At 43.5% G+C, this 104,721-nt stretch overlaps 2 protein-coding genes across 2 annotated transcripts; both read right to left on the bottom strand.

The window, feature by feature from the left end:
* Window positions 1–9,784: 9,784 nt before the first annotated feature.
* On the bottom strand, window positions 9,785–23,261 carry LOC311141775 (WD repeat and FYVE domain-containing protein 3-like; the record flags this gene model as incomplete). Its single annotated transcript, XM_084177228.1, has 5 exons — window positions 23,071–23,261; window positions 11,558–11,728; window positions 11,134–11,326; window positions 10,547–10,733; window positions 9,785–10,013 (listed from the first exon to the last, which is right to left on the bottom strand). The coding sequence occupies exons 1-5, from the start codon at window positions 23,224–23,226 to the stop codon at window positions 9,785–9,787; spliced, it is 936 nt and encodes a 311-aa protein (XP_084033354.1). The 5' UTR covers window positions 23,227–23,261.
* Window positions 23,176–71,300, bottom strand: LOC311141589 (WD repeat and FYVE domain-containing protein 3-like). Its single transcript, XM_084176961.1, has 4 exons — window positions 71,109–71,300; window positions 28,350–28,560; window positions 27,514–27,637; window positions 23,176–23,280 (listed from the first exon to the last, which is right to left on the bottom strand). The coding sequence occupies exons 2-4, from the start codon at window positions 28,527–28,529 to the stop codon at window positions 23,228–23,230; spliced, it is 357 nt and encodes a 118-aa protein (XP_084033087.1). The 5' UTR covers window positions 28,530–28,560; window positions 71,109–71,300; the 3' UTR covers window positions 23,176–23,227.
* Between the last annotated feature and the right edge of the window lie 33,421 nt (window positions 71,301–104,721).

The following is a 104,721-nucleotide window of genomic DNA, read 5'->3' as shown; positions in this document are numbered from 1 at the left end:
ACGAACCTACCAGGTACAACCCTAAATCCTTAAACATAGGTACCCTCATAGATATCATCCTGACTAACATACCCTCTAAATACACCTCAGCTGTCTTCAACCAGGATCTCAGCGATCACTGCCTTATTGCCTGCGTCCGTAACGGGTCCGCGGTCAAACAACCACCCCTCATCACTGTCAAACGCTCCCTAAAACACTTTAGCGAGGAGGCCTTCCTAATTGACCTGGCCCAGGTATCCTGGATGGATATAGATCTCATTCCGTCAGTAGAGGATGCCTGGTTGTTCCTTAAAAGTAATTTCCTCTCAATCTTAAATAAACATGCCCCTTTCAAAAAATACAGAACTAAGAACCGATATAGCCCCTGGTTCTCCTCAGACTTGACTGCCCTTGACCAGCACAAAAACATCCTGTGGCGTACAGCATTAGCATCAAATAGCCCCCGCGATATGCAACTTTTCAGGGAAGTTAGGAACCAATATACACAAGCAGTCAGGAAAGCAAAGGCTAACTTTTTCAAACAGAAATTTGCATCCTGTAGCACTAACTCCAAAAAGTTTTGGGACACTGTAAAGTCCATGGAGAATAAGAGCACTTCCTCCCAGCTGCCCACTGCACTGAGGCTAGGAAACACTATCACCACCGATAAATCTACAATAATCGAGAATTTCAACAAGCATTTTGCTACAGCTGGCCATGCTTTCCATCTGGCTACCACTAACCCGGCCACCAACTCTGCACCCTCTGCTGCAACTTGCCCATGCCCCCCCCGCTTCTCCTTCACACAAATTCAGACAGCTGATGTTTTGAAAGCGCTGCAAAATCTGGACCCATACAAATCAGCTGGGCTAGACAATCTGGACCCTTTCTTCCTAAAACTAGCCGCCGAAATTGTCGCAACCGCTATTACTAGTCTGTTCAACCTCTCTTTCATAACGTCTGAGATCCCCAGAGATTGGAAAGCTGCCGCGGTCATCCCCCTCTTCAAAGGGGGTGACACTCTAGATCCAAACTGCTACAGACCTATATCCATCCTGCCCTGCCTTTCGAAAGTATTCGAAAGCCAAGTTAATAAACAGATCATCGACCATTTCGAATACCACCGTACCTTCTCCGCTATGCAATCTGGTTTCCGAGCTGGTCACGGGTGCACTTCAGCCACGCTCAAGGTCCTAAACGATATTATAACCGCGATTGATAATAGACAGTACTGTGCAGCCGTCTTCATCGACCTGGCCAAGGCTTTCGACTCTGTCAACCACCGCATTCTTATTGGCAGACTAAATAGCCTTGGTTTCTCAAATGACTGCCTCGCCTGGTTCACCAACTACTTCTCAGATAGAGTTCAGTGTGTCAAATCGGAGGGCCTGTTGTCTGGACCTATGGCAGTCTCTATGGGGGTGCCACAGGGTTCAATTCTTGGGCCGACACTTTTCTCCGTGTATATCAATGATGTCGCTCTTGCTGCTGGTGACTCTCAGATCCACCTCTACGCAGACGACACCATTTTGTATACATCTGGCCCTTCATTGGACACTGTGTTAACAAACCTCCAAACGAGCTTCAATGCCATACAACAATCCTTCAGTAGCCTTCAACTGCTCTTAAACACTAGTAAAACTAAATGCATGCTTTTCAATCGAACGCTGCTAGCACCCGCCCACCCGACTAGAATCACCACTCTCGACGGGTCTGACCTAGAGTATGTGGACAACTACAAATACCTAGGTGTCTGGTTAGACTGTAAACTCAACTTCCAGACTCACATAAAGAATCTCCAATCCAAAGTTAAATCTAGGATCGGCTTCCTATTTCGCAACAAAGCCTCCTTCACTCATGCTGCCAAACATGCCCTCGTAAAACTGACTATCCTACCGATCCTTGACTTCGGCGATGTCATTTATAAAATAGCCTCCAACACTCTACTCAGCAAATTGGATGTAGTCTATCACAGTGCCATCCGTTTTGTCTCCAAAGCCCCATACACTACCCACCACTGTGACCTGTACGCTCTTGTTGGCTGGTCCTCACTACATGTTCGTCGTCAAACCCACTGGCTCCAGGCCATCTATAAATCACTGCTAGGCAAATCCCCGTCTTATCTTAGCTCATTGGTCACCATAGCAGCACCCACCCGTAGTCTGCGCTCCAGCAGGTATATCTCACTGGTCATTCCCAAAGCCAACACCTCCTTTGGCCGCCATTCCTTCCAGTTCTCTGCTGCCAATGACTGGAACGAATTGCAAAAATCTCTGAAGCTGGAGACTCTTATCTCCCTCAATAACTTTAAGCATCAGTTGTCAGAGCACCTTACCGATCACTGCACCTGTACACAGCCCATCTGAAATTAGCCCACCCAACTACCTCATCCCTATATTGTTATTTAATTTGCTCTTTTGCACCCCATTATCTCTATTTGCACATAATCTCTTGCACATCTAGCATTCCAGTGTTAATACTATTGTAATTATTCTGCACTATAGCCTATTTATTGCCTTACCTCCATAACTTGCTACATTTGCACACACTGTATATATATTTTCTGTTGTATCTCTGACTTTATGTTTATTTATTTTTTACCCCATATGTAACTCTGTGTTGTTTTTTTGTTGCACTACTTTGCTTTGTCTTGGCCAGGTCACAGTTGTAAATGAGAACCTGTTCTCAACTGGTTTACCTGGTTAAATAAAGGTGAAATAAAAAAAAAAAAAAAAAAAAAAAAAAAAATGTGCCTACCTGATTTAGGGGACTCAGTGAACATTTGGGAGTTAGGGCCAATTTCACCATAACATTTTTTTGTTGGTGTTAAAGCGTGGTTCAGATTCAATTAGATCTGTGAACCATCTTTTTTTTTTAATGGCTAGCTCAGAATATGAGCTTTACAAAAGTTGTTTATATATTATAGAGATCTGTCCTTTCGGGAGCCCAGATAATTTATTTATACAGTGCCTTCAGTAAGTATTCCCCTTGACCTATTCCACATGTAGTTCTGTTACAGCCTGAAATCAAAATTATTTACCTTTTTTTTTTCATCTACACACAATACCCCATAATGACAAAGTGAAATTATGTTTTTAGACATTTTAGCAAATTTTATGAAAATACAGAAATATCTAAATTTACACAAGTGTTCACACCCCTGAGTCAATACATGTTAGAATCACCTTTGGCAGTGATTCCAGTTGTGGGTCTTTCTAGTCAAGACTCGGAGAGCTTTGCACACCTGGATTGTACAATATTTTCACATTATTCTTTTTAAAATTCTTCAAGCTATATCAAGTTGGTTGTTAATCATTGCTAGACAGCCATTTTCAAATCTTGCCATAGATTGTCAAGCCGATTTAAGTCAAAACTGTAACTAGGCCACTCAGGAACATTCAGTCTTGGTAAGCGACTTCAGTGTATATTTGGCCTTGTATTTTAGGTTATTGTCCTGCTGAAAGGTACATTTGTTTCCCCAGTGTATGTTGGAAAGCAGACTGAACCAGGTTTCCCTCTAGGATTTTGCCTGTGATTAGCTCTATAACGTTTCTATTATCCTAAAAAAACTCCCTTGTCCTTGCCGATGACAAGCATACCCATAACATGATGCAGCCACCACCACGCTTGAAAATATGAAGTGGTACTCAGTGATGTGTTGGATTTTCCCCAAACATAACGCTTTGTATTCAAGACAAAAAGTTAATTTCTTAGCCAAATGTTTGGTAGTTTTACTTTAGTGCGTTATTGCAAACAGGATGCATGTTTTGGAATATTTTTTATTCTGTACAGGCTTCCTTCTTTTCACTCTGTCATTTAAGTTTGTATTGTGGAGTAACTACAATGATGTTGATCCATCCTCAGTTGCTTTCTCCTATCACAGCCATTCAACTCTGTAACCGCTTGAAAGTCACCATTGGCCTCATGGTGAAATCCCTGAGCGGTTTCTTTCCTCTCTGGCAACTGAGTTAGGAAGGGCGCCTGTATCTTTGTAGTGACTGGGTGTATTGATATAACATCCAAAGTGTAATGAATAACTTCACCATGCTCAAAGGGATATACCATTTCTGCTTTTTATATTTTTACCCATCTACCAACAGGTGCCCTTCTTTGTGAGGCATTGGAAAACCTCCCTGGTCTTTGAGGTTGAATCTGTGTTTGAAATTCACTGCTCGACTGAGGGACCTTACAGATGTGTGGGGTACAGAGATGAGGTAGTCATTCAAAAACATTCCACACAGAGTGAGTCTATGCAACTTATTATGTGACTTGTTAAGCACATTTTTTAGGCTTGCCATAACAAAGGGGTTGAATACTTATTGACTGAAGACATTTCAGCTTTTCATTTTTAATTAATTTGAAAAAGATTCTAAAAACATCATTCCACTTTGACATTATGGGGTATTGTGTGTAGGCCAGTGACACAAATCATATTTGGACCATTGGGGGTTGCAAAAGGCCATCCTCCAGATAGCAAGGCATTACTGTGAGAAATTGGAGTATGGGCATGACATTTTGATTCCCAGTTACATTGTTTTTAAATTTAGCACCAAATAGAGATTGTGTGAGCAATAATAGGACCAAAGCATAGTTTACATTGTTTAAGGGATATATCACTGGAGACCACCTCTTCCAGGGCAATAGGAGACACCATATTACATTGTTTAAGGGATATATCAGTGGAGACCACCTCTTCCAGGGCTATAGGAGACACCATATTACATTGTTTAAGGGATATATCAGTGGAGACCACCTCTTCCAGGGCTATAGGAGACACCATATTACATTGTTTAAGGGATATATCAGTGGAGACCACCTCTTCCAGGAGACACCATATTACATTGTTTAAGGGATATATCAGTGGAGACCACCTCTTCCAGGGCAATAGGAGACACCATATTACATTGTTTAAGGGATATATCAGTGGAGACCACCTCTTCCAGGGCAATAGGAGACACCATATTACATTGTTTAAGGGATATATCAGTGGAGACCACCTCTTCCAGGTCAATAGGAGACACCATATTACATTGTTTAAGGGATATATCAGTGGAGACCACCTCTTCCAGGGCAACAGGAGACACCATATTACATTGTTTAAGGGATATATCAGTGGAGACCACCTCTTCCAGGGCAATAGGAGACACCATATTACATTGTTTAAGGGATATATCAGTGGAGACCACCTCTTCCAGGTCAATAGGAGACACCATATTACAGTGGAGATCACCTCTTCCAGGGCAACAGGAGACACCATATTACATTGTTTAAGGGATATATCAGTGGAGACCACCTCTTCCAGGGCAATAGGAGACACCATATTATATTGTTTAAGGGACATATCAGTAGAGACCACCTCTTCCAGAGCAACAGGAGACACCATATTACATTGTTTAAGGGATATATCAGTGGAGACCACCTCTTCCAGGGCAATAGGAGACACCATATTATATTGTTTAAGGGACATATCAGTGGAGACCACCTCTTCCAGAGCAACAGGAGACACCATATTACATTGTTTAAGGGATATATCAGTGAAGACCACCTCTTCCAGGAGACACCATATTACATTGTTTAAGGGATATATCAGTGGAGACCACCTCTTCCAGGAGACACCATATTACATTGTTTAAGGGATATATCAGTGGAGACCACCTCTTCCAGGGCAACAGGAGACACCATATTACATTGTTTAAGGGATATATCAGTGGAGACCACCTCTTCCAGGACAACAGGAGACACCATATTATATTGTTTAAGGGATATATCAGTGAAGACCACCTCTTCCAGGTCAATAGGAGACACCATATTTATCTCTCTACTCAGCTAGGGGGCAGAAGAATCATGTCTAAACCAATGTACAGCAGGATAGGGTGAAATTATAGAGCCTGGAAATACAATTTAAAGTTTGGTACGGAAAGTCCTCCAACGTCTTTCCCTCTTTGTAAATTTATAAATTTCATTAGGGATCGTTTACCTTGCCATATAAAATGTTGAAACTTCACTATTCATTTTATCTTAATAACCAGAAGGGGGAGCCATGGGAAGCATTGAACTACACAAATTCAGCCGTGGCAATATATTCATTATGACAATAGATATTCTGTCGGTTAAAGCACCTGGGATATTATTCCATCTACTGAGGTCAGATTAAATAGATTTGAGCATTCTGTTAAAGTTTCTGGCAACGGTTTTATCTGAAGGAGGAAATAAGTGACTCGTTTAAGTAAACTAGGCATATGTCTCACATCACTACTTCACAGGAGCGGCATTTGAACGTAAACATTTCTTTGGCAGAAATGCCTTCGGGAACATGTGAACTTTCATGAGCCTTAATAACAAACTTGTATTCCAACCATAAATACGTATACAATTTTAAAATTACGAGCATAGTTGGTTTAGCCACGTTAAAAAGACAGGAACCTTTCCCGTTAGCCGTGATTGGCTGAGATAATGGATGGGCTGGACATCCCGGAGATGAGATTGGATTGGTCTGCCGTGTAGCCTGCTTCTGTCTATAATGTGAGCTGTTCAAGTATGTGTTGACAGTCCTCTCTACCACACCGTTTAAAAAAAAAAAGATATAAAGTTAGCCATCGAGAACTACAAAAAAAAAAAGTTATGCAACTTTTCTCAACGACATTGATGACCTGAATTTAGCAGGCGCTATCGACAGATCAGTTGGAAAAAGTGATGGGATACTTTCTGCACACGCCACGGTCAGTGTGAACCAGAGTGACTTGACAACGCTAGCCAAACCTGATGTAGCTACAGAGTTAAATGGTTCCAGACTGCCATGAAGCGTTCATCCATGTATACAGGGAAGAGTTAGCTACATTTTCAGATATAAGTTTCTAATTTTGTCAGAAAGTCGTTTTTATTGCAAGTTAAAGCATACTGTTAGTTAGCTAGCGAACGTTAGCTTGCTGGCTCGCTAGCTAATGTTATGTGTATGATCTGTGTAGTAATATTATTGAATCAGACAAATGCATTTGCATTGCTAGTTATAGCCTAATGTTAGCTACCTAATATTGAAAATAGCTTGTTGAGAACGCTCAAAAAAAGTTTTTAAAAAATTCAGAATTGGAAATGTTGTTATTCTGATTTATTCAAACCAGATGCAAATGCAGTTGCACAATTTTTTATAAAACCTTTAGATCAATTTCAAACAGAATGTAGGATTTTGTAGTAATGAAACATTGAAACGCCATCTTGTGGCTCTTTTAGGAGATTCTGAAAAGTGACGTTGGCAGTAGTAAGCATGGTGGTCAGACAAGCTCATATGTCAAATTTCTTGATTTAAAAAAAATTGAGGTGTAGATAATACAGTAGTATGAAATCAATTCGTGAGATCTGATTTACAGTGAGATCTGATTTACAGTGAGATCTGATTTACAGTGCATTTGGAAAGTATTCAGACCACATCACTTTTTCCACATTTTGTTACGTTACAGCCTTATTCTAAAATGGATTAAATAAATACAAATCCTCATAAATCTACACACAATACCCCATAACAACAAAGCAAAACAGGTTTTTAGAATTTTTTACAAATGTATAAAAGAACAAAAACATAAATACTTTATTTACATAAGTATTCAGAGCCCTTTGCTATGAGACTCAATTTAGCTCAGGTGCATCCTGTTTCCATTGATCATCCTTGAGATGTTTCTACAACTTAATTGTGGTCCACCTGTGGTAAATTCAATTGATTGGACATGATTTGGAAAGGCACATACCTGTCTATATAAGGTCCCACAGTTGACAGTGCATGTCAGAGCAAAAACCAAGCTATGAGGTCGAAGGAATTGTCCGTAGAGCTCCAAGACAGGATTGTGTCGAGGCACAGATCTGGGGAAGGGTTCCAAAAAATTTCTGCAACATTGAAGGTCCCCAAGAACACAGTGGCCTCCATCATTCTTAAATGGAAGAAGTTTGGAACCACCAAGACTCTTCCTAGAGCTGGCCGTCCGGCCAAACTGAGCAATCGGGAGAGAAGGGCCTTGGTCAGGGAGGTGACCAAGAACCCGATGGTCACTCTGACAGAGCTCCAGAGTTCCTCTGTGGAGATGGGAGAACCTTCCAGAAGGACAACCATCTCTGCAGAACTCCACCAATCAGGCCTTTACGGTAGAGTGGCCAGACGGAAGCCACTCCTCACTAAAAGGCACATGACAGCCCGCTTGGAGTTTGCCAAAAGGCACCTAAAGAACTCAGACCATGAGAAGCAAGATTCTCTGGTTTGATGAAACCAAGATTGAACTCTTTGGCCTGAATGTCAAGCGTCACGTCTGGAGGACACCTGGCACCATCCCTACAGTGAAGCATGGTGGTGGCAGCGTCATGCTGTGGGGATGTTTTTCAGCGGCAGGGAGTGGGAGACTAGTCAGGATCGAGGGAAAGATGAACGGAGCAAAGTACAGAGAGATCCTTGATGAAAACCTGCTCCAGAGCGCTCAGGACCTCAGACTGGGGCGAAGGTTCACCTTCCAACAGGACAACGACCCTAAGCACACAGCCAAGACAATGCAGGAGTGGCTTCGGGACAGGTCTCTGAATGTCCTTTAGTGGCCCAGCCAGAGCCCGGAGTTGAACCCGATGGAACATCTCTGGAGAGACCTGAAAATAGCTGTGCAGCGACGCTCCCCATCCAACCTGACAGAGCTTGAGAGGATCTGCAGAGAAGAACGGGAGAAACTCCCCAAATACAGGTGTGCCAAGCTTGTAGCGTCATACCCAAGAAGACTCAAGGCTGTAATCGCTGCAAAAGGCGCTTCAACAAAATACTGAGTAAAGGGTCTGAATACTTATGTAAATGTGATATTTCAGTCGTTTATTCTTAATTAATTTGGAAACACTTCTAAAAAACTGTTTTTGCTTCGTCATTATGGGGTATTGTGTGTAGATTGATGAGGGGAAAAAAACATATGTAATCAATTTTAGAATAAGGCTGTAACGTAACTAAATGTGCAAAAAGTCAAGGAGTCTGAATACTTTCCGAAGGCGCTGTAAATCAAGGTACCCTGACTGACTGGTTCTCACTATGAAAAAACGACCTGAAAAATGGACAACCAAAAAGGTTGTTGGTGAAAGCTTCCTGTCATTTGCCATTGTAATGTCAATTGCTGGTAACTCCAAAATGGTGACAGGTAATGTTTTGAGAAGAGGTTTTACACGAGGCTGAGATTTAAAACCACGTCTCTATAGCTTACTCTAATAGACCTACTGCTGTACATATCATTCTTAGCTGATCTTGTGTACATTCTCCCGGTGTACCTACGTATAGATTGCATTTGATTACTGCTTTAGTGCTATTTGGGTTGTTAATCAGTCAAATTAAGGTTAAGCGCCTTCCTTCAATGGCACAGACAGATTTTTCACCTCGTCGGCTCGGATATTCGAACCAGCGACCTTTCAGTTACTGGCCCAACGCTCTAACCACTAGGCTACCTGCCGCCCTGATAAACACCTTCTAAACTGTGTACGCGACCAATAAAGTTTGATTTGATTTCCATTTAACTGCAGGCTGAGTCAGATGGCGGGTCAGTGCTTCCCCCAGACAACTGGACTTCCCAGTTCAACACCCCACTTCCCTGTTAGGGCCCAGAGCTCAACACACTCCTATGACACTTCCACATTCTGGACAGTTTGGTTTTCACACACAGAGACTCAAGTTCATAAAAATGGAATTAGTAGAACGGCAAATTCTTCATACCATGGCAATTTGGCTGCACCCGTTAAGGTACATTGACTAAAATGGGGAAACCCCGTTCTAGTAACGCTGTTTCTATGGTTAAGACGTTAACTAGGAGGTGTGGCAGAGGCTAAGTAAACCCTGGAGCCGTGATGATGCTTGGATGACTGTACCTTTCCCAGAAGGCTGTGGGAGTACGAAGCCGGGCAGGAAAAAGGGGGCTCCAGTGGTGAGACCGGCCGGTTTGAGCTCCGTCACGCCATAGGTGGTCAGACACGTCACCAGGTTGACCAGGTCCTTCAGAGCATCACTGCTGTCCTCCTCTTTGGCCTGCTCCAGTCTGGTGGGGGGGGGAAGAGTAGTGAAACAAGTAACACACACACTATGTTGTAGGGGAGAGGGGGAAGGGGTTAATACCATAACACACTATGTTGTAGGGGAGAGGAAGGGGTTAATACCATAACACACTATGTTGTAGGGGAGAGGAAGGGGTTAATACCATAACACACTATGTTGTAGGGGAGAGGAAGGGGTTAATACCATAACACACTATGTTGATGGGGAGAGGAAGGGGTTAATACCATAACACACTATGTTGTAGGGGAGAGGAAGGGGTTAATACCATAACACACTATGTTGATGGGGAGAGGAAGGGGTTAATACCGTAACACACTATGTTGATGGGGAGAGGAAGGGGTTAATACCGTAACACACTGTTCAGAACATCTCTACACTACTGTCCTCATTGACCTGCTCCAGCCTGGGGGGGGATGGAGTTGTTAATATTGAAACACACACACACACACACACACACACACTACACACACACTACACACACACACACTCTCCCCTACACCTCTAATCTTAGTCTACCTGAGCATGAGGTCGCAGAGGAAGGTGTAACCCTGACACATCCTGAAGTCGTCCAGCAGGGTCTGAGAGACGTCGCTGGAGTCCTTCAGGAAGCAGGACAGACCAGCAAACATCTCTACGATCTCCAGGGGTGAGAGGTCATCTGACTGCTGCATGTTCTGGATACACGTGGCCAGGCACTCTTTCTCTGAGGGAGGGGGGGGGGGCAGTTAATATGGCAGCGCACACACACACACGACCACGGAACACACGACCACGGAACACACGACCACGGAACACACGACCACAGAACACACGACCACGGAACACACCAACTTTGCATGTCCATTGTGTCCATCCATCTGCATGTTCTGGGTACACAGACGCCAACCATTTAGGGTTGCAAAAATTCAAAAAACGTTCCCAAAATTCCCAGGTTTTCCAGAATTTCTGTTTGGAGGCTTGACAAATTTAGGAGGGAATAAGAAGGGAACTTATTTACAAATGGAAATCCTCTCAACAAGATTTCTGGAAACTGGGAATTATGGGAAATGGTTAATGAATTTTGCAACTCTACAATGAACAACCAACCCCCCCAAAACTCTCACCGTGGATGTACTTGACGACGTTGACGCTGAGGCCGTGTCGTGAGATGGTGGTGAGCACCTGGCCGGAGCTCTTCCTCCAGGGCAGGTTGTGGGGGGGGCACCAGGATGTGATGGCAGAGAAGAGTAGCTGCAGGTCGTCTTTTTGGGCCAGCTCCTCCGCAGGAGAGACAAAGCTACACAGCTTCACCAGGATCTAGTCACAACACAGTAATACAATTGTTGTAACATTTTTTTTTTTTTTTACTCTTTACTATAACCCTTAACCCCCACATAGCTTCACCAGGATATGGGGGAATTGAGCTAGAGAAGGGGGGGCTAAAGGGAGAGCGAGGGGGGCTAGAAGCCAGGATGGAAGGGCTAGGGAGGAGGGGCTATGAGAAGGGGCTAGGGAGTAGTGTCCATGGACTAGGGGTTGATTACAGACCTGTACGAAGACCTTCTGAAGAAGGGCCCGGCGGTCAGCCAGGGGCAGCTCTGAGGTCTGGGTCTGTGAAGTCCCAGGGGCCTCGGCCATGTGAGGAAGGTCAAAGAACAGATACAGACACTTCACCAGGGTGGAGGGCACCGACATGGTGGTCATGCAGTCCACCGTTTTCTACAGGGAGGAGAGAGACACACATTATTAAAAAAAACGACTTCACACAGGTTACACAAAGCCCCCCCACAATTACCAGTGATTTACTCTGACAGTGACTCACTCTTACCTGTGAAAAGTGTGCTTGTGCGTGTGTGTTCATTCCATGCGCGCGTGTGTGTGTGCGTGCGTGTGTGTGCACGTGTGGGTCCCACGTGGCAGGCTTTGAACTTCGATAACACTGTCACCTGTACTGGGGACAATAACAGTAATGAGAGTAGCCCTCCCAAACGTGTGTGTGTGTGTGTGTGTGTGTGTGTGTGTGTTTCAGAATCATGGCTGTTTATCGACGCAGATGGAAAAACGGTGAAACAGAGGGGCTCGAGCTTATTCATGTAAATGATTCACGCAAATCAAACGCTAACTCCCACACACTCCCACGTGTGAGCTGAGCTCCCTTCATTACTGACATGCCTGGAGGAAGACTCACCACTGAATCACTGAGAAGAGCAGTAACACAAACACACAGCAGAACAGACGGGAGAGGAGGAGAGAAGAAAACTAGTGTTCCTGACGAGGAAGCAGCAGAGAGGAGAGAGGAGAGGAGAGAATGGACAGAGAGAGAGAGAGAGAGAGAAGGAAGAGAGAGAGAGAGAGGAGAGAAGGGAGGAGGAGAGAAGGGAGAGAGAGAAGAGAGGAGAGAGAAGGGAGGAGAGGAGAGAGAAGGGAGGAGAGGAGCAGAGAGGAGAGGAGGTAGGAGAGAGAAGAGATAAGGGAGGAGAGAGAAGAGAGGAGAGATAGGAGAGAAAGGAGAGAGAGAAGGGAGAGAGGAGAGGAGAGAGAGGAGAGGGTAGAGGGTGGTTGGTCTGAAAGGTAATGACGATGAGGCGATAGGTATGGAGAGGAGACCCCAGTGAGACAGCTGTATGCAGTCAGGGAAGGTGAATGGGATGGTCTGAATGGTGAATGAATGAATGAATATCTCAATAGTCTGGATTTCCTGGATGTATGTAGTCAGTACAGCTGCCAGGGACCTCACGGTACGATATCACAATACTTATGTGCCGATACGATATGTATTGCGATTCTCATGCTTCCATATGTATTACGATTCTCATGCTTCCATATGTATTACGATTTGAGACTGTGATTTTATAGTGATTTGATGTTCCAAACATATTGCTCACTATATGTCTGCTGCAGAGAGACAAGAGAGAGCCATGAGAAAATGAGTTTTGATCCGTCATGGAAATAAAAGTGCTGAAAACATGTTGGCTCACTATTTAAAAAGAAGATGGAGAACAAGCTATAGGATTGAAAATACCAGAGTTTTGGCGCAGGTATAGCCGACTAGCACTAGCTAACGCTAACTAGCAAAACATACATACATATATATACATACATACATACATACATACATACATACATACATATATATATATACACATACATATATATATATATACTACCAGTCAAAAGTTAGAACACCTATTCATTCCAGGGTTTTTCAATTTTTTACATTGTAGAATAATAGTGAAGACATCAAAACTATGAAATAACACATATGGAATCATGTAGTAACCGAAAAAAAGTGTTAAACAAATCAAAATGTATTTTATATTTGAGATTCTTCAATTAGCCACCCTTTGCCTTGATGACAGCTTTGCACACTCTTGGCATTCTCTCAACCAGCTTCATGAGGTAGTCACCTGGAATGCATTTCAATTAACAGGTGTGCCTTCTTAAAAGTTAATTTGTGGAATTTCTTTCCTTCTTAATGCGTTTGAGACAATCAGTTTTGTTGTGACAAGGTGGGGGGGGGGGGATATACAGAAGATAGCCCTATTTGGTAAAAGACCAAGTCCATATTATGGCAAGAACAGCTCAAATAAGCAAAGAGAAACGACAGTCCATCATTACTTTAAGATATGAAGGTCAGTCAATACGGAAAATTTCAAGAACTTTGAAAGTATCTTCAAGTGCAGTCGCAAAAACCATCAAGCGCTATGATGAAACTGTCTCTCTCTCCCACCACAGGAACGGTTACTACATGATTCCATATGTGTCATTTCATAGTTTTGATGTCTTCACTATTATTCTACAATGTAGAAACTAGTAAAAATAAAGAAAAACCCTTGAATGAGTAGGTGTTCTAAAACTTTTGACCGATAGTTTGTTTACAAATGGAGTCAAAGTATCAATATAATATTCTACAGAAACAATATTGGAATGTGTAACTGCATGGAGAAAGAGAGAAAGAGAGAGGGGGGAGCAGAGAGAGAGAGAGAGAGAGAGAGAGAGAGAGAGAGAGAGAGAGAGAGAGAGAGAGAGAAAGAGAGAGGGGGGGAGACAGAGAGAGAAAGAGAGAGGGTGCCATTTCATTCATCAGTTACCAGACTACGGAGAGTGAGCGAGGGACAGATGGAGAGAGGGAAGATTGGAGGGAGATTAAATATAGAATGTGTGTGTTCGTGTATATTTGGGTGTGTGTGTGTACTGTAGACGTTTCCGATTTTTTCTACTGGAAAGAAAGGAGGGAGGAGAGCCAAGGGGGCAGAATTTAGAATGTGTTGGAGGATGAACCGAGAGAGAGAAAGAGAGAGAGAGAGCACTGTTGTTGCTATGACGTCAGGTGGAAGGGAGGGTGCCAAGAGGCCCATTGTTTTACTGTCTGAGACCGCTGTGTGTGTGTGTGTGCGCGCGCACCCACGCGCATGCGAATGTGTGTTGTCATGCTTGTCTGCGACAACGTAGCAGGGAACACACATCCATTACCCCAGCCAGCCAGCCAGCCAGTCAGCCAGCCAGCCAGCCAGCCAGCCAGCCAGTCAGCCAGCCAGCCAGCCAGCCAGTCAGGGCAGAGAGATGCAAGACACAGAAACGGTAGAAGTAGACTGTTCTGTCCCATTTTACTTTACAGTCCTGCAGTGACCTGGTCTTCACACACGTGATGCCATATAATCACATTACATTATAGTTACATTATATCTACCAACTGAGTGAGAATAAAGATGAGTAGATATTATCTTATTGTCTGTATGTTGGTTAATTCTATGAAAGGGATCAAACTACATATTTTAGTCAAGACAAGTCACGTTTTTTTGTACAGGGGAGAAGGGTCAATAAAGTTGAGTGAAGGCCATAATTGAAAAGAGGTTTAATTTCCCTGCTGTGTGACGTTCTACAGTTTTAATTTCCCTGCCAGTAAATCTCAGTAAGACAAAAATAATGGTGTTCCAAAAAAGGTCCAGTTGCCAGGACCACAAATACAAACAGACCCCACAGAGCCCCAGGACAACAACACAATTAGACCCAAACAAATCATGAGAAAACAAAAAGATAATTACTTGACACATTGGAAAGAATTAACAAAAAAACTGAGCAAACTACATGCTATTTGGCCCTAAAGAGAGAGTACACAGTGGCAGAATACCTGACCACTGTGACTGACCCAAAATGAAGGAAAGCTTTGACTAGGTACAGACTCAGTGAGCGTAGCCTTGCTATTGAGAGGCCGCTGTAGGCAGACCTGGCTCTCAAGAGAAGACAGGCTATGTGCACACTGCCCACAAAATGAGGTGGAAACTGAGCTGCACTTCCTAACCTCCTGCCAAATGTATGACCATATTAGAGACACATATTACAGAGATCCACAAGGAATTCACCCCCAAAATCCAAATTTTGATAAACTCCCATATCTACTGGGTGAAATACCACAGTGTGCCATCACAGCAGCAATATTTGTGACCTGTTGCCACAAGAAAAAGGGCAACCAGTGAAGAACAAACACCATTGGGAATACAACCCATATTTATGTTGATTTATATTCCCTTTTGTTCTATTTTACACATTGTTACAACACTGTATATAGACATAATATGACATTTGAAATGTCTTTATTCTTTTGAAACTCTTGTGAGTGTAATGTTTACTGTTCATTTTTTATTTGTTTATAAATCTATTTCACTTGCATTGGCAATGTCAACGTATGTTTCCCATGCCAAAAACGCCCTTTGAATTGAATTGAAAGAAAGAGACCGCTAGAAAGAGAGAGAGGAGAGAGAGAAAGTGAGACAAACAGAGAGGAGAAGGACCTCTAAAAGGAAACTAAGGCTTCACGTCTCCAAACAAACCCACAAAAGAGTGCATTTCTGATCTTCAGTGAAGCAAGAGAAGCCTCCTCCCACCTCCCCGAAGACTTTCAGACCAATTGAAATTAAAGTTTAAAGAATGTATGTGAGGGTTGAGGGAGATAAAAACAAGTGCATGACAGCGTCCCAAATGGCACCCTATTCCCTATGGACTCTGGTCAAAAGTAGTGCACTACATAGGGAATAGGGTGCTATTCAGGACACAGTCTTAAGTAACATCCTTCCCTATGGTTCCCCTATGGCCACATGCTGCTTGACAAATCACTGCATTTGTAATATTGAACAACTTTATAATTATATAATGTGTATTCTATGTACAGTATCTATCTACAAAAGACACAGGGACACAACCTTCCCACAACTTTCTGGGAATGGTGCAGGATAGTTGCTTGGCTTTGGAACATTCTCAGCACATTTGAGGAACTTGACAAAAACAAAAAAAAACTACGTATTTTGTTGGTATTTCATTACTTAAACACAGTGGTTGGTTGATCTCCAAGGCTTTTCCTAGTCGATCTCCAAGGCTTTTCCTAGTCGATCTCCAAGGCTTTTCCTAGTCGATCTCCAAGGCTTTTCCTAGTCGATCTCCAAGGCTTTTCCTAGTCGATCTCCAACATTTCTGTAAAAACCCAACAATAAAGCCTTGTGTTCCTATTTTGTGTATTTGTTGCACGCTGTTGGTGGTAGGTGCACTTGATTCAGCAGACCTGGCGCCGGAAAGGCAAAGTTTTCCCATTTTGAACCATTTTATGTGTCTGAAGGTAGAACTCCGCCTACCCGGCAGGCCCAGAGAGGTTCACCTTCCAGCAGGACAATGACCCTAAACATACTGCTAAAGCAACCTTCTCGCCAGCCGTGATTTTGGGCAGCTCCATGGTAAGAAATGTGACTGTTCCTGATACAAAAACAATGTCCTATACCGGAGCTCGAGTAAATGACATTACTAAGCTGTTCCCGAATGTACTAAGCCAGGACATGGACATCGATTCTATCGTAGTCCATGTGGGTTTTAATGACATTATGAAGGGTAGTTCTGAACAGTTAACTGGATTTTAAAGAGCTGATCAACTCTCTGCTAGAGACTAATAAAAGACCCATCATATCATTCCTGTGCCCTCTCTGAATCGTGACATTGAACGCTTTAGCAGGATTCTTTCTCTTCACAACTGGCTACGTGATTATTGCAGCTCAATGGGTGTAACTTTTGTTGACAATTTCGATACCTTTTGGAAACAAAACAAGTTTTATAAGGAGGATGGGATCCACCCAAATCATTTGGGTTCCTGGATCCTTTCACAGCATTATAAGGCTGCGTTGAGACAATGACTTTTCAATGACCCAAGCACAGCTCAGTTAATCCCTACCATTGTGTCACTGAGTCATCGTAATGCTTTAGCAAATGTACATTGTGTCGCTGAGTCATCATAATGCTTTAGCAAATATACATTATACCAGGGGCATTGGTAGACAATGTAAGTAACCTAATTTATTTCCCTCTAACTGCCCTGAATGCCTCTGCTGATCCTACAGCTATTGTACGCAGCAATCATGTGCCTATGAGCCAGTTTTATGATGTTGGCACTGAGGTGGTGTGCCCTAGTAGGAAGTCCACTAACATAAATAATATGAGAATATCTACTTCTGCTAAGATTCCCAGTAAAGCAATGAAAACAAGCAAGCATCCCAGAAAAGTGCTAAAAATAGCCCATATTAACATATGTAGCTTAAGAAACAAGTTTCATGAAATTAATAACTTAATAGTAACAGATGACATTCATATTCTGACTCTCTGAAACTCACTTAGACAATACCTTTGATGATACAGTGGTAGCAATTCAATGTTATAACATTTACAGAAAATACAGAAATGCCAGTAGTGGAGGTGTGGCCGTTTATATTCAAAACCACATTCCTGTAAAGATTAGAGAGGATCTCATGTTAAATACTGTTGAAGTAATATGGCTACAGGTTCATCTGCCTCACTTAAAGCCCATTCTGGTGGGAAGATGCTATAGACCACCAAGTGTTAAGAGTCAGTATCTTGATAACGTGTCAAATGCTTGATAATGTATGTGATAAACAGAGAGGTATAATTTTCTGGGCGATTTAAATATTGACTGGCTTTCATCAAGCTGCCCACTCAAGAAAAAGCTTCATACACTAACCAGTGCCTGCAACCTGGTTCAGGTTATCAGTCAACCTACCAGGGTAGTTACAAACAGCACAGGAATGAAATCAACATGTATTGATCACATCTTTACTAATGCTGCAGAACTGTGCTTGAAAGCAGTATCCAGATCCATCGGATGTAGTGATATCTAGGAAAACCACAGTTCCAAAGGCTGGCCCTAATATATACGTTTTGTTGTGATTCCTATGTTGTTGAAATATTTGCTGGTCTGTGGTGTGTAATGAGGAGCAAACCGACGTTGCACTTGACACATTTATGAAATTGCTTAACCAGTTACCAATAAGCATGCACCTATTAAGAAAATGACTGTAAAAAATGTAATCCCTGTGGATTGATGAGGAATTGAAAAATGGTATGGTTGAGAGGGATGAGGCAAAAGTCTGGCTGCACAACCGATTGGCAAACGTACTGCAAATTGAGAAATCATGTGACTAAACTGAATAAAAAGAAGAAACTACACTATGAAACAAAGATAAATGACATGAAAATTGATAGTAAAAAGCTTTGGAGCACCTTCAATGACATTTTGGGGAAAAAGTCAAACAGCTCCATCATTCATTGAATCAGATGGCTCATTCATTACAAAACCGACAGATATTGCCAACTACTTTAATGATTTTTTAATTGGCAAGATTAGCAAATTTAGGCATGACTTGCCAGCAACAAACGTCGACACTACACATCCAAGTATATCTGACCAAATTATGAAAGACAAGAATTGTCATTTTGAATTCAGTAAAGGGAGTGCGGAAGAGGTGAAAAGGGTATTGTTATCAACAATGACAAGCCACCGGGGTCTGACAACTTGGATGGAAAATTACTGAGTATAATAGTGGACAATATTGCCACTCCTATTTGCCATATCTTAAATTTAAGCCTACTAGAAAGTGTGTGCCCTCAGGCCTGTAGGGAAGCAAAAGTCATTCCGCTACCTAAGAATAGTAAAGCCCCTTTTACTGGCTCAAATAGCTGACCAATCAGCCTGTTACCAACCGTTAGTAAACTTTTGGAAAAAATTGTGTTTGACCAGATACAATGCTATTTTACAGTAAACAAACTGACAACAGACATTTAGCACGCTTATACAGAATGACATTCAACAAGCACAGCACTTACACAAATTACTGATGATTGGCTGAGAGAAATTGATGATAAAAAGATTGTGGGAGCTGTTTTGTTAGACTTCAATGCGGCTTTTGACATTATCGATCATAGTCTGCTGCTGGAAAAACATATGTGTTATGGCTTTACACCCCCTGCTATAATGTGGATAAATAGTTACCTGTCAAACAGAACACAGAGGGTGTTCTTTAATGGAAGCCTCTCCAACATAATCCAGGTAGAACCAGGAATACCCCAGGGCAGCTGTCTAGGCCCCTTACTTTTTCCAATCTTTTCTAACGACATGCCACTGGCCTTGAGTAAAGCCAGTGTGTCGATGTATGCGGATGACTCAACACTATACACGTCAGCTACCACAGCGACTGAAATGACTGCAACACTTAACAAAGAGCTGCAGTTAGTTTCAGAATAGGTGGCAAGGAATAAGTTAGTCCTAAATATTTCAAAAACTAAAAGCATTGTATTTGGGGACAAATCATTCACTAAACCCACAACCTCAACTAAATCTTGTAATATATAATGTGGAAATTGAGCAAGTTGAGGTGACTAAACTGCTTGGAGTAACCCTGGATTGTAAACTGTCATGGTCAAAACATATCGATACAACAGTAGCTAAAATGGGGAGAAGTCTGTCCATAATAAAGCGCAGCTCTACCTTCTTCACAGCACTATCAACAAGGCAGGTCCTACAGGCCCTAGTTTTGTCACACCTAGACTACTGTTCAGTCGTGTGGTCAGGTGCCACAAAGAGGGACTTAGGAAAATTGCAATTGGCTCAGAACAGGGCAGCACGGCTGGCCCTTGGATGTACACAGAGAGCAAACATTAATAATATGCATGTCAATCTCTCCTGGCTCAAAGTGGAGGAGATATCATAGCCAGTTCGCGAACAATTCGTTATTTTTGATCGACTCTTTTTACTGATTTGAGAGTTATAAATGTGTTTTTCTGAGTGACTCGTTCATTTTAGTCGTTCGTTTGACTTGTTAGTGCTGGCAGCAATGAGTCCTACAGCAGGATTAATACATACTCCTCCGGCTCAGCGGCTCCAGAGACCAACCGTCTGTCATATACACAGAAAAATACACGTTTAGAACAAATAATTGAGCACATGGTGCAAGAATGACCGCTACTAATTGATTATTGAATGTTATGATGGACACAGCTTTGTAGAACCAAAACATACACAGCCTCTGCTCAACAAACTCGAACTCGAGAACGAATCGTTTCAGGTCTGCAGTTTGTGAATGACTGTGCTTACCACCTTGACTGGCTACCCAGACTACTTCCTCCGGCCAAACGCTACGCCACGGACGTTCGTTTTTTCTCCTCAATGGAGGAGTCATCAGGCATTATGCCAAGAGTCGTTCACAATCTAGACCGGTTGCAGCCACAACTACACCTCGTTTCAAATGTATCAAGAAATAATCTTAAATTATATGCCTAGCAATCGACAAATGTACATTGTTTAAAGCATGTTTACAAGTCTCAGTCACAAATGACAGCTCCAATAAGCCCCCTATGGTGAATGACATGTGAATTAGAGGCTCGTAGAATCATGTGTCTTTTGAGTTTTCAGTTCATCGTTCGCCGGTAGGGGTTCCTGCTCTGGGAATTACTAACTCAAATGAAAAGTTTTTTTGACTGAACTCGAAAAGATCCAAATCAGTTAAAAGAGCCAAACTTCCCATCACTAGAAATAACATATTATTTCCCCTCTCAGAGCGTTTATAAAACCTCCCAATAATGTTTTGAAGGAACCAGAGTAAAACATTCTCAGAACCTCCCTGCAACATCAAAATAGCCATTCCCAGAACAGGCTAATTTCTTTGTTTGTTTCATCGGTCAGGAAACATATGGCTTCATTCCCACAACCAATGTGAAACCAAAAACATACGTTCCCACAACTTCCAAGGAACCCAATGTGCTAGCTGGGTGCTGTGTCTGGAACAGGTTCTCCTCCTACCTCTCCAATAAGATCATCCTTAATAAAAAAATATTAAAATATAAAATAATATAATATTTGTATAAAATAAAAAATAATCTGCTCACTATTGGAGAGTCCAGATCGGAGGACACTGCAGTCACACAGGGGTCAGTGCACAGGGGTCAGTGCACAGGGGTCAGTGCTGGGGCCTACACTGTTTTTCATTTACATCTACTTCCATTGCTACACTCACGATAACCCAGGTTTACGTTAAGACCAAACCGGACACCGTCTCTGCTAAACTCAGCAGCTGCCTAGAGGACATCAGGGTATGGATGAAAGAGAACGTCCTCCAGTTGCCTAGAGGACATCGGGGTATGGATGAAAGAGAACGTCCTCCAGCTGCCTAGAGGACATCAGGGTATGGATGAAAGAGAACGTCCTCCAGTTGCCTAGAGGACATCAGGGTATGGATGAAAGAGAACTTCCTCCAGTTGAACAGCAGCAAGACTGAGGCTGTGCTTATTGGGACACCCAAGCAGGTCACCAGTACAGGAAACATCTGCCCTATAATCAACGGACAGGCAAATCCATCCGTCATCTCCAATCTGGGAGTCAACTTTGATCATTCTCTGTCCTTCGATGTTCAAATCAAACAAATACACTACATATACAAAAGTATGTGGACACCCTTTCAAATTAGTGGATTCGGCTATTTCAGCCACACCCGTTATCTTTCAGTATCTTTCAACGTGACACCGTTATAGGATGCCACCTTTCCAACAAGTCAGTTTGTCACATTTCTGCCCTGCTAGAGCTACCCTGGTCAACTGTAAGTGCTGTTATTGTGAAGTGGAAACATCTAGGAGCAACAGGGTCCAGACCAGGACCAAGAAGTCAGATCACATCATCCCAATCCTGCCCAAACTCCACTGGCTAGCGGTCAACTACAGGATTGACTTCAAAAATCCACCTGCTTGTATTTAAAGCCTTGAATGGATTGAACCCCACCTACATCAGCAACCTCATCTCACCCAGCGAGACACCTCGCACTCTCCGCTCAAGCCACTCCCTACCGCTTCAAGTCCCCAAGACATGTCTCCGAACTATGGCCTTCTGCTCCCTTGCCCCTCGCCTATGGAAATCATCTGAGAGCAATTCTATCACTTTGAACTTTAAAAATGGGCCTTAAAACCCACTTCTACAGACTCTCTTTCTTATAGTCCTAATGGATTTAGCACCTAGCCCATTATTGCTATTTTACCTGCCTTGATTCTAAATGTATTCCGATTTTTTTAAATGGATTTTATGTATTAACTCTATGATGAAAAGCGCTATACAAATTATATGTGTTATTATTATTATTTGCAACACACATTCGCATTGCACACTGGGTGATACTAGGGTTATATACGGTATTACCAGCAATACTAAAATATTAAAATACTAAAATAAATGAAATCATTCTGTATTTAATTTTCAATTAATTTGCCAAAATGTCTAAAAAGAGGCGCTATTTCTTTCCAAACTTAATTATTTTGGGGGGTTTTTACGCACAAAACAATTTAGGCAGCAGGGATCTTGATCCAGGAGGGGGTTGATGGTCTCTGCTGTAACCAAGAAGCTTGATTTTGCAAGCTAGCGACTTAGCTAGCAAGTTAGCATACCAAATGCATAGCTGGAGCCCTGAGCTGGAGATGATTTATTTGGTACATCTTCGATAGTTAACTTAATAGTTATAGCAGAGTGGCGTAGCAACCACCACACACACACACACACACACACACACACAAAATCATTTTTAACAGTATCGAAAATCATACCGTCGGTATTTCTAAATTTTAAATACACTGGTATACGGTATAATCGCCCAAGCCTAGGCGATCCACACAGAAACATGCTCAGTTCAGTAACACACACACACACACACACACACACACACACACACACACAGCTGTCCAGTACTACCCACCTGTCCGGAGGATGCTAGCAGGTTGATGGTGGTCAGCAGCATCCAGCCACGTGACGCCTCCTCGCTCTGGTTCACCTCCAGGAACTGGACTATAGCTCTACTGGCTGCCTCTGTGGACAGAACACACACACACATCATCAGTATATAAATGTACATATTACATTACAGTACAATACAACAGGAACTGGACTATGGCTCTACTGGCTGCCTCTGTGGACAGAACACACACGTTGGTCATAGAGAATGAGTCATTCTAAATAAAGAATAAAGAATGTGTAATGTCATTCCAGAAGGCTTAGAGCAGGTGGCATAGAGAGAGAGAGAAGATTCCTTACATTTGTCTGTCTGTGTGTGTGTGTGTGTGTGTGTGTGTGTGTGTGTGTGTGTGTGTCTCTAGCGGTTTTAGATCTTCTCTAGAGCTGCCATGCCGTTGGTCGGTAGTCAAAGGAAGGCAAACCTCCGTCAAAGTTTTTGAATAACGACAGACTGATAACACACATATCTCCTGCAGAGAGAACTGACGAAAGCAGAGGAAACACTAGCAGGAGGTTTTAAAAGCCTTTGGCTGGGGCCAACATCAAATAGTGATGAATCATGAATGAACAGCTTCCCATTCTGTTTCCATACAGGGGATTCACGAATGAACAGCTTCCCATTCTGTTTCCATACAGGGGAATCACGAATGAACAGCTTCCCATTCTGTTTTCATACAGGGGAATCACGAATGAACAGCTTCCCATTCTGTTTTCATACAGGGGATTCACATCATTTGACCCTAATCAAAATCCCTTTGACTTGACTAATTTCCCTGAGGATAAGGGGAATGGCATACTGACAATAGTAAAGAGCAAAACAATAAGGCAGAGAAGGGAAGCAGAAAGGATTAAAATGTATATTCCTGCACAGGCAAGAACCATAACTAAAATACAGAAAGGGGATCACTATTAAAATACAAGGGTTAAATGGTTATTGGTGTGGGAGGAACCAGCACAAAGGATTATGGGGAAATCACATGGGGTAACGGTGACCTTAAGATAATAAAAGAAAAAGACAGATGGGATCATAGACATAAGAATAACAGCCCAGGACTTAGATAAACAATTGGATGTAGTACTTATAAGTGGTTAAGTATAAGGTTGTTGAAGTAGTTATTCCTTGGGAAAGTGCATTAAACCCTTTTACATGGTAGAGCCATACCAAATGCAGAAGAAAGGGAATGGAAGGAAGCCGTTAAACAATTATTGGTATAGATGAGTATAATATATTATATTACAATTAAATAAAGAAAATAGTCTAATATGCACCACATCTCCGTTTAAAGAATTAACAGTAGTTCAAAATCTTCACCGTTACCAGGACTGTGTGCTAGGATTCAATCACAACTTTTGTAATATTTAGGAAATGCTAACTATAAACAATTTTATGATCAACCAGGATGGGGAGAGAAGTGTAAGCAATTGTTAGAATAGGAACAAGGAAAAGGGGAAACGCCAGAGTAATGTCAAATAGATTATGAGGAAATATAGGAATGTTACAATAAAACAATTGGGTTATATAATTTGGGAGAATTCAAGGGAGAATGTGAAACTAGGGGGCGTTTAAACAGATAGCCTTTGGAATACAGGGGCCCCTCAAAGAAAAATCTCTCAGGCAGCAGGATCAAGTATTACAAATGGGTATTAAGAATGAGTGGTGAAACATAATGATTTGTCATTTAGTCAATGTTAATAGGGATGTTTTGGATTGGAAATTAACTCAACTGAACTGTTGTGATCTGTCCTTTCCCGAGGTTACTACGGATGGTGTCGTAATGCATAAGCAGAGATAATTCGGTCCAGAACGGTGTAAACCTCAATAAAAACCCTCTACCCGGCTGAAGAGGAGCAACAAAGGCGTTGAAGACGTTCCTGTCCGACACCACCTCTACCAGCAGACCTGAATCCAGCATCAAATCAAAGCAATCAATTGCCTTCTCTTTTGTGCCTTTTCTCTCAAGAATGTGACAGGAGTCCATGTGGAGTGAGCAGGAGGAAAGCTGTGAAGAGCTGAAGCATTAGATCAGAAGCTGTGAAGAGCTGAAGCATTAGATCAGAAGCTGTGAAGAGCTGAAGTATTAGATCAGAAGCTGTGAAGAGCTGAAGCATTAGATCAGAAGCTGTGAAGAGCTGAAGCATTAGATCAGAAGCTGTGAAGAGCTGAAGTATTAGATCAGAAGCTGTGAAGAGCTGAAGTATTAGATCAGAAGCTGTGAAGAGCTGAAGCATTAGATCAGAAGCTGTGAAGAGCTGAAGCATTAGATCAGAAGCATCAACTGACCTCAATGGGACGATCTGGTTCAATAAATCAACTGACCTCAATGGGACGATCTGGTTCAATAAATCAACTGACCTCAATGGGACGATCTGGTTCAATAAATCAACTGACCTCAATGGGACGATCTGGTTCAATAAATCAACTGACCTCAATGGGACGATCTGGTTCAATAAATCAACTGACCTCAATGGGACGATCTGGTTCAATAAATCAACTGACCTCAATGGGACGATCTGGTTCAATAAATCAACTGACCTCAATGGGACGATCTGGTTCAATAAATCAACTGACCTCAATGGGACGATCTGGTTCAATAAATCAACTGACCTCAATGGGACGATCTGGTTCAATAAATCAACTGACCTCAATGGGACGATCTGGTTCAATAAATCAACTGACCTCAATGGGACGATCTGGTTCAATAAATCAACTGACCTCAATGGGACGATCTGGTTCAATAAATCAACTGACCTCAATGGGACGATCTGGTTCAATAAATCAACTGACCTCAATGGGACGATCTGGTTCAATAAATCAACTGACCTCAATGGGACGATCTGGTTCAATAAATCAACTGACCTCAAAGGGACGATCTGGTTCAATAAATCAACTGACCTCAATGGGACGATCTGGTTCAATAAATCAACTGACCTCAATGGGACGATCTGGTTCAATAAATCAACTGACCTCAATGGGACGATCTGGTTCAATAAATCAACTGACCTCAATGGGACGATCTGGTTCAATAAATCAACTGACCTCAAAGGGACGATCTGGTTCAATAAATCAACTGACCTCAATGGGACGATCTGGTTCAATAAATCAACTGACCTCAATGGGACGATCTGGTTCAATAAATCAACTGACCTCAATGGGACGATCTGGTTCAATAAATCAACTGACCTCAATGGGACGATCTGGTTCAATAAATCAACTGACCTCAATGGGACGATCTGGTTCAATAAATCAACTGACCTCAATGGGACGATCTGGTTCAATAAATCAACTGACCTCAATGGGACGATCTGGTTCAATAAATCAACTGACCTCAATGGGACGATCTGGTTCAATAAATCAACTGACCTCAATGGGACGATCTGGTTCAATAAATCAACTGACCTCAATGGGACGATCTGGTTCAATAAATCAACTGACCTCAATGGGACGATCTGGTTCAATAAATCAACTGACCTCAATGGGACGATCTGGTTCAATAAATCAACTGACCTCAATGGGACGATCTGGTTCAATAAATCAACTGACCTCAATGGGACGATCTGGTTCAATAAATCAACTGACCTCAATGGGACGATCTGGTTCAATAAATCAACTGACCTCAATGGGACGATCTGGTTCAATAAATCAACTGACCTCAATGGGACGATCTGGTTCAATAAATCAACTGACCTCAATGGGACGATCTGGTTCAATAAATCAACTGACCTCAATGGGACGATCTGGTTCAATAAATCAACTGACCTCAATGGGACGATCTGGTTCAATAAATCAACTGACCTCAATGGGACGATCTGGTTCAATAAATCAACTGACCTCAATGGGACGATCTGGTTCAATAAATCAACTGACCTCAATGGGACGATCTGGTTCAATAAATCAACTGACCTCAATGGGACGATCTGGTTCAATAAATCTACTGACCTCAATGGGACGATCTGGTTCAATAAATCAACTGACCTCAATGGGACGATCTGGTTCAATAAATCAACTGACCTCAATGGGACGATCTGGTTCAATAAATCAACTGACCTCAAATGGGACGATCTGGTTCAATAAATCAACTGACCTCAATGGGACGATCTGGTTCAATAAATCAACTGACCTCAAATGGGACGATCTGGTTCAATAAATCAACTGACCTCAATGGGACGATCTGGTTCAATAAATCAACTGACCTCAATGGGACGATCTGGTTCAATAAATCAACTGACCTCAATGGGACGATCTGGTTCAATAAATCAACTGACCTCAATGGGACGATCTGGTTCAATAAATCAACTGACCTCAAATGGGACGATCTGGTTCAATAAATCAACTGACCTCAATGGGACGATCTGGTTCAATAAATCAACTGACCTCAATGGGACGATCTGGTTCAATAAATCAACTGACCTGTGGACTTGTTGGAGGCCCTCCGCCTGATCTCAGTGACCATGAGCCGGGACACCTGGGTAGTGAACTGGAGGAGGTCCTGGAACTTCTCCGTCATGGTGCTGGGCGGAGCGTTACCAAACACCTGCAAAGGTCAAAGATGAACAGTTACACAATGACACACACACAAAGGCCCACCTAAATGTTTTACATTCTAGTCATTTAGCAGACGCTCTTATCCAGAGAGACTTATAGTTAGTGCATTCTTCTTAAGGTAGCTAGGTGGGACAACCACACAGCACAGTCATAAGCTAGGGTCCCATCCAATTGGCGACAGATTTTCATGCAAATATTCTAAAATCCGCATAAAGGAAATATACTTCATGTGGATCTCTGAGTATTTTTTTTTTTTTACATCAAGTTTAACACATGAATTTAACCTTCACAGAGATCTATTGAGCGAGATGCAAGCCAAACCACCAAGCACTGATAGATGAGTTTGACTCTAATCCTGTTGAAGACAGGCAGCATCATGTAGAGCTTGTCCTCCAATCAATCAACCAACCAACCAACCCACCAACCCACCCACCCACCAACCAACCCACCAACCAACCAACCCACCCACCAACCCACCCACCCACCCACCAACCAACCAACCCACCAACCAACCCACCAACCCACCAACCCACCAACCAACCAACCCACCAACCAACCAACCCACCAACCCACCCACCCACCAACCAACCCACCAACCAACCCACCAACCCACCAACCCACCAACCAACCAACCCACCAACCCACCAACCAACCAACCCACCAACCCACCCACCCACCCACCCACCATAACCACTACTCACCCTGTTGAAGACAGGCAGCATCATGTAGAGTTTTTCCTCCTGCTCCTTCTGGGTCATTTGACGTGGCGGGTGGCAGAGCTCGGAGAAGAGGCGTCGGAGGTGCATGAGGCCCAGTGCGTTGTCCTGCGGGCTACACTCCTCCTGCCGCGGCCTACCCATGATCCTCTTCACCATGTTCATCTTGAGCGGCTTCGTCCGGCCAACGCCAGCCCTGAGAGGAGGGGGAGAATGACTTAATTTCTATTTCATTTTACTGTACCTTACCAGGAAGTGCTTTGAACTTCTCTTTTTGATCTATTGAATTAAAATGTATTGTTCACTTGTAGAATGGCATCAGTAGCAACTGGCAACAGATAAGCTGGTCAGCAGTCTAAAATCCATGGTCCCCTTAACCAACTCAAATATAGAGGGTGGAGAGAGGAGTGAAGAGACAGAATCGAAGGATGAAAAGATAGAAAGTCTAGAGATAAAAAAAGACAGATGGGACGGTGGAAGATGGAGGGGAGAGGCAGTAAGAGGAGAGAGGCAGTAAGAGGAGAGAGGCAGTAAGAGGGGAGAGGCAGTATGAGGAGAGAGGCAGTAAGAGAAGAGGCAGTAAGAGAAGAGAGGCAGTATGAGAAGAGAGGCAGTAAGAGGAGAGAGGCAGTAAGAGAAGAGAGGCAGTAAGAGGAGAGAGGCAGTAAGAGAAGAGAGGCAGTAAGAGAAGAGAGGCAGTAAGAGGAGAGAGGCAGTATGAGGAGAGAGGCAGTATGAGGGGAGAGGCAGTAAGAGGAGAGAGGCAGTAAGAGAAGAGAGGCAGTAAGAGAGGAGAGGCAGTATGAGGAGAGAGGCAGTATGAGGGGAGAGGCAGTAAGAGGAGAGAGGCAGTAAGAGAAGAGAGGCAGTAAGAGGAGAGAGGCAGTATGAGGAGAGAGGCAGTATGAGGGGAGAGGCAGTAAGAGGGGAGAGGCAGTAAGAGAAGAGAGGCAGTAAGAGAGGAGAGGCAGTATGAGGAGAGAGGCAGTATGAGGGGAGAGGCAGTAAGAGGAGAGAGGCAGTATGAGGAGAGAGGCAGTATGAGGAGAGAGGCAGTAAGAGGAGAGAGGCAGTAAGAGAAGAGAGGCAGTAAGAGAGGAGAGGCAGTATGAGGAGAGAGGCAGTAAGAGAGGAGAGACAGTAAGAGGAGAGAGGCAGTAAGAGGGGAGAGGCAGTATGAGGAGAGAGGCAGTATGAGGGGAGAGGCAGTAAGAGAAGAGAGGCAGTAAGAGGAGAGAGGCAGTAAGAGAAGAGAGGCAGTAAGAGGGGAGAGGCAGTAAGAGAAGAGAGGCAGTAAGAGAGGAGAGGCAGTATGAGGAGAGAGGCAGTATGAGGGGAGAGGCAGTAAGAGGAGAGAGGCAGTATGAGGAGAGAGGCAGTATGAGGAGAGAGGCAGTAAGAGGAGAGAGGCAGTAAGAGAAGAGAGGCAGTAAGAGGAGAGAGGCAGTATGAGGAGAGAGGCAGTAAGAGAGGAGAGACAGTAAGAGGAGAGAGGCAGTAAGAGGGGAGAGGCAGTATGAGGAGAGAGGCAGTATGAGGGGAGAGGCAGTAAGAGAAGAGAGGCAGTAAGAGGAGAGAGGCAGTAAGAGAAGAGAGGCAGTAAGAGGAGAGAGGCAGTAAGAGATGAGAGGCAGTAAGAGAAGAGAGGCAGTAAGAGAAGAGAGGCAGTAAGAGAAGAGAGGCAGTAAGAGGAGAGAGGCAGTATGAGGGGAAAGGCAGTAAGAGGAGAGAGGCAGTAAGAGGAGAGAGGCAGTAAGAGGAGAGAGGCAGTAAGAGGGGAGAGGCAGTAAGAGGAGAGAGGCAGTAAGAGGAGAGAGGCAGTAAGAGGAGAGAGGCAGTAAGAGGAGAGAGGCAGTAAGAGAAGAGAGGCAGTAAGAGGAGAGAGGCAGTAAGAGGAGAGAGGCAGTAAGAGAAGAGAGGCAGTAAGAGAGGAGAGGCAGTATGAGGAGAGAGGCAGTATGAGGGGAGAGGCAGTAAGAGGAGAGAGGCAGTAAGAGGAGAGAGGCAGTAAGAGAAGAGAGGCAGTAAGAGAGGAGAGGCAGTATGAGGAGAGAGGCAGTATGAGAAGAGAGGCAGTAAGAGAGGAGAGGCAGTATGAGAAGAGAGGCGAGGCAGTATGAGTAGAGAGGCAGTAAGAGAAGAGAGGCAGTATGAGAAGAGAGGCAGTAAGAGAAGAGAGGCAGTAAGAGGGGAGAGGCAGTAAGAGAAGAGAGGCAGTATGAGAAGAGAGGCAGTATGAGAAGAGAGGCAGTATGAGGGGAGAGGCAGTATGAGGGGAGAGGCAGTATGAGGGGAGAGGCAGTAAGAGGAGAGAGGCAGTAAGAGGGGAGAGGCAGTAAGAGGAGAGAGGCAGTATGAGAGTGGTGCACTGTGGAATAAAGAAGAGACACGTCCATTTTGGTTGCCAGGTAATTCAGGCTACTAAATGCCTTTTTAAGGCCCTTTATTATTAAAAATGTTGCCATGGCAAAATGTGTAGAATTGCAGGAAATGAACTCCAAAACTTGCTTTGCTTGCAAGGTGGGGGGGGGGCGTCTCCCAACAAAAACTGACTTAGGGCCCCCAAAAGGCTATGGCCGGCTCTGACTGCACGTCCTGGTATGGATGTGGTTATGCAGACCCCTGAGTCACAGCGGCCCCTCATGATGAGTTCAGACCCCTGAGTCACTGTGGCCCCTCATGATGAGTTCAGACCCCCGAGTCACTGCGGCCCCTCATGATGAGTTCAGACCCCCGAGTCACTGCGGCCCCTCATGATGAGTTCAGACCCCCGAGTCACTGTGGCCCCTCATGATGAGTTCAGACCTGTGAGTCACTGTGGCCCCTCATGATGAGTTCAGACCTGTGAGTCACTGTGGCCCCTCATGATGAGTTCAGACCTGTGAGTCACTGTGGCCCCTCGTGATGAGTTCAGACATGCGAGTCACTGTGGCCCCTCGTGATGAGTTCAGACATGCGAGTCACTGAGGCCCCTCATGATGATCTGAGTCACTGTGGCCCCTCATGATGAGTTCAGACCTGTGAGTCACTGTGGCCCCTCATGATGAGTTCAGACCTGTGAGTCACTGTGGCCCCTCATGATGAGTTCAGACCTGTGAGTCACTGTGGCCCCTCATGATGAGTTCAGACCTGTGAGTCACTGTGGCCCCTCGTGATGAGTTCAGACATGCGAGTCACTGTGGCCCCTCGTGATGAGTTCAGACATGCGAGTCACTGAGGCCCCTCATGATGATCTGAGTCACTGTGGCCCCTCATGATGAGTTCAGACCTGTGAGTCACTGTGGCCCCTCATGATGAGTTCAGACCTGTGAGTCACTGTGGCCCCTCATGATGAGTTCAGACCTGCGAGTCACTGCGGCCCCTCATGATGAGTTCAGTTTTTTTGTGGCCCCCACCCCCATCAATGTTGCCCATCCCTGATATAGTTGTTTACTGTGGCTACACTGTATAATACACAGTAGGATAGAGACAGACATATATCCATTATTGTTGCTATGAGGAAATGTACTAAGCTAAATGCTTGCAAAAAAATACTGGCAATGAAACTTCTAGGCCTAAACCATGAGGGTAAGTATTGGGGCATTCTGTGCAAACTTGGCCCAAAAATTATTATGACAATTTCCTCAAATGAAATTAGGGCTGGGAATTGCCAGGGACCTCACAATACGATATTATCACGATACTTTGGTGCCGATACGATATGTATTGTGATACTATATGTATTGTGATACTATATGTATTGTGATACGATATGTATTGTGATACTATATGTATTGTGATACTATATGTATTGTGATACTATATGTATTGTGATACTATATGTATTGTGATTCGATACTGTGATTTTATTGCGCTTCAATGTTCGAAACATATTAATCACAATATATCTGCTGCAGCGGGACAAGACAGAGCCATGAGAAAACACGTTTTGATCAGTCATGGAAATAAAAGTGCTGCAAACAAATTGGCTCCCCATTTAAAAAGAAGATGGAGGAAAAACTGTTTTGGTGCAGTTATAATCGACTAGCGCAAAAATAATATTGCGAAATTTTCAAGAAGATACATAATAATATCCTGATTTGTAACTATCGATTTTTTACATCATCACTTAATGAAATATACACTAAACAAAAATATAACTGCAACACGTAAAGTGTTGGTCATGTTTCATGAGCTGAAATAAAAGCTCACACAAATGTTCCATATGCACAAAAGCTTATTTCTCTCAAATTGTGTGCACAAATCTGTTTACATCCCTGTTAGTGAGTATTTCTCCTTTGCCAAGATAATCCAGCTACCTAACAGGTGTGGCATATCAAGAAGCTGATTAAACAGCATTACACAGGTGCACCTTGTGCTGGGGACAACAAAAGGCCACTCTAAAATGTGCAGTTTTGTCACACAACACAATGCCACATATGTCTCAAGTTTTGAGGGAGTGTGCAATTGGCTGGCTGACTTCAGGAATGTCATTCAGAGCTGTTGACGGAGATTTTAATGTTCATTTCTCTATCATAAGCCGCCTCCAACGTCGCAGACCATGTGTAACCAAGTCAGCCCAGGACCTCCACATCCGGCTTCTTCACCTGCAGGACGGTCTGAGACCAGCCACCCGGTCAGCTGATGAAACTGTGGGTTTGCACAACTGAAGAATTTCTGCACAAACTGTCAGAAACCGTCTCAAGAAGACCATCTGCGTGCATGACTGCAGTTCGGCGTCATAACCGACTTCAGTGGGAAAATGCTCACCATCTATGGCTGGAGAAGTGTGCTCTTCACGGATGAATCCCGGTTTCAACTGTACCAGGCAAAGGGCAGACAGCGTGTATAGCGTTGTGCGGAAGAGCGGTTTGCTGATGTCAACGTTGTGAACAGAGTGCCCCATGGTGGTGGTGGGGTTATGGTATGGGCAGGCATAAGCTACGGACAACGAACATAACTGCATTTTATCGATGTCAATTTGAATGCACAGAGACACCGTGACGAGATCCTGAAGCCCATTGTCGTTCCATTCATCCGCCGCCATCACGTCATGTTTCAGAATGGTAATGCACGGCCCCATGTCGCAAGGATCTGTACACACTTCCTGGAAGCTGAAAATGTCCCAGTTCTTCCATGGCCTGCATACTCAGACGTGTCACCCATTGAGCATGTTTGGGATGCTCTGGAATGATGAGTACGACAGCATGTTCCAGTTCCCGCCAATATCCAGCAACTTCATACAGCCATTGAAGAGAAGTGGGACAACATTCCACAGGCCACAATCAACAGCCTGATCAACTCTATGCGAAGGAGATGTCGCGCTGCATGAAGCAAATGGTGGTCACACCAGATACGGACTAGTTTTCTGATCCACGCCTCTACTTTTGTTTTTAAGGTATCTGTGATCAACAGATATATATCAGTATTCCCAGTCATGTAGCTCAGTTGGTAGAGCATGGCGTTTGCAACGCCAGGGTTGTGGGTTTGATTCCCATGGGGGGCCAGTATGGAAAATGTATGCACTCACTAACTGTAAGTCGCTCTGGATAAGAGCGTCTGCTAAATGACAAAAATGTCAAATGTAAATGTGAAATCCATAGATTAGGGCCTAATTATTTATCATGTTGCGTTTAATATATTTTGTTACGCGTAGAAAGGTCCTTCAGGGGAAGGATGTTTGGCATAAGTCTACATTTTAAACTTAGGCTAAAATCATGAACCAACACCACCTGCATTTAGGCATAGTTATCTGCCTCTTTCCTTCTTTACACATTGAAGTTGACACATCAGCTGTAGCCGGCGCGATAAGAGAGACCGACCCACACTTCCCTTCCTGTCATCCCAGCGCCTCTGACAGCCCCACCACCATGACACATGAAGAGAATTTAACTAGTACAGACAGCTGAAACGGCATGTTGGAACTCGTGTATAGAGAAGTCACAATGCAAAAAAAAAAAAAAAAACATACAAGTTGGAGCTTAAATGATCGACCTCTCTATTCGCCAACATGTAGCCTGAAAATCTCTGATTGTCCTGCATCTCCTTCCCCTGAATATGATTTACAGTACCTTGGGTCGCTGAAAGTAGTGAGTAGTTTGCCTCATGATTGTTGGGGAGGGATTTTGGTCTCAGACACAGTTCAGACTAGTCGGCCAATCTAGTCAGCGCCAAACATGACAGCAGTAGGTCAGGTTCCCTATTTATGATGCTACGGTAGCTGAGGTCTGTTGTTTCACTGCAAGCTAGAACAATGTCTCCTCTCTGCAACATCCCCTTTCTAAGCCCTACCAATAACTCTGCCTGTCTGAGATAACCATAGTAGCTAGGAAGGCTAATATGTTTATTCCTGGACAACAAAACGTTACCGAGGCCTGCAGAATGTGATAAGACGTGGCCGAGCTCGCCAACGTGCGATGGATTTTCGGTTTATTTTCAATGACGGCTTTACGTTTTTAGTCAGTAACTCATTAGCAAATCTTAGTTCTTTCCGATATGCTGTGAACGATTGAAGCCTAAATCAGTTTTGTGTTTGTTAAATGTTAATCCTCTACATACTAAGCCTTGCATACACATACATACTGTATACAGGTTATGGAGAGGTGTGGGGGGCTGACACACTGGGCACCAGGGGAGCTGTTGTGGGGGGGGTTAAGGGTCTAGATCAAGGGCACAACGGCAGGAAATGCCAACTTGGATGATTTGATACCAGCAACCCTCCGGTTGCCAGCTTACTTCCTGACAGATTTTTCCTGTCGGACCCGGGATTTGAACTGGCAACTCTCTGGTTGCCAGCTTACTTTCCTGCCAGATTTTTCCTGTCGGACCCAGGATTCGAACTGGCAACCCTCCGGTTGCAGGCTCACCTCTCTAACCGCTAGGTTACCTGACCACCCCAGAGATTCAGAGATTTTTGGACAATAAATGACTCAATAGTTCACCCCGGCAACCAAACCATATGTCTAGCAGTTAGGCCTGAAAGCAGGATTGCTATTGGAGGAATGGGAAGGGTCAGTTTAGGACATGTTAAACAAAAGCCATGATCACCCGAGTCAGGGTTACAAGAACTGGCTCAGGATGACTGCATGACTGTGTCAGATCAGAATGTAGGCCTAAGCTATATGACACCAACCTACATATTTCAACACATCTTCAGTGTTATGCTAAGTGATGATTAGGCTAAACAATGGAGCCAAGTCTTCTTTCAATGATTGCACATTCTGAGAGTTTCCTCGGGCCCAATTTCCTGAATCACAGAATAAAGAGAAAAAGGCCTAGACATATTTAATTCTCACCATATTTGCAGCCAAATCAGGTTTTTCAATTACTGCTCCATTCACTTCTTTCTCCTCTCTCAATAATGGACATAATCTACAGGTTAATTTGTGGGATTAAATTGCCGCGTGTATTTTCAATAGTCACCATGTATCTCATTTATCACACTCAGCATACAGAGACGAGTTAGGAGACTAGTTAGAGGAGAGGAATATCACCTGTCAGACAGCATACAGAGACTAGTTAGAGGAGAGGAATACCACCTGTCAGACAGCATACAGAGACTAGTTAGAGGAGAGGAATATCACCTGTCAGACAGCATACAGAGACTAGTTAGAGGAGAGGAATATCACCTGTCAGACAGCATACAGAGACTAGTTAGAGGAGAGGAATATCACCTGTCAGACAGCATACAGAGACTAGTTAGAGAGGAATATCACCTGTCAGACAGCATACAGAGACTAGTTAGAGGAGAGGAATATCCTACCACCTGTCAGACAGCATACAGAGACTAGTTAGAGGAGAGGAATATCACCTGTCAGACAGCATACAGAGACTAGTTAGAGGAGAGGAATATCACCTGTCAGACAGCATACAGAGACTAGTTAGAGGAGAGGAATATCACCTGTCAGACAGCATACAGAGACTAGTTAGAGGAGAGGAATATCACCTGTCAGACAGCATACAGAGACTAGTTAGAGAGGAATATCACCCGTCAGACAGCATACAGAGACTAGTTAGAGGAGAGGAATATCCTACCACCTGTCAGACAGCATACAGAGACTAGTTAGAGGAGAGGAATATCCTACCACCTGTCAGACAGCATACAGAGACTAGTTAGAGGAGAGGAATATCACCTGTCAGACAGCATACAGAGACTAGTTAGAGGAGAGGAATATCCTACCACCTGTCAGACAGCATACAGAGACTAGTTAGAGGAGAGGAATATCACCTGTCAGACAGCATACAGAGACTAGTTAGAGGAGAGGAATATCACCTGTCAGACAGCATACAGAGACTAGTTAGAGGAGAGGAATATCCTACCACCTGTCAGACAGCATACAGAGACTAGTTAGAGGAGAGGAATATCCTACCACCTGTCAGACAGCATACAGAGACTAGTTAGAGGAGAGGAATATCACCTGTCAGACAGCATACAGAGACTAGTTAGAGGAGAGGAATATCCTACCACCTGTCAGACAGCATACAGAGACTAGTTAGAGGAGAGGAATATCACCTGTCAGACAGCATACAGAGACTAGTTAGAGGAGAGGAATATCACCTGTCAGACAGCATACAGAGACTAGTTAGAGGAGAGGAATACCACCTGTCAGACAGCATACAGAGACTAGTTAGAGGAGAGGAATATCACCTGTCAGACAGCATACAGAGACTAGTTAGGAGACTAGTTAGAGGAGAGGAATATCACCTGTCAGACAGCATACAGAGACTAGTTAGAGGAGAGGAATACCACCTGTCAGACAGCATACAGAGACTAGTTAGAGGAGAGGAATATCACCTGTCAGACAGCATACAGAGACTAGTTAGAGGAGAGGAATATCACCTGTCAGACAGCATACAGAGACTAGTTAGAGGAGAGGAATATCACCTGTCAGACAGCATACAGAGACTAGTTAGAGAGGAATATCACCTGTCAGACAGCATACAGAGACTAGTTAGAGGAGAGGAATATCCTACCACCTGTCAGACAGCATACAGAGACTAGTTAGAGGAGAGGAATATCACCTGTCAGACAGCATACAGAGACTAGTTAGAGGAGAGGAATATCACCTGTCAGACAGCATACAGAGACTAGTTAGAGGAGAGGAATATCACCTGTCAGACAGCATACAGAGACTAGTTAGAGGAGAGGAATATCACCTGTCAGACAGCATACAGAGACTAGTTAGAGGAGAGGAATATCCTACCACCTGTCAGACAGCATACAGAGACTAGTTAGAGGAGAGGAATATCCTACCACCTGTCAGACAGCATACAGAGACTAGTTAGAGGAGAGGAATATCACCTGTCAGACAGCATACAGAGACTAGTTAGAGGAGAGGAATATCCTACCACCTGTCAGACAGCATACAGAGACTAGTTAGAGGAGAGGAATACCACCTGTCAGACAGCATACAGAGACTAGTTAGAGGAGAGGAATACCACCTGTCAGACAGCATACAGAGACTAGTTAGAGGAGAGGAATACCACCTGTCAGACAGCATACAGAGACTAGTTAGAGGAGAGGAATATCACCTGTCAGACAGCATACAGAGACTAGTTAGAGGAGAGGAATACCACCTGTCAGACAGCATACAGAGACTAGTTAGAGGAGAGGAATATCACCTGTCAGACAGCATACAGAGACTAGTTAGAGTAGAGGAATATCACCTGTCAGACAGCATACAGAGACTAGTTAGAGGAGAGGAATACCACCTGTCAGACAGCATACAGAGACTAGTTAGAGGAGAGGAATATCACCTGTCAGACAGCATACAGAGACTAGTTAGAGGAGAGGAATATCCTACCACCTGTCAGACAGCATACAGAGACTAGTTAGAGGAGAGGAATACCACCTGTCAGACAGCATACAGAGACTAGTTAGAGGAGAGGAATATCCTACCACCTGTCAGACAGCATACAGAGACTAGTTAGAGGAGAGGAATATCACCTGTCAGACAGCATACAGAGACTAGTTAGAGAGGAATACCACCTGTCAGACAGCATACAGAGACTAGTTAGAGGAGAGGAATATCACCTGTCAGACAGCATACAGAGACTAGTTAGAGGAGAGGAATATCACCTGTCAGACAGCATACAGACTAGTTAGAGGAGAGGAATATCACCTGTCAGACAGCATACAGAGACTAGTTAGAGGAGAGGAATATCACCTGTCAGACAGCATACAGAGACTAGTTAGAGGAGAGGAATATCACCTGTCAGACAGCATACAGAGACTAGTTAGAGGAGAGGAATATCACCTGTCAGACAGCATACAGAGACTAGTTAGAGGAGAGGAATACCACCTGTCAGACAGCATACAGAGACTAGTTAGAGGAGAGGAATATCACCTGTCAGACAGCATACAGAGACTAGTTAGAGGAGAGGAATATCCTACCACCTGTCAGACAGCACACAGAGACTAGTTAGAGGAGAGGAATATCACCTGTCAGACAGCATACAGAGACTAGTTAGAGGAGAGGAATATCACCTGTCAGACAGCATACAGAGACTAGTTAGAGGAGAGGAATATCCTACCACCTGTCAGACAGCATACAGAGACTAGTTAGAGGAGAGGAATATCACCTGTCAGACAGCATACAGAGACTAGTTAGAGGAGGGGAATATCACCTGTCAGACAGCATACAGAGACTAGTTAGAGGAGAGGAATATCCTACCACCTGTCAGACAGCATACAGAGACTAGTTAGAGGAGAGGAATACCACCTGTCAGACAGCATACAGAGACTAGTTAGAGGAGAGGAATATCACCTGTCAGACAGCATACAGAGACTAGTTAGAGGGGAATACCACCTGTCAGACAGCATACAGAGACTAGTTAGAGGAGAGGAATATCACCTGACAGACAGCATACAGAGACTAGTTAGAGAGGAATATCACCTGTCAACCGGCATACAGAGACTAGTTAGAGGAGAGGAATATCACCTGACAGACAGCATACAGAGACTAGTTAGAGAGGAATATCACCTGTCAGACGGCATACAGAGACTAGTTAGAGGAGAGGAATATCACCTGTCAGACAGCATACAGAGACTAGTTAGAGGAGAGGAATACCACCTGTCAGACAGCATACAGAGACTAGTTAGAGGAGAGGAATACCACCTGTCAGACAGCATACAGACTAGTTAGAGGAGAGGAATATCACCTGTCAGACAGCATACAGAGACTAGTTAGAGGAGAGGAATACCACCTGTCAGACAGCATACAGAGACTAGTTAGAGGAGAGGAATATCACCTGTCAGACAGCATACAGAGACTAGTTAGAGAGGAATACCACCTGTCAGACAGCATACAGAGACTAGTTAGAGGAGAGGAATATCACCTGTCAGACAGCATACAGAGACTAGTTAGAGGAGAGGAATATCACCTGTCAGACAGCATACAGAGACTAGTTAGAGGAGAGGAATATCCTACCACCTGTCAGACAGCATACAGAGACTAGTTAGAGAGGAATATCACCTGTCAGATAGCATACAGAGACTAGTTAGAGGAGAGGAATATCACCTGTCAGACAGCATACAGAGACTAGTTAGAGGAGAGGAATATCACCTGTCAGACAGCATACAGAGACTAGTTAGAGAGGAATATCACCTGTCAGACAGCATACAGAGACTAGTTAGAGGAGAGGAATATCACCTGTCAGACAGCATACAGAGACTAGTTAGAGAGGAATACCACCTGTCAGACGGCATACAGAGACTAGTTAGAGAGGAATACCACCTGTAAGACAGCATACAGAGACTAGTTAGAGAGGAATACCACCTGTCAGACGGCATACAGAGACTAGTTAGAGAGGAATACCACCTGTCAGACGGCATACAGAGACTAGTTAGAGGAGAGGAATATCCTACCACCTGTCAGACAGCATACAGAGACTAGTTAGAGGAGAGGAATATCACCTGTCAGACAGCATACAGAGACTAGTTAGAGGAGAGGAATATCACCTGTCAGACAGCATACAGAGACTAGTTAGAGGAGAGGAATATCACCTGTCAGACAGCATACAGAGACTAGTTAGAGGAGAGGAATATCACCTGTCAGACAGCATACAGAGACTAGTTAGAGGGGAATATCACCTGTCAGACAGCATACAGAGACTAGTTAGAGGAGAGGAATATCACCTGTCAGACAGCATACAGAGACTAGTTAGAGGGGAATACCACCTGACAGACAGCATACAGAGACTAGTTAGAGGAGAGGAATATCACCTGTCAGACAGCATACAGACTAGTTAGAGGAGAGGAATATCCTACCACCTGTCAGACAGCATACAGAGACTAGTTAGAGGAGAGGAATAACACCTGTCAGACAGCATACAGAGACTAGTTAGAGGAGAGGAATATCACCTGTCAGACAGCATACAGAGACTAGTTAGAGTAGAGGAATATCCTACCACCTGTCAGACAGCATACAGAGACTAGTTAGAGGAGAGGAATATCACCTGTCAGACAGCATACAGAGACTAGTTAGAGGAGAGGAATATCACCTGTCAGACAGCATACAGAGACTAGTTAGAGGAGAGGAATACCCTACCACCTGTCAGACAGCATACAGAGACTAGTTAGAGGAGAGGAATACCACCTGTCAGATGGCATACAGAGACTAGTTAGAGGAGAGGAATACCACCTGTCAGACAGCATACAGAGACTAGTTAGAGGAGAGGAATATCACCTGTCAGACAGCATACAGAGACTAGTTAGAGGAGAGGAATATCCTACCACCTGTCAGACAGCATACAGAGACTAGTTAGAGGAGAGGAATATCCTACCACCTGTCAGACAGCATACAGAGACTAGTTAGAGGAGAGGAATACCACCTGTCAGACAGCATACAGAGACTAGTTAGAGGAGAGGAATACCACCTGTCAGACAGCATACAGAGACTAGTTAGAGGAGAGGAATATCACCTGTCAGACAGCATACAGAGACTAGTTAGAGTAGAGGAATATCCTACCACCTGTCAGACAGCATACAGAGACTAGTTAGAGGAGAGGAATATCACCTGTCAGACAGCATACAGAGACTAGTTAGAGGAGAGGAATATCACCTGTCAGACAGCATACAGAGACTAGTTAGAGGAGAGGAATATCCTACCACCTGTCAGACAGCATACAGAGACTAGTTAGAGGAGAGGAATACCACCTGTCAGACGGCATACAGAGACTAGTTAGAGGAGAGGAATACCACCTGTCAGACAGCATACAGAGACTAGTTAGAGGAGAGGAATATCACCTGTCAGACAGCATACAGAGACTAGTTAGAGGAGAGGAATATCCTACCACCTGTCAGACAGCATACAGAGACTAGTTAGAGGAGAGGAATATCACCTGTCAGACAGCATACAGAGACTAGTTAGAGGAGAGGAATATCCTACCACCTGTCAGACAGCATACAGAGACTAGTTAGAGGAGAGGAATATCCTACCACCTGTCAGACAGCATACAGAGACTAGTTAGAGGAGAGGAATATCACCTGTCAGACAGCATACAGAGACTAGTTAGAGGAGAGGAATATCCTACCACCTGTCAGACAGCATACAGAGACTAGTTAGAGGAGAGGAATATCACCTGTCAGACAGCATACAGAGACTAGTTAGAGGAGAGGAATATCCTACCACCTGTCAGACAGCATACAGAGACTAGTTAGAGGAGAGGAATATCACCTGTCAGACAGCATACAGAGACTAGTTAGAGAGGAATATCACCTGTCAGACAGCATACAGAGACTAGTTAGAGGAGAGGAATACCACCTGTCAGACAGCATACAGAGACTAGTTAGAGGAGAGGAATATCACCTGTCAGACAGCATACAGAGACTAGTTAGAGGAGAGGTATATCACCTGTCAGACAGCATACAGAGACTAGTTAGAGGAGAGGAATATCCTACCACCTGTCAGACAGCATACAGAGACTAGTTAGAGGAGAGGAATATCACCTGTCAGACAGCATACAGAGACTAGTTAGAGGAGAGGAATATCCTACCACCTGTCAGACAGCATACAGAGACTAGTTAGAGGAGAGGAATATCACCTGTCAGACAGCATACAGAGACTAGTTAGAGGAGAGGAATATCCTACCACCTGTCAGACAGCATACAGAGACTAGTTAGAGGAGAGGAATACCACCTGTCAGACAGCATACAGAGACTAGTTAGAGGAGAGGAATATCACCCGTCAGACAGCATACAGAGACTAGTTAGAGGAGAGGAATATCACCTGTCAGACAGCATACAGAGACTAGTTAGAGGAGAGGAATATCCTACCACCTGTCAGACAGCATACAGAGACTAGTTAGAGGAGAGGAATATCACCTGTCAGACAGCATACAGAGACTAGTTAGAGGAGAGGAATATCACCTGTCAGACAGCATACAGAGACTAGTTAGAGGAGAGGAATATCACCTGTCAGACAGCATACAGAGACTAGTTAGAGGAGAGGAATATCACCTGTCAGACAGCATACAGAGACTAGTTAGAGGAGAGGAATATCACCTGTCAGACAGCATACAGAGACTAGTTAGAGGAGAGGAATACCACCTGTCAGACAGCATACAGAGACTAGTTAGAGGAGAGGAATATCCTACCACCTGTCAGACAGCATACAGAGACTAGTTAGAGGAGAGGAATATCCTACCACCTGTCAGACAGCATACAGAGACTAGTTAGAGGAGAGGAATATCCTACCACCTGTCAGACAGCATACAGAGACTAGTTAGAGAGGAATATCACCTGTCAGACAGCATACAGAGACTAGTTAGAGGAGAGGAATATCACCTGTCAGACAGCATACAGAGACTAGTTAGAGGAGAGGAATATCACCTGTCAGACAGCATACAGAGACTAGTTAGAGGAGAGGAATACCACCTGTCAGACAGCATACAGAGACTAGTTAGAGGAGAGGAATATCACCTGTCAGACAGCATACAGAGACTAGTTAGAGGGGAATACCACCTGTCAGACAGCATACAGAGACTAGTTAGAGGAGAGGAATATCACCTGTCAGACAGCATACAGAGACTAGTTAGAGGAGAGGAATATCACCTGTCAGACAGCATACAGAGACTAGTTAGAGGAGAGGAATATCCTACCACCTGTCAGACAGCATACAGAGACTAGTTAGAGAGGAATATCACCTGTCAGACAGCATACAGAGACTAGTTAGAGAGGAATATCACCTGTCAGACAGCATACAGAGACTAGTTAGAGGAGAGGAATATCCTACCACCTGTCAGACAGCATACAGAGACTAGTTAGAGGAGAGGAATATCACCTGTCAGACAGCATACAGAGACTAGTTAGAGGAGAGGAATATCACCTGTCAGACAGCATACAGAGACTAGTTAGAGAGGAATATCACCTGTCAGACAGCACACAGAGACTAGTTAGAGGAGAGGAATATCCTACCACCTGTCAGACAGCATACAGAGACTAGTTAGAGGAGAGGAATATCACCTGTCAGACAGCATACAGAGACTAGTTAGAGGAGAGGAATATCACCTGTCAGACAGCACACAGAGACTAGTTAGAGGAGAGGAATATCCTACCACCTGTCAGACAGCATACAGAGACTAGTTAGAGGAGAGGAATATCACCTGTCAGACAGCATACAGAGACTAGTTAGAGGAGAGGAATATCACCTGTCAGACAGCATACAGAGACTAGTTAGAGGAGAGGAATACCACCTGTCAGACAGCATACAGAGACTAGTTAGAGGAGAGGTATATCACCTGTCAGACAGCATACAGAGACTAGTTAGAGAGGAATACCACCTGTCAGACAGCATACAGAGACTAGTTAGAGGAGAGGTATATCACCTGTCAGACAGCATACAGAGACTAGTTAGAGAGGAATACCACCTGTCAGACAGCATACAGAGACTAGTTAGAGGAGAGGAATACCACCTGTCAGACAGCATACAGAGACTAGTTAGAGGAGAGGAATACCACCTGTCAGACAGCATACAGAGACTAGTTAGAGGAGAGGAATATCACCTGTCAGACAGCATACAGAGACTAGTTAGAGGAGAGGAATATCACCTGTCAGACAGCATACAGAGACTAGTTAGAGGAGAGGAATACCACCTGTCAGACAGCATACAGAGACTAGTTAGAGGAGAGGAATACCACCTGTCAGACAGCATACAGAGACTAGTTAGAGAGGAATATCACCTGTCAGACAGCATACAGAGACTAGTTAGAGGAGAGGAATATCCTACCACCTGTCAGACAGCATACAGAGACTAGTTAGAGAGGAATATCACCTGTCAGACAGCATACAGAGACTAGTTAGAGGAGAGGAATATCACCTGTCAGACAGCATACAGAGACTAGTTAGAGGAGAGGAATATCACCTGTCAGACAGCATACAGAGACTAGTTAGAGGAGAGGAATATCACCTGTCAGACAGCACACAGAGACTAGTTAGAGTAGAGGAATATCACCTGTCAGACAGCATACAGAGACTAGTTAGAGGAGAGGAATATCACCTGTCAGACAGCATACAGAGACTAGTTAGAGGAGAGGAATATCACCTGTCAGACAGCATACAGAGACTAGTTAGAGGAGAGGAATATCACCTGTCAGACAGCATACAGAGACTAGTTAGAGGAGAGGAATATCCTACCACCTGTCAGACAGCATACAGAGACTAGTTAGAGAGGAATATCACCTGTCAGACAGCATACAGAGACTAGTTAGAGAGGAATATCACCAGTCAGACAGCATACAGAGACTAGTTAGAGGGGAATATCACCTGTCAGACAGCATACAGAGACTAGTTAGAGAGGAATATCACCTGTCAGACAGCATACAGAGACTAGTTAGAGGAGAGGAATATCACCTGTCAGACAGCATACAGAGACTAGTTAGAGGAGAGGAATATCACCTGTCAGACAGCATACAGAGACTAGTTAGAGGAGAGGAATATCCTACCACCTGTCAGACAGCATACAGAGACTAGTTAGAGGAGAGGAATATCACCTGTCAGACAGCATACAGAGACTAGTTAGAGGAGAGGAATATCCTACCACCTGTCAGACAGCATACAGAGACTAGTTAGAGGAGAGGAATATCACCTGTCAGACAGCATACAGAGACTAGTTAGAGGAGAGGAATATCCTACCACCTGTCAGACAGCATACAGAGACTAGTTAGAGGAGAGGAATATCACCTGTCAGACAGCATACAGAGACTAGTTAGAGAGGAATATCACCTGTCAGACAGCATACAGAGACTAGTTAGAGGAGAGGAATACCACCTGTCAGACAGCATACAGAGACTAGTTAGAGGAGAGGAATATCACCTGTCAGACAGCATACAGAAACTAGTTAGAGGAGAGGTATATCACCTGTCAGACAGCATACAGAGACTAGTTAGAGGAGAGGAATATCCTACCACCTGTCAGACAGCATACAGAGACTAGTTAGAGGAGAGGAATATCACCTGTCAGACAGCATACAGAGACTAGTTAGAGGAGAGGAATATCCTACCACCTGTCAGACAGCATACAGAGACTAGTTAGAGGAGAGGAATATCACCTGTCAGACAGCATACAGAGACTAGTTAGAGGAGAGGAATATCCTACCACCTGTCAGACAGCATACAGAGACTAGTTAGAGGAGAGGAATACCACCTGTCAGACAGCATACAGAGACTAGTTAGAGGAGAGGAATATCACCCGTCAGACAGCATACAGAGACTAGTTAGAGGAGAGGAATATCACCTGTCAGACAGCATACAGAGACTAGTTAGAGGAGAGGAATATCCTACCACCTGTCAGACAGCATACAGAGACTAGTTAGAGGAGAGGAATATCACCTGTCAGACAGCATACAGAGACTAGTTAGAGGAGAGGAATATCACCTGTCAGACAGCATACAGAGACTAGTTAGAGGAGAGGAATATCACCTGTCAGACAGCATACAGAGACTAGTTAGAGGAGAGGAATATCACCTGTCAGACAGCATACAGAGACTAGTTAGAGGAGAGGAATATCACCTGTCAGACAGCATACAGAGACTAGTTAGAGGAGAGGAATACCACCTGTCAGACAGCATACAGAGACTAGTTAGAGGAGAGGAATATCCTACCACCTGTCAGACAGCATACAGAGACTAGTTAGAGGAGAGGAATATCCTACCACCTGTCAGACAGCATACAGAGACTAGTTAGAGAGGAATATCACCTGTCAGACAGCATACAGAGACTAGTTAGAGGAGAGGAATATCCTACCACCTGTCAGACAGCATACAGAGACTAGTTAGAGGAGAGGAATATCACCTGTCAGACAGCATACAGAGACTAGTTAGAGGAGAGGAATATCACCTGTCAGACAGCATACAGAGACTAGTTAGAGAGGAATATCACCTGTCAGACAGCACACAGAGACTAGTTAGAGGAGAGGAATATCCTACCACCTGTCAGACAGCATACAGAGACTAGTTAGAGGAGAGGAATATCACCTGTCAGACAGCATACAGAGACTAGTTAGAGGAGAGGAATATCACCTGTCAGACAGCACACAGAGACTAGTTAGAGGAGAGGAATATCCTACCACCTGTCAGACAGCATACAGAGACTAGTTAGAGGAGAGGAATATCACCTGTCAGACAGCATACAGAGACTAGTTAGAGGAGAGGAATATCACCTGTCAGACAGCATACAGAGACTAGTTAGAGGAGAGGAATATCACCTGTCAGACAGCATACAGAGACTAGTTAGAGGAGAGGAATATCACCTGTCAGACAGCATACAGAGACTAGTTAGAGGAGAGGAATATCACCTGTCAGACAGCATACAGAGACTAGTTAGAGGGGAATACCACCTGTCAGACAGCATACAGAGACTAGTTAGAGGAGAGGAATATCACCTGTCAGACAGCATACAGAGACTAGTTAGAGGAGAGGAATATCACCTGTCAGACAGCATACAGAGACTAGTTAGAGGAGAGGAATATCCTACCACCTGTCAGACAGCATACAGAGACTAGTTAGAGAGGAATATCACCTGTCAGACAGCATACAGAGACTAGTTAGAGGAGAGGAATATCACCTGTCAGACAGCATACAGAGACTAGTTAGAGGAGAGGAATACCACCTGTCAGACAGCATACAGAGACTAGTTAGAGGAGAGGTATATCACCTGTCAGACAGCATACAGAGACTAGTTAGAGAGGAATACCACCTGTCAGACAGCATACAGAGACTAGTTAGAGGAGAGGTATATCACCTGTCAGACAGCAAACAGAGACTAGTTAGAGGAGAGGAATATCACCTGTCAGACAGCATACAGAGACTAGTTAGAGGAGAGGAATATCACCTGTCAGACAGCATACAGAGACTAGTTAGAGGAGAGGAATATCCTACCACCTGTCAGACAGCATACAGAGACTAGTTAGAGAGGAATATCACCTGTCAGACAGCATACAGAGACTAGTTAGAGAGGAATATCACCAGTCAGACAGCATACAGAGACTAGTTAGAGGAGAGGAATATCCTACCACCTGTCAGACAGCATACAGAGACTAGTTAGAGGAGAGGAATATCCTACCACCTGTCAGACAGCATACAGAGACTAGTTAGAGGAGAGGAATATCCTACCACCTGTCAGACAGCACACAGAGACTAGTTAGAGGAGAGGAATATCACCTGTCAGACAGCATACAGAGACTAGTTAGAGAGGAATATCACCTGTCAGACAGCATACAGAGACTAGTTAGAGGAGAGGAATATCACCTGTCAGACAGCATACAGAGACTAGTTAGAGAGGAATATCACCTGTCAGACAGCATACAGAGACTAGTTAGAGGAGAGGAATATCACCTGTCAGACAGCATACAGAGACTAGTTAGAGGAGAGGAATATCACCTGTCAGACAGCATACAGAGACTAGTTAGAGGAGAGGAATATCCTACCACCTGTCAGACAGCATACAGAGACTAGTTAGAGGAGAGGAATATCACCTGTCAGACAGCATACAGAGACTAGTTAGAGGAGAGGAATACCACCTGTCAGACAGCATACAGAGACTAGTTAGAGTAGAGGAATATCCTACCACCTGTCAGACAGCATACAGAGACTAGTTAGAGTAGAGGAATACCACCTGTCAGACAGCATACAGAGACTAGTTAGAGGAGAGGAATATCACCTGTCAGACAGCATACAGAGACTAGTTAGAGGAGAGGAATATCACCTGTCAGACAGCATACAGAGACTAGTTAGAGGAGAGGAATATCCTACCACCTGTCAGACAGCATACAGAGACTAGTTAGAGGAGAGGAATATCCTACCACCTGTCAGACAGCATACAGAGACTAGTTAGAGGAGAGGAATATCAGCTGTCAGACAGCATACAGAGACTAGTTAGAGGAGAGGAATACCACCTGTCAGACAGCATACAGAGACTAGTTAGAGGAGAGGAATATCACCTGTCAGACAGCATACAGAGACTAGTTAGAGGAGAGGAATATCACCTGTCAGACAGCATACAGAGACTAGTTAGAGGAGAGGAATATCACCTGTCAGACAGCATACAGAGACTAGTTAGAGGAGAGGAATATCACCTGTCAGACAGCATACAGAGACTAGTTAGAGGAGAGGAATATCACCTGTCAGACAGCATACAGAGACTAGTTAGAGTAGAGGAATATCACCTGTCAGACAGCATACAGAGACTAGTTAGAGGTGAGGAATACCACCTGTCAGACAGCATACAGAGACTAGTTAGAGGAGAGGAATATCACCTGTCAGACAGCATACAGAGACTAGTTAGAGGAGAGGAATATCACCTGTCAGACAGCATACAGAGACTAGTTAGAGGGGAATACCACCTGTCAGACAGCATACAGAGACTAGTTAGAGGAGAGGAATATCCTACCACCTGTCAGACAGCATACAGAGACTAGTTAGAGGAGAGGAATATCCTACCACCTGTCAGACAGCATACAGAGACTAGTTAGAGGAGAGGAATATCCTACCACCTGTCAGACAGCACACAGAGACTAGTTAGAGGAGAGGAATATCACCTGTCAGACAGCATACAGAGACTAGTTAGAGAGGAATATCACCTGTCAGACAGCATACAGAGACTAGTTAGAGGAGAGGAATATCACCTGTCAGACAGCATACAGAGACTAGTTAGAGGAGAGGAATATCACCTGTCAGACGGCATACAGAGACTAGTTAGAGGAGAGGAATACCACCTGTCAGACAGCATACAGAGACTAGTTAGAGAGGAATACCACCTGTCAGACAGCATACAGAGACTAGTTAGAGGAGAGGAATATCACCTGTCAGACAGCATACAGAGACTAGTTAGAGAGGAATATCACTGTCAGACAGCATACAGAGACTAGTTAGAGAGGAATATCACCTGTCAGACAGCATACAGAGACTAGTTAGAGGAGAGGAATATCCTACCACCTGTCAGACAGCATACAGAGACTAGTTAGAGGAGAGGAATATCCTACCACCTGTCAGACAGCATACAGAGACTAGTTAGAGGAGAGGAATATCACCTGTCAGACAGCATACAGAGACTAGTTAGAGGAGAGGAATATCCTACCACCTGTCAGACAGCATACAGAGACTAGTTAGAGGAGAGGAATACCACCTGTCAGACAGCATACAGAGACTAGTTAGAGGAGAGGAATACCACCTGTCAGACAGCATACAGAGACTAGTTAGAGGAGAGGAATATCACCTGTCAGACAGCAAACAGAGACTAGTTAGAGGAGAGGAATACCACCTGTCAGACAGCATACAGAGACTAGTTAGAGGAGAGGAATATCCTACCACCTGTCAGACAGCATACAGAGACTAGTTAGAGGAGAGGAATATCCTACCACCTGTCAGACAGCATACAGAGACTAGTTAGAGGAGAGGAATATCACCTGTCAGACAGCATACAGAGACTAGTTAGAGAGGAATACCACCTGTCAGACAGCATACAGAGACTAGTTAGAGGAGAGGAATATCACCTGTCAGACAGCATACAGAGACTAGTTAGAGGAGAGGAATATCACCTGTCAGACAGCATACAGACTAGTTAGAGGAGAGGAATATCCTACCACCTGTCAGACAGCATACAGAGACTAGTTAGAGGAGAGGAATATCCTACCACCTGTCAGACAGCATACAGAGACTAGTTAGAGGAGAGGAATATCACCTGTCAGACAGCATACAGAGACTAGTTAGAGAGGAATATCACCTGTCAGACAGCATACAGAGACTAGTTAGAGGAGAGGAATACCACCTGTCAGACAGCATACAGAGACTAGTTAGAGGAGAGGAATATCACCTGTCAGACAGCATACAGAGACTAGTTAGAGGAGAGGAATATCACCTGTCAGACAGCATACAGAGACTAGTTAGAGGAGAGGAATATCACCTGTCAGACAGCATACAGAGACTAGTTAGAGGAGAGGAATATCACCCGTCAGACAGCATACAGAGACTAGTTAGAGAGGAATATCACCTGTCAGACAGCATACAGAGACTAGTTAGAGGAGAGGAATATCACCTGTCAGACAGCATACAGAGACTAGTTAGAGGGGAATACCACCTGTCAGACAGCATACAGAGACTAGTTAGAGAGGAATATCACCTGTCAGACAGCATACAGAGACTAGTTAGAGGAGAGGAATACCACCTGACAGACAGCACACAGAGACTAGTTAGAGGAGAGGAATATCCTACCACCTGTCAGACAGCATACAGAGACTAGTTAGAGAGGAATATCACCTGTCAGACAGCATACAGAGACTAGTTAGAGGAGAGGAATACCACCTGACAGACAGCACACAGAGACTAGTTAGAGGAGAGGAATATCCTACCACCTGTCAGACAGCATACAGAGACTAGTTAGAGGAGAGGAATATCACCTGTCAGACAGCATACAGAGACTAGTTAGAGGAGAGGAATATCACCTGTCAGACAGCATACAGAGACTAGTTAGAGGAGAGGAATACCACCTGTCAGACAGCATACAGAGACTAGTTAGAGTAGAGGAATATCACCTGTCAGACAGCATACAGAGACTAGTTAGAGAGGAATATCACCTGTCAGACAGCATACAGAGACTAGTTAGAGGAGAGGAATATCACCTGTCAGACAGCATACAGAGACTAGTTAGAGAGGAATATCACCAGTCAGACAGCATACAGAGACTAGTTAGAGGAGAGGAATATCACCTGTCAGACAGCATACAGAGACTAGTTAGAGAGGAATATCACCTGTCAGACAGCATACAGAGACTAGTTAGAGGAGAGGAATATCACCAGTCAGACAGCATACAGAGACTAGTTAGAGGAGAGGAATATCACCTGTCAGACAGCATACAGAGACTAGTTAGAGGAGAGGAATATCACCCGTCAGACAGCATACAGAGACTAGTTAGAGGAGAGGAATATCACCTGTCAGACAGCACACAGAGACTAGTTAGAGGAGAGGAATATCCTACCACCTGTCAGACAGCATACAGAGACTAGTTAGAGGAGAGGAATATCACCTGTCAGACAGCATACAGAGACTAGTTAGAGGAGAGGAATATCACCTGTCAGACAGCATACAGAGACTAGTTAGAGGAGAGGAATATCACCTGTCAGACAGCATACAGAGACTAGTTAGAGGAGAGGAATATCACCTGTCAGACAGCATACAGAGACTAGTTAGAGGAGAGGAATATCACCTGTCAGACAGCATACAGAGACTAGTTAGAGGAGAGGAATATCCTACCACCTGTCAGACAGCATACAGAGACTAGTTAGAGAGGAATATCACCAGTCAGACAGCATACAGAGACTAGTTAGAGGAGAGGAATATCCTACCACCTGTCAGACAGCACACAGAGACTAGTTAGAGGAGAGGAATATCACCTGTCAGACAGCATACAGAGACTAGTTAGAGGAGAGGAATATCACCTGTCAGACAGCATACAGAGACTAGTTAGAGGAGAGGTATATCACCTGTCAGACAGCATACAGAGACTAGTTAGAGAGGAATATCACCTGTCAGACAGCATACAGAGACTAGTTAGAGAGGAATACCACCTGTCAGACAGCATACAGAGACTAGTTAGAGGAGAGGAATATCACCTGTCAGACAGCATACAGAGACTAGTTAGAGGAGAGGAATATCCTACCACCTGTCAGACAGCATACAGAGACTAGTTAGAGGAGAGGAATATCACCTGTCAGACAGCATACAGAGACTAGTTAGAGGAGAGGAATACCACCTGTCAGACAGCATACAGAGACTAGTTAGAGGAGAGGAATATCACCTGTCAGACAGCATACAGAGACTAGTTAGAGGAGAGGAATATCACCTGTCAGACAGCATACAGAGACTAGTTAGAGGAGAGGTATATCACCTGTCAGACAGCATACAGAGACTAGTTAGAGGAGAGGAATATCCTACCACCTGTCAGACAGCATACAGAGACTAGTTAGAGGAGAGGAATATCACCTGTCAGACAGCATACAGAGACTAGTTAGAGGAGAGGAATATCACCTGTCAGACAGCATACAGAGACTAGTTAGAGGAGAGGAATATCACCTGTCAGACAGCATACAGAGACTAGTTAGAGGAGAGGAATATCACCTGTCAGACAGCATACAGAGACTAGTTAGAGGAGAGGGATATCACCTGTCAGACAGCATACAGAGACTAGTTAGAGGAGAGGAATACCACCTGTCAGACAGCATACAGAGACTAGTTAGAGAGGAATATCACCTGTCAGACAGCATACAGAGACTAGTTAGAGGAGAGGAATATCACCTGTCAGACAGCATACAGAGACTAGTTAGAGGAGAGGAATATCACCTGTCAGACAGCATACAGAGACTAGTTAGAGGAGAGGAATATCCTACCACCTGTCAGACAGCATACAGAGACTAGTTAGAGTAGAGGAATATCACCTGTCAGACAGCATACAGAGACTAGTTAGAGGAGAGGAATATCACCTGTCAGACAGCATACAGAGACTAGTTAGAGGAGAGGAATATCCTACCACCTGTCAGACAGCATACAGAGACTAGTTAGAGTAGAGGAATATCACCTGTCAGACAGCATACAGAGACTAGTTAGAGGAGAGGAATACCACCTGTCAGACAGCATACAGAGACTAGTTAGAGAGGAATATCACCTGTCAGACAGCATACAGAGACTAGTTAGAGGAGAGGAATATCACCTGTCAGACAGCATACAGAGACTAGTTAGAGGAGAGGAATATCACCTGTCAGACAGCATACAGAGACTAGTTAGAGGAGAGGAATATCACCTGTCAGACAGCATACAGAGACTAGTTAGAGGAGAGGAATATCACCTGTCAGACAGCATACAGAGACTAGTTAGAGTAGAGGAATATCACCTGTCAGACGGCATACAGAGACTAGTTAGAGGAGAGGAATATCACCTGTCAGACAGCATACAGAGACTAGTTAGAGGAGAGGAATATCACCTGTCAGACAGCATACAGAGACTAGTTAGAGGAGAGGAATATCACCTGTCAGACAGCATACAGAGACTAGTTAGAGTAGAGGAATATCACCTGTCAGACGGCATACAGAGACTAGTTAGAGGAGAGGAATATCACCTGTCAGACAGCATACAGAGACTAGTTAGGAGACTAGTTAGGAGACTAGTTAGGAGACTAGTTAGAGGGGAATACCACCTGTCAGACAGCACACAGAGACTAGTTAGGAGACTAGTTAGGGATGAATACCACCTGTCAGACAGCATACAGAGACTAGTTAGGAGACTAGTTAGGAGACTAGTTAGGAGACTAGTTAGGGAGGAATACCACCTGTCAGACAGCATACAGAGACTAGTTAGGAGACTAGTTAGGAGACTAGTTAGGGAGGAATACCACCTGTCAGACAGCATACAGAGACTAGTTAGGAGACTAGTTAGGAGACTAGTTAGGGAGGAATACCACCTGTCAGACAGCATACAGAGACTAGTTAGGAGACTAGTTAGGAGACTAGTTAGGGAGGAATACCACCTGTCAGACAGCATACAGAGACTAGTTAGGAGACTAGTTAGGAGACTAGTTAGAGGGGAATACCACCTGTCAGACAGCATACAGAGCAGCTCCTCAGAAAGCTGGTACTGGAGTGAAATGTGGTTTTATAAGCCCAGTCATTGCGCAACAATGCAATGGCTAGTTTTAAAAAGAGCTACTATTTTAAATTCTCAATCTTAACTCATAATTAAAGCGTGCTTCCCATTCGCCGTTCGAGTGCGTAGGCTATAGTCAACGGTAGGCAGGCTCAGCGCATCGCATCACCCACCACCTTACAATGTGAGCTTGAGGCAGTATAATTGTTTGAAACCCGAACGTTTTACTTTACATCAAATAATGAGGCATGTCTTACTTACCTTGCTTCAAAGTAGACTTGCCAAAATCCATCCATAGAAATGTGGTGCCAATTATTTTATTAAGACTAGGTGCGCTGTTTAGAACAGTGTTTTCCCGCTAATTGCATTATGGCAAATGTTTGAAAATGACATTTGATTAGCTGCTTCATTACAGGAGTTGCCTGTTCAATAATAGGCTATAGTCTTCAGACTGTAAAGGCTTTCCGTATGCTTCGGTTCGCCTGGTGCCTAGCCCAACGGTTCGCCTGGTGCCTAGCCCAACGGTTCGCCTGGTGCCTAGCCCAACGGTTCGCCTGGTGCCTAGCCCAACGGTTCGCCTGGTGCCTAGCCCAACGGTTCGCCTGGTGCCTAGCCCAACGGTTCGCCTGGTGCCTAGCCCAACAAGTGTGCTGCATACTCCCTTAAAAGACCTTTGCTTGAAAAACGATTTCTTAAATAAACCAAATCTAAAATGAGGCCAAACCTGGAAGTGCAGCCGCCCTTTAAAAGTAATGTATCCATTATGAAGGTCTCAATGGATCTTACTTGCAAGCCTGGTAGCTTTTGAAATAAAAACTACGTAACCTAGATAGCAGCAAATTCATCCTGTGAATGAAAAGAGGGATTCCCAATGAAATGAAGAAACAAAGAGAACGATATTGAATTGAAACAAACAAACACTGAATATGTTCAGTAAGTAAATAGCCTATCTGGTTCACCAGTTTATCTGGTCATTCTAACTTTTCCAGGATAAGCCTACCAGCTACAATATTGAGAGCGCAGGCCTACCTAGTTGAAGGACAATCATGAAATCCAAAGGTCAGTCATAAATGAAGACGCTTTGTTGTTCATAACCTGACATTAAGTTTTACTTGTCATGACAAAATGCTTCCTTAACCGTGGAAAATACAAATCAACTGTTTCTAAAAACCAAGTCAACGGTCAACAGAAGTGTCATTACATAAACTGAAGAGTTGGTCAATCCAGGAATAGATGTGAGTCCCAAATTGCTCCCTATTAACTATATAGCACACTACTTCTGACCAGGGCTCATAGGGCTCTGGTTAAAAGTAGTGCACTATGTAGGGAATAGGGTGGCGTTTGGGATGCAACCTAGAAAGTGAACAACAAGACAAAAGGCCTTCCAGGGATGATGACTCTTTTTCTTCCTCTTCTCTGGTCTTCTCCAAGGCATTCTCCTAGAGGGACGCCAGCTTCAGTCTTTTCCAAGGCATTCTCCTAGAGGGACGCCAGCTTCAGTCTTCTCCAAGGCATTCTCCTAGAGGGACGCCAGCTTCAGTCTTCTCCAAGGCATTCTCCTAGAGGGACGCCAGCTTCAGTCTTCTCCAAGGCATTCTCCTAGAGGGACGCCAGCTTCAGTCTTCTCCAAGGCATTCTCCTAGAGGGACGCCAGCTTCAGTCTTCTCCAAGGCATTCTCCTAGAGGGACGCCAGCTTCAGTCTTCTCCAAGGCATTCTCCTAGAGGGACGCCTGCTTCAGTCTTTGCCAAGGCATTCTCCTATTTGACGCCAGCTTCAGTCTTTGCCAAGGCATTCTCCTAGAGGGACGCCAGCTTCAGTCTTTGCCAAGGCATTCTCCTAGAGGGACGCCAGCTTCAGTCTTTTCCAAGGCATTCTCCTAGAGGGACGCCAGCTTCAGTCTTCTCCAAGGCATTCTCCTAGAGGGACGCCAGCTTCAGTCTTTTCCAATGCATTCTCCTAGAGGGACGCCAGCTTCAGTCTTCTCCAAGGCATTCTCCTAGAGGGACGCCAGCTTCAGTCTTCTCCAAGGCATTCTCCTAGAGGGACGCCAGCTTCAGTCTTTTCCAAGGCATTCTCCTAGAGGGACGCCAGCTTCAGTCTTCTCCAAGGCATTCTCCTAGAGGGACGCCAGCTTCAGTCTTCTCCAAGGCATTCTCCTAGAGGGACGCCAGCTTCAGTCTTCTCCAAGGCATTCTCCTAGAGGGACGCCAGCTTCAGTCTTCTCCAAGGCATTCTCCTAGAGGGACACCAGCTTCAGTCTTCTCCAAGGCATTCTCCTAGAGGGACGCCAGCTTCAGTCTTCTCCAAGGCATTCTCCTAGAGGGACGCCAGCTTCAGTCTTCTCCAAGGCATTCTCCTAGAGGGACGCCAGCTTCAGTCTTCTCCAAGGCATTCTCCTAGAGGGACGCCAGCTTCAGTCTTCTCCAAGGCATTCTCCTAGAGGGACGCCAGCTTCAGTCTTTTCCATGGCATTCTCCTAGAGGGACGCCAGCTTCAGTCTTTTCCAAGGCATTCTCCTAGAGGGACGCCAGCTTCAGTCTTTGCCAAGGCATTCTCTTAGAGGGTCGCCAGCTTCAATAAACGTCTCAAAGAGCAGTTAGCACAAACTCCTATTAGATAAAGTGAAGGCAGTGCCCAGGGAAAATGTTTTATGTGTGTCTCAAATGGCACCCTATTCCCTATATAGTGCACTACTTTTGACCATGGCCCTGTGGGAATAGGGTGCCATTTGAGACTCATCCTAGGCCTAACAACTCTTCAAAGGGACCGTGTGGGTTCCTCTGGAGATCTCTCAGGCTCTGTCCCAAATGGCAGTGCACTACTTTTGACCAGTGCACTATGGAATAGGGTGGCATTTGGGACGGAGCCTCTGTGACGTAACCACAGTTACACGTCTCCGCTCTGACAGGACAGGCTAGTTGGGGGGATGGAGGAGGAGCCTGGAACATCCACCAAGAAAAAAAACAAGAACTGCTGACAACAATCTGTGAATTCCAAACTTAGTAAAAGTTAAGATAAATACATATTTTCGATGAAGCAAGTGTCAACAATGGAGTTTTTCCCCGCTGTACAAACTGGTCAGATTTAGTAACATGATAGTCATTATCTACTCGTCATGAAAACACCATTTTAAAGTAGGCTTAGGCCTACATGAAACAATCTCAAATACATGTCATAGCGGAGACCAAAAACCTCCTAACTGCTATGGAGTTTTCACCTACTAACCTACATACAGTCTGAGTCACAACAACAACAACAGTCTGAGTCACAACAACAACAACAGTCTGAGTCACAACAACAACAACAGTCTGAGTCACAACAACAACAACAGTCTGAGTCACAACAACAACAACAGTCTGAGGCAGTGAGACAGAGACAGAAAGAGGACTAATCTTTCTATCTGTGCCATTATGGCTAAAACAGGTTATAGTCTGAGGTAGGAGCCAGTACGTACAGGAAATAGCCCACATCTCATGCCAAGCAAGTCAAGACCCTGAGAGAGAGAGATGTCAGAGAGTTTTATCCTTTATATTACCACCGTAGTCAACTAGGCCTGGCCTGTCACACTACATCCAGACCCACTTCCATCACAATCATTTTTTATATCAGCCAGTTTACACATCATTTACCTTAGGCTCCCAGGCCAGTACACACACAGTTTACCTGAGGTGCCCAGCACACACACACACACACACACACACACACACACACACACACACACACACACACACACACACACACACACACACACACACACACACACACACACACACACCAATGAGCTTAATTAGCATGCATTTCGATCAGTACACCTTGAAATGGATGGGAGTGGACTACGATGAATGTCAATGGACCTTGATGATGGATTCATAGAGAATACATTGAATTTTGTCATTTAAATGCGTGGGCCTGCATTATATTTTTAGATACTACTGGAATCGTCCGCCATATGAAAGAATAGACTAAATAACTTAGGGTAAATATTTCAGGTCTGTGATTGTTCCTAGTCTGTTCAATTGGGTAACAAACTATAGACAGGCTATTGTTTAAAGTCCATAAGATGAAGACTGTCTACATGGACCATACACCATTTATCCATGTCCTACGTGAATCATACACCATTTATCCATGTCCTACGTGAATCATACACCATTTATCCATGTCTTACGTGAATCATACACCATTTATCCATGTCCTACGTGAATCATACACCATTTATCCATGTCTTACGTGAATCATACACCATTTATCCATGTCCTACGTGAATCATACACCCTTTATCCATGTCCTACGTGAATCATACACCATTTACCCATGTCCTACGTGAATCATACACCATTTATCCATGTCTTACGTGAATCATACACCATTTATCCATGTCTTACGTGAATCATACACCATTTATCCATGTCCTACGTGAATCATACACCATTTATCCATGTCCTACGTGAATCATACACCATTTATCCATGTCCTACGTGAATCATACACCATTTATCCATGTCTTGAGCAATAGGCTGTTTTGTTACCTTCTGCCTCTCAAATCTGCTTTACTTCAGTAAACAGAAAGCCTCCCTTTCTCTGAGAAGAAAATACGTAAGGTGAGCCTAATGGCTCTAAATGATGCTTTTATGCAATTTCCAGAAACTACAAATCCAAGCTTGCTTCAGGTCTTGTCAATGTAAGGCATTACACAGGCTTAGGGCACCATGACACAAGTAGGAGTTGTGTGTCGTTTAAAAAAAGTCTACTAAATCTGTATCTTACGAACAAAAATCAGCTATTATTTCGTTTCAGATCATAGCAATTTATAGGCTACGCTAACTACAAGACAAGAAAAACAGGATATATGCAAACTCATTTATAGAACAACCCTGACGGCCGCACAGATTGTCTCTTGACAATTCCTCCTCAGTGTTCCATCGACACAGCAGAGAAGAAGCCATTTCATGTCCGATCGTTGCTGCAAATCAATCCGCTGTGCGTGGACGACAGCTCACTAAGCAGTAAACAAACCCCAGTCACCGCGGAGACGAGCCTCATCACAACCATCCACCAACCGAGCCCTTTTTTTTTCCTGTTTCCATACCTACTGTTCTTCTCCCGGTGTCCTGTCAGCATCTCAAGATGTCACCTCCGACAGACAGACACAGAGAGACTGGGAATAATATTCCAATTCCACAAACCAAGACGAGTAACTCCTCTCTCTCCTCTTAGCCCCGAGCAAAGTGCTTCATGTTCGATAGCGAGGACGGACAGAGGATAATGGTTATCTGCATTTGTTGTTTTGACGTCCGTTAACTAAGACATTAGCGGTATCCAGAGCGGCTCAGTAGACTCGGCGTAGAGGGAAGGCTGGACGCGTGGCTATAGCTCTATCTCTGGCTGTGTGTTGGCAGTGCCTGGGGCTGTGTGTGCCAGCGTACAGGCAGGCAGTCAGTCAGTGTGGCCTTCAGGGGACTGGCACAGCTGATCCCCACTGTCACCTGCCTCACAACCAGACCACGCGGGTGGAAGGGGGGCGGCACCGTCACAACAGGACAGGATAGAACATACCATCTGGGGGTTGGGGGGGGGGGGGGTCATTCAGGGCAGGAAGATACCATCTGGGGGTTGGGGGGGGGGTCATTCAGGGCAGGAAGATACCATCTGGGCTTGAGAACAGGCGATATAACTGCTAGGCCTGCCTATGGTGAGGAACATACAATCTGGGGTCTAGAAAAGGGGGGGGGGGGAATGTAGGGTCAGTCTCTTTCACAACAGGACAGGAAGATACCATCTGGGCTTGAGAACAGGGGGGAAATAACTGCTACCTACGGGTGGAGCAGAAGGGCTGGTGGGGAGAGGAACAGGAACATACCATCTTGAGGGCTGGGGGGGGTCAGCTAAAAGCTACCTACCTAGAGCAGCCATCAGACAGGCATCATAAAAAAAAATCAGCAAATTAGATTTTCTCATTATTGTAGCTTGGTAGGCAGCTAGATCATTTCTCATTACTGTAGCTTGGTATGCAGCTAGATCATTTCTCATTACTGTAGCTTGGTAGAGGGCTAAAACATGTCTCATTATTGTAGCTTGGTAGAGGGCTAGAACATGTCTCATTATTGTAGCTTGGTAGGCAGCTAGATCATTTCTCATTACTGTAGCTTGGTAGGCAGCTAGATCATTTCTCATTACTGTAGCTTGGTATGCAGCTAGATCATTTCTCATTACTGTAGCTTGGTAGAGGGCTAAAACATGTCTCATTATTGTAGCTTGGTAGAGGGCTAGAACATGTCTCATTATTGTAGCTTGGTAGGCAGCTAGATCATTTCTCATTACTGTAGCTTGGTAGGCAGCTAGATCATTTCTCATTACTGTAGCTTGGTATGCAGCTAGATCATTTCTCATTATTGTAGCTTGGTAGGGGCTAGAACATGTCTCATTATTGTAGCTTGGTAGGCAGCTAGATCATTTCTCATTATTGTAGCTTGGTAGAGGGCTAGAACATGTCTCATTATTGTAGCTTGGTAGGGGCTAGAACATGTCTCATTATTGTAGCTTGGTAGAGGGCTAGAAAATGTCTCATTATTGTAGCTTGGTAGAGGGCTAGAACATGTCTCATTATTGTAGCCTGGTAGGGGCTAGAACATGTCTCATTATTGTAGCTTGGTAGAGGGCTAGAACATGTCTCATTATTGTAGCTTGGTAGAGGGCTAGAACATGTCTCATTATTGTAGCTTGGTAGGGGCTAGAACATGTCTCATTATTGTAGCTTGGTAGAGGGCTAGAACATGTCTCATTATTGTAGCTTGGTAGGGGGCTAGAACATGTCTCATTATTGTAGCTTGGTAGGGGGCTAGAACATTTATTATTGTAGCTTGGTAGGGGGCTAGAACATGTCTCATTACTGTAGCTTGGGTGCTACAACATTGCTATTGGAAGAATATATACAGAAGAGCCTAGGAGGTCTTAGCGCAATTTCGTTACCATGGAATTGTCCCAAGGCTGAGACAGATTTTTCACTTTAAATGTTTGCCAAACAAAAACCATTGATTTCAAACTTTAACAAACCACACAACTCCATGCACAATGACTACTTTTAACAATTTACTAAAATCACGTTCTCTGGTTGGCTAGCTTGCTGGCTAAGATAACTGCATTTAGCAAACGTTCTTTGATATTTGGTTAGTTGGCGTTATGCATTTCCAAAACTTTGGTTTCCCTTCATGTAACTGTAAGCTGGGTGTCGATAGCAACTGGCTGACTCATTCAGTGCTAACGTAACGTTACCAGGGAAAAGCCTATAAGGACACACCTGACGCCCAAACCGATATTTCATTTCAGAGTTTATTCACATTAGGTTAGGGTAAGGTTTAGGGTTAAGGGTTTGGCTAGTCGGTTTAAGCGTCAGCCGTGTCCTTACATTTTTTTCCCTGTTAGCAGGCTAGTAGGGTTAACGTTAGCGGGCTTGGCTAGCAACCTTGCAAGTTGATTTGTGACCATAAATTCATAAAAAGTATTTGCTTGAAAGTTGGCTGAAAATTAAATTGAAACCAATAGACATGAGTGAAAATGATTTGGTTTAATTTGAAGTTATACATTTGAAGTTATTTCTGTTGGAGTTTACATTATAGGGAATAGGCTGGTTTGCCTCCATATTACATAACGACCCGGAAAAACACTTTCCGACATGACTTCGGCATTCTTCCGAATTCTGATCGGTATTATGTAATAACTCAAAAAAATTTGAAAAGTGAGGTGTGACTTTGTATTGGGACTTTTGATGCGTATACTAATGCAAATCCATATGTTACATGCGGTTACGTTTATGCTACCTTCCCTTTAAAGATATGTGGGTTTTTGGTAACAGAATTTCAAGGCACAAGACATTGTTTCTTATCTTACAGAAGGCAGAACAATTTTTCCTAAAGTAAATATAAGATGTTGATATTAGTTGGCAGGGGTCTTTACTTCAACATTATTGTGTTTTAATGTATTTCTAAAACCTTAAGACTTTTTCTGGTAGATGTTTTCGAAGACTCCTTTTCCATCTGTTTGACAAGAAATCAAACCTTTGCTTATTCCTAATTTCTAGGATGGAAAATAGTTGAAAAATGTCTACAGTGCCTTGAGAAAGTATTCATTCCCCTTGACTTCTTCCCCATTTGGTTGTGTTACAGCCTGAATTCAAAATTGATTAAATATCATTTTTTCCCCTCACCCGTCTACACACAATGCCTGTGCTTAGTTCCATTCCGTTCTTCTTTTTTTTATCTTGAAAAACGCCCTTAACGACTACAAACATACCCATAACATGATGCAGCCACCACCATGCTTGAAAATATAGAGAGTGGTACACAGTAATGTGTTGGATTTGCCCCAAACATAACCCTTTGTATTCAGGACAACAAATGAATTGCTTTGCAGTATTACTTTAGTGCATTGTTGCAAAACAGGATGCATGTTTTTTGGATATTCATATTCTGTACAAGCTTCCGTCTTTTCACTCTGTCCATAAGGTTAGTATTGTGGAGTAACTACAATGTCGTTGATCCATCCTCAGTTTTCTCCTATCACAGCCATTAAAACTCTAACTGTTTGAAAGTCACCAATGGCCTCATGGTGAAATCCCTGAGCAGTTTCCTTCCTCTCTGGCAACTGAGTTAGGAAGGATGCCAGTGTCTTTGTAGTGACTGGGTGAATTGATGCACTATCCAAAGTGTAATTAATAACTTCACCATCAACGGGATATTGGGTAAAAATATAAAAAGCAGACACTCATCTAACAACAGGTGCCCTTCTTTGCGATTCATTAGAAAACCTCCCTGGTCTTTGTGTTTGAATGTGTGTTTGAAATTCACTGCTCGACTGAAGGATCTTACAGATAATTGTATGTGTGGGGTACAGAGATGAGGTAGTCATTCAAAAATCATGTTAAACACTATTATTGCACACAAAGTGAGTCCATGCAATTTATGTGACTTATTAACCACATTTTTTTTATCCTGAACTTACTCATAACAAAAGGGGTTGAATACTTATTGACTCAAGACATTTCAACTTTTCATTTTGTTATTACATTTGTAAAAATTTCAAAAAAACATAATTCCACATTGACATTATGGAGTATTGTGTGTAAACCACTGAAAAAAACATCTCCTCAACTTAAAATTCAGGCTGTAAACACAACAAAATGTGGAAAAAGTCAAGGGGTGTGAATACTTTCTGAAGGCATCAGTTTCCTTAATTTAAAAAATATATATATATAGACTCTTTGCTTTCATTTGACACCGAATTTGACATTGAACTTCACACGTTTGTGATCATGGAAATGACCCCTGGCTTCATCAGATTTTTCAAAGGGAAACGGATGCTTGTAGCCTACTCTAGCATCCAACTGACACACAGACCCCTTTCCGTGTTTACACCCGACAGCCACACAGAACAAAGGGGAGTTCTCATAGGGGAAAAGGCCTCAATTTACATGTGCATTTCACGCTACTTTTGGATTATAAAGGCTCGTATGAATGTCCTGCTTAATATAATGTGTGTCATCGTCGCAAATCAACTGCGTTATACTTAAACACTTCAACTGGTAAAATGGCTCTTTGGCTTGCTTTGATTCCAGCCTATGCCAATGAGCATTAGCATCCTAGCTAACAACTGCTGCATCCAAAAATAGGTATTTTGCAAAGATCACAACCAAATACAATTTTAGCGACTGTTCAGGCAATAATCCAAACTACATTGTAATTGTATGAGAAAAGCGTATTTTTTGGTTTAGAAGGGTAAATCCATTTGAAATCAATCACTTTTTGACAGCATCCCTTTTGATTTAAACAAAACTTTCCATACACGTTTGCCCATGGAAGAAGTGACCAGATGTAGGATCTGAATGCCAAAACATTCGGAAAGAGCATGGATGTGGAGTCATTTTGGTCTGGTATGGGGTGGACTTTTTCCGCGAGACCATGCCACGCAACCTCTTCAGAGAGACCATGCCACGCAACCTCTTCAGAGAGACCATGCCACGCAACCTCTTCAGAGAGACCATGCCACGCAACCTCTTCAGAGAGACCATGCCACGCAACCTCTTCAGAGAGACCATGCCACGCAACCTCTTCAGAGAGACCATGCCACGCAACCTCTTCAGAGAGACCATGCCACGCAACCTCTTCAGAGAGACCATGCCACGCAACCTCTTCAGAGAGACCATGCCACGCAACCTCTTCAGACACCTGCGGCAGGTGCACTTCGAAACAAGGCCCATGAAAACCGATTTGTTTGTGGGACTTGCTCACACAAAGCCCTGAAGCTGTGTGCTGACTGTGGACCCGGAGCGTAAAGAGAAGATTGATTCACACATAAAGGCATGCGTGTAAGGGCACAATACAATGTCCCATAAAATCAACAAATAACTGTTTTTATATATAGTGGGTAACAGGTGCGCTCTAGCTTTAATAGCTGGGTGCTCTGCCATATATGACAATAACTTCAAATGAAATCCCAAGTTCAAGAAAACATTGGGAAACGGTGGCACTCCAAAATGGCGGCACTCCAAAACATGCTTGAAGTTATATCATTTTACCTGAGAAAAGTAGGCTACACCGAGATAAGTACCGGTGAAAAGTAGCTACACATTTTTCTGCGTGAAAACTGAGAAAAGCTGTGTTAACGCGACCTCTGAACAACAGTAATTGTGGGATGGCGGGATGCAGGGTTGTGTTCCAAACTAAACTACTACAAGATGTTTCTACAACTTGATTGGGGTCCACCTGTGGTAAATTCAATTGATTGGACATGATTTGGAAAAGGCACACACCTGTCTATATAAAAGGTCCCACAGTTGACAGTGCATGTCAGAGCAAAAACCAAGCCATGAGGTCGAAGGAATTGTCCGTAGAGCTCCGAGACAGGATTGTATCGAGGCAGAGATCTGGGGAAGGGTACAAAAACAAATTCTGCCGCATTGAAGGTCCCCAAGAACACAGTGGCCTCAACCATTCTTAAATGGAAGAAGTTTGGAACCACCAAGACTCTTCCTAGAGCTGGCGGCCCGGCCAAACTGAGCAATCGGGGGAGAAGGGCCTTGGTCAGGGAGGTGACCAAGAACCCAATGGTCACTCTGACAGAGCTCTAGAGTTTCTCTGTGGAGATGGGAGAAACTTCCAGAAGGACAACCATCTCTGCAGCACTCCACCAATCAGGTCTTTATGGTAGTGGCCAGACGGAAGCCACTCCTCAGTAAAAGGCACATGACAGCCCGCTTGGAGTTTGCCAAAAGGAACTTAAAGGACTCTCAGACCATGAGAAACAAGATTCTCTGGTCTGATGAAACCAATATTGAACTCTTTGGCCTGAATGCCAAGCATCATGTCTGGAGGAAATCTGGCACCATCCCTATGGTGAAGCATGGTGGTGGCAGCATCATGCTGTGGTGATGTTCTTCAGCGGCAGGGACTGGGAGACTAGTCAGGATTGAGGGAAAGATGAACGGAGCAAAGTACAGAGAGATCCTTGATGAAAACCTGCTCCAGAGGGCTCAGGACCTCAGACTGGGGCGAAGGTTCACCTTCCGACAGGACAACGACCCTAAGCACACAGCCAAGACAACGCAGGAGTGGCTTCAGGACAAGTCTCTGAATATCCTTGAGTGGTCCAGCCAGAGCCCAGACTTGAACCCGATCTAACATCTCTGGAGAGACCTGAAAATAGCTGTGCAGTGACGCTCGCCATCAATCCTGACAGAGCATGAGAGGATCTGCAGAGAAGATATAGGTGTGCCTCGAGGCTGAAATCGCTGCCAATGGTGCTTCAACAAAGTACTGAGTAAAGGGTCTGAATACTTAAATCTATATTAAATTAAATTTCTAAAACCTGTTATTGCTTTGTCATTATGGGGTATTGCGTGTAGATTGATGGGGGGGGGGGGACTATTTAATCAATTTTAGAATAAGGCTGTTACGTAACAAAATGTTAGATGGGGAGCGGCGGTGAACAGCAACCTTCAAGTCTTTCCACAGATTTTCAATGGGAGTCAAGTCCCGAGCTTTGGGTGGGCCGCTCAAGGACTTTCACATTCTTGTTCTGAAGTAATTCCAGCATTGCTGTGGCTGTATGCTTGAGGTCATTGTCCTGTTAAAATGTAAATCTTCGCCCCAGTCTAAGGTCGTTTGCAATCTGAGGCAGGTTCTCATCAAGGATTTGCTTGTATTTGGCTCCATTCATTGTTCCCTCTATCCTTACCAGTCTCTGCCGCTGAAAAGCATCCCCATTGCATGATGCTGCAACCACCATGCTTCAAGGTAGGGATGGTGTTAGACGGGTGATGAGCTGTGCCTGGTTTTCTCCAGACAGCACTTTGCATTCAGGCCAAAGAGTTCAATTTGTCTCATCAGAACCTTTTGCCTTTATGCTCTCAGAGTCTTTCACATGCCTTTTTACCTTCTCCAGGGGTCATGTGCCTTTTTCTCAGAAGTGGCTTCCGTCTGGCCACTCTCCCATAAATCCCAGATTACTGAAGTGCTGTAGAGACTGTTGTCCTTCTGGCAGGTTCTCCCATCTTAGCCAAGGAACTCTGTAGTTCTGTCAGAGTGGTCAGTGGTAGTTCTGACCAAGGTCCTTCTTTCCCGGTTGCTCAGTTTGGTCGGACGGCCAGCTCTAGGCAGACTCTGGGTAGTTCCATATTTCTTACATTTCCCAATGATGGAGACCACTGTCCTCTTTCAACACTCTAGAAATGGTTTTATGTCCTTCCCCAGATATATGTCTCATTACAATTCTATCTCGGAGCTCTACGGACAGTTCCTTGGACGTCGTGGTATAGTTTCTGCTCTGACATGCACTGTCAACTGTGGGACCTTATATAGACAGGTGTGTTTCTTTCTAAATCATGTCCAAACAATTGAATTGGCCACAGGTGGACCCAAGTTGTAGTGACATCTCAAGGATAATCAAAGGAAATTGGATGTACCTGTGCTGAATTTGGAGTGTCATAGCAATGGGGGTGTGAATACTTATGTAAAATGAGATATTTCTGTATTTCATTTTCAATTTTAAAAAAAATAATTAACTGTAATTATGGGGTTATTGTGTGTAGATGGTTGTGGAAAAACATATTTCATTTTTTTTTTTTATTCAGGCTGTAACAAAAAAAAAGTGGAATAAGTCAAGGGGTATGAATACTTTCTGAAGGCACTGTATGTTATCTATGATGATGCAGGGCTCAACATTAACCCAGATTGTTCTCTTGACCGGGACAAGTAAAAAATTGGCGGACAAAAATAATATAGATTTAAGTTGTCCGAATGGACAAGTTGTTTTTTTATCACTATATGAAATAATTACTCTGATCAGAACTGGATCAGAGAGGCCAACATTGGTATAATATTTGAATACATTTTTCATGTACATACATAAATAAAAAAAGCCTATGTGCATATTGGCTACAGACTCATGTCCAAACCGATGCTGACATGAGGGAGGCACCAGAAAATGTAGCCAAACTTTTATGAAACTTTTAATTACATAAATATAGGCTAAACACCAGTCATGTTTAACAAATATAATTAAGGATAATTAACATTAACGTCTAAAGGTTTGATTCTGTCAACACACTCGAGGCACGATTCGTTCTAATCAAATGATCACAAGACCGGACACCTTGAATCTGAGAGGAGGCGGTCAACATTTTGAAACTATTTAACCATAAACGTAATTGTTTAAAACCTGGACGTTTTGTCATTTTTTTGAAGCATGTCTTGCCTTGTTTCAAAGTAGCATAGCTAAAATACAACCATAGAAATGTTGAGGGAATTATTTTATAAACACTTATAATATGCCATTGAAACCAGCATTTTTGTCATGTTCTATTGGTTTTCAAAAATCAACTGTATTCTATTGTCCAGCAGTCAAAGGCATAATCCTAGTCATAATAGTAACCCATGCTAATTGATGCATCTTTAGATCTCTCCTCTCTTCATTTCTAACAGATCCTTTGGAACATTTGCCATGTGTTGAGTTTATAATATGAAGAAATTCAACTTGATCAACATTTTAAAGTTAAATGGTCTGATCTGTTGCATCAGCCTAATTGCTGTGCAGTGGTTGTATGAATTTAGGATCTGTTGTCCCTGAACTGTCCCAGAGTCTGTTTTCAACCGTAGACATATTTATCGTCCCGGGGACGACGGGACACCCTTCATTTCGAGCTCTGGATGGAATATTCTATAGGCTACCAAGTGTGGCAAACCATCCTGCAGGAGAGCCTTAAAGGGGCAGTGTTGTATTTTGAGACAGGCTTGAATATGCAAAGAAGCCAATAGGCAGAGTAGCCTCCAACATTTCTGTCTGATTCTCTATGGTAAACAATATAGTAATGTATTTTATTTTGTAATGATGCAAAAATTGTGTTATGACTAAAATGTAAATGTAAATGTGTTACCAACCTTTTTTTTGGGGGGGGGGAACAATTGACTTGAGCTTTTGGACAAGTAAAAAAATCTGTTTTACTTGTCCGGATAAGTGGCTAAAAAAGTTAATGTCAATCCCTGTGATGTATGTTATCTATGATGATGTATGTTGTGCCAGGAAAATGCCAGTCAGTAGAACATGGGCCTACTCCACCCCACCAATGTTTGTTTAGTTTGAGTATAGCTAGCTAGCTAGCTAGCTAGCTAGCTAAGTGACTATTGCAAATCAGACAATTGTGACGTTTGCATGGGTGGATTCAGTGAAATATATTGGGTGGATTTAAAAAACTATAGAGCACTGCAGAAGCTTGCCAGGTGTGTCGCCATGAACAATGGCATGCATCACCACCTTGACTAAACTCAGATTCACTTTTGGGGGTTGGCAGTTCAGGGGACGGTGCACATGAGTTGAAGTAACAGTAGCAAATCAGAGTTTCAGACAAATAATGCAAGTAATACAATAAATCAAAACAACTACAAGCTGGTAACCTAGCTAGCTACCCATGACCAGCGAGCTAGCTGACCGGCATATAGCTAGCTAGCTACACACTACCCCATTAATTGACGCTCAATAAGGTTAGGGTACCCACTGAAATATTTCTATGTAACAGCGCTTGTTTACAGAAAACAGACGTTAGACAAATCGACTACCTCTCCTAATACCAGTGTGTAAACGGAAGACGGACGCCACAAACATATTGTCACTGAAAATACTGTTATCTGCAACTGTGTTAAAACCGTGTTCAGTATGTGTATATTTAGCATTTGTGAAAATATTTCTGATGTGATATGTAGTGATGGGAAACTGAGGCTTTTTTGAAGGCTTCGGCGCTTTCCCCAAATTGTGGCGAAAAACGGTTCATTACGCGAAGCTTCATTATCTGTTCATAATGCACATTAGTGAAATCTGCTGGTCAGCAATAAATAGCAGCTTGTGGTTATCAGATAGACGTTTTTTCCCCCCACTGTATTCTTCAAAACTCCATGGCGCAGCAGTAAGTCATTGTAGCCTATAATCAGTTGAAATACCAGGTTCGCATCATGCTTCCCTTTTCTGCCTTCAAGTTTAGGCTACTATTTTTCAAAAACTGAATCTATTACATTATTTAGGATGCTTAAGACAGAAGCTTATACAATACTAAATAAAAGAAATTATTTAAAACAACAGTGCAGAAAAGTGTGGTTTATTTTCTAAATAATGTGTCTTCAACTGGAATCGACCTCATACCCTCACGAACTTGAATGTTCAATAATTCCCTACTCTACCTGCTAAACTACCGACCAGGTTAAACTTTCTGTACAAAATCCTAACTATATTTTTTCCAGTAAGACCGTCCAGTAGAGATCTGTGTTTTGAAAGCGAAGAAAGGGACAAGAACAACGGCTAAATCAGTGGGATCAAACGCAGCATCGGACGTCATTGAAGACGTACTTCTGATAAAGTGATCCCATGCGTCGGGAGATCCGGTAGCAAACTAACGTCACTAGCTAGTGATATGAACGTAAAGGGCTTTACGTTTTTAGAACCGTAACTTACCGCTATTGAGAATCGATTTACAATTAGATGGAGTATTTGGGCTGCCAGGGCCAATTCGCCTCTAAACAGAGCATGTAAGGTCCTTTAACTATAAGGCTCCTTTAGTCTAGTGGGCAAGCTACACACCCTTGCCATCTATGCCATGGTTGGTAGTCAGCTATATCCCAAACGTACTGGGCTGCAATTGTCAAGCTTTCCTTTTAATTCAAAGGCTGTCAGAGCAAAGCTAATTCTTCTTCCGTTTTGTCTTAATGTCAAAAAAGGTTAGCTAGCTGATTGTCAACACAACATTACTTAGCTTGCTTAAACCGCTAGTTAACTAGCTAGCTAGGTTTATTTAGCTAGTATTCACAACCACAATGCAGTCGTTGGAAAGCAAGTGGTTGTATAAAAAAAAAACAGTTGGTTTATTCCAATCTTGTGTTCTTCTATCCCCCCCCATTTTTTCATAAACGAAATACGAACGAATGCGGATTGTTACAAAAAAACTGTGTTGGCTGGTCGGCAAAAACAAGCTGTAGCGCCTTAGCTAACGCGGGCACCTAAACCAGCATTTGATTTGATGATTCCGATCTAGCGTTGAAGCTAGCTAGAGGTTAGGGTTTTTATGAGCTAGGTACAAATGTATTTGGTATCGGTCGTCAACTTACCAGTAAACGTGCGTTTATGTTGGAATACTCCAGGCAAAAGATAGAGGATAAATCTGTAATAGTATCAATATAACGCTGTCCTGGCCCTCTTTTCATCCAAATAGAACCAATAATGCCATAATCCCAAAGTGGCTGCAGATCCTGCTTCTTCTGCTGGTAGCCATCTTTAATCCTGCTCCACATCCAAACAACACAACCTCCTTCCTCCGTCTCTACTCGTCCCAGCAAGGTCCCAACCAATGATGTGGATCAACCCTGGATGACCAACAGGGGGCGCTGTATTGAAGCCACCGCGCAGCCATCTTGGCACTCAATTGTATAAAAGAATTTGGAAGCATTTATTGTCTACATTCGTTTTTGACACGTTTATTAAATTACAGACACCATAATGCATACTTCAAAATTATATTATGTGAGCTAAAATAAATAAAAAAACATATACAAAGTAGATAGTACTAATGTTACAGTCCCCACTACAATAACAAAATACTTATGTACATGTAATTTTGTTCTTGGAACATTTAATTGAAATACTGCAGGATTCCATTCATTCCTATGGAGGACTGCTCCTACTAGGGAGTGCCAATATGGCCGACTGGTGGTTTCAAAGCCTCTTAATGGTGTAAACATGGCATCAGCAAAATCAGGGTTTATTTTATATATATCGTTGGTCCCAAAGTTAATTCTTCTTCGGTGGGGTTTAACGCCATTGACATCCAATTTTAATGGTGCATTACCGCCACCAAATGGACTGTAGTATAAATCCATTATATTTTGTGATACAAAAATGGGAAAATGAAACCCCTACAAACTCAGCACTACCCCATTCCACTATTTTGACCCTATCTGATCCTACACCAGGCCGACGGACTGTGAGGACGGGACTCTACCATTCAACACACCCTCTAAATCTTCTGCAGTAAAATCTCGTAATCCCAAGTACTTCTCTGCAGCTGCCACCACACCACCTATTTTCTGTGACTTACCTTCCATTCCATTCCAGTTGATAACATAGCAATGAACCAGTGGAGGCTCCTCAGAGGAGGAAGGGGAGGACCATCCTCCTCAGTGAATTTCATAAAAATTGTAAAACATTTAAAAAGTTATCCTTTTTAGATAAAACTATACTAAATATATGAACATTTCACCAAATAATTGATTAAAACACAGTTTTGCAATGAAGGTCTACAGTAACTTCAACAGCATTGTCTGGGGTAGCACCATAGTGTAGCTGGAGGACAGCTAGCTTCCGTCCTCCTCTGGGTACATTGACTTCAATACAAAACCTAGGAGGCTCATGGTTCTCACCCCCTTCGATAGACTTACACAGTAATTATGACAACTTCCAGAGGATGTCCTCCAACCTATCAGAGTTCTTGCAGCATGAACTGACATGTTGTCCACCCAATCAAAGGATCAGAGAATGAATCAAGTACTGAGATCATAAGCTACAGCTAGCTAGCACTGCCATGCATAAAATGTGGTGACTAGTTGACTCAAAGAGAGACAAAGACAATAGTTGAACAGTTTTGAACAAATTTATTTATTTTAAAATGAAGGAGAAGCAAGAGAGAGCTAGAGAACGAGTGTCATTTTTTTTCACTTTCAGTTTCATTAACTTAGCTAGCAAATGCAGCTAGCTAGTTTAGCCTACTACAACACCCGGCTCAAACAGAGGGATGCTATGTTAGCTAGTTGGCTATGACTATCCAACACAACACTGGATCTCTTCCAAGTCACGGTAAGCTTTTGGTTGCCTCCCGAGTGGCGCAGCAGTCTAAGGCACTGCATCACAGTGCTTGAGGCGTCACTACAGACCCGGGTTCAATCCGCAGCCGTCTGTTACCGGGAGACCCATGAGGTGGCGCACAATTGGCCCAGCATCGTCCGGGTTAGGGGAGGGTTTGGCTGGCCGGGATGTCCTTGTCCCGTCAGGCTCTAGTGACTCCCGTGGCGGGCCAGGCGCATGCACGCTGACACGGTTGCCAGTTGTACGGTGTTTCCTCCGAAACACATTGGTGTGGCTGGCTTCCGGGTTAAGCGAGCAGTGTGTCAAGAAGCAGTGCGGCTTGGCAGGGTCGTGTTTCGGAGGACGCATGGCTCTCAACCTTTTCCTCTCCCGAGTCCGTACGGAAGTTACAGCGATGGGACAAGTCTGTAACTACCAATTGGATATCACTTAAAAGTATAAATCAATAAAAGGTAAGCTTTTGGTTTTACTAATTTATTGCCACCGGAGCCCGCCGGTGTAACTGCTAAACTGCTTACTGACTATACACTGTAATGTTACTGCATGATTGTAGCAGGTTTACTAACGCGTTAGTTCTATTAGCTATGTTGACTATGACGTTACTTTAGCTAATATGGTGACAACAATGTAGGCTGTTTGTAGCGGTTATGATATGGTTTGGCTTGGAAAGTTTTTTTTTTTTTTTTCAATGCACAACACATACAGCTGATGTGTTGTGCATTGAAGTCCACAAACGAAGGGAAAAGGTGAGTGGAGGAGAGCGCGTAGATGCGAGAAGGAATACAACGTGGCTGCTATGAAAGTGAGCTGTGTTTTCGCATGATCAGGGGTGTATTCATTTCACCAATTCTGTTGAAAAACATTTCTTAAACGGAAGCAAATGGAACAAAACGGGGATAAACATACCTGAATTTGTTCAATAGAAACTCTCGTTTTGCAACTGTTGGAGTAATGATTACACCCTAGATCAGCTAGATGCAAAAGTATGCAAGGAGTTATTGAATGTCACTGTCTGTCCATGTGTCACTGTCTGTCACCTCAACATTTTATCTCGGCCTGTGTGCACTTACGTTGTAAACTTTAATTCATTGGTTCGGTTGTAGCAACCTCATGATGGGTATAGGGAAAATGTGAGTATCATGTAGTAGCCTAAACCTATGGATGTTACATTGAACTGGGTGAATGGAATATGAATGACAGTCATCCAATATGCTGTAATAGAAAAAATCCTCCCTCATAAACAGCACCGACCGCCACTGCAATGAACACTGTACTGGTGAAAGTCCTTGACCCATCTTCCTCTACTTTCTTCACTGCCTCAACATATGACACCTTCTGTACAACTCTGACCCTGGCAACCTCAAACTGCCTCTCTCGCACAGGACACATACCAGGGTTCTGCTTCTTGCACCGATACTACACATTCCTTTGTCCCAAGCCCTCGTTACCCAACGTTACCCCACCCTCCTGCCTGGCAAAATCACAGCTATCCTCCTGCCTGGCAAAATCACAGCTATCCTCCTGCCTGGCAAAATCACAGCTATCCTCCTGCCTGGCAAAATCACAGCTATCCTCCTGCCTGGCAAAATCACAGCTATCCTCCTGCCTGGGAAAATCACTGCTATCCTCCTGCCTGGGAAAATCACAGCTATCCTCCTGCCTGGCAAAATCACAGCTATCCTCCTGCCTGGCAAAATCACAGCTATCCTCCTGCCTGGCAAAATCACAGCTATCCTCCTGCCTGGCAAAATCACTGCTATCCTCCTGCCTGGCAAAATCACAGCTATCCTCCTGCCTGGCAAAATCACAGCTATCCTCCTGCCTGGCAAAATCACTGCTATCCTCCTGCCTGGCAAAATCACTGCTATCCTCCTGCCTGGGAAAATCACTGCTATCCTCCTGCCTGGCAAAATCACAGCTATCCTCCTGCCTGGCAAAATCACAGCTATCCTCCTGCCTGGCAAAATCACAGCTATCCTCCTGCCTGGCAAAATCACAGCTATCCTCCTGCCTGGCAAAATCACAGCTATCCTCCTGCCTGGCAAAATCACTGCTATCCTCCTGCCTGGCAAAATCACAGCTATCCTCCTGCCTGGCAAAATCACAGCTATCCTCCTGCCTGGCAAAATCACTGCTATCCTCCTGCCTGGCAAAATCACTGCTATCCTCCTGCCTGGGAAAATCACTGCTATCCTCCTGCCTGGCAAAATCACAGCTATCCTCCTGCCTGGCAAAATCACAGCTATCCTCCTGCCTGGCAAAATCACAGCTATCCTCCTGCCTGGCAAAATCACAGCTATCCTCCTGCCTGGCAAAATCACAGCTATCCTTGTCAAATCCAAGGCCAATACTCCCTCCTGCTGGTTGGATCTGAGAAGACATACAATGAAAGATGTGAGTCGCTTCTTGTGATTTTTGGCTTTCCAACATCGCAGCATAGAATAGAATAGAATAGTATACTTTTTTTACATCCTAATGTGTGTTTTAAAAACATGTAATCCACATTGAGTGCATGAGTAGATTATATACAGAATGGATTGTAAATAAATGGCCTACATTATGTGCATAATGAACCTCCATGGCAATGACATCTGACACCAAGATACTGAATACACAGTGTCTGGGGATGAGCCAACATTAGCTTATGACCATAATAGTGACCAGCCCTATAAATCTATGAGCCCAGCCTCATTGACAAACACAAATATGGAAGTGTTACCTTTCAGCAGCGTCATTGGCTAAATCAAATGAACATAAAATAAAAACCCAGAAGGAAATGTGTTAGATCAGATTACACCAGTATGTCATCACCACATACATCAGTTGTGTAACATCAAGATGTGACAACAGAAAAAGACTACTGAATCATTGCTGTGACTTTCATTAGCTATGTCATTGTATCTACGAAGGCTCTTCTATTTCCAGGGATATCGTCAGGACTAAAGCACATAGCCTGACAACTCTAATTTATTTGTTTTTATTTCTCTTTTATTTAATTAGGGAAGTCAGTTTTGTGGTGAATTTCCTTTTTTTATTTTATTTTTGCCAATTATTGCAGTAACAACAACCAGTGTTAGGATTTCCATCGTCAACTTTGGCTAAGACCAAAATACCTCACCCTAAAGTGCCCTCCAAGCTCCTCACTAAGCTCAGGGCCCTGGGTCTGAACCCCTCCCTGTGCAACTGGTCCTGGACTTCCTGACGGGCCGCCCCCCAGGTGGTGAGGGTAGGCAACAACACCTCCGCCACGCTGATCCTCAACACCGGGCGTGCTCAGGTCCCCTCCTGTAATCCCTTTTCATCCATGACTGCGTGGCCACGCAAGTCTCCAACTCAATCATCAAGTTTGCTGAAAACACAACAATAGTAGGCCTGATTACCAACAACGACGAGACAGCCTACAGGGAGGAGGTGAGGGGCCCTGGCAGGGTGGTGCCAGGAAAATAACCTCTCCCTCAACGTCAACAAAACTAAGGAGCTGATCGTGGACTTAAAAAATAAAAAAACAGACAGCAGAGAGAGCACGCCCCCATCCACATCGACGGGGCCGCAGTGGAGAAGGTGAAAAGCTTCAAGTTCCTATGCGTACACATCACTGAAAATGACAACCTGAAATGGTCCCTTCAAACAGACAGTGTGGTGAAGAAAGCACAAGAGCGCCTCTTCAACCTCAGGAGGCTAAAGAAATTTGGCTTGGCCCCTAAGACCCTCACAGACTTCTACAGATGCACCATTGAGAGCATCCTGTCGGGCTGTATCACTGCCTGGTACGGCAATTGCTCCGTCCGCAACAGCAGGGCTCTCCAGAGGGTGGTGCGGTCAGCCCAACGCATCACCGGGGGCACACTGCCTGCCCTCCAGGACATCTACAGCACCCGGTGTCACAGGAAGAACAAGAAGATCATCAAGGACCTCAGCCACCCGAGCCACGGCCTGTTCACCCTGCTACCATCTAGAAGGAGGAGACAGTACAGATGCATCAAAGCTGGGACAGAGAGACTGAGAAACAGCTTCTATCTCCAGGTCATCAGACTGTTAAACAGTCACCACTAGCCGGCCTCCTCCCAGTACCCAGCCCTTAGTCACTGTCACTAGCTGGCCTCCACCCTGCGCCTTAGAGACTGCTGCCCTATGTACATAGAGTCATTGAACACTGGTCACTTTAATAATGTTACATACTGTTTTACCCACTTCATATGTATATACTGTATTCTAGTCAAGGCTCATCCTATATAACTACTGCTGTAAACACCTTTTGTATTCATAAACTGTCCATACTGTCTATACACATTATATATACACCACCAGTACTGTATATTTATAGTATACATTACAGTATATATTGTTTATATATGAATGGTACTGTATATATAGTATTTATAAGTATTTATACTGTATATTCCGTTATCTGACGTTACTCGTTCTTGTATTTCTTAATTTTCTTTTTTTCTTCTTTTTTTGGGGGTGGGGGTGAATTATGCGTGTATTGTTTTTTATTTTTTATTGCTAGGTATTACTGCACTGTTGGAGCTAGAAACACAAGCATTTAGCTAGGTATCACTGCACTGTTGGAGCTACAAACACAAGCAGTTAGCTAGGTATCACTGCACTGTTGGAGCTACAAACACAAGCATTTAGCTAGGTATTACTGCACTGTTGGAGCTAGAAACACAAGCATTTAGCTAGGTATCACTGCACTGTTGGAGCTAGAAACACAAGCATTTAGCTAGGTATCACTGCACTGTTGGAGCTAGAAACACAAACATTTAGCTAGGTATCACTGCACTGTTGGAGCTAGAAACACAAACATTTAGCTAGGTATCACTGCACTGTTGGAGCTAGAAACACAAGCATTTAGCTAGGTATCACTGCACTGTTGGAGCTAGAAACACAAGCATTTAGCTAGGTATCACTGCACTGTTGGAGCTAGAAACACAAGCATTTAGCTAGGTATCACTGCACTGTTGGAGCTACAAACACAAGCATTTCACTTCACCTGCAATAACATCTACAAATCTCTGTACGCGACCAATAAACTTTTATTTGATTTAAGGATACCAAAGGTTCTTGTGGTTCATCCTTAGGTTAATTTGGTTCAGTAACTTTATATTACCAACAAGGTCGGACAATTTTTGTGTATCTGGGCAATTAAAATGGGTCTGTCTGTTTGTCTCCTTACCGGTAAAGATCAAATCAAATCAAAATGTATTGGCCACATGCGCCGAATACAACAGGTGCAGACGTTACAGTGAAATGCTTACTTACAGCCCTTAACCAACAGTGCATTTATTTTTAATTTAAAAAAAGTAAAATAAAACAACAACAAAAAAGTGTTGAGGAAAAAAAGAGCAGAAGTCAAATTAAATAACAGTAGGGAGGCTATATATACAATGACATGCTATATGGGTTATCCACATACTGGACCGCTCCAGCAGAGGCTGCTGTTTTCCATATTGCCAAAAACAACACATCATATATTTTCATACAATATCACATGACCCCACTTAATTCCAATCGGCCCTAGATCTGTGTTTTTACATGGTTATTACACAGCGTGACTACAGTGTAGGTGTGTATTGGCACACAACTTCTTCTACTATGAAAAGCCAACTAACACATCATTAAGCACACGTGATGTGCAGAAAAAACCCACAAACAAAGAAACAGCTTTCAATTCCTTTTTCGATGGATTTAAATGTTTTAAGACTTTTATTAAATCAATCAATATTCATTATGCAAAATAGAGTAATGTAATGAATACATTTAATCAGATGTAGTGTGTAGTTGTCCAAACATTTAATAAACAGAAAATGTAATGTGCTTTGGGTTGACCATAAAACAGAAAATTTAATGTGCTTTGGGTTGACCATAAAACAGAAAATGTAATGTGCTTTGGGTTGACCATAAAACAGAAAATGTAATGTGCTCTGGGTTGACCATAAAACAAAAAATGTAATGTGCTTTGGGTTGATCATAAAACAGAAAATGTAATGTGCTCTGGGTTGATCATAAAACAGAAAATGTAATGTGCCCTGGGTTGACCATAAAACAGAAAATATAATGTGCCCTGGTTGACCATATTAGTGCATGCAACAGATTATCAGTAGAAAATATACAATAGATCTGCTCCATTGCTTGGCTCTGCCAAAATGGTACCCTTTCCCCTACAGTGGGGGAAAAAAGTATTTAGTCAGCCACCAATTGTGCAAGTTCTCCCACTTAAAAAGATGAGAGAGGCCTGTAATTTTCATCATAGGTACACGTCAACTATGACAGTCAAAATGAGAAAAACTAAATCCAGAAAATCACATTGTAGGATTTATAATGAATTTATTTGCAGATTATGGTGGAAAATAAGTATTTGGTCAATAACAAAAGTTTCTCAATACTTTGTTGTATACCCTTTGTTGGCAATGACACAGGTCAAACGTTTTCTGTAAGTCTTCACAAGGTTTTCACACACTGTTGCTGGTATTTTGGCCCATTCCTCCATGCAGATCTCCTCTAGAGCAGTGATGTTTTGGGGCTGTCACTGGGCAACACGGACTTTCAACTCCCTCCAAAGATTTTCTATGGGGTTGAGATCTGGAGACTGGCTAGGCCACTCCAGGACCTTGAAATGCTTCTTACGAAGCCACTCCTTCGTTGCCCGGGCGGTGTGTTTGGGATCATTGTCATGCTGAAAGACCCAGCCACGTTTCATCTTCAATGCCCTTGCTGATGGAAGGAGGTTTTCACTCAAAATCTCACGATACATGGCCCCATTCATTCTTTCCTTTACACGGATCAGTCGTCCTGGTCCCTTTGCAGAAAAACATCCCCAAAGCATGATGTTTCCACCCCCATGCTTCACAGTAGGTATGGTGTTCTTTGGATGCAACTCAGCATTCTTTGTCCTCCAAACACGACGAGTTTAGTTTTTACCAAAAAGTTCTATTTTGGTTTCATCTGACTATATGACATTCTCCCAATCCTCTTCTGGATCATCCAAATGCACTCTAGCAAACTTCAGACGGGCCTGGACATGTACTGGCTTAAGCAGGGGGACACGTCTTGCACTGCAGGATTTGAGTCCCTGGCGGCGTAGTGTGTTACTGATGGTAGGCTTTGTTACTTTGGTCCCAGCTCTCTGCAGGTCATTCACTAGGTCCCCCCGTGTGGTTCTGGGATTTTTAGTGGGAGAACTTGCACAATTGGTGGCTGACTAAATACTTTTTTCCCCACTGTATATAGTGCACTGTCCATAGTGCTCTGGTCAAAAGTAGTGCACTATGTAGGTTTACAGTAACAATATTTCTACAAAGGCTGTTGCTGGATCAATCAATCAATCAAATGTATTTTTATAATAAAGCTCTTTTTACATCAGCAGGTATCGCAAAGTGCTTTACAGATACCCTGCCTAACCCCCCAAAGAACAAGCAATGGCAGAAGCACAGTGAATATATTGTGCCCTTGGGATAGCTCATACAGCATTTTAGTTAAACCAATGTTATAATAATAATAATAATATGCCATTTAGCAGACGCTTTTATCCAAAGCGACTTACAGTCATGTGTGCATACATTTTTACGTATGGGTGGTCCCGGGGTTCAAACCCACTACGCTGGCGTTACAAGCGCCATGCTCTACCAATTGAGCTACAGAGGACCACAATGTTCTCATACGGTGTTCTACACACACCAGACTTGGTCCAATACATGTCCAATACTTTCAGATACTTGATTTAGTTTGCCTGGTACAATGGAACCAATGGGATAGTCCCAAAGGTGAAAACTCAGAGCTAAATCTGCCACGAGTATTTGGCATGTGCATTTGAGGTCTGACACACATGGGCTTTGTTTAGACAGGGAGACCAATTCTGATCTTTCTACCACTAATCTTTTGACCACAACATCAGAATTGTATCGTTCATTCCATCAGATCCAGCAATTATTATATTAAAATACCATTCAGTCTGTTTACACTCATGGAACCATTATGAAACACACAACACCAGATGAAGCAAAGGAATCATTATTGAGATTAAAACAGAGAGCTAAACCAATTTTTTTGTTTGTTGAAAAGGCTAAATCCTGTAAGTTCGAGGTATCATGATAATAATGAACTGAAAAAGATGTAAACCTGAAGAATTGTATTATTATTATTATTTGTGTTAGTTGTTTCCTTGTTGTGTAGAAGTCTGCAAGACATCTCTAGAAGACGTTCAGCAGTCACAGACCTGGCCTATGAACTTGCTGTACTCCTGTTTGATGCATCTGTACACTGTGTTGTAGAAGTGCCTGTCTGTCGCCATGACATCGGTGACTATCTCTGTGTGGTCCATTTTAGGCATGAGGTACAGGGACACCTTGATTGACAGGGAGGTGAGCAGCTCAGAGAACCTCTGGGAAGATGCCACCGGAACTATGATGTCGTTGGTCCCGTGGAGCAAGCAGAAAGGTGGCACTCTGTAGAATTGAAAAAATTACGAGTTGGGGGTTGACGCACACCCAAAATAGACTAACAGACTAGCCCTGTAGAACTGAACAGGAAGAAAGACAACTGTTTTTCTCTAAAAATCAATCAATCAATGCAAAACAAAAATCTAATAAGAAATCATATTTCCTGGTTTTGGCGTTCACCTACAGTTGAAGTCGGAGGTTTACATACACCTTAGCCAAATACATTTTAACTCAGTTTTTCACCATTCCTGACATTTAATCCTAGTAAAAATTCCTTGTTTTAGGTCAGTTAGGATCACCACTTTATTTTAAGAATGTGAAATATCAGAATAATAGTAGAGAGAATGATTTATTTCAGCTTTTATTTCTTTCATCACATTCCCAGTGGGTCAGAAGTTTACATACACTCAATTAGTATTTGGTAGCGTTGCCTTTAAATTGTTTAACTTGGGTCAAACGTTTCAGGTAGCCTTCCACAAGCTTCCCATAATAAATTGGGTGAATTTTGGCCCATTCCTCCTGACAGAGCTGGTGTAACTGAGTCAGGTTTGTAGGCCTCCTTGCTCGCACACGCTTTTTCATTTCTGCCCACAAATGTTCTATAGGATTGAGGTCAGGGCTTTGCGATGGCCACTCCAATACCTTGACTTTGTTGTCCTTAAGCCATTTTGTCACAACTTTGGAAGTATGCTTGGGGTCATTGTCCATTTGGAAGACCCATTTGCGACCAAGCTTTAACTTCCTGACTGATGTCTTGAGATGTTGCTTCAATATATCCACATAATTTTCCTTCCTCATGATGCCATCTATTTTGTGAAGTGCACCAGTCCCACCTGCAGCAAAGCACCCCCACAGCATGATGCTGCCACACCGTGCTTCACAGTTGGGATGGTGTTCTTCGGCTTGCAAGTCCCCCTTTTTCCTCCAAACATAACGATGGTCATTATGGCCAAACAGTTCTATTTTTGTTTCATCAGACCAGAGGACATTTCTCAAAAAAAGTATGATCTTCGTCCCCAAACCGTAGTCTGGCTTTTTTATGGCGGTTTTGGAGCAGTGGCTTCTTCCTTGCTGAGCGGCCTTTCAGGTTATGTCGATATAGGACTTGTTTTACTGTGGATATAGATACTTCTGTACCTGTTTCCTCCAGCATCTTCACAAGGTCCTTTGCTGTTGTTCTGGGATAGATTTGCACTTTTCGCACCAAAGTACGTTAATCTCTAGGAGTCAGAACGCGTCTCCTTCCTGAGCGGTATGACGGCTGCGTGGTCCCATGGTGTTTATACTTGCGTACTATTGTTTGTACAGATGAACGTGGTACCTTCAGTCGTTTGGAAATTGCTCCCAAGGATGAACCAGACTTGTGGAGGTCTACAATCTTTTTTCTGAGGTCTTGGCTGATTTCTATTGATTTTCCCATGATGTCAAGCAAAGATGCACTGATTTTGAAGGTAGGCCTTGAAATACATCCACAGGTACACCTCCAATTGACTCAAATGATTTCAATTAACCTATCAGAAGCTTCTAAAGCCATGACATCATTTTCTGGAATTTTCCAAGCTGTTTAAAGGCACAGTCAACTTAGTGTATGTAAACTTCTGACCCACTGGAATTGTGATACAGTGAATTATAAGTGAAATAATCTGTCTGTAAACAATTGTTGGAAAAATTACTCGTGTCATGCACAAAGTAGATGTCCTAACCGACTTGCCAAAACTATAGTTTATTAACAAGAAATTTGTGGAGTGGTTGAAAAACGAGTTTTAATTTTTCCAACCTAAGTGTATGTAAACTTCCGACTTCAACTGTACTTGTTCTTGCCCTGTGCATTTAGAGGGTTAGGATCATCGGAAACCGTTGACAACACTACATAAAGAGAGACACCACAACACTACATAAAGAGAGACACCACAACACTACATAAAGAGAGACCTAAGACAACAACACAGCATGGTAGCAACACAACATGGTAGCAACACAACATGCTAGCAGCACAAAACATGGTACAAACATTATTGGGCAACAGACAACAGCACAAAGGGCAAGAAGGTAGAGACAACAATACATCACGCAAAGCAGCCACAACTGCCAGTAAGAGTGTCCATGATTGAGTCTTTGAATGAAGAGATGGAGATAAAACTGTCCAGTTTGAGTGTTTTTTTGCAGCTCGTTCCAGTCGCTAGCTGCAGCGAACTGAAAAGAGGAGCGACCCAGGGATGTGTGTGCTTTGGGGACCTTTAACAGAATGTGACTGGCAGAACGGGTGTTGTATGTGGAGGATGAGGGCTGCAGTAGGTATCTCAGATAGGGGGGAGTGAGGCCTAAGAGGGTTTTATAAATAAGCATCAACCAGTGGGTCTTGCATCGGGTATACAGAGATTACCAGTTTACAGAGGAGTATAGAGTGCAGTGATGTGTCCTATAAGGAGCATTGGTGGCAAATCTGATGGCCGAATGATAAAGAACATCTAGCCGCTCGAGAGCACCCTTACCTGCCGATCTATAAATTACATCTCCGTAATCTAGCATGGGTAGGATGGTCATCTGAATCAGGGTTAGTTTGGCAGCTGGGGTGAAAGAGGAGAGATTACGATAGAGGAAACCAAGTCTAGATTTAACCTTAGCCTGCAGCTTTGATATGTGCTGAGAGAAGGACAGTGTACCGTCTAGCCGTACTCCCAAGTACTTGTATGAGGTGACTACCTCAAGCTCTAAACCCTCAGAGGTAGTAATCACACCGGTGGGGAGAGGGGCATTCTTCTTACCAAACCACATTACCTTTGTTTTGGAGGTGTTCAGAACAAGGTTAAGGGCAGAGAAAGCTTGTTGGGCACTAAGAAAGCTTTGTTGTAGAGCGTTTAACACAAAATCCGGGGAGGGTCCAGCTGAGTATAAGACTGTATCATCTGCATATAAATGGATGAGAGAGATTCCTACTGCCTGAGCTATATTGTTGATGTAAATTGAGAAGAGCGTGGGGCCTAGGATCAAGCCTTGGGGTACTCCCTTGGTGACAGGCAGTGGCTGAGACAGCAGATGTTCTGACTTTACACACTGCACTCTTTGAGAGAGGTAGTTAGCAAACCAGGCCAAAGACCCCTCAGAGACACCAATACTCCTTAGCCGGCCCACAAGAATGGAATGGTCTACCGTATCAAAAGCTTTGGCCAAGTCAATAGAAATAGCAGCACAACATTGCTTAGAATCAAGGGCAATGGTGACATCATTTAGGACCTTTAAGGTTGCAGTGACACATCCATAACCTGAGCGGAAACCAGATTGCCAATAACCAATATTCAGAACCAGTTCGTTATATATTGAAAACATTTTTTAAAAATCTATCTACACAAACAGTACCTGTGCAACAATAGTAATCATATGACTTCTTATTTTTTAAATGAGCACCTTATAAACTGCACAAGCACCAAAAAGCCTCTTGTTTTGACAATTGATTAGAAGGGGAAATAAGGTTGTACACGCTGTCTTTTTTTTTTTACATCACTGGATAGAGAACAACCTGCAGAAGACAGTGAGATACATTTTTGGAGTGAGTCCTTCTAGACCTGTCTGCTGCCTTTGATACTGTGAACCATCAGATCCTCCTCTCCACCCTCTCCAAGCTGGGCATCTCCGGCGCGGCTCACTCTTGGATTGCGTCCTACCTGACCGGTCGCTCCTACCAAGTGGCGTGGCGAGAAGCTGTCTCCGCACCAAGTGCTCTCACCACTGGTGTCCCCCAGGGCTCAGTTCTAGGCCCTCTCCTATTCTCGCTATACACCAAGTCACTTGGCTCTGTCATATCCTCACATGGCCTCTCCTATCATTGCTACGCTGACGACACACAACTAATCTTCTCCTTTCCCCCTTCTGATAACCAGGTGGCGAATCGCATCTCTGCATGTCTGGCAGACATATCAGTATGGATGACGGATCACCACCTCAAGCTGAACCTTGGCAAGACGGAGCTGCTCTTCCTCCCGGGGAAGGACTGCCTGTTCCATGATCTCGCCATCACGGTTGACAACTCTGTTGTGTCCTCCTCCCAGAGTGCGAAGAGCCTTGGCGTGACCCTGGACAACACCCTGTCGTTCTCCGCTAACATCAAGGCGGTGACCCGATCCTGTAGGTTCATGCTCTACAACATTCGGAGAGTACGACCCTGCCTTACACAGGAAGCGGCACAGGTCCTAATCCAGGCACTTGTCATCTCCCGTCTGGATTACTGCAACTCGCTGTTGGCTGGGCTCCCTGCCTGTGCCATTAAACCCCTACAACTCATCCAGAATGCCGCAGCCCGTCTGGTTTCAACCTTCCAAAGTTATCTCACGTCACCCCCCTCCTCCGCACACTCCACTGGCTTCCAGTTGAAGCTCGCATCTGTTACAAGACCATGGTGCTTGCCTATGGAGCTGTGAGGGGAACGGCACCTCCGTACCTTCAGGCTCTGATCAGTCCCTACACCCAAACGAGGGCATTGCGTTCATCCACCTCTGGCCTGCTGGCTCCCCTTCCTCTGCGGAAGCATAGTTCCCGCTCAGCCCAGTCAAAACTGTTCGCTGCTCTGGCACCCCAATGGTGGAACAAGCTCCCTCACGACGCCAGGACAGCGGAGTCACTCACCACCTTCCGGAGACATTTGAAACCCCACCTCTTTAAGGAATACCTGGGATAGGATAAAGTAATCCTTCTACCCCTCCCTTACCCCCACCACCCCCCCCCAAAAAAAAAAAAAAAAAATACTAAAAAAATAACTTTAATTAAAAAAAAAAAAAAAAAAAAACATTGTAAAGTGGTTATCCCACTGGCTATAAGGTGAATGCACCAATTTGTAAGTTGCTCTGGATAAGAGCGTCTGCTAAATGACGTAAATGTAAATGTAAATGTAATGCGTTTTTATTTGGGGGTCACCAAAACGGAAAGAGAAACGCAACACTTATTTGTCAATAACTCGTATCAATATCATGCTGAAATCAATTATGCGAGAGGGGAAGATGCACATCCTGTTGAAACTAACACAGCTCATAAAACACACGGAATCTGGGAATAATGTGTACATCACTGGTTAGAGGACAATTTGTAGAAGACAGCTAGCTACATTTTGAAGTGTTGCATTTTGATTCAAGTGGGCCACCAACGCGGTAAATGTAATGCAACACTTTTTTTTGTTAATCACTTCCATAGATATCACGCTGAAATCAATAGAAGAGGGGGAAAACAATAGAAGAGGGGAAAACGTTTGGGGTGTCACGCTGTTTATACATGGTTGGTTAGTGCATCCCCCCCCCCCCTTATCCAGAGCGACTTACATGAGCAATTAGGGTTAAGTGCCTTGCTTAAGGGCACATCGACAGATTTTTCACCTAGTCGGCTCGGGGATTAGAACCAGCGACCTTTCGGTTACTGGCACAACGCTCTTACCCACATGAAATATAAATAAATGGGCCAACGGCCAGTCTGGGAGTCTTTTCGTTGCATTGACAGAGAATGAAAGATGGTAAATATGGTCTGAGTCTGATGAATTTGTTTATTTATTTCTTTTCATTTTTGAATTGTTTTTATTATTATTATTATTAATTTTTTTAATATATATTTTTTTATTCATTATACAAAATGATCAGCAATCAACAACTTACATCCCTACATCAAACATGTCTAACAAAACAAAACACAGGTATAAACAAGAAAATATTAAATACATACAAAACAAATACAAAAATATATTAACTCAAAAAAAAAAATCATTATAATGATTCAGGAAGATGTTATTCTTTTTGTTATTCACTATGGATAATGTCTTAAAAAATATGATTAAATTCAATCAAAAATATTAGTAATTTTGGTATAGAATTCTGGAATTTATGAAGTATTTGGCAACAACAATAAAACAATTCACAATCATTTCAATGGTCTTGTATCATTGCAATAGTAACATATTATATCCTTCATGTCAAAAACATGGGTAGTGTTCAAAAAGGTGTCCGTGTCTGATGAACGCAACATTGTAGCGCACGGTCCTGACGCTAGACCACGCATGCGGAAATTAGCTTCGTTCCTGCATTATCCTACTCATCCGCGATGGATATCCAGTATAACACAATACTGGGGCTAGCTACATTGTTTTATTCAGTAGATATCAGCTATTCTCTCCCTTATGTTGCTACAAAACGAACTGACCGAATAGTGGCACATGTTGATGAATACAGTAGCCAACCCGACAACATGTAAGCCTGTGTTATGCACCGTTAGATATATCAGCACTTTTTTTTTTTTTATCTCAACAAACAACTTACCGTTTAGAATGGGTATTGCACTAGGCTACAATGTGTCTTATTATGCCTACTGATGTAGGAATAGCAGGGTTGGTGGTTGTAAAATGTCAAACTATGGTAAGAAAATAGTGTCGTTCTGAATCCCCAATGACCGACTTTGATTGATCATATGTCAAGGTTAGAAAGCATCCAGGCTCCGGCTTCAAAACAGAACGAAAATGGTCCCAAATATGTCGCAATTAAACTCGTATTCGTCCTAACTATTTCGCTATCCGAAGTATTATCTTGTCATTCCAGGTTTCAGAAAGGAACAGGTTTTTCCATCATCATTTAGCAGATTTTAGAACAACAGGTTGGCGGATGCCGGTGTAGGGCGGCAGGTAGCTTAGTGGGTAAGAGCGTTGTGCTAGGAACCGAAAGGTCGCTGGTTCTAATCCCCGAGCCGACTAGGTGAAACATCTGTCGATGTGCCCTTAAGCAAGGTACTTAAAACCATTTGGTCTGGATAAGAGCGTCTGGTAAATGTAAAAATGTTCGGGTATTCGAGGTTGCTCCAAAACAGGAACGTCAAACCGCGGGCTTCCGCCATAAGCCACATTATTGGTTCTTATTCTTAGAAGGCAGGACTACTAGCTACTTAACTCTGAGGTTTGATCGGCTGTGTCAGTTGTCATTCTGCACGCTGTTTTATTTCAGAAAAACATATTATTTATAGGTCAATACATAATCGATTTATAAGTATTTGCATTAGGACTGGAATAATTATAAAATAGATGAATTACTTTGGCAGTTACCTGTAGATGTGTAGTGTGATGGAGTCATGGTTATAGATGTGTAGTGTGATGGAGTCATGGTTATAGATGTGTAGTGTGATGGAGTCATGGTTATAGATGTAGTGTGATGGAGTCATGGTTATAGATGTGTAGTGTGATGGAGTCATGGTTATAGATGTAGTGTGATGAGAGTCATGGTTATAGATGTGTAGTGTGATGGAGTCATGGTTAAAGATGTGTAGTGTGATGGAGTCATGGTTATAGATGTGTAGTGTGATGGAGTCATGGTTATAGAGGTGTAGTGTGATGGAGTCATGGTTATAGATGTGTAGTGTGATGGAGTCATGGTTATAGATGTAGTGTGATGAGAGTCATGGTTATAGATGTGTAGTGTGATGGAGTCATGGTTAAAGATGTGTAGTGTGATGGAGTCATGGTTATAGATGTGTAGTGTGATGGAGTCATGGTTATAGAGGTGTAGTGTGATGGAGTCATGGTTATAGAGGTGTAGTGTGATGAGTCATGGTTATATATGTGTAGTGTGATGGAGTCATGGTTATAGAGGTGTAGTGTGATGGAGTCATGGTTATAGATGTGTAGTGTGATGGAGTCATGGTTATAGAGGTGTAGTGTGATGGAGTCATGGTTATAGATGTGTAGTGTGATGGAGTCATGGTTATAGAGGTGTAGTGTGATGGAGTCATGGTTATATATGTGTAGTGTGATGGAGTCATGGTTATAGAGGTGTAGTGTGATGGAGTCATGGTTATAGAGGTGTAGTGTGATGGAGTCATGGTTATAGATGTGTAGTGTGATGGAGTCATGGTTATAGATGTGTAGTGTGATGGAGTCATGGTTATAGAGGTGTAGTGTGATGGAGTCATGGTTATATATGTGTAGTGTGATGGAGTCATGGTTATAGATGTAGTGTGATGGAGTCATGGTTATAGATGTGTAGTGTGATGGAGTCATGGTTATAGATGTGTAGTGTGATGGAGTCATGGTTATAGATGTAGTGTGATGAGAGTCATGGTTATAGATGTAGTGTGATGGAGTCATGGTTATAGATGTGTAGTGTGATGGAGTCATGGTTATATATGTGTAGTGTGATGGAGTCATGGTTATAGATGTGTAGTGTGATGGAGTCATGGTTATAGATGTGTAGTGTGATGGGGTCATGTTATAGAGGTGTAGTGTGATGGAGTCATGGTTATAGAGGTGTAGTGTGATGGAGTCATGGTTATAGATGTGTAGTGTGATGGAGTCATGGTTATAGTGGTGTAGTGTGATGGAGTCATGGTTATAGATGTAGTGTGATGAGAGTCATGGTTATAGATGTAATGTGATGGAGTCATGGTTATAGATAATAATAATAATAATATGCCATTTAGCAGACGCTTTTATCCAAAGCGACTTACAGTCATGCGTGCATACATTTTTGTGTATGGGTGGTCCCGGGGATCGAACCCACTACCTTGGCGTTACAAGCGCCGTGCTCTACCAGCTGAGCTACAGAGGACCACATGTGTAGTGTGATGGAGTCATGGTTATAGAGGTGTAGTGTGATGGAGTCATGGTTATAGATGTGTAGTGTGATGGAGTCATGGTTATAGATGTGTAGTGTGATGGAGTCATGGTTATAGTGGTGTAGTGTGATGGAGTCATGGTTATAGATGTGTAGTGTGATGGAGTCATGGTTATAGATGTGTAGTGTGATGGAGTCATGGTTATAGATGTGTAGTGTGATGGAGTCATGGTTATAGATGTGTAGTGTGATGGAGTCATGGTTATAGAGGTGTAGTGTGATGGAGTCATGGTTATAGAGGTGTAGTGTGATGGAGTCATGGTTATAGATGTGTAGTGTGATGGAGTCATGGTTATAGATGTGTAGTGTGATGGAGTCATGGTTATAGTGGTGTAGTGTGATGGAGTCATGGTTATAGATGTGTAGTGTGATGGAGTCATGGTTATAGAGGTGTAGTGTGATGGAGTCATGGTTATAGTGGTGTAGTGTGATGGAGTCATGGTTATAGAGGTGTAGTGTGATGGAGTCATGGTTATAGAGGCGTAGTGTGATGGAGTCATGGTTATAGAGGTGTAGTGTGATGGAGTCATGGTTATAGATGTGTAGTGTGATGGAGTCATGGTTATAGTGGTGTAGTGTGATGGAGTCATGGTTATAGAGGTGTAGTGTGATGGAGTCATGGTTATAGAGGTGTAGTGTGATGGAGTCATGGTTATAGAGGTGTAGTGTGATGGAGTTATGGTTATAGATGTGTAGTGTGATGGAGTCATGGTTATAGATGTGTAGTGTGATGGAGTCATGGTTATAGATGTGTAGTGTGATGGAGTCATGGTTATAGATGTAGTGTGATGGAGTCATGGTTATAGATGTGTAGTGTGATGGAGTCATGGTTATAGATGTGTAGTGTGATGGAGTCATGGTTATAGAGGTGTAGTGTGATGGAGTCATGGTTATAGGTGTAGTGTGATGGAGTCATGGTTATATATGTAGTGTGATGGAGTCATGGTTATAGATGTGTAGTGTGATGGAGTCATGGTTATAGATGTGTAGTGTGATGGAGTCATGGTTATAGAGGTGTAGTGTGATGGAGTCATGGTTATAGATGTGTAGTGTGATAGAGTCATGTTATAGAGGTGTAGTGTGATGGAGTCATGGTTATATAGGTGTAGTGTGATGGAGTCATGGTTATAGAGGTGTAGTGTGATGGAGTCATGGTTATATATGTGTAGTGTGATGGAGTCATGGTTATAGAGGTGTAGTGTGATGGAGTCATGGTTATAGATGTGTAGTGTGATGGAGTCATGGTTATAGATGTGTAGTGTGATGGAGTCATGGTTATAGTGGTGTAGTGTGATGGAGTCATGGTTATAGATGTGTAGTGTGATGGAGTCATGGTTATAGATGTGTAGTGTGATGGAGTCATGGTTATAGAGGTGTAGTGTGATGGAGTCATGGTTATATATGTGTAGTGTGATGGAGTCATGGTTATAGAGGTGTAGTGTGATGGAGTCATGGTTATAGATGTGTAGTGTGATGGAGTCATGGTTATAGATGTGTAGTGTGATGGAGTCATGGTTATAGTGGTGTAGTGTGATGGAGTCATGGTTAGTGTAGTGCAACAGGTAGCCTAGCGGTTAAGAGCGTTTTGGCCAGTAACTGAAAGGACGCTGGTTCAAATCCCAGAGCCGATTAGGTGAAAAATCTGTTTGTGCCCTTGAGCAAGGCACCTAACCCTAATTGGTCTTGTAAGTTGCTCTGGATAAGAGCATCTGCTAAATGGCTAAAATGTAAATGACAAATAGGAATAGAATAGGTTCAGATGACTTAGCCCTAATCTTTAATGGTCAGTGCAATCCAGCGCCCTACCCTAACCCAAATAACCATAACCCTTACCTAACCTTAACCTTAACCTTAACCCTTACCTTAACCATTTCAACTTCAATGGGGTAGGGACGTCCCAAGGATCTTGGATAGCGCGGACCAATCTTTCATAGGCTAGCTAATCAAAAATATTTGTTTCATTTTTCAAAGTCGCCCAGTGTTCACTGCTAAATCATCTTGCAGGATGGTGTAAGGAGGGGGCACTCACACAGAAGGCGGAGCTATATGATGCTCGAAGTGACTGCGGGCGGAGCTATATGATGCTCAGAGTGACTACGCTTGCTCTCTCTCTCACACACACAAGTGGAGAGAGTAGGTTCACTTCTGAATGATTGAGTGAAGTGGTCGAACAATACGTGACCAAAATCTCAAGACCAACCAATCTGTAAATATGTAAACGGCCGGACTACACCTTCGAGAATATTATTGAATGGAAAACATGGAATTCCCTATAAGAAACACCAAGAAGCTGTGTTTGTGCGCGCTGTTGTGGTCGTTTTTAAGCGAACTGGCACTGGGAGGTAAGAGCTCTGAAAGTTTGGACTTCTCGCAGGCGAGATTGATTGCTATCTATTCTGTAGCCTGTTGTATGTTTGTGTTTTTTTGTGTGTCTATGCTTTTGATCCTGTAATTCATTAATTGGGGTCTTAGCAAGCGTTATTACGCACACGGGTTTCTCCCTTTGTATCGGGGAAATAACTGCCTTCACTGCTTAGCCTATAGGACAATGGTTCCGAGCTTACAGACGAGTTTTGATTTTATTTTTATTTTTCACGTTATTCTAACTCAGGGATGGGGCAACTGGCGGCACCTTTCGAAGGTCCTCGGGTAAAACAATTATAATAATAATACTCAGTTGGGGTCTCAAAGTGTCACATGATGGCGGACGGAAGACAGGGTGGTGCGGCAGGTGCCGCTTCTCATTCGAATGCTGTAATTTTATCTAAACCATCAGGTGTACGCCGACCCCAGCTAAGTAACTCATGCAAAGAGTTAAAGCGCAATTATGTGTTTTATCTCCAGTACTCTGCCATGATTGTCAGTTATGTAGCTGCTCTACTGATAATCTCAGTGCGTCCTTGCTGGGATGACACAATCAGTCTACTACCGGAGAATATTAACACCAAACACAAACACATTGGTTCACCGTTCCACGGGAGCGGACAGTACACAGCATACCATAATGTTCTGAATAATGGCCAAGTCTACCTCGCTCCTTATTCTACTGAACCGCTTAGGCGCAACAAACACAAGTCCAACATTTATCGGAAACTGTTAAACTACCTGTTCGCTACCCTCCTGCTCTCCGGGGATGTGCAACTCAATCCTGGGCCCAACATCACCGAGCCAGCGATACGCACCGGAGTGGAGGGCGGTGGATGGCCTCGTCCACTGATCGTCGCCGCTGTGGAGGTGGGTGAGTGCTATGGTCCTGTGGTTTCTCTCGACTCACCCGGCTCCAGGATGGATTTTGACTCTTCAAACATACCAAAGTCGCTATATGCGATCCCTGACTCTGCTTCTGGTATGCAAGCTGTTTTAATTAGTTCCCCGCATCCAGTGCAGGCGGGAGGGATTGTTAATTGCGCTACCGAGCTGCCCCTAATCAAAACGAAACAAAACGGCCTAAACCCAGCCGTCAGAAAACACAGAAAATTTAACTTTTTTCAATGTGTCAATCACTCTCGAGTCATCTGGGACCCACGAGCTAAGCCCAGGGGACTACTAGGGGGGCACTTGAACATTCGTAGTGTCATTCCAAAAAGTGATCAAATTCAACATCTACTCACAGACTCCAACCTTGACTTTCTCTGCCTCTCAGAGACATGGCTCCATAGAAACTCTCCATCTGCTGCTTTGATTGTGCCTGGCTACAATGTTTTCAGGAGAGACAGGACTGAAGGAAGAGGAGGGGGTGTGATGATTTATATTAAAGAACATATCCGATGTAAACAAATTGAGTGGTCATGTGATAATGAACTAGAATGTATTGGCCTGAACATAACACTGTCTCCCCAAATGTCTTTTACCCTCATTGGAATGTATAGGCCACCTTCCACCAAAAGTGTGTTTTTTGATCAGTTTAATAACATGCTTAGGGAATGTGATTTTGGGAAAGAGGTCATCTTAATGGGAGATTTTAACATTAATTATGAAGACAAGTGTTGTAGGAAAACCCTCAAACGGATCACTAATACCTTTGACCTTACACAGCTAGTTAAAGGGCCAACCAGGGTGACTTGTTGCTCTAAAACACAGATTGATTTGGTGTTCAGTAATAAACCAGAGAGAGTGACTAAATCATTCAATATGGTTACTGGGCTATCTGATCATAATCTGACACTTATAGCCAGAAAGCTGTCTAAGAGCAGGTTTAACCTCTCTACTGTTAGAAAGCCTGATCAACTAAGAATACCTAAGAGTGAATTAAGCTATTTTGAAAATGCAATTAAGGGAATTAACTGGAATGATCTCTTGTCCTATGCAGACGTGGAAGCTGATAGTCAAGTTTTTCTATCCACAATCCAGACTACATTAAATGGTTTCCTAAAGAAAATCAAATCCAAACCTGGCCAAAAGAGCACTCTTCCTTGGCTAAATGGAGAAATCTGGAAATTGATGAAAGAACGAGATTATTATCTAAAAATAGCCCTAAGATCCAAATTAGAGCATGACAGACTTAGGTTTACCATGTTGAGAAATAAGGTGATGAAAGAAATCAGACAGGCCAAGGCAAACTTTTTTATTAACATAATTGGTGAAGCAAAGGGAAATTCTAAACTGATCTGGGAGAATCTAAAAAAGTTAACAGGGAAAGACCATAGTAACACTGCAAAAAGACTAGAAATCATGGTGAATAACAATCTAACACAGGATGCAGTCGAAATAGCAATAGCCTTCAATTCCTACTTTATTGACTCTGTCAGGGTACTGACACAGAACCCCTCCACTGGTTTCTTGGGCTCAGTGCTAGTAAATGATGCTCAACCTGTCTTCATCATAAGGGAGGTTTCTGAGTCAAAGGTAGACAAGGTGATTAGCTCACTAAAGAACTCTAAAGCCAAAGATGTGTTTGGGATGGACTCTACCTTTCTTAAAAACTACAAAGAGTCACTCATTGGCCCCATTACTAAGGTCACCAACACATCTATTGGTCTCGGGGTGTTTCCAAGGGTATGGAAGTCGGCCATAATAACGGCCATCTTTAAATCAGGCGACCCTGCTGACGTGAGTAACTGCAGGCCCATTAGTATACTACCTGTGGTGTCAAAGGTTGTTGAAAAGTGTGTAGCAGAACAACTGATTGCCCACCTCAACAACAGCCCCTTCACATTACATTCCATGCAGTTTGGCTTCAGAGCGAAACACTCAACAGAAATGGCCAACTGCTTTTTTCTGGAAAATGTGAAGTCCAAGATGGACAAAGGGGGCGTTGTTGGGGCTGTGTTTCTGGACCTAAGGAAGGCTTTTGATACTGTTAACCATGAGATTCTCATCACAAAATTGTCCAAGTTCAACTTTTCCCCCGATGCCTTGAGATGGATGAAATCATACCTTGAAGGCAGAACTCAGTGTGTCAGAGTGAGCAATGAGCTATCGCCCACTCTTAGCTATGATGTGGGTGTGCCCCAAGGGTCAATACTGGGGCCCCTCCTGTTCAGCCTGTACATTAATGATCTGCCTTCTGTCTGTACTGGGTCTGAAGTTCAAATGTATGCAGATGATACAGTGATATATGTGCATGCAAAGAGCAAACAACAAGCTGCACAAGAACTCACTACTGTAATGGTCCAGGTTACAAAGTGGCTCAGTGACTCGTGTTTGCATCTAAATGTGAAAAAAACTGTTTGCATGTTCTTCACAAAGAGGGCAACAGATGCTACTGAGCCAGAAGTCTATGTGTCAGGGGAGAAGCTCCAGGGGGTATCTGATTTTAAGTACCTTGGCATCATACTTGATTCCAACCTCTCTTTTAAAAAGCATGTGAAAAAGGTAATTCAAATAACCAAATTCAACCTAGCTAATTTCCGATTTATACGAAATTGTTTGACTACAGAGGTAGCAAAACTGTACTTCAAATCTATGATACTCCCCCACTTAACATACTGCTTGACTAGTTGGGCCCAAGCTTGCTGTACAACAGTAAGACCTATTCAGTCTGTCTACAAACAGGCTCTCAAAGTGCTTGATAGGAAGCCCAATAGCCATCATCACTGTCACATCCTTAGAAAGCATGAGCTCCTGAGTTGGGAAAATCTTGTGCAATACACCGATGCATGTCTTGTATTCAAGATCCTAAATGGTTTGGCTCCCCCTCCACTCAGTATTTTTGTTAAACAGAAAAACCAAACATATGGCAGCAGATCCACAAGGTCTGCCATGAGAGGTGACTCTGTAGTTCCCCTAAGGAAAAGCACCTTTAGTAAATCTGCTTTTTCTGTGAGAGCTTCCCATGTCTGGAATACACTGCCATCAGACACACACAACTGCACCACATATCACACTTTCACAAAATGCTTGAAGACATGGCTAAAGGTCAATCAGATTTGTGAACATGGTCCCTAGCTGTGTGTTGCCGCTTTCCATGTCTGTTGTCTGTAACTTGTGAGGTGTGGAAACATTTTGTTGCTTTTATGAATTTTGTCTTGCTGCTTTTTGTTCTATGTTGCTCGTCTGTATGCTACGTCTTGCTTGTCCTATGTTGCTATGTCTGTATGCTATGTCTTGTTCTATGTTGTTATTGTCTATATTGTAATTGTTTTTAATAACCTGCCCAGGGACTGCGGTTGAAAATTAGCCGGCTGGCTAAAACCGGCACTTTTACTGAAACGTTGATTAATGTGCACTGTCCCTGTAAAAATAAACTCAAACTCAACTCAAACTCAACTCAATTACTGTTGCAGGTTAGAATAGTAGAATACACAAGGTGCGATTTCGAAATTTGGTTGAGCATCAGCAGTTTTTCTCAGGGGGCAACTTTGGTTTTAGAATTGTGAATTGTGTGTGTGTGTGTGTGTGTGTCGGGGGGACGACGACGACGACATCTAAAGCTAATTTCCTGCATAATCTACACAATCCAATATGACCCTTGACCCTTCTAGCCGTCTCTATTTAGAACAACAAAAAGTAAGCAAAAATTCCCCAGTCATCAAGCTAGGTAAGAGATCATTATTACATGTTTAAGTGATTGATAAGACTGAACTAGATCAAAGGTAATTCAATAATCAATATTGTGTTGCACCTTTAACCAATAGCCTAACAAATCTAACAGGTCTTTAAAAAAATCAAGTACAAAGACGTTTGATTGACTTTATTAAGGCATCCTCTACATCAAATGTCAGCCAGACCGCCCATCCATCCCGACCCGCCTGCACGTCCGAACCCCACCAGTCTAGTCAATACCTCAACTATCTCCCCAAAAATGTTTTCCCACACTTTTATTATATTTATTAAAGTGAAGCAAATAATAATACACAAAAAGCTACACATTTACATGAACACACAGAAACAGCACATCCTCCATATAATTAATATCATAGGACTAATAGTATTGTAGAGCTCTTTTTACTTCCACACAATATATCTGGGACGCCCCGTCCTGCCCCTAGGGGTCCACCGCCCTGCAGCGCCCCAACCCAACACACCCCACTCAGCTTTAGGATCTTAGTGAAACATTAATTATTGGTTTCGGGTGTGTTAGGCCAGAGTGACAACCAACAGTACAGCAGACCCCCAGGGCCGGGACTGAGCAGTACAGCAGACCCCCAGGGCCAGGACTGAGCAGTACAGCAGACCCCCAGGGCCAGGACTGAGCAGCACAGCAGACCCCCAGGGCCAGGACTGAGCAGCCCAGCAGACCCCCAGGGCCAGGACTGAGCAGCCCAGCAGACCCCCAGGGCCAGGACTGAGCAGCCCAGCAGACCCCCAGGGCCAGGACTGAGCAGCCCAGCAGACCCCCAGGGCCAGGACTGAGCAGCCCAGCAGCTAGGGATTGCCTAAATAGGGACCTCCCCTGAGGTGGGCCTGTTTTCAATACAGACTCCTTTAGTCGTACTGTATTCCATAGAAGGCATCCAGACCTTATGAAGGTTGCACAGTGTACCCTTAGTCTTGTAATAAATCAAATCTAGTGATACATAACTTGACATTTCTGCCATCCATTGTGACATTGTGGGAGGATTATCTATTTTTTACTTAACACATTTTTTAGTTTTCTTTAAAAACGGCATTGTTGGTTAAGGGCTTGTAAGTAAGCATTTCACTGTAAGGTCTACCACACGTTGTATTCGGCGCATGTGGCAAATACAATTTGATTTGATTTGATTTGATAACCAACCTTCCAATTAATGGCAATGCATTTCTTAGATGCTTGGTTACACAGTTTCATTTGATAACAGTCTCCAGTATCAACATTTACATGCAAACAAAAACAGGGAGAAGGGATCATCTGTAGACATGCTGAGATAAAATACATACTCTGCCAGACTTCAGCCAGCCCTCACAAGATCATAACATATGCAAATATGTCCCCTTTTTGTGTTTTACACCTCCAGCAGAGGAATGACATTTCTGAGTGCATGATATTCAGTTACACTGGCATATAGTACGTTCTATGATGGTCTTAAACTGCAGTCATTTATGTCTGAGATTATATGAACATGACTGGGCATTCTAACATATCTGTAACCATTCATCATCATCAATAGCTTCTAACAGGTCTTCCTCACATTTTGGTTTTACATGCTTTGGAAAAGTCTCTATCAACCCTTGTCACAGTTTAGAAATCAACTTTGGTTTTATCAGACTACCTTAAAATAGTTTCAATCTTTGAAGCATCTGGCTTGTCCAGTGTTTGCTGCACAGAGAGAATAAAGTGTTGTATCTGCAAAAATTCACCTCACCTCCGCCACAGACTGGTCTTCCCTGGCTGCATGACCCTGCTGAGACCCCTGTCACCATCTGATCCTCCTAAAATGAGGCATGACAAATAATTACCTTGGTGTACATTTATACATTATATTATCCAAGAATAGAATCAATGGTTCATTAATTGAAATGACCATTATTCCCAGATCCCAGACTGTAGCTTTAAGCTGCTGTCCTGTAGCTACTGTAGGTCTACCCATCAATTCAAGATGGAACTTTGTATCATTCACTGATATTGTTAATATACTGCAAAATTCACCTGAGCTCTGTAGGCTGGTCTTCCCTGGCTGTCTGACCCTGCTGGGACCCCTGTCACCATCTGATCCTGCTAAGACATGATTATCATAGTGTTGTGTACTGACTGTGCACCATGACAGTGAAGCCTGTAGAGCTGTGTCAGTGTTAAAAGTAGGGAATTAGCTAGGGAAACGGACAAATCAATAACGTTACATTGCTATATTGACTAATAAAAACTCACATTGCACAAAAAAAAAAAAAAAAAAAAGTCTGAATTATCGGTCTTCAATCGTTTGGCCGCTGGTTTCATCGTTTGATTCAGGTCTAGTGTGAACGAGGCAAAATAATACCTGCTTATGGTCAGCTCTCTCTCTCTAACGGTACATCAACTGGCGAAAGCTAGCTAAGTTCATTTACTTCTGTTGAAATGGGACAAAAAGGCTACAAAACATGTCCATACAAACAGCTGTTAGATAGCGATATGAGGTGGCTATTATTACTATCTGAGCTGAACTGAATTTGGAGCTACTAGCTAGCTAATTCATGCACCTCAGTCAAGAGGGGATGAAACATTAGCTAACGTTACATGTCAGTTACACTACTAGCTCAGCACTGGGAATAAACAGTAGTTACGTTTTTTCTTCTTCTGTTAAGTTAATTTTCATTCATTCATTTCCGATGATTACACACACACTAATATCCTTTAATATGTAAAAGCTATTAAAGCAAACATTCATTATGCTGTGTGTAATTGATTTAGTAAATGGAATGGGAATCATCTATATAATGATGTCTTTATTTACAGTTTAATGACAGATGGGATCTGGGGCATAATTGTGATGAATGAACACATTATCATGAGTCAGAAATCATCAGCATCATTTAGGCGCATAATGGTCCTTTGTAAAAAAAAATATATATATATAAAAAAAATACAGGGGTTTACTTTTCAGATCTAGCCTGGCTCATCATGTTCAGAAGAGATCGTTCCAGTTAGATCATATCCCCTGTCAATCGTATGTGTACAAAATGGAAATGGAAAAACAACCCCAGAAATGAACATTCCATGATCGTCTGTAGATGGACTTCTGTCTTTAGATGGACTCATGTCTTCAAGGAGTCAAGTGTTTGTTTGTATATCAGACAGTTAGGGCCAGTTTCCCAGACGTAGAGTGATGGTTGGACATGAAGCGCGAAAATGCTAAAATACTGACTTGCATTGGATTTGTGCCACAAATGCTAAAAGTGGCCAGGTAAACAAAATCAAAGGATGGATTGCTGTCATAACTTGTCCATTGACTGCTGCTTATTGGATAAGGAAACCAAAATGTAATTTTGTAATGTGGGTGAACTATCTCTATACGGCTGGACTAACATGCATGATAGTGACTGCGATAGTCATTAGATCAGGTAAAAATGAACATGAATAGGAACTATGGAACAAACACAGGCTCTTTTGGCCTCAAATTACCTCTAAAAACCCTTGTATTAGAGGGTGTTGGGCTGCTGGCTTCTGTTCCTGATGAGATGCTCTGTGACATCCCTCTTAGCTTTTAGCTAAAACATGGTTTTCAGGTTCAACAATTTGGGAAGAAGAAATAACTAGTAGTGTCAACTCTTTCATAACCTAGACCCCAGGCTCTTTCGTAACCTCGACCCCAGGCTATTTCACACAGTGTCTGGTCCAAGAGACAATCTCTTTAGGCATTTTTAGGCTACTTGTATGCATTTCTGTTCTTCAGAACCAACCACAGACCTCTTTCACTGGAATAGTTATTCTATTTTCGCAGCCTGAAACGCAGAGCATTCACCACACTATTAGGCTCAGTCCTGATCCCAGAGCATTCACCACACTATTAGGCTCAGTCCTGATCCCAGAGCATTCACCACACTATTAGGCTCAGTCCTGATCCAAGAGCATTCACCACACTATTAGGCTCAGTCCTGATCCCAGAGCATTCACCACACTATTAGGCTCAGTCCTGATCCCAGAGCATTCACCACACTATTAGGCTCAGTCCTGATCCCAGAGCATTCACCACACTATTAGGCTCAGTCCTGATCCCAGAGCATTCACCACACTATTAGGCTCAGTCCTGATCCCAGAGCATTCACCACACTATTAGGCTCAGTCCTGATCCCAGAGCATTCACCACACTATTAGGCTCAGTCCTGATCCCAGAGCATTCACCACACTATTAGGCTCAGTCCTGATCCCAGAGCATTCACCACACGATTAGGCTCAGTCCTGATCCCAGAGCATTCACCACACTATTAGGCTCAGTCCTGATCCCAGAGCATTCACCACACTATTAGGCTCAATCCTGATCCCAGAGCATTCGCCACACTATTAGGCTCAGTCCTGATCCCAGAGCATTCACCACACTATTAGGCTCAGTCCTGATCCCAGAGCATTCACCACACTATTAGGCTCAGTCCTGATCCCAGAGCATTCACCACACGATTAGGCTCAGTCCTGATCCCAGAGCATTCACCACACTATTAGGCTCAGTCCTGATCCCAGAGCATTCACCACACTATTAGGCTCAATCCTGATCCCAGAGCATTCGCCACACTATTAGGCTCAGTCCTGATCCCAGAGCATTCACCACACTATTAGGCTCAGTCCTGATCCCAGAGCATTCACCACACGATTAGGCTCAATCCTGATCCCAGAGCATTCGCCACACTATTAGGCTCAGTCTTGATCCCAGAGCATTCACCACACTATTAGGCTCAGTCCTGATCCCAGAGCATTCACCACACTATTAGGCTTAGTCCTGATCCCAGCGCATTCACCACACTATTAGGCTCAATCCTGATCCCAGAGCATTCGCCACACTATTAGGCTCAGTCCTGATCCCAGAGCATTCACCACACTATTAGGCTCAGTCTTGATCCCAGAGCATTCACCACACTATTAGGCTCAGTCCTGATCCCAGAGCATTCACCACACTATTAGGCTTAGTCCTGATCCCAGAAAATTCACCACACTATTAGGCTCAGTCGTGATCCCAGAGCATTCACCACACTATTAGGCTCAGTCGTGATCCCAGAGCATTCACCACACTATTAGGCTCAGTCCTGATCCCAGAGCATTCACCACACTATTAGGCTCAGTCCTGATCCCAGAGCATTCACCACACTATTAGGCTCAGTCTTGATCCCAGAGCATTCACCACACTATTAGGCTCAGTCCTGATCCCAGAGCATTCACCACACTATTAGGCTTAGTCCTGATCCTAGAGCATTCACCACACTATTAGGCTCAGTCCTGATCCCAGAGCATTCACCACACTATTAGGCTCAGTCCTGATCCCAGAGCATTCACCACACTATTAGGCTCAGTCCTGATCCCAGAGCATTCACCACACTATTAGGCTCAGTCCTGATCCCAGAGCATTCACCACACTATTAGGCTCAGTCCTGATCCCATGACAGGACTCTATAGGTTTGATGGAAGTTCAAGAGTACACCAGAGCCATACAGGTACATGAAACACATGGATTTTAAAATACAGTATATGGTGCTGGAGTACACACAATCCTTTGAGAGAAGGCTACAAAACACTTTTGCTCTTGGTTTTGACCCATTAGTGGGCAGTATAGTTGTGTAAACAAAGTCATTAGATTAATGCAATGTTTCTAAACATTCCCATGTTTGATTGAAGAGCCCCACTTTCTTGTTCCAAGCTACAGTATGGAAATGTGACTTAGCTTTGGAAAAAAAGCATTCGCTAAGTCCCATACCCATATAAAGTAAAGTCACTTGGATGATGACAGTCTGTGCAATGCTGAAATGCAATTGAGTGCACATCCTCAACCCTCTAAATAGAAGGCAAACAGTCATCTAACTCGCTGAGTCCAGTTTCCAGCCAACGCTGCCCTTATGTCGTGGGTTACCAATCAAATGACTGTGAAAAACAGAATAAGGTTAATAAATGTGTTCTCCGAGGCAGAATCCGACGTGGGGTGGGAGGGATAATGATCACAGGCCTAGCTGGGCTGGAGGAAGCCATGTGTTTGTCCTTTTACTGTTGTTGTTACTATATCAGTGGTGTCAAACACATTTAGCCCCAGCCGGACCCGGAGGGCCACATTCGGTCTTCACTAGGTACGGAGGGCCACATTCGGTCTTCACTAGGTCCGGAGGGCCACATTCGGTCTTCACTAGATACGGAGGGCCACATTCGCTCTTCACTAGGTACGGAGGGCCACATTCGCTCTTCACTAGGTACGGAGGGCCACATTCGGTCTTCACTAGATACGGAGGGCCACATTCGGTCTTCACTAGGTACGGAGGGCCACATTCGCTCTTCACTAGGTACGGAGGGCCACATTCGGTCTTCACTAGGTACGGAGGGCCACATTCGGTCTTCACTAGGTACGGAGGGCCACATTCGGTCTTCACTAGGTACGGAGGGCCACATTCGGTCTTCACTAGGTCCGGAGGGCCACATTCGGTCTTCACTAGATACGGAGGGCCACATTCGGTCTTCACTAGGTACGGAGGGCCACATTCGGTCTTCACTAGATACGGAGGGCCACATTCGGTCTTCACTAGGTACGGAGGGCCACATTCGGTCTTCACTAGGTACGGAGGGCCACATTCGGTCTTCACTAGGTACGGAGGGCCACATTCGCTCTTCACTAGGTCCGGAGGGCCACATTCGCTCTTCACTAGGTACGGAGGGCCACACTGCAGATTGGGGATACTGTATTGCCGTGCTGTCGGGATTTGCTATAAATACTGTATGTTTGACCCCATGCGTTAGCAGAGATGAATAGAAAAGCCACAAATCCAGCCTGCAATAGCAGCTATATACCCACCCTTTGAGAAACGACTCAGAAATGATTGACCAGTTTCATCAATAATTTAATGGTTTAACTGTTGACCATTGATCTAACTAACACTCCTGTGAAGAGGTTGTCCAAGGTCACAGCCTCATTTACATGGCCTGCTAGTCTAATGGGCTAATTGCTGTGTTCAATATGACACTGTGCTACACAGCAGTGGTGTAATGGATGAATTAATTAATCAATTATTTGGACAGCAGTGAGTTTGACCAAGTACACAAGCTGTGAGTTGACACATTTAGGAACAATGAAAGTGCATTAACAACATACGTTTAGCAGTTGCCTAATCAAGCTTGGATAACATATCGGGTCAAACAAGTTCCATTGAATAACACATCCATAAATGGCAAAAACGACAGTCAAAAAATAAATAATAAGGAATAAGGTTTTGAAGTGTCTGTCCTATATCTAGTAGATCTAAGAAAGCTCTGGAAATATATATTTTTTTTTTGGACACATATTTAACATATTGTTGGCACAAAACTACCTCCATACTTCCATTCATTTATATGTGTTACCTTTAGCCCAGGTACTTCTTATTTATTGAGGTGACTGAGTGTAAAGGTGAGTCTATGTTGAACCCTCTGAGCGTGAGATCTTGGACTAGCATTAAGATCAGGGTAGTTGGGAGACAGGACACATTAGGGTAGATTACAGGGGTATGTAAAGTGGAAGGAACAGAACAGAACAGCTGACTCATCCTCTCACTTCTCTCTCTGTCTATTCTCTCTCTCTCTCTGTCATTTTATCTTTCTCTCTCTCTGTCCCTCTCACTTTCTCTCTATCTCTCTCTTTCTTTCTTTCTCTCTCTCTCTGTTCTCTCTCTCTCTCTCTCTCTTTCTGCCTCTCTCGCTCATTGTCTCTTTCTCTGTCTCTGTCTCGCTCTCCCTCTATCATTTTCTCTCCTCTCTCTCTCTCTCTCCTCTTTCGCTCTCTCTGTCCCTCTCACTTTCT

This window comes from Coregonus lavaretus (genome assembly GCF_964263955.1).
Source record: "Coregonus lavaretus genome assembly, chromosome: 14".
Classification (NCBI taxonomy): Eukaryota; Metazoa; Chordata; class Actinopteri; order Salmoniformes; family Salmonidae; genus Coregonus; species Coregonus lavaretus.
This window is presented reverse-complemented; position numbering and strand designations above follow the sequence as displayed.

What these genes read in the sequence shown, in the direction of transcription:
- LOC311141589 (XM_084176961.1), bottom strand. Translation starts at nt 28,529, where the DNA reads ATGAACATGGTGAAGAGGATCATGGGTAGGCCGCGGCAGGAGGAGTGT. An exon ending in TGCTGCCTGTCTTCAACAGG is followed by an intron (nt 27,638 to 28,349) that starts GTGAGTAGTGGT and finishes TGACCTTTGCAG; the next exon opens with GTGTTTGGTAACGCTCCGCC. An exon ending in GGCCTCCAACAAGTCCACAG is followed by an intron (nt 23,281 to 27,513) that starts GTCAGTTGATTT and finishes TTCTGTCCACAG; the next exon opens with AGGCAGCCAGTAGAGCCATA.